The sequence below is a fragment of the Petromyzon marinus genome, chromosome 29 (assembly GCF_048934315.1).
Source record: "Petromyzon marinus isolate PM22_M1 ecotype Great Lakes invasive population chromosome 29, UKy_Petmar_22M1.pri1.0, whole genome shotgun sequence".
In the NCBI taxonomy this organism is placed as follows: Eukaryota; Metazoa; Chordata; class Hyperoartia; order Petromyzontiformes; family Petromyzontidae; genus Petromyzon; species Petromyzon marinus.
This window is the reverse complement of record NC_133695.1, coordinates 13,190,377-13,334,555: the sequence shown is the minus strand read 5'-3', so window position 1 is coordinate 13,334,555 and position 144,179 is coordinate 13,190,377. Positions and strand designations below refer to the sequence as shown.

The following is a 144,179-nucleotide window of genomic DNA, read 5'->3' as shown; positions in this document are numbered from 1 at the left end:
CCTGTTTACATGCTAATTTACATTTACATGCTAATTTCTCACATTGGCCCCACAGACACAGCTTCTCTCTGCCTTCCACAGGCACAGCTTCTCTCTGCCTTCCACCGATCACCTGTGCCCACCCCCCTCTCACCCTCCCCCCCTTGACCCCCCTTTCTTCCTTCTCTAGCTCCGCCCACTTACCCTTGGGTTGGGCCCACCACAACCCTTTATAAACTCTTGTTGTCTGCGGTTGTCCTGCTGTATCGGTGCCACCTGATGAAGCTCGCTTGTGTTGCGATCAAAAACGTCGTTATTTGTTTTATTTTATTTCTAACTACGTGACTTTACCGAAAGAACCAGAGTATAAACGTACCGTTAATCAACATTTTAACGTTAGTCAAAACCATGGGGCCCTATGAGAGGAGAAACGTTAACCGCAAAAAACGTGAACTGATGTCACTGTTAACCGAGGAATTACTGTACTGTAGAATATAAAAATTTAATTTATTTTTAATGTTGCTTTGCGTTGGAGAAACAAATATAACTTTATTTTCCCAGTGACACACAACCCATGTTTAAGGGAACAACGCAACATTAGGAAGGAAAACTGCACTGTTTAATTTTTTCGATTTAAAGCTTTCGTGACTGCAAGGATTCATCTTCTTTGGTTCTTTCGGTAAAGTCACGTAGAATGAGAATAAAATAATAAAATAAGACAATAAAATTCTCACGACGTTTCGGCCACAACACAAGTAGCCTTCTTCAGGTGAAAGAACAGAACTGTCGGGACGACAGAGCTTCAATTAACGCTGCTAAGATTCGCAGCGTCTTTTAAGCTCGGTGAGAGGCGTGGCGAGCCTTGAAAAAGGAGTTCACCTATCAAAGCAGGATAATTCAGCATTGAAAAAACTGAGGGATTAGCTTGTGACAGAAATAGCTGTGTTAAAGTCAAAGTTTACATATCCACAGAGGCATTTAGTATATGGACGCTAAAGGCCTCCAATTACCAACTATTATAAAGTAAACCATATCGTCTTTTAAGCTCGGTGAGAAGCGTGAAGAGCCTTGACAAAGGAGTTTACATATCAGAGCAGGAGAATTTAGCATTGAAATAGCCGAGGGATTATCTTGTGACAGAAATAGCTGTGTTAAAGTCAAAGTTTACATATCAACAGAGGCATTTAGTATATGGACGCTAAAGGCCTCCAACTAACCAACTATCATAAAGTAAACGCGTGTGAAAAACCTAAGTCTATATCACATCAATATGATAAATGTACTTAATATATTCTTCAATAAGCTGAGCTATTAATCATACAGCAACTGGGTATACATTACACTATATAATGAATACCATATAGTAAACCAATAAAAAACTAAAATATAAGCTCCTCAATGTTATCAATAAACTCTATATACTCTCTAATCAGCTGAGCAACTAACAATAAGTCGTTATATATCACAGTGTTATATGGTGAATGTCGCTGTCCTTGGTGCTGGTGTTGAGGGGATGGGAAAAACCGCCATCTTTCACCATATAACACTGTGATATATAACGACTTATTGTTAGTTGTTCAGCTGATTGGAGAGTATATAGAGTTTATTGATAACATTGAGGAGCTTATATTTTAGTTTTTTTTATTGGTTTGCTATATGGTATTCATTATATAGTGTAATGTATACCCAGTTGCTGTATGATTAATAACTCAGCTTATTGAAGAATATATTAAGTACATTTATTATATTGATGTGATATAGACTTAGTTTTTTCACATTGGTTTACTTTATGATAGTTGGTAATTGGAGGCCTTTAGCGTCCATATACTAAATGCCTCCGTTGATATGTAAACTTTGACTTCAACAAAGCTATTTCTGTCACAAGCTAATCCCTCGACTATTTCAATGCTAAATTCTCCTGCTCTGATATGTAAACTCCTTTGTCAAGGCTCTTCACGCTTCTCACCGAGCTTAAAAGACACTATGGTTTACTTTATAATAGTTGATAATGGAGGCCTTTAGCGTCCATATACTAAATGCCTCTGTGGATATGTAAACTTTGACTTTAACACAGCTATTGCTGTCACAAGCTAATCCCTCAGTTTTTTCAATGCTAAACTCTCCTGCTTTGATAGGTGAACTCCTTTTTCAAGGCTCGCCATGCCTCTCACCGAGCTTAAAAGACGCTGTGAATCTTAGCAGCGTCAATTGAAGCTCTGTTGTCCCGACAGTTCTGTTCTTTCACCTGAAGAAGGCTACTTGTGTTGTGGCCGAAACGTCGTGAAAATTTTATTGTCTTATTTTATTTTATTATTTTATTCTCATTCTACGTGACTTTACCGAAAGAACCAAAGAAGATGCACTGTTTAACTTCAATTTCAGAGGATAGATTTATGCCATCGTATACAACAATTATATTGGTCATCACCTTTCACATTATCATGCAGGAATCAATGAGAGATAAAGGCATTGATTTAAAAAGAAAAGTAGGGCTGTCACTAGGGAGGTGTATGGGTGAGCCCTGCACTACCACTAAATGCCCCTCTGGGCCCATCCAAGTTTGCTTTGCTTAGTGATGAATCTCTGTTTGGTGGGCCACACAACAGCTCTGCTGCCCCCCCACCAGATGGAGCCACACCCGAGTTTAAAGCGTCAGGGGTTGAGGTTACTTCCAGCGAAACCGTTGGATGTGTCTGCAGCTAACAGGCCTGCAGAGCTAGTTACCTCTGCAGAGTTGGTTACCTATCCAGTCATACCTCGGTATACGGCCGCTTTGGAATACGTCAAATTTGGTATACGTCGTGTTTTGACGAGAAAATTGTCTTGGGATACGACGTCTTGCTTGGGATATGACTTGCTTGCTAGAACTTGTATGGGTCAGAATGAGTCACCGCGTACAGTACCCGCGTACACAATACTGTTACAGTTCTAACAAGCTGTAACAGTATTGTGTGGAATGACCAAACAATGTCACACTTCAGGAACACCCTTAGAAGAAGGCAAAAACAAACTTCAATGGACAGGTTTTTAGTAAAACTCAAACCTGGTGAGCCTCAACCAGGTCCAAGTCAAGAAAAAAGACAGAAAAGAGAAAGATAAAAAAACCACCAGAATTTCAGCTTCCTGAAGTTTTAATGGAAGGGTACTCTCCTTACAAAAAATAACATCTCCTCCTCCTCCCCTTCCTCACCACCATCCTCGTAGGCTATCAACTCCTCTCAGCAAGGTAAAGTGATGTTAAATTTTATTTTTATTTCAATTTATTTTAATTTATTATGCATTTTAGTAATAAGTAGTGTCTAAATTATCTTATACAACCCCATTAATGTATAATATGCCATATAAAATATCATCTCTTATACTCTGGAACGGATTATTTCCTTTCCCTTTATTTTTTATGGGAAAATTCGTTTGGTATACGTCATTTTCGGTATAAGTCCTACCTTCTTGAACGAATTAACGACGTATACTGAGGTACCACTGTATTTACAGCCGGAGGCTCGCCTGGTGGTGCCAGTGGCGCCGGTGGCAGTAATATCTTTATTTTGGCAGCCGTCACAACAGGAGCTGGCGGAGAGAGAGAAAGGACAGTGTCACTGGAAGTTTGACAAACATTCCACCATGGCTTGAGTTAACGATGCTCTTCGCAGTTTCCTTGGCAATGTAGCCAAGTGGCCATACTATTTCCCGTGCTCGGTGGTTCACTTCGCGTGAGCCAGGCCAAGGGGTATCCCCAGGACTGGTGCCATGAGTAGAGAGATGAGGAGAGGCAGCCATTCGGTGTTCTAAGAGTTTCGTGAATTCGCATTGAACCTCGTGGAAGACGCACAAACACCAAATGGTATTGGTCGTCGCGTTCCATTTAATCAACTTTACAAGACAAATAAGCTGAATGCTCAATGTAATTGTGAGCTGTTCAGCTTAAGAGTTTGCCCCACTGCTATAGCTCCCACATTTCAGTGGAGACTTCTTTGTCCACGATCACTGGCTAATATATATTTTTTAAAGATTTCCTGCAGCCCAAATGAGCATTTGAGGCAGTGTTCTACGGCTTAGAAGCCCTTGAGCCACGAGTGGAAATTCCGCATTCATATGGCAGGGGTAAGCCTCCGTGGGGATAACCGCCGTTGACTTCCCCAGTAAGTGTCACTCGTTTCATTAAACCCAGGGGGATCGATGGGCCGAGTCAACCCCCCACCCCCAATCAGCGTTTCAACTCACAACCATCCGAAATGCCGCGACCCGCACACTCTAGCCAAATTTTTTACTTTTGGTTTACTTTCGGTTTCGGCCGAAAGTCAATTTTTTACTTTTGGTCTGGTTTAGTTTTCGGCCAAAACCAGAAATTCAGTTTCGGTCGGCCTCTAGACACGACTACGATAGCTGGCGCCAAATTGTGCCACACACCCTCCCGGGATGGCCTTTTACTTCCCATTTCCTAAACATACGTAATTGGAATGGAATCTGAAGAAAAATTGATAACGTACATGTACGGAATAGGAAAGAGTTAATTTTGGGAGAAGCAAGGCCACTCCCAGGAGGGCGCTTGTCACATGAGAAAGGGGAGAGGTGAAGCTACCAACAAGCACCCTCACCGCCAAATGAGACCTGTGCATTATAGTGCGAGGTGTGGATTCTGAGAGACAACTCCAATCTCTGCAGGACTTTCACAACACTGACAACAACCACATCTTGTCCACATTACATATTGCGGCCAATGGATACAAACCGCACGTTTGTAATGTAACCTGTGCTGTTGTGGGAAACTGCTGCTGTAAAGCACTGGCCAAGAATACCCATAGACCAATGCACGAAAACACATTATTTTACGGAAAGGTGAGCTCCTGTGTTTTTGTTATTTATTTGTGTATTTGGTCGCCTGCATTGTTCACATATGCGACCTGGGGTGTGCATTCATTGGGCAGGGCACCCTGCTGGGGCGCTCCGAGGCCAGCATTAGCTCTTCCTGGACACTGAGCGATAACACCGAGAGCCTTGCAATGACGGTGTGACATCAGGCACCCGCTCAGCCAATGAGCTAGCGCGCCTTGCTGTACGACACCTCTAATTGGCTGGATTTTAACAATGGATATTGATGCCCAGCGAGGGCAGCTCCTCAGACCGTGAGCTCCTGTTACCATGTGCTATGGGCTCACAGGTTGGTTCAGCAGAAAAGAGCTCTGGAGCATTCTGCCCATTGGATGCACTTCTGGCACAGGTGAAGCAGGCACACTACGGTACTTCTTTCGTACTGTACGTAGTCAACCGTGCTAATCGGAGGTGCGCGAAGGACAACAAACTAAATACGAAAAGCTGTTCTAAAGGAACGAGTTTTCAATCTAGACTTAAAAGTGCATATCTCTCCCCCCCCCCCCCCCCCATTGTCTGCTCGCACAGCCCTTTCATAGTTTCATAATTTTCATAGTTGTATTTATTTGGTATAGCCCTGTGAGCCATTCGGCTCTTGAATCGGGTGCAACCGCAACAAACAAAAACACAAAAACATGAACAAGAAAACATCTTAAAGTGACTTTGTGCATGTGCAAACAGAAAATCCAGGAAAAAACATCAAAATATTCCTGAAATAGCACCATACACCAACGCTATGTGCAAAAATCCCAGTGGGATGCAAGTCAAACAACAACAACAAGAAAACTTAGATTAAGGCCACCAGTCTAACTCCGTACTACAATAAAAAAAACATGGCCAAACCAAAAAACTTTTAGAAATCACCATAAATGCAATGTAACAGTAATCATAGGAACTGTGACCGAATTTTTTAACAATAAACTACATAAATAACATGTAACACCAAACCCTAGAGCCACAGCTGGCTGCATGAGTCACTCCACAAACAACAGGAGCATCAGTCGGAGTATCACATTTTTTCCCCTACCCACTCACTCTGGAATGTGTATCCCCATTCCTATCTCTACGTGACTTTACCGAAAGAAGCAAGAATATAACTAGATATAGGTTTTTTGCCCAAAATGCTAATAATAGATTTTATTCCAACATGTGAATTATCCCCTCAGCATCGCACATTCCAGATGCACCGATTTATTATTTAAAGTGTGTGCAAAATGTAGGCTTTAAATGCCTTGTCTTTCTCCATTTGGAAAATCTGTAAACAAAACCAAAATGGGGGGGGGGGGATTTTTTATCACTAAATTAAACTTATGTTCCAAAATCAAGCACAGTATATTAAATCCTCGCTATTCATGAGTTCTGAATTTGCGAGGTTTGCATATATTCGCGAGTTACTAAATGTGCACCGATTCCCAATTGGTGACCCACTGGATTCTGGTACATGGAATCCTCTACTTATGAACATTCGACTTACGAACTTTCAGAGATACGAACAAACCTGTCCGTATGTCCAGTTGCCTGTTCAGACCGAGAATCGTAAGTTCAACCGCCGTGCAAAAGATGGCCGTGGTGGCATCTACATCTACAGAACGTGAAGAACCAGTGGCATCAGCATCTATAGGCGATTACACAACTTTTAAGCTATGTACTGTTGTATATATAGGTGTTATGAAAATTGATGAAAATAATGAAAATTAAATGAAATTTAAAATTTGCATAATTTATCCGCATAAATTATGCTGATTCGAGAGATAATCGTATTAATTTATGCGAGTGGGCGTGGTTATGATAATGCAGGTCGTTATGGATTATCAGGTCGAGCCTCGGTGACGAGGATTGTGTTATGAATTGGAATAACGCAATTAATCGTATGCAGTGACGCAGGCGTTGTGAGCGTGAATGAGAGAGAGTCGATTCGACTCTGCTCTTTAATTCCGTATTATCGATAAGAATACGATTACTCTCGATTGAGCATTACGAATTATGCGTGTTATGGATTATGTGTGGTGATAGTGTGCTTATGATAGGTCCCCAGGATTCAGATCTCATACGCAGAACAATATTATGCAGAATTTCAGGAAGAATCACACACAAACCTTCTGCTTTAATCAATTTTATTTCTAGCTAACTTTAATTTTTGGATAATATGAAAAACTCAATCTCGGAATTTTGGAATTTCAACACAGCGTTAACATGATACCATCACGATTGCGTTGTTTCACCTCGATAGCGGCACCTGTGGTTAATTCCCGACGCGTAACGCAATCGATCGGTTGTTGAGAGAGAGATTAAAAACATGCGAACTATTCTATCAACCTTAACTTTATAATATGCAACTCGTATGCTTGAATTGTTACACAACACGGCACTTGGTCTTTGATTCGTATCCAATCCTCAATACATTCTGATATGCGAAGTTATTATGCTTGAAATCGTCAGCACAGTACCACGTTGATGTTCGTTCATTGATTCATAACGATTATGAATTTAAAGCGTTCGACTGAAATACTTCTAATTGCCTTATCAACACCACTCGATGGCCGCAATGCTTCGTTACTTGAATTGTCACACAACACAGCATTCGGTCATTGATCATGCGCGGCCCTTAATGCAATTATTGTCACGTTGTTAACAATAGGATGACTGATTATTATGCAACGCTACTTGTTGACAGGGCACTCCAACCCGTATTATTCTTGGAGGCACAAATATGCGTTTCAATTCGTTATTTCATTCGTGGATACCAGCAAGATTATGCAGAAAGACAAATATTAACGAACGACTCAAGTATTTCTAATCAACTTCTCAACGCGACTCAATGGGTGGCGATGTTTCCTTTTGAGATCCTTATCTCGGGCCAATCTTTTAATTAATTGTGGCCAGACCCCTGACAGGGAACCGGTTGAACACGCTCTCTATCCCCGCGAGCGGCGCTCCGTGGTGAGGTGTCAAGAATTAATCCTTGTTAATGGGTCAGTTGGTAATTTATGCGGTTAGAAGTACAGCCCCAGCACAATATTACAGAGAAAAATTATGAACACTCTTAAAAACGATGGATTATTCACTCGGTCGTTGCGATGTTTCCACAATCACGGATGGTTCAATGGCTTGAGGTTTTTAGGCTTTGTTAATGACCCGTGTGTGTGTGTGTGTTGAATGGTATGAGTGGTGAAAGAGTAGGCCAATGTTCGGAATCGATTCTTTGCGTCAAGCAGACGTCTGGTTTGTCGTGTAGTGGGGGGCAGTGTATCATACGTATCAGTTGATTCTTCTTTCAGTAGTTGGTTCGGACTCGACGGACGTTGGTGAACGAGTAGATGCGTTGTTGTAGCTGAGATGACCGTCTGGTAGACGGCGTTAGAAGCACGCCCGCAGCGGCGCGCTGGTGCTCCGTCGTCGGCGGTTGTAGATTGCAGGCTCACGATTCGCTCGTGGTGGCGCTGGCCGCTAACAGCGGCAGCGGGTCGCCAATCGGCGACACTCGCCAATTCGGCGAGTTGTAGAGACGTCTCCGGCGTCGGTGATGGCTGTTCTTCTGCTGAGATGAGTTGAGCGGGTCTTCTGCTGAGATGAGTAGAGATGAGTCTTCTTCTGTTGAGCTGAGTTGAGATGAGTCTTCTTCTGTTGAGCTGAGTTGAGATGAGTCTTCTTCTGTTGAGCTGCCCCCGAGGGCTGATGAGTTGGCCCCGAGGGCTGATGAGTTGATTTCAATGCTGAAACGGCTCCTTTTTATGCCAAAAATCTCTCTCCTTCTCGGCTCCCCCTCACGAGGCGGAGCTATCTTTGATCTGATCGTATGTCGGTGGGGGGGGGGGGGTTCGTGTGTCGGTGGTGGGGGGGTTCGTGCGTCAGTGTGTATGTTTGTGTGTGTCATTTATGACACGGTCCTGTTCGGGTCTTTCCTCAAGCCATAAACATCAAGACAACAGACACCTCGATTCATCTTGGTGGCGTCTGGTTGTCTAATCCCTCCACCCAGAGAGAGGGGCGGGTTCCCCCCCCCTTTTCCGTACGCGTTCCGACGCACAAAGAAATGGTTAAGATTTTTTTTAAGTTTAACATTTCACATCACAGTTGGTATCTTATCATACACAGTTATGATCCTGCTTGTGATTCATAGTATTTGATTTATTTCCAAGTGAAGATGCTCTTCCGAGCGTATGCATTTTATCACGTGCTGCAGGGAAAGACAAAGGTGGCCGGGATCTTCCCATCTCTCTATACTTTGCAAATATCATTTCGACTCCACATTCTACCAGCCTAATCCACCCCGTTACCTTGGCTCTTACTTAGTTTATTAATTTTCGTCACTTTGTGCGTTTATAAATGTGTGACAGTTTAACTTAAAGCTCGCTCGCTCTTTGCTGCCCGTGTGCAGGGTGGGGTGGGGGCTATTACTAAGTTCCGTGTGTGGCAGATGGTCCCCGCGATAACGTTCTGGTTGTCTTGGCGTGAAATTCCTCTCTCGCGCTCTTCGGGAGAGACAAAGGTGGTCGGGAGCACCTCTTTATTGTTTCGACTTATATTTCTCAAATACCATTTGGTCCCATGTTCGCCAAGACTCGTGTTTGTAACTACGTCCTCCCGACACCTCTCGGTTTTACTGAGGTTCGAATTGTTATGATGGAATTATTAAAAAGAAAAATAATTATCATCCTGAGTTTAAAAGGTCCATTTCTTGATTGTTGGAATCCATATCCCTTGGTTCTGTAAGGTTCTATAATGGAATGTCGTGTAAGGTTAACACGTTATTATTAATATTATTTTGCAATTTTCTTTAAAACTTTCTTTGCCTGGTTGCCGTGTGTGGGGTGGGTGTGTCTCCTCATCAAACCCGGCTGGCTTTTCCAGATGGCCCCTTGTGATAAGGTGTAATTCCTGCTTCTCCGCGCTGTGAGAGAGACAAAGGTGGTCGGGGTTGCTTGGAATATTGTTTAAACTCTTTCGCAAGTTTGCTCGTTGTCTCATTCCTTCTCGATAACCTTTGATGTGACTCGGTATTCTTGCTCCAAGCTTTGTTTTAACAGTAAAAGTATTAAAGGTGAAAATCATTTGATAGCGAATTAATCATTGGATAATAATTCACTGATGTGTCTGGTGGCCTGTTCTTAATTGGAGTGAGCGTTAGGCTCGCTACTTTTATCTTATTCTTGTTGTTGCCTTTTAATTTTTGTTGTTGTTGTTTTACTGGAAAATAAGGAAAAGAATATGTATACGATTTACCCTGTTGGCATCTGGTGTCTGCTCTCTTGGTGTTCTGACCTCGGAGGGACCTTTCCTAAGGGGCCCATCAAACTCTTGTTCATCTGGAGATTTTCGCCGATAGCTGTTACATCCTCGCCTTGAGAGTTTTATTATTTATTTATTTCTCTATATGGCCTGTTTATGACCGACATCTGGTTTTTCGTGTTTCTGGCTTACTGGTTTGATTCATTAAAAAAAAATATATTGTTTGCCACGAAAGAAAGGAAAAAGAAATCTAGGTGTATGCATCCGTAAATATTCTTACAGATATTAATTGTGGAAAAAGGGCCGTATACAACAGTACATGCCGTACATGTCTGGAATCGACAGGAGTAAAGTTGGACTTACGAACAAATCGACTTACAAACAGACCTCTGGAACCTAACTCGTTCGTAAGTAGAGGAGTCCCTGTATTTGCGAGTGCCAGACCACTGACACCGGGGAGGCACGTGCAGGATTTTAAATTTGAAACTTGTCTGCGAATATTAGCCACACCACCTCTACTGCGCACTTCGTCCTCAAGTTTCGCAGTAATCCCGTGTACCACGCATAAGTTTACTACCTTGCAGCTCCTCTGAACTCGCTGTTGTGCATTTTTACTTTTTACATACTTGCTTGTTCATTGCCCTTAACCATGGCTTCCCCAAGCGTCCAATGAGAGGAGAGTGCGACTGCACTTTCCTTTCACATCCTCCTGAATTCCTCACCATCACCAACCCACCACCTCCATCGTTGTCAACTCATGGTTATCAAAGGGAATATTAAAAAAGCGCAGTTTTTTTAAATAAAATATTTTTGTAACCATCATATTAAACATTTACCCGCGCCCTGCCCACCCCCATGTTCACTTGTAGCAGAATCATAACCCCACGTTTCCCACCGAACAAGGTTTCTGTATTCGCGAACTCGGCATTCGCGAGCGTTTTCAAGAATGTAACCGTCGCGGATAGAGATGCTTTGCCATACATAGTCATGTACAACCAATGTTGCGGATGCCACCACAACTACCTTCTACAAGTCGCACGGCTCCTGCCATCAACATCTGCCGTGCACGGTCCGCTCTGACAGGGTCCCTCCACCTAGCTTCATTCAGGGCTTCCCTTCCTCTGTCCCATGCATATGTCCCCACCTGTTACAACTCCCCTCCTGATTTTGGCTACATTGGTCCAGACAAAATGCAACTGCCTCCTGGGCAGGTTTTTTTTTTTACATAAGCAGCATTATGTTCATTTTGTCCATGACGCTTACCTTCCAAAATGTCAGCGAATCCTTTTCTTCCATTAAAGTTTGAAGTCTCTTAATAGTCTCTACTGCATGTTATTTTCTTGTAGTAATAGGCAATATGCTCCTGGATTTGGGCCAACATGGAGTTCACCACCGTATCTACAAGGCTCACAGCTTCTCGTTCGTCCTCATCCAGTGCTGCCTTCATCTTGATAATTGTCGTCGTGATGTCTCCTGCGACAATTGTCGAAAAAATAGCCATTTCAATTTAATACGGCACGGAAATACCACACCGCAGGACGCTCCACACACGTGAGGGACGTTGGCGATATGAATGTATTGGCGGTACACCAGTGGTGCGCCAGATATAAAAAAAAGCAAATTTATCGCAAAAAACATGTATTATTTATTTTTCTGCGAGGCGACCGGTGGCCTAGTGAGTCGCAGGACATTGTCAGGGGTGGGGGGGGGGGGCCTCATCCCCAGCGATGGCATTGGAGGAGCCGTTTTGGACGTTGCATTTAGTGCTGTGGACTGGGTTTGTGTTGCACTCGGGGATGGATGTGCCTTGCTGGGGGCTCCAGTTCAGGTAAGTTTTCTGCCCCATGGCAGGTATGGGGGTGTTGATTACACAGGAACTTCATGATATGGTGTTGAGTTTGGTCACGTAACCAGGAAGTTACGATTTAACATTCTCTAAGCCATGAGGCAGGGTGTCAGCCATTACACAGAGTACAAAATGGAGGCACAAAATAGCATCTCAGTGAAGACAGGTGCATCTGTTCATTGTGGAACTTTAAGAAGCATTGTCTTTAAGTTCGTTTATGTTCTTATAATAATGGGAATGCTGTTAGAATGTTAGGATTGCCGTTATAATGCTGTAAATGCCTTTATAATGCTGTTAAATTGTTACGATAAATGAGGCCTAGTTAACAACGAAGCCTGCCACTTGCATTATTGTGAATGTTACTTGTAATTGAATAAGTCGAGTCAGACTTGTACCCATGTAACTTTAATGCGATCTTGAGAGCAAGGATGTAGAAGTATCTCATCCACAGGCTGTGGTATAGTGATAACACGATGTGACCTTATTTAACACAGTAGCTTATTCTCTTATGTAGCTATTCAGTGCTAATGTAGGTGCCTGGTCCACCCAGGACCTATTGTTGAGTTTCATGTTATCTAAGACAATGTTCAAACTAGATAAGACAATGTTATGATGCTGCCAGTGTTCATTGTATTGATGTTCCAAGTATTAACAGATGCCGTATTTTGTGCTGTTTTTTCATCAGTTTTAACTCGTTCAATTAATTAAATACGTTCGAGTAGGATGTTCACCCTGGCTCTGAAAGTTTATTGAATGCGAGGTTAACTACTCAGACAGTGGTGCAACGCAGCACACAGCGAGGCCGAGACAGGTCGGCAATGAGACACGCGCAAGGTGATTAATTAGTCAAACAGAACTAAAGCAGAAACAGTGCTACAATACAGTGGTTCCTAACACTGTACTTCATTTGTTTCGCTTTTATCATGTTGGTGACCCAGGTAACTCTTGCAAATGAGAGTCATCCTGGGTCTCCTGAGTTTTCCTGCGATTAAACAAAAGTCAATTGAAACTTGGCTCTCTGATCCAATGGTTGTCCACAAAGGCCGCGTGGGAAGTGGCCCGTAGAAAGTGCTACAGATACCACGATTTAGAGGAGTTTTAATTTTTTTAGTGAGTGATCCGCACAAGCCATGGCAAAGACTAAAACCAAAAAAATGTTAACTTGTAACGCGCACAGTATTCACCAATCACTCTCGAGGAGAGAGAATGACTCAGAGGTGTGAGGAACTGCAGCCGGTGCCAACAATTGCCCAAGCTCTGCAGTCCTCTGTATATTAATGTGTTATTGCCTAATAAAATGAGTGTTTATACGCAGGAGGAACCCGGAGCAGGAGGAACCCGGAGCACCCCGATAAAACCCACGCGTGCGAGGAGGAAACACTCTATCCCAAACAAATGGGACAGTTGGAATCTACTTTTTTTTTCTGTACCACCTTCTCCTGGCGAGGCAAGTTATGGCTCCTCCTCGATGCACCGGAGAAGGGAGTTTCACGTGTGTGATCCACCAACCCTCGCTGCCTCCAGTGCTGGATTACAGGCCACACGCATTACAATACCACCACCCGGTTAACACGATGCACAAATAAAACATAAAAAACTCTCCAGTAGTGTGCGACTGGTTACCCAGAACAGACCACGGAACTTAAACCAATGACTCAATGCCCGATTTAAAAATGCGGAGGCATCATCGCAGTGATACACCCACCCTGCTGCAATTACCTGGCTCAACCACCTCAATGTCAAATGATTTGCTGCTCTCCATGAACATCGGCCAAACGACGAGGAAGAAGAGGTGAGCGGTGCACAGCTCCAGACAAACTCAGTGTGGCCCCCGGAGGAGGCAAGCGGTGACTGCAGGTCACTCTGGGGAGGCTGAGATTCTTGGCAAGACATCCCAGGCTTCTGCAACCTCACCTGAGCCAAGGGATCCCCGACCTGCATTCTGGGTTTAGTTCAACACAACACTGTACCCCGTTTAGCACTGTACCCTGGATGGTGTACTGTACTTTGTGTTATACTGTACTTCATAATAAAGGTTTTTGGGTTAGATCGTGTTTATTTATAAATGTGTCGTAACCCTCCACCAGCCGACACGGCCAATGAGCAAAAAAAAAGTGTCACGTTGACAAAAGACAAATAATTCACTACTTTAGCCCACCGGTGTGTTGAAGAGTGAATCCACATTTACAGTTTGAGTACGACGTTTCGCTGGTAAATACATCCAGCATCATCGGGCAATTCGCCCGATGATGCTGCATCGGGCAATTCGCCCGATGATGCTGCATCGGGCAATTCGCCCGATGATGCTGCATGTATTTACCAGCGAAACGTCGTACTCAAACTGTAAATGTGGATTCACTCTTCAACACACCGGTGGGCTAAAGTAGTGAATTATTTGTCTTTTGTCAACGTGACACTTTTTTTTGCTGATTGGCCGTGTCGGGTGGTGAAGGGTTACGACACATTTATAAATAAACGCGATCTAACCAAAACACCTTTATTATGAATAATATTGGTCGCGAAAGCCTACGTGTTAAATTATACTGTACTGTTGGTCTTGTCAATTGTATACTTTACTTTAGTGTTGGTTGTTCTGTACTATTTTTGTAATGTACTTTGCGTGATGTACTTGACTGGGTGTTGAACTACACTCTGGGTTTAGACTATTTTATACTGTACTGTGGGTGTTGTGCTGCACTGTCATACTGTAGTATACGGAATGCGGGTTACACTGTACTGTATCTGTACTAGGCGTTTGTACCGTACCTGGTTTATCTCGTACTATGATGGGTGCTGTATTGTACTTAGCGTTTTGTACTGAGCTCTGGGCGTAGTACTGTGCTTTTTGTACTGTAGTCTGGGTTCTGTACTACTTATACTGTAGTCTGGGGTATATACTGCACGGTGTGTTGTTTTATACTGTGCTCTTTGCACTGTGATTTGTTCTGTGCTATACTTGGGGCTTGTACTATACTGCATTTTACACTACCGTTTAAAGCTATACATGGTTAATGCAGAACTTTGTATTGTACATTGTACTTAGCGTTTGTACTGTACTTCATTGTCATATAACGCTGGGTGTTGTACTGTGTTTTGTCCTGTACTGTGGGTATTGTGCTACAGTACTTTTTTGTACTGTATTCCAGGTGTTTATTGTACTTTGTTTTGTGCTGTACTCTGGGTGTTGTACTGTACTCTGAGTGTTGCACTGTGCCCTGGGTGTTGCACTGTGCTCTGGGTGTTGCACTGTGCCCTGGGTGTTGCACTGTACTCCGAGTGTTGCACTGTGCTCCGGGTGTTGCACTGTGCCCCGGGTGTTGCACTGTGCCCCGGGTGTTGCACTGTGCCCCGGGTGTTGCACTGTGCCCCGGGTGTTGCACTGTGCCCCGGGTGTTGCACTGTGCCCCGGGTGTTGCACTGTGCCCCGGGTGTTGCACTGTGCCCCGGGTGTTGCACTGTGCCCCGGGTGTTGCACTGTGCCCCGGGTGTTGCACTGTGCTCCGAGTGTTGAACTGTGCTCCGAGTGTTGCACTGTGCTCCGGGTGTTGCACTGTGCTCCGGGTGTTGCACTGTGCCCCGGGTGTTGCACTGTGCCCCGGGTGTTGCACTGTGCCTTGGATGTTGTGCTGTACTGGATGAGTGCCCACTGTACCCGGCCAATGCAAGGACATTCCATCGTTGGCCACTAAGACAGAAAAATTGATGTACTGTATAGTTCTCAAATGTCATCTAAGTACGTAATTTGGAGAGAGAAAAAAGTTTTATCTGAATATAGTGTTTACCAATAATGTAACTTAAATGAATGGCATTCTCACATTTCATTAATACCAAGTTAAAATAAATAGCTTTACTGATACACTAAAATTATTAATGCGGCTACCAATGGGAGTGTGGGGGCCGTAGAACATTACGCAGCATTTACATCTGGAATGTTTCCCTGTTAGGCAGTGCAGTATTACATACAGTACACCCAGTCACAGATGCACAGGAGCACAGGAACACAGAAAACTAGCCAACAGCCTGCAAACAGCATGCAGATGTCCATCAACAACTTGCAAATACAGTATAGGACTGTGCAGTAAACAAGTTGTCGAAATTCCACATTCCCATAGCAAGGCATAGTATATTTATAGCATGATATCTGTTGACTTACCACAAAGCGTTACATCGCCTTCTGCTGGGGTGAGCCCCGGCAAAGACTACACTCCACAATAACTTTTTTGTTTGTTATGTAGTGTGTATCTCACAAGGCATACACACAGCAGGTTGGAGGCACCACGAATTATTAACAACTTAACAGGGCTACAAGTTAAACATGCTCGGAATTACACTATCCTAAGGGGTCTCCACTTAACTCGGTCCCTCGACGTGAAGCCATACCGTACCATCAGCGCTTACCACCGACACCCACCGATCCCTCCGCCTCCGACCTCTCGCAACGGAACCAGAGCCCGCGTCACATGTCCTTCCAAGCCCCCGTTTCCGGGCCCCCCTTGACTGCTCCATATCGGCACGTCCCCTCTCTCCCTCTGGGACGGGACCCTCCTTTTCCGGGCCTGCTACCCCACCACGTCACCGTCGGCCCTGTCGAAAGGTACGTACGCCCTTATTCACCAGCTGTGGTTGTAGTCGGCTTTGTCTGCCGTAGAGACGCTATTAACATCTCTACATCACCCCCCCCCCCCCCCCTTATGAAACTCAGCCGTCTCGGCTGACCGACATATAAACATGCAACATATGGGCCTCCAACTCCTAACACAACAAACAACAATAAATAATCCTGCACGAGTAATAAAACGATATTTACACTATATACAGGAGCAGGGAGAAGAAGAGTGGGAAGGAAGGAAAAAGAACAACTATATACAGTGGCCGACCAACCCCCCGAACAGCCCACAACTACACCCCGCATATGTGATTTCGTGCTCGAGCACAAGATGAGCCCGGTTCAGCCATTGACCCATCCGGCTTGAGCAGCGGCCACGGACCACGGTTGTAGGTGCATGTGAACGCCGGAGGATAGTCATTTAAACCGAGCAGTGTTCGCTCGATTCCTTGATGCCGGGCTGCCAAGCGAGGAGGGTGCAGGTTCTCTGGAGGTTCCGGGAACAGACGGGAGAATATCAGATGAGCCCGGCACCTCCCGAGGCGCAGAACTGTCCAGCAGTGGGGGGTCAGGCGATGGGAATGGAAGACCAATGACAGGTGGAAAAAAACGTTTCAACCGCTACGGGTACACAAACCAGCGGCGGCGACCATACTGAATCCGCACGCACTGTGGACTCCTCACCTCCACCACTTCGTCCGGGCCCTGCCAAGGTTTGTGGAATTTCGGGGAGGTACCAACCGGGACATGGGGGCAGTGGAGCCACGCTTTGTCTCCCGGCGTCCATATAGTAGTGGACTGGCGGGGCTTGACGAGCCGCTCGTTGGCCGCCTGCCGCTGGGCCGACTTCCCCCGAGACACCTCCCTAGCTTCTGCCAATCGCTGTAGGTTAAGACACATGGGGTCCGATATCTTTGTACAATTCCCCAGCGGCTTGAGCTGCACGTCAATCGGTGGGTCACTCTCCCTTCCATACATTGAAAAAATAGGGAAAACCCGGTAGAAGCGTGCGGAGCGGAACTATATGCGGCGTGCACACCCGGAACATGTAAGTCCGAGTCCGAATAGGATTAATTGACACATTGGCACAACATAGAAGTCAGGGTTCTGTGTAACCTCTCTACCATACCGTCCGTCTGGGGGTGATAAGGCGACGTGCGCACCTTTTTGGTACCCAAGTGATCGCAGACTTCTTTCAATAGTTTTGACGAACATTTTTTGCCCTGGTCCGTCCGTAGAGGTTCAGGGGCGCCTTTATCCAATATGTAGCCATGAAGGAATGCGTCGGTGATGGTTTCAGCCGACTGGTTTGGCATTGGCCATGCCATTGGCTAAAGCGATAAATACTCTACCCCCACCAATAAATATTTATTCCCCAGCGGGGTGGCAGGGAACGGACCGAGAACGTCAAGAGCGATACGTTCATTAACGTGGGAGATACAGATGGATTTCAATGGTTGGCGATCCGCTCTCAGAGGTTTGCGGCAAGCGCATTCTGTGCAACCCTGTAGAACGTTATAAACGTCGGCGGCCATGCCCGGCCAGAAAAAGTTAATTTTCAGAGCGGCCAATGTCTTATGTACACCCAGGTGCATTAACCGCTCGTGCTCCGCCCGAATAACTTTCCCCCGCTGAACGAATGGCATCACCATGGCGTATCGATGGGATTCTCCGTCCCATCTCATCAGCAACCCCCCATCAAGGATCACCGACGATACACCTTGTCCGTTACTCCGACTCCCTGCCCCACGGACACGGTGCCGTAGTTTGAGCAGGGAGGCATCCTCCATCTGAAGTCGCCCCCAATCGTCATGCATGAGGCCGAGCGTCTTATCACGCATTTGGACTGTGTCCGTGGGCGGAACGTCCACAGACGCCGCCACAGCCTGAGGCCCCACCCCAGTAGGGGTTTTGCAGCATCCCGCACCCATGAGGCATGCGCATGAGTCCCGAGGTGGCAGCCTCAAAAGTGCGTCTGCGTTATTATGGCGAACTCCCTGTATGACACCATAAAGGTATAGTCCTGGAGGACCTCTAGCCACCCCGAGAGCTGCCTGGACGGTTGGTCAACCCGCATTGTGTATTGAAGGGCCGCGTGATCCGACCGCACTTCAAATGCCCTTCCATAGAGGTACGGGCGATATACTTGGATGAAATGGACGATGGCCAACAATTCTCGTAGCGTCACGCAATACCGCTGTTCCGCAGGGGATAAGACCCGACTCCCATAAGCCACGACCCTTTCCACCCCATCAACCACTTGGGACAGCACAGCGCCAATCCCCGTGTCGCTGGCGTCTGTGTCGAGGAGAAAGGGTCTGGAGTAATCGGGATAGCGTAGAGTAGGAGCTTTGACCAACCCGTCCCGCAGTACGACAAATGCCGCCTCTTCCTCCTGCCGCCAACGAAATTTCTGGCCCTTGGCAGTAAGGACATGCAGTGGCTTAGCGATAGTCGCAAAGCCGGGCACAAATCGCCGGTAATAGGAGGCAAACCCGATGAAACTTCGTACTTCACCTACCGTCTTGGGAGTCGCCCATGTACGCACACATGCCGTTTTGTCGGGGTCCGTCGCTATGCCGGACTCACTCACAATGTGGCCCAGATATCGGACCGATTTCTGCAGAAAATGGCATTTCTGCGGCTTGAACTTTAAGTTGGTAGCCAGCATTTTGAGAAAGACGGCTTGTAATTGTTGTAAGTGCTCTTCGAACGTATGTGCGAAGACAACATCATCGAGATAGATGAGGCAGGAATTCCACTGGAGCCCTGCCAAAACCAATTCCATAAGCCGTTGGAATGTGGCTGGACTGGAATGGAGTCCCATGGGAAGGCGATTCAACGCAAACAAGCCCTGGGGAGTACGAAATGCTGTTTTAGGCTTGGAACTATCGTCTAAGGGTAACTGCGAAAAGCCGGAAAGCAAGTCAAGGGTGGAAATGAACCGCGCCCCAGATAGGGCACCTAGGGAATCAGCCATCCGTGGGAGTGGATACGCATCGACAACCGATACCTTGTTTAACCTGCGAAAATCTACACAAAATCTCAACGTGCCATCATGCTTTTTGACAAGGACAATTGGAGCCCACCACGGACTGTTGGACGGAGCGATAATATCCGCAGCTAGCATCTCCCCAACCGCCAGGCGAACATGCTCCTTCTCAGTCGGGCTCAGCCTGTAGGGGTTCTGACGAATGGGGGCCGCATTGCCTGTGTCGATATGGTGGACCAACGACGTGCGGCCAATGTCATATTTGGACTTACTGAACACATCGGCAAATTCCACAATGAGTGAACGCAATTCGGACCTCTGCAACTCCGACAAGTCAGGGCTTTCAGCACAGAGCGCATCCACCCATGCATCGTCGCAACTCTCCCCGCTCTACAGCTGCTACCATCTTGACGCGGTCCGCCACTACCACATCGCTATCTGCTGGCGACGCGTGAGCCAGGACCATGCCCGCCTGAATGACAGTGGGCCCCAGACCAGCTTTTAAAATTTGAATGAAGGGCTGCTGGTCATTACTGACGATATTTTGGGCTTCCACCAACGCAAGGCCACGGCTCATTTTGTTGGATGGTGTTAGGAGAACACCCCCCTTGGTAGCTTCCCCATCAAGTTGCCTGCTGAGGCGCAAGGGCACAAGCATTTGCACCCCAGGGGGAATTGTAATCGTTTCCCGCGCGAGTGCTGGGATTACGGCGTTTACGTTACACAGTCGAGTGGGGGATGGCAAAAAGGCCATTCGCCGACCAGACGGCAATTCCAGGCACCCCTGGTCAATGAGGATCTTGAGGGGCATTTTTCCTAGGAAATCCGTACCGAGCAGGCAAGGAACGGCCAACGACTTCTAAACCAATACCGGGCCGGTAATTTGAATATCTCCAATAGCCACAGTCGCTGACATTTGCCCGATAATGCCCAAAGAACCCCCATATACCGCAAAGCACGGAACATCAACCAGACGGAGGGTGGACGATTTAGCAGGTAAGCAGTCAAAAATCATTTCCGATATGATGGTAGCGGATGCTCCCGTGTCAATTAGCATCCGCACCTCTATCCCCTGTACGGTCGAAGATGCCGTGGCTGCGGCCACGATGCGTTGGCTCAACGCCGACCACTGCCCAGGTCGCCGTGGCCATCCGTCGGCCGCCAATTCCCGAACAACCCGCCCCGTAACCCGAGCGGACAATCTCACACGCGAATCAAGGCTAACGCACGAACCAGGTGAATGAGATGAGTGCGAGGGCTGGGTGTGTGTTGCAGCACGACTCATCTGGGGGCCCTGCAGAGAGGAAGAGGGTCGGCCGAAAGATGACGGCGTCCTGGAGGTCCTCCCCCGGTCGGTCCGGCACCCCTTGGAGATATGGCCCGGAAGGCCGCACTTGAAACAAACGACCGGGGATGATCCAGGGCTTGAGGAGGCCCCCGTCCGTCGAACCCGATCGTACCTCCGTCCCATCTCAGTCTTCCTCCACCCATTGTTGTTGAGCGACACGAAGGCCTGAGAGGACTCGTCCCCCACAGAAGCTGCTGCATCTTCCGCAGGACCGGCGCACGCATCACTTTTGAGCGGCGCTTGGTATTGAGGTGGGCCTGAATGTACCTCGCGACTTTCAGCGACATCAAGTCATCGTCGTCGTAGGCTGGCAGGACAACCTCAAGGTCCAGGGCCAGGCCGAGCATGCGATCCAGGATCAGAGCATCAAGGCCGTCCTTGTCCATCCTCGGGTACACAGCCTGGGCCAATGAGATGAGCACACTTCGGAATACAAGAGGCGTTTCGGCCTCCTCTCTTCTCCGCGCAGCAAACCTATGACGCATGTTAGATGGCAACGTCACCCGATCCTCAGACGGAATAGAGTAGAACGCTGCCAAGGCGGTGTCGTCCAAGACAGTTGGGAGAGCTCGTAGTGCTTCCCCCTCAGTCCATCCCACAAGGTCGCATGTAGCAGTGAAGTGGGGGCTGTAGGCCACCCAGTCTCCCCCCGCATCGACGAATTATATTATGAAGGGAAGGCGCCTCCTGAAAGCAGGCCCCTCCGATTGCAATTTTGGCGGGACGCCCCCGATGGTGGGAACCCCATCCCGCGCACTGCTCAAAATGGCGGCCACTTGCTCAGGCTGCGCTTCCTGTGCTTCCCGCGTTTCCCGCGCGTGGGATGTAGCAGCAGCGGAGTCTTCCCTCGCGGTCCGTCTCCGGGCCCGCCGTTCCCGGGGCTGTCTGGGGTATCACCCCCTCTTCATCTTCTTCCGAGGAAGCCCTGGTAGGTTGTCTTCTCCTCGTGTACATATATAAGCCTACGCTATCACCTAGTTATACAGTATTTTCACTTCTGGCACCAGATGTAGTGTGTATTTCACAAGGCATACACACAGCAGGTTGGAGGCACCACGATTTATTAACAACTTAACAGGGCTACAAGTTAAACATACTCGGAATTACACTATCCTAAGGGGCCTCCACTTAACTCGGTCTCCCGACGTGAAGCCACACCGCACCATCAGCTCTTACTCCTGACAACTACCGATCCCTCTGCCTCCGACCCCCTTATCCTCTCGAGCGTCACCTCGCTCCGCCACCACCCGTCCTCGGTCTCTCACGACGGAACCGGAGCCAGTGTTACATATCTTTCCAGGCCCCCATTTCCGGGCCCCCCTTTACTGCTCCGTATCGGCACGTCCCCTCTTTCCCTCTGGGACAGGACCCTCCTCTACTGGGCCTGCTACCCCACCACGTCACCGTCGGCCCCGTTGAAAGGTACGTAATCCCTTATTCACCAGCTGTGATTGTAGTCGGCTTGTCTGCCGTAGAGACGCTATTAAAGTCTCTACAGTTATATCGCGTAAAAGTGTTTATTAAACCCGCCTTCACCTGACACAGCCAATTAGTAAGGTTTGTCATGTAAATAAAACATGCCAAATAGTTCAGCACACCTGTGTGTTAGAGAGTAAACCCACAACAATTACAATCCATGCTATCTAACCCAAAAGAAAAACCTCTTATGGTTAATATTGGTCGCGGAAGCCTACTACGTGTTAAAAAGACCGAACTCTCAACTGAGTCCTTGTCGGGACGTGCATTCTAACCACCACCTCACCAAATTGGTATTTCCAACCCAGAGTAAGTTGCGTAACATACGACGACTTACATTAGTGCGAGACACTAATTGTGGTAGAAACTGACTCGTTCTAAAATGTAATGGCCTACCCACATAGAGCAGGTGCACGATTTTGATAAAAAAAAACCTGTACACAACATTAAACAATATAATTATGCCAAATCCTCTATGCGTCTCCGAATGGATGGCAAGGTCTTTGCGCAGTGCAGCCAAAACCACAGCCATTTACATGTACAGTTGCTGAAGGAGGCAAACAGCCAACGCATACGCTACCTCTTACAGAGAGAGACACGGTGACACTCACAAGGGTGGTTTCGGCTCAAATCTAGCTCATACCCCAGGCGGATGTGATATGAATTAATGTTGGTAAATCAATGGGGAGGAAAGACAGAAGGGATAAAAAGTGAAAGAAGCTTTAAAGTTTGCATTTAACTGACATCTAACTTTTAGTAATTAATTTTGCCTGCAAGGCAAGGTTTACATCTTTCGCACCGTGCGTAGCCAACCACGCAAATCAGAGGTTTGTTTGAGGCAAACGTGCAATTGGGCATTGAAACAAACTTTAAATGCTCTTTGAAAGATGCATTGCATGTCCACTGCACACATTTGCATATACAGTGAGGGAAATAAGTATTTGACCCCGCTGCAAACATGACTTAGTACTTGTGGCAAACCACTTGTTGGCAATCACAGAGGTCAGACGTTTCTTGCAGTTGGCCACCAGGTTTGCACACATCTCAGGAGGAATTTTGTCCCACTCCTCTTTGCAGATCTTCTCCAAGTCATTGAGGTTTTGAGGCTGACGTTTGGCAACTCGAACCTTCAGCTGCCTCCACAGATTTTCTATGGGATTAAGGTCTGGAGACTGGCTAGGCCACTCCAGGACCTTAATGTGCTTCTTCTTGAGCCACTCCTTTGTTGCCTTGGCCGTGTGTTTTTGGGTCATTGTCATGCTGGAATACCCATCCACGACCCATTTTCAATGCCCTGGCTGAGGAAAGGAGGTTCTCACCCAAGATTTGACGGTACATGGCCCCGTCCATCGTCCCTTTGATGCGGAGAAGTTGTCCTGTCCCCTTAGCAGAAAAACACCCCCAAAGCATATTGTTTCCACCTCCATGTTTGACGGTGGGGATGGTGTTCTTGGGGTCATAGGCAGCATTCCTCCTCCTCCAAACACGGCCAGTTGAGTTGATGCCAAAGAGCTCCATTTTGGTCTCATCTGACCACAACACTTTCACCCAGTTGTCCTCTGAATCATTCAGATGTTCATTGGCAAACTTCAGACGGGCATGTGTATGTGCTTTCTTGAGCAGTGGGACCTTGCGGGTGCTGCAGGATTTCAGTCCTTCACGGCGTAGTGTGTTACCAATTGTTTTCTTGGTGACTATGGTCCCAGCTGCCTTGAGATCATTGACAAGATCCTCCCGTGTAGTTCTGGGCTGATTCCTCACCGTTCTCATGATCATTGCAACTCTACAAGGTGAGATCTTGCATGGAGCCCCAGGCCGAGGGAGATTGACAGTTCTTTTGTGTTTCTTCCTTTTGCGAATAATCGCACCAACTGTTGTCACCTTCTCACCAAGCTGGTTGGAAATGGTCTTGTAGCCCATTCCAGCCTTGTGTAGGTCTACAATCTTGTCCCTGACATCCTTGGAGAGCTCTTTGGTCTTGGCCATGGTGGAGAGTTTGGAATCTGATTGATTGATTGCTTCTGTGGACAGGTGTCTTTTATACAGGTAACAAGCTGAGATTAGGAGCACTCCCTTTAAGAGTATGCTCCTAATCTCAGCTCGTTACCTGTATAAAAGACACCTGGGAGCCAGAAATCTTTCTGATTGAGAGGGGGTCAAATACTTATTTCCCTCATTAAAATGCCAATCAATTTATAACATTTTTGACATGTGTTTTTCTGGATTTTGTTGTTGTTATTCTGTCTCTCACTGTTCAAATAAACCTACCATTCAAATTATAGACTGATCATTTCTTTGTCAGTGGGCAAACGTACAAAATCAGCAGGGGATCAAATACTTTTTTCCCTCACTGTACGTACCGAGTACACTATTTTTTTTCACTGCAGAATCAACAAAGTTCATTTCCTTGGTTCTTTCGGTAAAGTCACGTAGAATGAGAATAAAATAATAAATTGATAAAATAAAATAACACAATAATATTCTCACGACGTTTCGGCTACAACACAAGCGGCCTTCATCAGGTGAAGGGACGAGACTGTCAGGAGGACAGCGCTGGAGTGAAAAAGCCACGCTCAGATCGCGACCTTTAAGCTGTGTGAGAAGAAACAAAGCACCTTGACAAAGGAATTAGCATAGAATTTAGCACTGAAATGGCTGAGTGATTAGCTTGTGACTGGTCACAGAAATGGCTATGTTAAAGTTAAAGCATACGCATCCGCAGAGGCACCCCTTGACAAAGGAATCAGCATAGAATTTAGCATTGAAATAGCTAAGTTAAAGCATACACATCCGCAGAGGCACCCCTTGACAAAGGAATTAGCATAGAATTTAGCATTGAAATAGCTGAGTGATTAGCTTGTAACTGGTCACAGAAATAGCTATGTTAAAGTCAGAGCATACACATTCACAGAGGCACCTAGTACAAATCAAACAGGAGAGTTTAGCATTGAAATAACTTTTATTGGTTCACTATATAGTATTCATTATATATTGTAGTGTATACCCAGTTACTGTGAATAGCTCAGATGTGTAGGCCTTGACTTCAACATAGCCATTTCTGTGACCAGTCACAAGCTAATCACTCAGTTATTTCAATGCTAAATTATCCTGTTTGATTTGTACTAGGTGCCTCTGTGAATGTGTATGCTCTGACTTTAACATAGCTATTTCTGTGACCAGTTACAAGCTAATCACTCAGCTATTTCAATGCTAAATTCTATGCTAATTCCTTTGTCAAGGGGTGCCTCTGCGGATGTGTATGCTTTAACTTAGCTATTTCAATGCTAAATTCTATGCTAATTCCTTTGTCAATGGGTGCCTCTGCGGATGTGTATGCTTTAATTTTAACATAGCCATTTCTGTGACCAGTCACAAGCTAATCACTCAGCCATTTCAATGCTAAATTCTATGCTAATTCCTTTGTCAAGGCGCTTTGTTTCTTCTCACACAGCTTAAAGGTCGCGATCTGAGCGTGGCTTTTTCACTCCAGCGCTGTCCTCCAGACAGTCTCGTCCCTTCACCTGATGAAGGCCGCTTGTGTTGTGGCCGAAACGTCATGAGAATATTATTGTGTTATTTTATTTTATCAATTTATTATTTTATTCTCATTCTACGTGACTTTACCGAAAGAACCAAAGAAGATGAATCCTTGCAGTCACGAAAGCTTTAAATCGAAAGTTAATTTCATTAACGCAGCACAAAGAACATATAATTGTGCAAACTCATTTTGCATGAGCTCACGGTTGTTCGAAATTGCCAAGCAAAGCCTTTGTTGTTTTTGTTAAGCAATATACTGTAGTATTATTTTAGCAATTCCTTTAGAAACGTGGCCCTGTGGGGATTTTTTAAAGGACACTAAACCAGAAACCTGGCAGCCTCCAACAAGCACATACCAAAGGGTTTAATTTCCTGATACACCATAAAGTCTTGGCTTCAGAACACGCAGGTTCCATTTTTATATATGTTGTATGTGCACCAGATATTTTTTTTCAATATACAAAAAATTGGAGAGGATTTGACAGGCACAATCATGGTTCGTGTTCCTTAAATACAGCAACACCGTCTGTAAACCGGAATGTAAATTCGGATTTGTTAGGCGTTAATGAATATCGCTCACACAGCAGAGCTTGTACCATACCTGTGCTCTGCTGCAATGCAGGTGATAATTATGGTAATTACAAATCAGATCATGCATCATTTGGTCGAAAAATTATCTGTCGACAGCACCAGAATTCAACGTGAAATAACCTCAATGGCAATAACAATGTGTGATATTAGAGATAGCAATCTTGCTCGGAACAGCTTCAATAATTGCCAATCAGTGTTCTTTGCAGGTACTACATATTTTAAGTTACGTATGCCAAATTAACATTTTTGTGTCCTTGGTATGAAAGAAAACCGTAATTTAACATTAGCATAACAGTACGAACACTTCTGTGGCCTTTGAATGTCACAGGTGAATGCATTATCAATTTAATCGTGGGATACTGCGAATGTCCAAAATGAAGCCCAGCTCTTTGCTCCAGTTTAAAATTGCAGCTGTGCGCACCACACGGACCGACTGGACACCAGCCAGAGCACCGCTGCCTCTTTAGCTCTGGAGCCGCTTGTATTGGCTGGCTGCCACTCAGATTCCCCAACGCAACTTGCAGCTTCAGGCTCCAGGGGCGAAGTGTGACCGCACCAAACACTATCCGTCTTACCACACCTACCGCCTACTCCTCTCCGCGCCCACCACCACAGGACACCACTGTGGAGGGGTGAATCCAGATTGGGGGGTGATATTGGGGGGCCCTAAATATGTTAGGATTGCTCTGCCCCCAACTTGGGAAGATTTTAGATCTGCCTGTGCCAGTGTTATTAATGTTTTGGATCAGGGCTGTAAGTAATATTCACATATGTGCACACTCCGAATCTGGAAACTATGTGTGTGCATTATGTAACATCGTCGATTGTGGTTCAGGGAAATAACCCTTAATACATCGTGCAGCCAATGACTGGAACAAGCTCCCCTGTGACATGATGGGGAATTTTCCAACCAGCATTTATATATTTTGAAAAGAATAAGCTGGACCTTTGATGACCTTTTTTTGACATGTGATATATTTGTGTTACTACATTGTTGGTGTTGGTTCTCCACCATGGTCCATTGTAGCTGGAATCGGTAAACACAACTGAACCATATTATTCTCATGCGATGGTTCACCCACTGACCGTACGTCCCACTTCCCATAGTCACGACCGAGGTTTACCTCCACATTCACTTGTATGGCTTCGAGATCACGGATGTAATACACAGCCTCCTCCAACTTGTCTTGGTTTGTACTGGTTTATTTTTAAATCAGTTCCTGATGCAAATTGGTAAAAACAATGAAGTACAATGTTAGGTTCATATTGGACACAATGCAATAATGATTTATGCAATATCTAAATGTGTCCATAAGAGGTGTTTTGGGTTAGATTGTGTAAAAATGTGTCGTTAAACCCACCACCACCCGACACTTAAACAAAACATAACAATTCGATACTAGTTCAGCACACCGGTGTGTTGGAGAGTAAACCCACAAAATGTATAATTTAAATGTGACCACATCTCAAGATGCTGTAAAAATAGGGGACCAGGAGTGGACATAATTTGTAGGATATTTTTGTTGAGGGGATGGAGTGGCCAGTAAAATATTTACATGACAGTGGGAAATGAGATAATGGTAGAGAAGTGCAAATAGCACACTTCATTCATAGGCAGAAGAGTCTTGAGCCTAAATTAGAATAGAGGGAGGGAGGTATAATCGGAATTACAGAAGCCAGGGAAGGGATTCCAGACCACAGGGGCAGCAATAGCAGTAGAGCAGTGGCCTCCCATTGAGGGGAGGTTGAACTGGGGGCTTTGACAGGAGGGCTTGCTTGCTGAAGCAGGGAGCATGTGACGGGAAGCAGCGAAAGTAGGGTGGGGGAGAGTCTACAGGGAGTCATGAAGGTTATGAATGCGGTTTTGGAGCCGTTTCAGGATTGTACTGAAGCCAGTGGAGAGATGTATGTCGAACTTCTTTTGAAATAGGGAATTGGGGGGTGAGGTGATGATGTGGACTTGTTTGTGTTGTATCTTCAAATATTTGCAATACCCATTATCAGTCATGTGTGCAATACACCTGCTTCCTTAGCCTTATTCACATTCATATTACATTATTGTTGTGCTCATCGAGATGAGTTAAATTTCAAATGTTCTTAAAATTATTGTGCAGCTAAAACGTCTTGATGTAATCCAGGTCACCCTTGCAAAAGATTCAATGCTGTTTCGTGTCTCAATGGGTTAAATTTAATTCCAGACTGACTGACCCAACAGGTGCAGGTGAGACGTCTGTCAGAGGCATCGTATGGAGGTTTATAGGAAAGGAGATGTGGGTAGTCCATCCGGGAGAAAGTCGTTGAGTTGGAAGACTGACGTTACACATGTGTAGTGTGCTATTTCACAGACACTAGTAGGAGGTACTTTCTCTTTTATTCCTGCTTTCACAGCCTTAGGGGATAACCACACACCGAGTCGGGACAGCCAACATGCTGCCAGACCCACAGCTTGAAGAGGGTGAAGATCACAATGACGACGGCACGACGAGTTCCATTCCAGATCGCAGCCGTGCCGACTGAGTCGGAGCTCGCCTTACATCCTGAACAGTGTGGCCAGGCTCTGCCCTCAGCCCCGCACCCCTCTGGATCCCCCAGATGGCTCCATGCCTTGCCCACAGGTGCAACTGTTGTATAATGTTGTATATATGCCCCCTTTTTCCATCTTAATATTGACAAGTGATTTTCCAATACATATAGATACATATTTCTATTGTGTTTTTTTATAATGAATAAAAACACCAACCCAGGCCTCAGCATGGCATGTGGAGGTCATGAAAAGCCATTTGCCATGACCTACTGGTGACAGTTCACAAACTCCCAGGGTCAGAGGGAGCAGACAAACCAGAGCACAGCGAATTGCAGGAGACTGACGTAAACGCAAAGGAGCCTAGGATCACCAAGAGTTTGCGTTAGCCTAGACATAGTTAAGTAAAAAAAAGCTCATCCATTTATCCTGTGGTACTATTAAAGTAACGTTAAAGTTCGGGATTCAACGACAGAAGTGGGATAACATGGTCAATCTTCACACCCACTCCAATTAAACCAGGCCACAAGCTACATCAGGAACCATCACCCATCTATTAATTCAATATGAAATGTTATTTGCATATTTTAATAATTTCTATACAACTTTACCCGAAGCATATGACAATCAGAATTTTCCTAAGTCAAAAGGAATTATCTAACCTCCAGCCATAAGCGAATAATAAGCAGAGTTAAAATAAGATTAAAGAGGGAAAAAACAAGAGCACAGCAAAACTGCAAACGTAAGCTAAACTGGAAAACCCAAGGGCGTGGAGAGGGAGGCAAATGAATGCAAGCTTGTGAAGCTGACATCGGGACGCTAAAGATAAGAATAAGAGTGGCATGAATCAAACAACTCATTGTCGCTGCCACCTGCACTCAACAAGGCTGAAAATGGCGATAACTAATACTCCCTCACCTACACAGAGTGACGGAAATTAATGAGGCCTTGAATTGGCGGCGTCAGCGAGACAGCGGCCACAACGGGCGAGTAGAGAGAGTGAGGGCGAAGGGTGGCGGACCCCGCGCGAGCAGGAATAAGGGCAGGAGGAAGAGATACTTGGAATGCCAGCGTGTCAGCAAGACACCCAGGCAAAGTTAGGTTAAAAAAAATTCACAGTACATAATTTCATACATAACATTAGTGTTAACGCTATTCACCGTAAACTATATCCCGCTTACGTAACACTAAGTGAAGCTTGAGTGATGTTAAACCGGGGGCCAGGGAAAAAGAGGGTTTCCCGGCCGCCTTTGTCTCCCTGCAGTACATGATAAGAATATGCTTACGCTTAAGGGAGCACCTTCCCTTGACATAAAGTCAAAAACCACAACGGAAAGCTGAAACAGACCTTGGGTTACATACAGAATCATAACTGTGGAAATGTGGTGAAATGAAAATGTTAACTTAAAAATTTAACCATTCCCTTGTGTGTCGGGGACATGACATGCGGGGAGGAAAGCTTGCCCTCCCTCTCGCACCGGCAGACAGAGAGGCAGACAGAGAGACGCCTCCTTTGAGACAATTTGTATCATCTGGTTGTTTTACTTTTTGATGGTTTATGGAAGGAGGAGGACAGCGGAATATGCCGTGGGTGATGCACACAAGGACACACACATACGGACAGATCATGACACAGCAAAATCGAAAGAAACCCCGCCTTATGAGAAGATCCAAGTGAAGGGATTTTTAGCATAAAAGAGAACGCTACAGCATTGAAACCTCAGTTCGATCGGCTGACCGGAGCCGGCCCATCGGGGCTCAGTTCGTCAGGAACTCGGCTGAGTTCAGTCGGCTCACCGGAGCAGGCCCACCGGGACTCAGTTCGTCCGGAACTCAGCTGAGTTCGGGGGAACTCATCAACGGAGCTCCTCAACGGAGCTTCTCAGCACCTTAGCTCACCAGCAAGGAGCTCATCACCTCAGCTCACCTCGGCTCATCAGCTTGCCGACCGCTCATCAGCAAAGACCCGCTTGCCAGCTCAACGCGTCCCTGCAGTAGATCAACCGCCGCCGTTGGCAGCGGTTGATCTCTAAATAGCGATGGTCGCTATTTAGTGACGGGGCCGGACGACACCACCGTGCATGCTGCGAGCCAGCCGTGGGCGCCATCTACCGACCGAGCTCCGCAACTGCAACAGCGTGTCAACTGCTCAACCTACGTCCCCGAACCGAATCAATCATCGGAGAGGAGAATCGACTGATACGTATGACGCGCACCGCCCCCTCACCACACGACAACCAGGCGTCTGTTTGACGTAAAGAATCAACTCCGAACACTGACTATTCAAAACAATTTATATCAGGAACAAGGACAATCCCAAAACGAGAAGCATCTAAACCTGAAGGCATCGCTACAGATCGGGTGATAATAGTTCGTCGTTTTAAAAGTATAATCATTTCCTCCTTAATATTTAGTGGGCTGTACTCTTAATCGCATAAATTCCCAACAGATCCATCAATACGAATTGATTCTTGACACTTTCCGCAGAGCCACGCTCACGTGAGGAATGGTGTGTCCCACCAGATCCTTATCAGGCGATCTGGTCCACAATTAATTAAAACTTGGTATAAGATAAAGATCTTCGGGGAAAAAGAGCACACCATCGCATGCCCTTACTCCAAGCCATTCTATAGTCAGATAATCTGCCGATGGATCTGTTGAGATTTGTGCCTTTGAGAATAACTGTTTTTGATTGTTTTTTTTAATATCGCCGTATAATCTTTAAAGTACCTTTCGTTCATAATCGCCACACGTACTCGCGTACTCTACAGAATACTCAACTGTTCCGTGACCCAATATGCTAACAACGTGATAAGGGTTGCATATGATCAATAAGGAGTGCGGTACTGCGTGAACAATTCAAGTATAATCTTATATTTTAAAGTTAAGGTTTTTGTTTAGAATAGCTTGCACGCATGTTTTAACGACTCTCTCTCACTAACAACAATCGCGTTATGCGGGATCCATGTTCCGTTGCCAAAGTGAAATCGTACAGTCGTTGATGATACTGTATTGATACCGTGTTGAAGTTCCGAGATTGAGAGTTCACATACTATATTATAGTTAAGGTTTAATTAGAAAATCAATTGATTAATGCAGAAGTGGCCATGTGATTATTTCCTATAATTTTTGCATATGGACTGTATCCTGCGATGAGATATGAACTCGGGGACCTAAAATATAAACACACTAATTCACTCAGTCATGTTAAATCGAGAATGATATGAACCTGGGGACCTAAAACATAAACACACTAATCCATACTCAGTAAATGTTAAAGCGAGAATGATATGAACCTGGGGACCTAAAATATAAACACACTCCATACTCAATAAATGTTGAAGTGAGAATAATTGTATTATACTGATCGATAATATGAAGTTAGACAACGAAGCCAAGTTGACACTAGCATAACTGCATACGATTGATTGCATTATCCCGATTGATAACCCCACCTCGTCAACGAGGCGGGGCCTGATTATCATAAAGGATATCATTAACATAACCACAACCACTCGTATAAATTAATATGAATTAGCATAAGTATACGCATAATAATACAAATTAACATAATTTTGGATAAATTATGCAAATTTTAAATTTCATTTAATTTTTCTTATTTTCATCAAATTTTCACACACCACATATACAACAATATGTAGGTTATGAAAATTTGATGAAAATAATACAAATTAAATGAAATTTGAAATTTACATAATTATCCGAAATTACGTTAATTGATTTAATTTATGTGCATGAATTATGCTAGTTCGGGAGATAATTGTATTAATTTATGCGAGTGTGTGTGGTTATGCTAATTCAAGCCGTTATGATAATTAGGCCCCGTCTAGCTGGTGAGGGTCGGTTATCAATCGGGATAATGCAATTAATCATATGCAGTTATGCAGGTACTGTAAGCATGTCAGATTAAACTCGGCTTCGTTGTTTAACTTCGTATTATCGATCGGTATAATACAATTATTCTCGCTTTAACATTTACTGAGTATGTGTTAGTGTGTTCAGCCAGGTCTCCAAGTTCAGATCTCAGCGCAGAATACAGTTCTTATGCATGAATTTCAGGAAAGAACACAGCACTTCTGCGTTAATCAATTTTATTTCTAACTAAACTTTAACTCTAGAAGATGCAACTCTCAATCTTGGAATTTCAACACAGTATCAATACAGTATCATCAACGACTGCGTGGTTTCACTTTGACAACGGCACATTGATTCATTCCCCCGCGTAACGCGAGCTCAGTTGGTGAGAGAGAGAGAGACGTTAAAAACATGCATATGCTATTCTAAACAAAAACCTTAACTTTATAATATGCAAATTCGTATATTTGAAAATTGCCCACACCATCCTGCATTCATTTATAGATCCATAAGCAACCTTCAAGGCAATTCGTATCACGTTGTTTCACTTTGGGTATCAGAGCAATTAATTCTTATGCAGTGTAACACGAACACGTGCGGCAATTATGAACGAAAGATACTTCAAGATCATACGGCGATATCCATACGAAAAGACAATCAAAACAGTTATTATTCCCAAAGGCACAAATATATCAATAGATCCATCGGCAAGATTATAGGATTACAGAAATGGCTTGGAGTGAGGGTGTGCGATGGAGTGCGCGCTTTCCCCTGAGATCATTATCTTGGGCCAACTTTTAATTAATTGTGGACCAAGTTGCCTGATAAGGAAACCTGGTTGGACACGCTATTCCCCCCCGTGAGCGTAGCTCCGTGGTGAAGGTGTCAAGGATTAATTCGTATTGATGGATCTGTTGGTAATTTATGCGATTAGAAGTACAACCCAAGACAAAATAATTAGGAAGAAATATTATTAATGTACTTATGAACGACGGACTGTTATCACCCGATCTGTCGCGATGCTTTCACGGCCACTGATGTTTCACGTTTTGAGGATTAGGCTTTTGTTACTGACTCGTGTACGGGTGAGGGATATGGATTGTGTTGAGTAGTCAGTGTTCGGAATTGATTCTTTGCGTCAAGCAGATGCCTGGTTTGTCGTGTGGTGGAGGGCAGTGTGCGTCATACGTATCAGTTGATTCTTCTCTCACAGTGGTCGATTCGGGTTCGGCTGACGTAGGTTGACGAGTTGATATGTTGTTGTAGTTGCGATGGTCGTCGGTAGATGGCGCTCACAGCTCGCTCGTAGAGAGCTGTCTCGGTGATCGCCATTGGCATGGTGGCTGACTCACGGTTATGTCGTTGACGTGATGGTCACTGGTTGCCCTCTCTGGCGCTGGTGATACACATTTGTTGTGATGCTCCTTTTGATCGTGCTGACTCGCACCGCGTAGCCTGTCGCTAAACAGCGAGTCTCGCCATTCTGGTGAGCTGTAGAGACTTCTTCTGCGTCGGTGGTGGTTGATCTTCTGATGGTTGATCTTCTTCTGCAGGGATGAGTTGAGCTGGTCCGCTGGTCGCTGAGCTTGTCCGCTGGCTGATGAGTTGAATTCAATGCTGGAGCGTCCTATTTTTATGCCAAAATCTCTCCCCTTGACTCCTTACAAGTGCGGAGCTCCGTGATTTAGCTGTGTGTCGTGGTCTGGAGTGTGTGTGTCCGTATGTGTCAGTGTGTGTGTCATTTATGGCATGGTTCTGTTGCCCTCCTCTTTCTATAAACCATTAAAAAAACATGTTACAAATCGTCTCGAAGGCGTCTCTATGTCTGCCTGTGCGAGAGGGAGGGGCGAGTTTCCCCACTGTATGACCTTTTCCGACGCACAAAGGGTGGGTTAAGGTTTTTAAGTTAACATTTTATTCCATCATAGTTTGGTATCGTACCACTTACAGTTATGATTCTGTATGTGACTCAAGGTCTGTTATGTTAGTTTTCCATCGTGGTGTTTGATTTTATTTCAAGGGAAGGTGCTCTCTTGAGCGTATGCATATTCTTATCACGTGCTGCGGGAAGACAAAGACGGCCGGGAGGCTCTCTCTCCATTGCCCTCGGTTTACCATCACTCAAATATCATTTGTTTCATGTTCACCAAGGTTGTGATTCACCCCGTTATCTTTGCCCTTCCTCAGTTTTTATTAATTTTCGTCATTCGTGTGTATGCTTATCATTTATCATTTTATTTCCGATATAATGGGTTAAGAGGTAAGTTTCATGATCCTGGAAATTCGTATTCCTTGGTGTTTGCAAGTTTATATAAACGGAATACAGTTTCCGGTGAATAACATTAACATGAATGTTCTATAAGACACTTATGTATTGTAATTTTCTTTAACTTAAAGATTGCTCGCCTGGGTTTTTGCTGACGCACGCTCGTTGTTGTAAGGATCCCCGCTCCCGCCCCCTCTCTGCTTGCGCGGGGATATGCCATTTGTCTGGCTGTGGTGGGGGGAAGTGTTGTTTACTGAATCCTAGCTCTCCCGTGAGCGTAGGTGGCCTGCGATAATTCCTTGGCCCTGGTTTACTTCTGCTCTCCCGCGCTGCGGGAAGACAAAGGCGGCCGGGGTCTTTTTCTCTCTCTCTCTCTAACGCTTGAGTTAACACTGCATTATTATTATTTGCTTATGTCCTGAGGTTAGAGAATTCGTTTTGACTTAGGAAAAATTCTGATTGCCGTACGCTTCGGTCAAGTTGTGTAGAAATTATTCAAGATGGAAATAACATTTCGTATTGAATTAATAAATGGGTAATGGTTCATTGATGTAGCTTGTGGCCTGGTTTTTAATTGGAGTGAACGTGAGGATCGATAATTTTAGCTTATTCCTGTTGTTGGATTTTGAACTTTAACGTTACTTTAATAGCAATGAAGGGAAAAATGGTTTAGCCGTTGGCTTGGCTATGTCTGCGGGCTGACGAAAGGGGCGAACTCTCGGCGACCCCGGCCACTGCGTTACGTCAATCCTGCTGTTTGCTTGCCCAGTGCTTGGTCTGTGCCCTCTGACCCTGGGCATGTTTGTGAACTGTCAAAATTATGTCAGCAGGTCATGGTAAATCGTCCCTTGGCAATCTGGCGATTCTCCGATAGCCAATAACCCTTCTCTGGCCCGGGAGTTTATTATTTATATATATATATTTTATGGCCTTTTGACGATTTCCATCTGTGTTTGCTGCAATTGCGTGTTTTCATTTATTATTTCGGTCACAATTAAAAAAACAATATATCGGCAAATAATCTTATTAATATCAATTTTGGAAAAGGCCGATATATCCAACAACCCCTAATTATGTTGTCTACCAATCTCCCAGTGCACGCGCTCCAGTGACTCATTCCACGTCACTACACATGTGACATGGGTATTTCCATTCAGCAACAGGACATATTTAAGCTCCGTTTTGCAGTGAAGCTGTGTCCAGTGCACATGAAAAAAATATTATACAATTTACCTGTCTGTTAAACTATGCAATTTAAACACCCTCCCAGCGCCTTTACGCAATGCTCAGTGTGCTGTCATAACCCTGGCGGCCTGAGTTAAATTCTGGCCCCCACGCCACCTGACCAGCATGGTGAAGTATGGTCAATCAACCCCTATGACTAACAAGGCGTGTGAAGGCCTTATTATTTATTGATTGAACAATGCAAACATTTGCCAAACTACATTCTTAAAAATTCAAGCTGATGTTACACACGGAGGTAAAATGTAAACATTAAAATACTAAAATTGCATGTATGTCACTGCTTATATTTGAAACGTAAGTAATTTTATGCCGAGTTTTCCAATGACACAACAACTATTGGTGCAAAATAAATTACGGATATGTAGAATGGGGTGGGCAGCACAGTGGTAACACTGGTGGCCTCGCAAACATGAGGGTCTGGGTTCGATTCCCGACTCTGAGTGCACAACTGTGTGGAGTTTGAATGTTCTTCCTCTGTTCTTGCATGGGTTTCCTCTCTCTCATCGATAAAAAAAATCAAACAATTGAATTAGTGCTGGCTAAACTTCTCAAAGTAGCGTGAGGCCGACTCATCACATCTTGCGGGGGATCGCTTCTCTGACCAAAATAGTTCCACGGTTCAGTTTACAATTGCAAGTTCGCGTTTTAATTCAATATAAAAAATATGTATATTTCATGGAAGCTAGTTCGTAAGTATGCGCATTCATAATTCAAGGACCGCACGTGACCTATAATTAGCTTTAAAATACAATCACTTAAAACATTCACGATAAAACTACCTTCCTTTCCGCATGCTCGTCCTGCACGGTGCTGGTCGCGTGTGACTTGTGGTCGCCCGCGATTGCACAGAGCGTGCGCACCAGACACTCGTCCTGTTGGCAGTAGTAGCCCAGTTGCTCTTTGTGCCTGGGGCACCTGCGCTCCTCCATGTTCAGCTTGGGGTTGACCAGGTGAGGCCGGACGTGCTGCTCGCAGAAAAGCATCTCGCACTTGAGGCGCATCCGCACCGCAGCGCGACGTCACCGCTCAGACAGCTGCGTCCCGGATTCGGCGCGCGTCCCGGATTCGGCGCGCGTCTCTCAAGCGCCGAGTTCTGCGGTTGACGCAACTCCAGAACTATCGCCTCTGGTCTATACGATTTGGTGTTTACTAAATAACGTTTACTTTATGCCAAGTAAGGCCCACTGAGCTGTGTAGTTCTTTTTCAGAAGTGGCCTTGCTATCACAAATGATAGCTCAACGAAGTAGTGGCTTATCACGTGCAAATGTATACCTTAAACGAGTGATGTTGATTCTAAATGTGGAGGAAAACCTGGAGGACCCGGGAAAAACTCCACACTACCACAGAGAGACAGACACTCAAACTCCAAATATACAGCAGGCGTCAGGGTCGGGATCGAACCCATGACCTCTTGTATACCAGGCGAGGTAGTTAACATCTCGCCATCGTGGCGCCTTTGCGAATGGTGCCACAGATTTTTTTTATATTTATAAACATTTTTTTTATTAAATCACAATTCTATAAAGGCCACATGAAAAGTCCCTTCCATGCCTGCCCATGATGGTAGCAGCAGCAAGATGCCAATGCCGAGGTCTGCCAGGCACGACGAGAGGGATTCAGGAGAGAGTTCGTGTAGTTTGGCTCTTCCACCTCCTTTGTTGAAGGAGCACAGATCACAGTGATTTACTATGTGTGGTTTCATATTTTGGGTTCCATGGCCACAATCGCAAAAGTAAAAATGTATTTTCTGTATCGACACAAGCACTGCTTCCCCCCTATGTTCTGCTTGGAATTGATAAAAGCTACCGTACTGCCTCTACTTGATTACTGTGACATCGTATATAAATTAGCCCCCAGTACTTTACTGAAGAAGCTTGATTCAATTTATCACTCGGCCTTAAGATTTGCATTGAACTGCCCATATAGGATCCACCACTGCGATCTCTACATTGGGTCAAACTGAACTTCTCTTAATGATCGACGGCTTGTGCATCAGATATTATTTATTCACGATGTACTAAAAAAAAATCAACAGACTACCTGCTGGATCTCCTCACTGTTTCGAAGAACAAATGTGACCTAAGGTCTTCGCTCATTTACCAGCTTCACATTCCTTATTGCCGTACAAATACTGGAGGAAGGGCCTTTTCTATTGATGCCCACAGGGTCTAGAATGCTATCGCCAATAAACTGCAACTTGGATCATTACCTGTGAGAGCTTCACTCAAAACTGCTCTCGAGGAGTTGTACACCCCTAGCTGCAACTGCTATTCAGAATGGCCTGAAATCAAATGTATCATTCCGGATGACCGCTGAAACGTATAGTCTTGAGTTTTGATTATAGTGTGCTGATCATTAAAGGTGTATTGAAAAAATTAGATTCTGTAACTGATACTCCTGCTGTTATGGAGTGCCTCATGCAGCCAACTATGGCTGCAAAGTTTGGTCGTACATGTTATGTATATCGTTTATTGTTAAATTTGAATCACAGTTCCTATGATCACTGTTACATTGTTTTTATAGCTTTATTTGGTGATTTTGAAAAGGTTTTGGTTTAGCCATGTTTGTTTTTTGTAGTACAGAGTTAACCTGATAACTTTAATCTACATTGTCTTATGGTTGTTATTGTTTGACTTGCATCCCACTGGGATTTTTTGCACACAGCATTGAAATACGGTGTTTTTTTCTGGAAGACTTTGCTGTTTTTTCCAGGATTTTTCTGTTGCGTGTAGTCACTTCAAGATGTTTCTTGTTCATGTTTTTTGTTTTGTTGCGGTTTCACTCGAGTCAAGAGCTGCATGACTCACGGGGTTATACCTAATAAATGAAACTGAAAACTGAAATCTATTTCTCCGAGTCACTTTGTATCTCTGTGTTCATGGGTTTACGATATTGTCCTTAGTTTGGGTTGCATGGCAACAGTCGTACTGTGTCTTGTGTTTTATGCATCTCTTTGTGTCAATCTCTGTAGCTCTCAATGTATCTGTTTCTCTATTGGTCTTAATGCTCAGTCTCTCTGAAGGGTTCCCAATCTGGGGTCTGCGGAAAAGAAAACAAATCTTCAATAGAAAGGTGAATGAAGATGTCCTCTTTGGAAAATCGTTGACAAGTGCCAACACGCGCAAACTGCAGGGGCTTTTAAAAGTTTTTCATCATTTCACAGAAGAGAATAATATTGATTGGTCAAAATGTGTTGGAATTAGCACAGACGGGGCTCGTGCTTTGACAGGTCAGGAGTATAGTCGCGTGCCAACATTAGCAAACTCCATCCACCGTAGCAGCCACAGGGAGGCGCTAGCTACAAATAAATGCCTGCTTGACATCATTGGAGGAATCCGTGTGAAATCGGTACATTTCAGCAAGGCTCGTCCTTTGAATTCAAGAATATTTGCGGAACTTGTGTGACGAGATGGGTAATGATCACGGTCGACCACTTCTGCATACTCAAGTCAGGGCCGGATGAAGGTTCTTGTCGGCCCAATAGGCACTTCAGTTTCGTAGGCCTTCAGTGATAGCTTTCTAAAGTTGGTTACTGCTGCTGCCCGTATTACTACTGCCACCGCTGTCACTCGCTAAAACAACAACGCCGCCTTGCCCTCCTTTGCACTACTCTCTATTGAGAATGCGATTGTGCGAAATACACCATTTGAAGATGTTATTGATAATATTGCAATGAAAAAACTCTCGAAAAGTTCATCTCAGGTGTTAATTTCTCTCTCACCTTATGGGAAAAAAACAATTGACATTGACAGGACTGTGCATATCCTTGCTATATGAATATATTTATTCAAGAAGATATCTACTTGATTTGAAGCTTTCGTGACTGCAGGAATCCATACTCTTTGAGTAAGAAGATATCTTGGTTAACATTTTTACCATACATACAAACAGTGAGGGAAAAAAGTATTTGATCCCCTGCTGATTTTGTACGTTTGCCTACTGACAAAGAAATGATCAGTCTCTAATTTTAATGGTAGGTTTATTTGAACAGTTAGAGACAGAATAACAACAAAAAAATCCAGAAAAACGCATGTCAAAAATGTTATAAATTGATTTGCATTTTAATGAGGGAAATAAATATTTGACCCCCTCTCAGAAAGATTTCTGGCTCCCAAGTGTCTTTTATACAGGTAACGAGCTGAGATTAGGAGCAATCAATCAATCAGATTCCAAACTCTCCACCATGGTCAAGACCAAAGAGCTCTCGAAGGAGGTCAGGGACAAGATTGTAGACCTACACAAGGCTGGAATGGGCTACAAGACCATTGCCAAGCAGCTTGGTGAGAAGGTGACAAGAGTTGATACGATTATTCGCAAATGGAAGAAACACAAAAGAACTGTCAATCTCCCTCGGCCTGGGGCTCCATACAAGATCTCACCTCGTGGGGTGGCAATGATCATGAGAACGGTGAGGAATCAGCCCAGAACTACACGGGAGGATCTTGTCAATGATCTCAAGGCAGCTGGGACCATAGTCACCAAGAAAACAATTGGTAACACACTACGCCGTGAAGGACTGAAATCCTGCAGCGCCCGCAAGGTCCCCCTGCTCAAGATAGCACATATACATGCCCGTCTGAAGTTTGCCAATGAACATCTGAATGATTCAGAGGACAACTGGGTGAAAGTGTTGTGGTCAGATGAGACCAGAATGGAGCTCTTTGGCATCAACTCAACTCGCCGTGTTTGGAGGCACTTCAGTTTCGTAGGCCTTCAGTGATAGCTCTCTGCCCGTATGTGTAGGGGGATGAGGTGTCCCATCGTGTGTAGGGTGATGAGGTGTCCAATCGTGTGTAGGGGGATGAGGTGTCCCATCGTGTGTAGGGGGATGAGGTGTCATATCGTGTGTAGGGTGATGAGGTGTCCCATACCCTAGGTCGACTCAGACTCAAATGAGTACCTGGTGCGGTGTGTAAACATCGCCACTGGGGAGACAAAGGCGGCCGGGCGTGGTGCTGGCCACCCACCCCCTCGTGTACCGTAGGTGCTCGCTAGCAGCACTTGCCTCTACAGTCTGTTAAGGCTACACGGGGGATCTTTGTCTTTAGAGGTTGTCACATGGTGTGTGTGAGGGTGAGGAGGTTGTCACATGGTGTGTGTGAGGAGGTTGTCACATGGTGTGTGTGAGGAGGTTGTCACATGGTGTGTGTGAGGAGGTTGTCACATGGTATGTGTGAGGAGGTTGTCACATGGTGTGTGTGAGGAGGTTTATACTCTTTGGTTCTATTGGGTAAAGTCACGTAGGTGAAAATAAAATAACAAAAAATCACGACGTTTCGGCCACAACACAAGCGGCCTTCATCAGGTGAAGGGACGAGACTGTCTGGAGGACAGCGCTGGAGTGGGAGAAGCCACGCTTAGATCACGACCTTTAAGCTTGTGATCGCGCTTGTGTTGTGGCCGAAACGTCGTGATTTTTTGTTATTTTATTTTGACCTATGTGACTTTACCCAATAGAACCAAAGAGTATGGATCCTAGCAGTCACGAAAGCTTTAAATCTAGAATTGTGAGGAGGCTGTCGCATGGTGTGTGTGAATGTGAGGTTGTCACATGGTGTGTGTGAGGGTGAGGTTGTCACATGGTGTGTGTGAGGAGGTTGTCACATGGTGTGTGTGAGGGTCAGGTTGTCACATGGTGTGTTTGAGGAGGTTGTCGCATGGTGTGTGTGAGGAGGTTGTCACATGGTGTGTGTGAGAGTGAGGTTGTCACATGGTGTGTTTGAGGAGGTTGTCGCATGGTGTGTGTGAGGGTGAGGTTGTCACATGGTGTGTTTGAGGAGGTTGTCACATGGTGTGTGTGAAGAGGTTGTCACATGGTGTGTGTGAGGGTGAGGTTGTAACATGGTGTGTGTGAGGGTGAGGAGGTTGTCACATGGTGTGTGAAGAGGTTGTCCCATGGTGTGTGTGAGGGTCAGGTTGTCACATGGTGTGTGTGAGGGTGAGGAGGTTGTCACATGGTGTGTTTGAGGAGGTTGTCGCATGGTGTGTGTGAGGAGGTTGTCACATGGTGTGTGTGAGGGTGAGGTTGTCACATGGTGTGTTTGAGGAGGTTGTCGCATGGTGTGTGTGAGGGTGAGGTTGTCACATGGTGTGTTTGAGGAGGTTGTCACATGGTGTGTGTGAAGAGGTTGTCACATGGTGTGTGTGAGGGTGAGGTTGTCACATGGTGTGTGTGAGGGTGAGGAGGTTGTCACCTGGTGTGTGAAGAGGTTGTCCCATGGTGTGTGTGAGGGTGAGGTTGTCCCATGGTGTGTGTGAGGGTGCGGAGGTTGTCGCATGGTGTGTGTGAGGAGGTTGTCACATAGTGTGTGTGAGAAGGTTGTCACATGGTGTGTGTGAAGAGGTTGTCACATGGTGTGTGTGAGGAGGTTGTCACATGGTGTGTGTGAAGAGGTTGTCCCACGGTGTGTGTGAGGAGGTTGTCACATGGTGTGTGAGGAGGTTGTCACATGGTGTGTGTGAGGAGGTTGTCACATGGTGTGTGTGAGGAGGTTGTCGCATGGTATGTGTGAGGAGGTTGTGACATGTTGTGTGAGCAGGTTGTCACATGGTGTGTGTGAGGAGGTTGTCCCACGGTGTGTGTGAGGGTGAGGAGGTTGTCACATGGTGTGTGAAGAAGTTGTCCCATGGTGTGTGTGAGGGTGAGGTTGTCACATGGTGTGTGTGAGGGTGAGGAGGTTGTCGCATGGTGTGTGTGAGGAGGTTGTCACATAGTGTGTGTGAGGAGGTTGTCACATGGTGTGTGTGAAGAGGTTGTCGCATGGTGTGTGTGAGGAGGTTGTCACATGGTGTGTGTGAGGGGGTTGTCACATGGTGTGTGTGAGGGTGAGGAGGTTGCCCCATGGTGTCTATGAAGAGGCTGGGGTGGCTTCCTATCTGCAGGGGGCGCCCACATCTCCCCGTGTTCTGTGAGCGCAGCAGCGTTGTGCGTTGCGCGCGGTTTTGTGGCTGCTGCTGCTGGTTGTGGTGTCGTTGTGTTGTGGGTGGTGGTGGTGGTGGGGTCGTTGTGTCTCTGCGTGCGTCTGTGAATCTCTGCGTGCGCGTCTCGCACGCGGGAGGAAGAGAAGGAAAAGAAACGCGGGGACCACGACCCGGAGCCACTCCCCATCTCCTCCCTCGCCGGGCCGAGCTGAGTGCGTGCGGGACGCGGCCTGCGGACGGGGGCCGCTCGGCCTGCGGTTTGGGGTGTGGGGGGAAGTACGAGGGGGGGGGGGGTCGGGGGGGTTGGGGGGTGATTGGGGGGGGGTCGGTGGTCAGGGTCTGACTCGTGCGGGTGACGCTACGGTGGGACGAGGGCTGGTGGGGGTGCGGGACTGGTAAGGTGGAGTGGGGTAGCCGCCTTGGTGGGGGTGGGGGACTCGTGCAGTGCTGAGTGGTGTGTGGTGGGGTGCAGTGCTGAGTGGTGTGGTGGGGTGCAGTGCTGAGTGGTGTGGTGGGGTGCAGTGCTGAGTGGTGTGGTGGGGTGCAGTGCTGAGTGGTGTGTGGTGGGGTGCAGTGCTGAGTGGTGTGTGGTGGGGTGCAGTGCTGAGTGGTGTGTGGTGGGGTGCAGTGCTGAGTGGTGTGTGGTGGGGTGCAGTGCTGAGTGGTGTGTGGTGGGGTGCAGTGCTGAGTGGTGTGTGGTGGGGTGCAGTGCTGAGTGGTGTGTGGTGGGGTGCAGTGCTGAGTGGTGTGTGGTGGGGTGCAGTGCTGAGTGGTGTGGTGGGGTGCAGTGCTGAGTGGTGGGGTGCAGTGCTGAGTGGTGTGTGGTGGGGTGCAGTGCTGAGTGGTGTGTGGTGGGGTGCAGTGCTGAGTGGTGTGTGGTGGGGTGCAGTGCTGAGTGGTGTGGTGGGGTGCAGTGCTGAGTGGTGGGGTGCAGTGCTGAGTGGTGTGTGGTGGGGTGCAGTGCTGAGTGGTGTGGTGGGGTGCAGTGCTGAGTGGTGTGTGGTGGGGTGCAGTGCTGAGTGGTGTGGTGGGGTGCAGTGCTGAGTGGTGTGGTGGGGTGCAGTGCTGAGTGGTGGGGTGCAGTGCTGAGTGGTGTGGTGGGGTGCAGTGCTGAGTGGTGGGGTGCAGTGCTGAGTGGTGTGTGGTGGGGTGCAGTGCTGAGTGGTGTGGTGGGGTGCAGTGCTGAGTGGTGTGGTGGGGTGCAGTGCTGAGTGGTGGGGTGCAGTGCTGAGTGGTGGGGTGAGGTGCAGTGCTGAGTAGTGTGGTGGGTGCAGTGCTGAGTAGTGTGTGCTTTAGTTGGGGGGTGTGGAATTTTTTTTATGGTTGTCGACTGGTTTGGGGTGTGTGTGCTGGTGGGGGTGTGTGCTGGTCGGGTTGTGAGCTGGTCGGGGTGTGTGTGCTGGTGGGGGTGTGTGTGCTGGTCGGGTTGTGAGCTGGTCGGGGTGTGGACTGGTCGGGGTGTGGACTGGTCGGGGTGTGGACTGGTCGGGGTGTGAACTAGTTGTGGTGTGTGTGCTGGTCGGGTTGTGAGCTGGTGGGATGTGGGTTGGTGGGGTGTGGACTGTTTGGGGTGTGGACTGGTTGGGGGGTGGATTGGTGGGGTGTAGACTGGTTGAGGTGTGAATTTGGTTGGGGATGGATTGGTGGGGTGTGGATTGGTGGGGTGTAGACTGGTTGGGGAGTGGACTGGTGAGCAGTATTCGTTCAGAAGATTAATTTAAGTCACTTTCTCAGTGGCCTGTGGAGTATGTATGGTTTGAAGGTTAATACACCCACTTTCATTTATACTGGGATCACGTGATTAATCCCACTCATATACATTGGGGCCACGTGAACAATCCCACTCATTTACACTGGGGTCACGTGAACAAGCCCACTCATTTACACTGGGGTCACGTGAACAGTCCAAATGTCATTTACATTGGGGTCATGTGAACAATCCCGCTCTCAATTACACTGGGGTCATGTGAACAGTCCAATTCTCATTTACATTTGGGTCGCTGCTCATGTGAACCTATGACCTCGGCATGGCAGGGCGAGCCAGGGCATCTCGAGTCACACTCATGGCTGCGCTCGTCATGTCGAGTGCTCAACGAAGTCTCCTTGCCACTTGCCACGCACCGGGAAGTTTGCAGCAACAACTTCCCAGTGGGGTCGGGTTCACCAACGAAATCTGTTTGGAAGTTACTTGTGTGTAGTCTTAAGTCATTGCAATAAGGGCATGCCGCTAAATTATACAACACATGATACTGCTTAATTGACATGTGCTGTAATGACCGACGCCAATGTAGTCCAAAGCCCCGTCGTAACACCGTGTGGTTTTAGTAGTGACGCAAATATATTTGGCAGAGACACTACTGGACATCTCTGGAAAATAACTTGATAGCTCATCGGATTCCTCCATTGTAAATACATATTCTGATTAATGTGAGGGAGAGTAATTCTTATAAATTTGTATTTTGTAAGATTTGGGATAGGGATACAATACAGCTTTGACATGTTGGAATACAATTTTTTCATTTATAAAAATATCTGTTTTGTCTTTCAGGTCAGGGTCACAGGTCAAAAAACCTTTGCCACTTAATCCCCCATACCTGGTTAATTCTAGAGGTGCTGCAAAGTTGATACTGAACCCCCAAAGGCAACTTTTAAGTTGTGTAATGTGCAATATGCTGGTTTCATTACCAGACTGTCGTTGGAAGTTCCTGCTGAGAGCACAGTAATGACAGCAAGCAGAAATGTCCCCACGCTGCAGTCACAGGGCCCATGGTTTATGGGTACCATGGTTGGCGAAATGTTAACTACCTCGCCTGGTATGCAGGAGGTCGTGGGTTGAATCCCAACCCTGACGCCTGTATATCTGTAAATCAACAACATTTACAATTTTAAATGTTGTGGATTTACTCTCCAACACACCGGTGTGCTGTACTATTAATGAATTGGCATGTTCTGTTTACATGACAAACCTTACTAATTGGGTCTGTCGGGTGGCGGCGGGTTTAGCAACACATTTATATTTACGCAATCTAACTAAAAAACACCGGGATCATGGATGATATTGGTTGCAAAAGCCTACTTGTTAAACTTGCTCTGTGGGATTTACCTGATAAAATAAATAAAAAGTTTAGTTTTTTACTACACGACAAGCCGTTTTGCCCCGGCCAGTCTCTTGCATTGACACATTCTCAAGCCCAAAGCAGAGGATGACTTCAGTTGCTTGAGCAGTCGACTTAATACGTCACGGCTTCCATTGACCGTCATTATTGAGACTTGGTGCACACTGCTTCCACTCTTGCATATGATGGCAGCAATGTGTGTTCGGGAGCTAAATGCCCAATGTCCCGCGGACTGCTAGCCGTGATGAGAGGGCTTTAGGAGAGAGTTTTGCAGTTTTTATGGAGCTCAGACTAAAGTGGTTTACAAGTGGTCTAGAATACAAGCTTTATGCGTGCACACGCAACAATTAGGTATGTATGTTGAACGTATGTAGCCAACCCTGCTCATCGGAGATAAATAGCACAAAGCAGCAAATCCAAGTGAATTTCTTAAAGGTCGTGTTGTGGCTGATGGCATGTGTAAAAACACTTGTATTGTTTGTGTGGAGGGAAAGATGCACGTGAATGAGGCGAAAGGTCTGCATATTTATTGTTACCAATATTCACACGTATGTTGAGCTTCTTTTGCACCATATGTAGCCAAATGCGCTAACCGTAGGTGTGGGACAAGGTCAACAAACTAAATACGAAAAGCAGTTCACCCATAACGAAGTGAGAAAATATTTTGCGAAGTACCAACGGTGCACGTTCGAACCAGATAAACTGTGAACCATAATAGCACGCCACGCATGCCAACGCTCGCCTCTTTTACATTTGGGTCGCAGCTGAACCGATGGCCTCCGCGCTGGCCGTGGACTCGAGCGTGGACTTCTCGGCGTGGCTGAAGGCGCAGGGCGTGAACGCCGAGGTGGCCCGGGCCATGGACTCTGAGCTCGGCATCCGCGACTACGGAGTCCTGCGCGCCTGCGTGGGCGACGGCCACGTTCGCGCCGAGCTCCTGGCCGCGGCACGCGACCGCCTGCCCTTCGGCTTTTACGCCGTGCTGCGCCAGGTCGTGCGCTCGCTGCACCTGGCGGAGGCCGAGAGGCCACGATCGGACACGGCCGCCCTGCGGGACGCGGCGCTGGGCGGCCTCCTGGACGTACTGGTGGTGCTGTTCAGCGGCCTCAGCCGTGAGCTGTTGCTTTCTGTGCAGAAGCTGGGGGAGATGGACGTCGAGGGATTTGCCGACACGGTGCCCAGCACGGCCAGGACCGTCAGCCTGGAGGACAAGACTACGGAGTACGACCGCCTCTCCACAAATATGAACGAATATTCAAGCCATGGTGAGGCCTAGCGAATCGTGTCAAACGGTTCCGCGTTATGTACGTACGTACATATGTTGAACTTCTTTGGAGCCGTAAGTAGCCCACCGTGCTGATCGGAGGTGAGTGTTATTTTTGTTCACGTGTTATTTCTTTTATTTCTCAAACGAAGCAGTTTCATCGTTTTAACTTGAAGATTGCAGTGCGAACCAAAGTGTGGTTCTTTCATCATCGTCGTCATCACTCCTGGATGAAGGCCCTCCGACACCTTCGCCATCTCGCATGATCCCGCGATGCCACCCCCTATCTCGCTTCGGCACATCAGCTGATCTCAATGCTTTATTCCCTCGGTGGTCTTGAGCAAGTGATGGAAATTACATATTTATATGGCAGAGTCCAGTTTTTCCATGAGACAACCACCGTCAGCGTCCACAATGTGGTGCTGATGTTATTCAGTTGGGGTAGGTGAAGGGCTGAAATTTCCTGTGGCTGGGATTTGGACTGAACGTTGAGAGTTCAGGCCCTGTAACCTCAGTGTCACCTGGCCAAGTGCGTTTTATTGGGTTACCGAGTACGCAGTCACTGCACGTTGCATGCTCTTTCAGATGTTTAGGTAACTGGAGAGCCCATTAATGCTACGTGACATGGTTTCAATGATGCTTCTCATGGTAGTAATGATAATAATGATGATGGTGATGGTAACGAGTTGTGTTTGATAGAGGCCGGCCTCCTTTACGCCGCAGCCTCTCAGCGCTTTACAGCAGATGGGCCGCTTCTCAAAACTCATTCTGACCCATTATAAAGGGCACACCACCCCCCCGCTGGCAGCTGTTCCTGTGCGACACAGGGTAGCGCAGCACCGAGCCTGCAAGCGGGCGTTGGTCTCCCACCAGGAGGGGTCAGTGATTGCTCTACGTAATCTCAATTGAGTCATTTGCCGTCGTAATTAATTTTCTTTATCGCAAATTTGGACTCTGCTGCTGCCGGAACACGATGGCCTAACCCCGTGAATGCGATCTGTAACGTCCACTGTGAGCGAAGCCGACGGCGCGTTGTAGTTTTAGTATGTTCACAGTTAATACGCACCGCGGTATATATCGGGGAGGCCGCTGGATTAAAACAGTAAACCTCCGCGACGTGCGCCAAATGTGCTGCCGCTGGGCTGCGTCGCCACTCTCGTAATTGATGAGGCTGTTCACCGCTTTGACTCGTGGATTGGCGTTTGGCTGTTGGTAATGTCATTGGCCATAGATCGGTCTCGGTCTGCAGAGGATCTGGTTTGTGGATGATAGATTGGCAGTTGATGGGAGTCTGAATTGTATTTCACCGTCGAGCGGAACGGTGCTTCCTAAGCAGCCAAGTCGGAATGAAACTCTTGACTGCAGGGCGAATGATTTTGCCAGTGGTCAAACGATAAATGGCCCACCGATGCGTATTCACAAATTATATCACAGTGATGATGATGACGATGATGCTCGTCAAACCGATCCGTGTAACCGAAATACAACGGATAATATTTTCGCACCTGTGATAATGTTTGGCGGTCAGCTTTTGGGGGAAAATGTGCTGAGTCTGACATTCTCCCTCTCTGTCATTATCCAGTGGGGGAGCGGCGACAGTGGTGTAATGGGTTGCAAACACCACCCGCCACCCCCACCCACCCCTCAATTGCAGGAATGCACCTTTACCGTTGTTGACCTTTAACCCATAACTTGCAAAAAGTGGTGGTTTACCTTGAGACATCTCGTGTTTATGGAAACTCATTTCTTTTAAAATTGCTCTGTGTTTAGTTTGTTGTCCCCCCCGCCCCCGCAGATCTGATCAGCGCGGTTGAAGCTTAACTTGTGAAAAATAGACTTTAACATCATTACCCATAATGCGAACTCCAGTTATCCTCACGGCGGCTTTTAGCTGGCCATTGAACAAAGACGGTCACTACATCGTGCACTTGCAGATGCGTTTCTGCGGCCGTCTGGAATGCTTTTCCTTCCAATATTAGGAAGCCACTGGAGCTATTCACTTTTAAATCTATATTGAAAACTCATTTCTTTCGAACTGCTTTTTGTGTTTAGTTTATTGTCCTTCACAACAATCTCTAGCGTTTGGCTAGAGATGGTTGTGCGAAAGAAGTTCAACATATGTACATCAGGGTTGTGTTCAACTCCCAGCGCTCCTTCGTATGCTGAATGCGTTATAAGTTTGTGAGCTGGTTGATGGCGCTCGGCTGACCCTCGGCAGCTCGGGCAGTGGTCCACGACCCATGCCCATGACAACCCTACCCATGGGAGTGCCCCCATGAGTCTCGAGTGCCGCACTGCCATGCGGCCTGTCGGCTCTCTGCCCCGCCACTGCTCTCCTCCACGCGTCTCTCCTGTGCCTCGTTCGGGGAGTGTTTCCTGTTCCTGCTATCTCGCTCCCTCCCCCACATTCCTCCTCAGCCACTTTCCTGTGTGTGTGCATGTGCACGGGTGTGCGTGCTGCTGTCCGTGGGGAGCGGTGTAGTGCAGTTGTTACCCGCGCTGCGCTACAAACCCTGCCCACCCGAGTTCGATTCCCGCTTGCGGCCAACACTGGTGATGATTATCTGAGCCGGTCCTGGGCCTCTCCTTGGTCGACTCAGCCTCAACTGAGTACCTGATGCGATTTGTAAATATCGCCACTTGAGAGACAAAGGCAGTTGGGTATGGTGCTGGCCACCCACCCCCAAGTGTGCTGTGCTGGCCTTCGTAGGTGTTTGCTAACAGCACTTGTCCCAAGAGTTTTTTAACGCTATACGGGGGATCTTTGTTTTTGCTGCTCTCCACATTTCATTCCCCCACACGTGTGTCTATTGTGTGTGCCACTGTCTTTCCATATCCTTGTGTTTTCTCTGTGTGTCTCTGCTCCATGCTGGGTGCTCCATGCTGGGTACTCCATGCTGTGTTGTCAAGTGCAGTGGTGTACAATGTCTTGTGTTCTCCGTTATGTATTGTGTGCGTATCACATGTTACGTGGTGCGTTTGTCTCTTGTGCCCCCCTGTTACATGCACTGTGTGTGTGTATCGTGCACTCGTGTGTGTGTCGTGCACACTGTGTGTGTGTATTGTGCATTCTGTGTGTGTGTTGTGCACTCTTTCTTGCCGAGTAGCTGCTGCCGACAATGTTCAGTGCTTGGCGTCACGCACCAGCTGCAGCCGTTGCTTCTGTTGCGCGCCTCCGCTGCCGGCTGCCATGAACGAAACTTGCTGCTGAAGCTCCTGTTGCTACTTGCGACGTTCCTGCAAGGCTGCCGTCTTAGTGCAGCCTCCGTCTGCTTGACCGCTCATTGCACCTCCCCTCGGCCGACTAAGCTGCTTGTCTGTGCCCCCGACACCCCTGCTGCTGCCTTGCCTAAGCTACTTTGCCCTCGTGTGGCCCTGCCCTCTTCACCCCAACATCACAGGCCTGGCCCATCATCCCTTGGCTCTTCGCCACAATCTGGCTCCTCGCCACAACCTTTCCCCGACCTCGCCCGCAGCTCAACTGCTCGCCGGCACGAGTAGAAATTGCTGTCATGACGCTGTCAAGAATCCAGGGGGCTCGTTGTGTTTTGGCACTGGCCACATTTACATGATGAAAGGGAGCTGCCACAGAGGTGTAACGGTTAGCACCACACCGGACCTTGCATCCAGAGGTCACCGGTTCAATCCACCTCACGGTGTGGCAGTTGAAACAATGGTGGTGATTTATAAAAATCCTCCCCCCTGTCCCTATCCACCCAGCAGTGTAAATTGGTTCCCCGCCACAGCTGATGCGTAGGTTGCATGTGGTAGAGTAAAGTGGGGGGTACGCCTACTGCTTCAGAGATGTCCGGTAAACACAACAGGGGAGGCCAAAATCCCTTGGACGGAGGCTCTGTAGAGCTCCCTCGAGTCGAGGGAGCAGGGCAGCGCCTACACCGTTGATAGAGTGTCGTGCAGTTACCTGTCAACACAGAATTCCTTTTATCCGCAGCTCTATTGCTGTTAGTTCGCCGCGGTGGAGATAAGTTAACTACCTCGCCAGGTATACAGGAGGTCGTGGGTTCAATCTACCCTGATGATACCTGTTGTATATTTGGAGTTTGCATGTTCTCCCTGTGATCGCGAAGATGTTTCTCCGGGTCCTCCAGTTTCTGAGCACGCGTTTAAAGAATTTGGATGCTATACATTTCCACATGATAAGCCACTTCGTTGAGCTATCATTTGTGGCCAGGGCACTTCTAAAAAGAGCTCTGTAGCTCAGTGGGCCTTACCCGGTCAAATGAAAGTTGAGTTGAGTATTATCCGCAGTTATCAAGAGTTTTACCCATAATACACAGCAAAGTGGTTGCCTAATACTCACGATTTTTCATAGTCTCATGGCGGATTCATAATATTATACGCATGGGTTGTCCGCAATTCCCAAACAATGGTCGTGACCACAGCAAGTAAATAGGCGGCACTTGCTATGATCACGGGACATCACAGACACGAACAGACAAGGTGGCACAGAGAGACACAGACGCGAATACATTCACAGAGATATCGAGACACAGAGCCACACATGGAGACACAGACAAACAAAGAGAGACACACATATACAGTAAAACCTTGGATTGCGAGTAACTTGGTCTGCCAGTGTTTTGCAAGACGAGCAAATTTTTAAAATACATTTTAACTTGATAAACGAGCGAGGTCTTGCAATACGAGTAGTAAGTATACGCTTTGTCTGCCGAGCGTCACGTGATCACAACTGAGCCGATGGTTCGTCTCTGTCTATCGCTGCGGGATTGTGGGTAATCGTTTCCCATGCTGTTTACTATAGTGTTGTGACCACGTGTGTGTGCGTAAAGCATTTTTTTTATTTTGTGTCCAAGTGTAGTGACTGTTCTTTAGTAACTGTACTGCAACAATGGCCCCCATGAAATCCTCAAAAGGAGGCAAAAGCAAGTGTTATTAGATGGGTTCCTTGTTAAAGTCGCACAAAAAGAAAAATATTCCAGTGAGCCAACAGATAGCAGTGATTCCGTCAGTGACAGTGAAAGTCGTCCTACACAATAACCCTCCTCCTCTCTCTCGTCTCCCTCACATCAGCCACGATTAAATGTAATTAATAAATTGTATTACTTTATATTAAATTTAAATAATAAAAATATAAAAAGGTATTTTGTATTAATCATTTTTACATGAATATTTTTGGGTTGTGGAACGAATAATCTGAGTTTCCATTATTTCTTATGAGGAAATTCGCTTTGATATATGAGTGCTTTGGATTACAAACGCGTTTCCGGGACGAATTATGCTCGCAGTCCAAGGTTTTACTGTATACGTTATCGATCTCCCATATATTTCCGCGGATAAGAGGAGTTTTCGTGTAAGTGCCACTGGAACAAGAGAGCGAGCCACCGTGTAACCGACTGAGATGTTCTTCCCTGCTGCTCGGCTGAAGGGACCGTGTGTGGTGGTAACGCTCGCTCCTTCTTGACCACAGTAGAAGACTCGGGTTCAGCAAACGAAGGCACAGGGAGCGACCGGCCGGGCTGGGAAGAGATGGGCGCTCCAGCGTTCTGCGCCGAGGAACAAGGTACGTGGAGCACAACACAGTGGTGACCAAAGTGGTGAACGGGGAGGTGGTGAAGGAGGTGTTGAAGGAGGCGGTGGTGAACGAGATTGTGAAGGAGGCATTGTAATAGGTGGTGAAGGAGGCAGTGAATGAGATTGTTAAGGAGGCGGTGGTGAACGAGTAGGTGGTGAAGGAGGTCGTGAAGGCAGCGGTCAATGAGGGTGGTTGATCAACAAGAGAAATAACGGCCATGGCCACTCTGCGTTGGGCAGTCCTGGTGCTGTGAGAGGGCTTTGTGAGGACTACGCGGAAGGCGACGCTGCAATTCACACACACAAGGCTGTGGTCTCAGTCACGGCGCAGCTCTGACATGGCCTTCAACATGGCTCAGCTCAGGCTTGAGCAGCCACTCGGTTGCTTCCACGAGCGGCTCAGCTATGGCCTGGCTCAGGCTCATGGAAATCCTGACCGTAGCTCTGATACCGTGCTCATGGAGCTGGCTCAAGTTTAGCGCATGATGGCTTTGAGCCGGCTCACTTGAGCCAGAGCCGAGCCTGAGCTGAGCCGTGACTAAGAATGGTGGCCCGAATCTCTCTGCTGCTGTTGAGCAGACTAGGGGGGGGGAGATGGGGGGGTTGGGGCAGGCGGCAGCCACGGAGCTGCTGCTGGGAGGGCGACTAGCAGTGAGGAGCTCCCTGTGTGCAACAGCAGGAGCATTGCAGCCGTCGATGCAGCACGAGCGCACGAAGTAGAGCACAGGGGCACACCTAAGTGGAGTAAGGCAATGGGGATGACGCGTTTCTTAGATTGACCAAGGTTATTGCAAGGGCTGAGGAAAAGAGACAGATGGGAGACCGAAACAGGAGGATTTCTCCACAACTCTGGCTGTTGCCTGATGAGGCTGGTTGTAATTATTGGCGAAACGTCATGGTTCTTGAATTGTAAATGTGGGTTTACTCTCCAACACACCGGTGTGCTTAACTAGTAACGAATTTTGATTTAAGGCTTTCGTGACTGCAGTAATTCATATTAATTCATATTCATATATATAGTAACGAATTGGCACGTTTTGTCTACATCGGGTGGTCGCAGGTTTAACGACACATTTATATTTATGCAATCTAACCCAAAAAAAATACCTTTTATGGATAATATTGGTCGTGAAAACTTACTACGTGTTAAACGGATGGGAGGGAGTTGATACGTTCCTAGACCGTGCATCTCAAGCTGTTCAATTGTGCATAAACAAATAATGACTGTGATATTATACCGCTGTCGTGACATCACTACACACACGGAACGATGTCGCATTGAAATCACTGAAGGCCGTTATCGGGAACTTCACCGTAACTGTGAAGGCCTCTCCTCGTGAAGCCTGTATCTCTTGCTCGGTCAGTCCGGGCCACGGCCTATGCGCAGGCTGATGTACGAGAGCCATTTATCCTCCTCTTGGTGGTTCACGTTTTCCTCCAATCCTCAGTCTTCATAACACTCCTGCATGTGACACGGCCCAGTTGCAGTGTGCTTGTCGCTTGGTGCAGAGGTCCACCCTTCAAACCCAGCGGCCACCCCGATTGATACTGCGGCTGCATGCACTGTACATATACCGAGCACTATCTGTTTCACAGTGGACTTTACAGATCCCGTGATATGTCATTCCCGTGATGTCATGTGCTGGTGTGAAGGTTCAAATTTGCCACGTTCAAAAATTAACCTGCAATTTACTCAATTGGGATTTATACACAGCAGTAATCATTGCTCCTCTATTGGGAGACCTAATATTAGATCGTAGGCCAGTTACGGAGTCACCCTGTCCCCACAGACAGCTGCCGTTGGGGGTGGCCCCCGTTTCTAATGTGTTGGAGATGAGGTGTTACGCAAGGTGCTTTGACATACTCAAAAACGAATTGCGATCGCTCTAAAGATCAGATGTTCATACCATATTGACGATGCCCAATGAGGTAAGCGTGGCATACAACGTGAAGTATTATGGCTTATCTGTTTAAACATATTACTTTTCATTGGGCATAAGTTGCATGTGGTTTTCAGCAGCGGTGGAAGTGCTGCTTATGATTCCTGTCCGTCCCGCAGCTGCCCATGCTCACTGCCACTTCCTCTTTGCGGAGACAGTAAAGCGTAGGAGTAGGATTGTGAATAGTGCCGTTAGTAGGCGTGTCTGGCGTTCTCAGGAGTACCAACGTGGCGTCCTCGCATCTGGCGGCACATGTATACACACTTGTTAATTGGCTAAACACATCTTGATATATATAGAGGGCTGCAGAGCTTGGGCATCTATTGCTAGGAACCGACTCACTGCCTGCTTGCTGCTGCCTTCCTGCTCGCGTTCTGTGGTCCCCGGCAATTGTGAGAGATGCAAATTTGCATGAACGACGACACTGCAATATATGAAACTAAACTTTAGTATTATTATTACTTTATTTCGTCCCCTGACCTTAGGCCATTGACACTTTTGCGCTTATTTTCCTGTTTTTTCCCATGATTGGCATGGAGTGATCGCCAAGTGTCTTTGCCATAGGTTCTTCGTGTGATTTGATTTTCGCGATTCTGGGCTTGTTGACAGTCGTCCATTTCGGAAGAGAATATACTGCGGAGCGAACTTCATTTGAACGGGTTTGAAACATCTGCAAGTTGCAGGGTGGGAGTCCCGTTTATGGCTGAATCTCGGAACGTGCAAGCGGCTCAGCATTAATTTTATTTAGAGAGGCGTAGCGCCGTTGTTTTTAAAGACATAATAACCACAGAGAACCGTAGCGCACGACACTGCGCTCTACGATAGCTGCTGCCAAACTGTGCCACACACCCTCCGCATGGCCTTGTGGGAGCCCTGCTACCGATAAGGTTATTTTATATTCTTAGCTCTTTCGGTAAAGTCACGTTGAAGGGAAACAATAAAATAAAAAAATGTATATTTTATTGTTTTCCTTCAACGTATTGTATTGTTTCCCTTCAAGGTGACTTTACCGAAAGAGCTAAGAATGTGAATTACTGCAGTCACGAAAGCTTTAAATCAAAATTTAAGGTTATTTTATTTCAGTTTTTCTTCCGATTCTGTTCCGATGATGTACACGTACGTATGCGTACGTCATCGGAAAGGGTTCAATTGTAATACGCGGTGAACCGGTAATGACCTCCTCGACGCTAACTTTGTCTTGTGGTAACGTGTGCGTGGAAACGCACGGCCGTCCGTCCCTGCAGCACGCGAAGACACCTTCGTCAAGCAGGAGGGCAACGAGGCCGCGAGGGACATGTGGCAAGACGTCGGAGAGAATCACGGCAAGGATTGCGCAGGTGAGATCATTTATTTGCTTTTCATATTTTTTATTTAAATTGTTTTACAGCAACATGCGAGCCCCCGGCAAAAAACACCGAAAGTTCCAACAACAGGGAACAGAGAGAGCCGGTAGACATCTGTTCCGGCACGGTGGAATTACGTGACGGGGGAGGAACGAAGCGGGGTTAGGGCCCCGCCATTGCTGCCCCAAGCAAGTGGGGACCCTCGCACGAGGGGAAAGATGAAGCTTTAGATAGGGAAAGGCAGGAGGCGAAGAGTAAGTGGCATACTAAGGAAAAGCCAGGGATGAGGGAGGGCAAGAGGGGAAAAGCAGGGGAAGACGGGGAGAAATGGCCGATGTTTTTTTTATTTTAGGGGATAGTGGCCAAGTCGCCAGGGGAAATGGTTGCTGTGTCGGATCGCCAAGCGAGGACAGCTGAGGCTGAGTGGGATCGAACCGTTGGTGTCGGCCCAGCCGCAGGGGATGTCACGTCTCTCGCACGCTGACGATCATGCGTGCTCGCTATGGATGCTATCGTTCTCATTAGCGCAGGGCAGTCGTGACGAAATAAGGCGCCCTGTGTCTCACACAGTTCTGCTGTAGTTTCACCATAGGGGGGCGATGTTGCCGCGTGTAATCCCAATTTATATCCGCTGTAATTTTTGTCATTTGTACGTATGCACGTTGAACTTTTTTCGCACCGTACATAGCCAACCGTGCTCATCGGAGGTGCGGAAATTTCGACCATGACGCTGGCGGCGCGCAATGGCTGACTCACTTTGAATAATATCACGGAGATCTTTAGCATCCACTGTGGGTGAAGCGGATGGCGCGTGGTATTTTACTTGTGACGTACACCCAACAATAACCGGGGCGGCTTGCCAGATTTGCAATAACCGGGGTGGCCTCCACATTTAGAAACATGCGTCTAGAGTATCTGGCTGTTATACATTTCCACGTGATAAGCCACTTCTTTGAGCTGTTATTTGTGGCCAGGTCACTTCTGAAAAAGTGAAAATAGCTTAGTGGGGCCTTACCTGGTAAAAAAGATAAAAGAAATAACAATAAGAATACAAAATAAGAATTTGAGAGGCCCAGGACCGGTTTAGATAATTATCACTGATTTTGGCTGTGAGCGGGAGTCAAACTCAGATCGCCGGGTTTGTAGCACAGCACACTAACCGCTCCACCACACGCTCATGTCGCTCGAACGCACACACCGAGAATCTTCATGGACACACATCCCCCCGTGTTCTGTGTTGCAGCGGAGGCCTCGGAGAGGCCGCACACGTGCGAAGTGTGCGGCAAGGGGTTTGTGTGCATCTCCTACCTGAAGCGGCATCAGATGACGCACACGGGCGAGAGGCCGCACGTGTGTGACGACTGCGGCAAGGGTTTCTCACAGATCTCGCATCTCAAGAGGCACCAGAGGACTCACACGGGGGAAAAGCCCTACCTCTGCAAGGAGTGCGGCAAGGGTTTCTCACGGAGGCACAATCTGAACAAGCATCAGCAGGCGCACGTCGGCCACTGCCCGTACGTGTGCTAGGAGGGGGGGGGGCGGGGGCGGGGGGGCGCAAGGCGGCAGAGTTCATCGGCGCGGAGAGAGAGAGATGAATTCCGCATCGCGCGATCCAAGCGTCCGGTACGGATCGTTGCGCGAGCGTGGAAAAAACACGTTCTCTGATGGCTTTTACTCAACGGAAGGGCTGCGAAAGAAAACACAATGGAACTGGCAAACTCACAAAGTGCTGTTAATGTACACGCCACGGGGAAGCCCGGGGGAGAGACGTGATGGGCCATGGCACCTCCGGAACCCGTGACCTCACAGATGGCTTCATTTCTCACTTGTACATCGCGGTTTAATATTAAATACTTTTAACATTTTTTTTTCTAATGCAATTTTTCATTACATTGTCGCCATCCACCGGTCTTATTATATTTTGTCAAATCCCACAGGGGCATGGAATGTGTGCAGAGAAGGCTTTTTGGGGGCAGATGCAGGGTTGGCGAGTTGCCACCAATCGGTGGGAATATTAAAAGTGTGAGGGAGCACAAGTTTCAGTTTCTCCCTTGCCTCCGTCTCTCCTACGCTCCGGGTCGCATAATGGCACCGAATTAAGCCCTCAGACGCTGCCAATGAGGCCTGGAGCTTAAACACCTTGACCCCCATGTCAGGTATTTTGCCTGCGTCGGCGGAGCCCTGTGGCCTGGCGCAGCTGCGAGGCACGGTCGGATCCCACACTCGCTGGCGGATCGCCAGATTCTGCCACGGCTGCGTCACCGGGGCCAACAGGTGAGCACGAGGCCGCCACCAGTGATGTCGGGACAGGCGGCAAGCGCAGAGCACAGCAGTGGGTCGTGAGCGCTCAGCTGGGAGAAGCTCCTTTCTGACCTATCCGAGGGCGGCAGCGCTCACCCTTCCGGGGCAGCTCCGCCGCGCGCCGGCACGAGGTGAGACATGCGGTGGCGTGCGGTGCGTGTGCTTGATGGACTCGGGGCACGGGCAGACGTTTGCCGCCCGCACGAGGCTACCGCGCGCATACCCACGTTGCACGCGCGACACAGTGTCCAGAAGTAAACCAGAGGTACGCGGTGGAGGAGGACCCAGAGAATAGTCCACGCGACAACGGGGAGAACATGCAAACTACAAATATACAGGTGTCAGGGTTGGGATGGAACCCACGACCTCCTGTATACCGGGCGAGGTAGTTAACATCTCGCCACCACAGCTGTACCGCCAGGAGCGCTCCCACCACTGTCAACTGGAGTCATTCATTTTGCGTCGTGTCCTTTCATAAATTAGAGTTACCAATGATAAGGTGTAACATTTGGGCATTAAGAACCATTCCCTTGTGTCACTGATGGCATGTACAGTGAGGGAAAAAAGTATTTGATCCCCTGCTGATTTTGTACGTTTGCCCACTGACAAAGAAATTATCAGTCTATAATTTTAATGGTAGGTTTATTTGAACAGTGAGAGACAGAATAACGACAACAAAAATCCAGAAAAACGCATGTCAAAAATGTTATAAATTGATTTTCATTTTAATGAGGGAAATAAGTATTTGACCCCTCTGCAAAACATGACTTAGTACTTGGTGGCAAAACCCTTGTAGGCAATCACTTACTTAGTCATGAGGGCTGGTATCCAGCCACCCTCGCTGTTACCCGGCCATGCGCACTGTTACCCAACCAATTGGGCTGTTACCCAGCCACGCACACTGTTACTTAGCCATGAGCGCTGGTACTCAGCCACGCGCGCTCTTCTCCAGCCATGCGCACTGTTCCCCAACAACGTGTGCTCTTCCCCAGCAACGAGCGATGTTACTCAGCCACGCGCGCTGTTCCCCAGCCACGCGCCATTACCCAGCCACACGCGCTATTCCCCAGCCAAGCACGCTGTACTCCAGCCAGGTGGGCTGGTCACCAGCCATGTGCTGTTCCCCAGCCACACGTACTGTTCTCCAGCCATGTGATGTTACCCAACCACGCACACTATTCACGAGCAAGACGCGCTATTCCTCAGCTATGCGCTGTTAACCAGTCACGAGCGCTGTTCCCCAGCCATACACAGTGTTCCCCAGCCACAATCGCTGTTATCCAGCAATGCACGCTGCTACCCAGCCAGGCGTGCTGTTCTCCAGCCAGGCGTGCTATTCCCCAGCCATGCGCTGTTACCCAGCCACACTTGCTGTTCCCCAGCCACGTGCTGTTACGCTGCCACGCACGTTGTTCCCCAGCCAGGCGCGCTGTTTCCCAGCCAGGCGCACTATTCCCCAGCCATGCGGACTTTTCTTCAGCTACGCACACTGTTCCCCAGCCATGCACACTGTTACCCGGCAAAGCACGCTGTTCCCCAGCCACGTGCGCTATTATCCATCCATGCATGCTGTTACCCAGCCATGCACGCTGTTCTCCAGCCACGTGCAATGTTCAACAGCCATGTGCTTTTCCCCAGCCATGCACGCTGTTAGCCAGCCAAGAGCGCTTTAACTTAGCCAAGAGCGCTTTAACTTAGCCAAGAGCGCTGTTATCCAGCAATGCACGCTGTTATCCAGCAATGCACGCTGTTATCCAGCCAGGAGCGCTGTTACCCAGGCAGGTGCGTTGCTCTCCAGCCACGTGCTTTTACTCAGCCATGCACGCTGTGATTTAGCAATGAGCGCTTTTACTCTGTAACACGCGATGTTCCCCAGCTAAGCACGCTGTTCCCCAGCCTAGTGCACTGTTTTCCAGCAAGGTGGGTTGTTCAACAGCCATGTGCTGTTCCCCAGCCACACGAACTGTTCCCCAGCCATACTCTTTGGTTCTATTCGGTAAAGTCACGTAGGTAAAGTCACGTAGGTGACTTTACCGAATAGAACCAAAGAGTATGGATCCTTGCAGTCACGAAAGCTTTAAATCTAGAATTAAATTTATAACATTTTTGACATGCGTTTTTCTGGATTTTTGTTATCGTTATTCTGTCTCTCACTGTTCAAATAAACCTACCATTAAAATTATAGACTGATAATTTCTTTGTGAGTGGGCAAACGTATAAAATCAGCAGGGGATCAAATACTTTTTTTCCTCACTGTAGCAAGGATGAGCATGCACAATTTTCTGCCTGCAGTCCACTTCTCAATTCACATACTCTCTCAAGTATGATAAGAGGTTTCCTAAATTTGGCACCATAAAACAATGTAACTCCCTCACGAAATTCCCTTAAATAAATTTGGAAGCAGTTCAGCACATACAGAAATGTGGCCCTACACTGCAATCCCAGCCTTCCGTGTGAGAGTAGATCAACACCGTCATCTCCCCTCCCATGACTCCACTCCCAAGCTCTCCATACATTACATTCTGGTGTGGATGATTTATGTTGTTGTGTACGGTGGGTGGCCGGTACCACACCCCGCCTTTGTCTCGCGATTTCTCGACACACCATGCCTCCGATTAGCGCGGTTGGCTACGTACGGTGCGTAAGAATTGCAACATACATACCTATACTCTAGGCCTTGTCCTCTGTTAAACAGTGAGTGAGGAGTTCTGGGTAGAGGGTGCGTGCAGTCAGGTGGCAGGGGGCGGCCTTGTCTGCACACATTCTGTGGCTCTGCGGGACTTGCCAATATGCATATAATAATACTGCTGGGTAGTGGCAATGACTGGAAAAATATGTTTTTACCAAGGTACAAAACCAGATTTTACTGGTTTGTTATGATACTGTTTTTGTGTATAGGCTGTATTATCTCAGTATCTCAAATGTAGCAGCAGGGATCTCAAGCCACCCACCCACAGGCGTCTCTGCACCCGTGCTCATATCGTCCAGTGAGGCGTGGGCCTGTGCAAACACAACATTGCTTGTTTTACTGCCGTGGATTTGAAGGCGCCCTTCTCTCGTGGTGAAAACGAATCTTGCTCCCAGGCACGTAAGCTCTTTGTCGGGGCCCGCAGTTCATTCTAAGGCAGCTCGGATGCACCCATAATGTAAGCCACATGAACTTTTAATTCCTACCTCGCAGTTTTTGAGAGACAGAGAAAGGAATGCAATGTGGGCCATCTAACCATGAGTTTCTACTTTTTCCACTGTACACCAAACCAGGATATATCGGTCAGCACTTAGGTCAGTTGAGGTGGTATGGACACCTGGTAAGGATGCCCCCCGAGAGATTCCCCCTTGGAACTCTACCGGGCACATCCCACTGGGCGAAGACTCTGGGGCCGGCCCAGGACACACTGGCGGGACTATGTCGCTCGGCTGGCCTGGGAATTCCCCAGAAAGAGCTAGGGTCTGTCGCCAGGGAAAGGGAGATCTGGACCGCCCTACTCGACATGCTGCCGTCACGACCCTCACTAGGACAACCGGATTGAGAAACGAATGAACGAACACTTCGGTCTATTATCAAAACTGTGCAGTTTATTGCAATAAAGGTCAGCACAATACCATTACCAGATCTCGGTTACGAATCAATTCCTGCCACCCGAACACAGGTTTAGATTCCCGTATTCTGGGGGTCAAACCCGGGCAGATAGCGGAGCCTATCCACAATGCAAGCAGATTTGGGCGTTGATAAGTAGCCGAAGAGCGTACGCTTGTGTGGCTTTGTGCCGCGTCGTTGGTAATGGAGACACTTGAGCACAAGACGCCAAACCCAATGGAAATTGACAGTCGCCAGCATGAGAAGCGGCTCATAGCCACGTCACAGGTATCCCTCGATCTACGAACGTTTGGCTCTTTTGAAATTTCGCGTGAACGCAATTGACAAATCGTGGACACTTTCGATTCACTCAAGCGGATATTTCTGCTTTAACGAAATTTCACTATGGCCACGCGCCATGAGGTCATCAAACAAGAAGTCACCCAGGGAGGCTGCATCATCATAACAGAGCAACCATAACCCCTCCACATTGCCTCGCCAGTCATTCCAATTTTGAGCAGTTCCTTTGCTGATTTCCCTGAAAAAGGTGAATTTTTTTTTTCAATTAATCATTCAATCGTTTTAATATTTATGTTCTTTATTATTCATAATAAAGGTTTTTTTTAATTGGGTTAGATCGCGTAAATATAAATGTGTCGTTAAACCCGCCACCACCCAACACAGCGAATTAGTTCGATTTGTCATATAAACAAAATGTAAAGCCACAACATTTACGGCAGTTGTAAATGTTGTAGTGGGTTTACTCTCCAAAACACCGGTTAGTGCTGAACGAGTAACTAATCGGCACTAATTGGCTGTGTCGTGTGGTGGTGGGTGTAACGAAATTTATATTTACGTGATCTAACCCAAAATAAAACCCCTCTATTGTGGATAATATTGGTCGCGAAAGCTTTCCACGTGTTAAACTTCCTCTTTATTATTATTTGTATTGTGAAAAGTGATATAGATGTGTATTGTTTAAGGCTAGGACTACAGTCGTCCAAAACACATCGCTAATTATTAGGATTAATTAATGGGAATTGCCATTCAGATTTAGGAAAACTTGCTTTTTACGCGCGTTTTTTTAATAACGCATACTTTCCGTAGATCGAGGGATACCTCGACCGCAGCGTGAGGCTGGCGCATGCGGCTGAGACGTTGCTTCCACCATTGTCATTTGTTGATTCGGTGTTCTGTCTGTGGAAGAATCTGAGTCAAAATTCTCTCCTCCATGTTGTTTGGTCTGCTGCTGCTGCTGCTACTCTCTTCATCTTGTTGAACATCGCTCTGTCCTACCTCTCCGTCTTTTCTCAAACAATTTTCCCTTCATTACCTCAGCTCATTCCCTCTCACTACCACATGCCCCATCACCTCCTTCAGGTCATTCCCTGTCATTTCCATCTGCCCAACCACCTCCTTCAGCTCTGTCCCTCTCAGCACCACCTGCCCAACCACCTCCTTCAGGTCATTCTCTCTCACCACCACCACCACCTGCCCAACCATCTTCTTCAGCTCATTCCCTCTCACCACCTGCCCAATCCAGATTGTATTCCTCCTCCTGGTTCAATGATTCACATTCTTCTCCTACCTCTGTGTGTTTTTCTCTGTCCCCCAGTATCTTCATAACTCTTCCGCCAACACAGGCTGCAAATTAACTTGCGTCCATCGGAAATGCACCGTTATGCTGCCGTGGACTTTCTTTTGATAGAGAGTAGGAGAACTCCGATATAATTGTAACCATAGGATTAATTGCTATACATTCTGGCTGTACATCATGCAGTGCCGCAGTGTCCCATGTACAGCGCGACATGGTCCATTGTCTTCAAGTGAAATTGGGGAGCCAGTGAGGTGAAATGTTCCCCGTGCGGATGTATGATGAGCCCTCCCACGCCGTCGCATACGCCCAGGTAAAACGGCGTCCGCTCCAAGCAGTATTTGCGGTGACTTGCACTCTTACGGTTGGTGTGTGGGAGAGTGGGCGACTTATCAGGAATATCATGAAGCATGGACATTGCCGCTCTCCCAATTATGTAATTATAGGCGTTCGTGCAGTTGTTTTTTGTGCGATGGTGAAAGTTTTAACATGGTGGGGCTGTGTTTTTTTTAGCCCGTCGGATGCCAGTCAACGAGAGAGGCGCGAAAAGCGACGGATTTACGCCTGTTGCTGTTGTTGTGTTGGGAGACCTCGTTTAAGCCCGGTGATTACCGGTGTTGCCTCGCTTTGCTCACAGGGAAAAAAAGTAGCAGGCGTAGGAGGTGCAGCACGTAGCGTGAAACTTCATTGAATAAAGGAGCAGCGCTGCGAGGGAAACTTATGACCTCGCTGGGAGCGCTTCCCAGCGCGGTTGTCCGGGCGGAGCGCTCTGTAGGGTTACCCTCGACTCCGCCTGGACTGAGAGCGATGTCCCGCCAGGCCAGGCCTCCGCCAGATGTCCGCTGCGATGAGTCATCATCATCGGCAAGCGTCGCAAACCGGAGTGCCGCCCGTCACAGCACGCCGTGGGGGGCAAAGCCAAATTCCGGCTCACTCTCGAGCTCCATTGAAACAAGGAAATTGCCCACTTCTCTCGAGTTTGAGACCCTTAGCAATAACTGCAAGAATTAATTTTGTGCATTACAATAACCGCGCGCGTACAATGACAACAAAAGCATTAACTCCACTTCATTTTTTTTTTATATATATATAAAGTGGCCAAAGTCAATGGTATTGATATGCCGTAGATGTGCGACGTGGTTAAACGTGGGAACATGGTGCGCGAGGATGCGTGCGGTATATATGTGACAGGAATAAGCAGCCAGGGGGGGAAGGAGGTTTATTATGTGCAGAGTGAAGGGAACGATCTGTCGCTTTGGGGAAGTGGGGATTTCAGGTTGAGAAAGCTGAACGGTCATCATAATCAGCAGCAGCAATGGAGAGTGAAGGAGGTTGTGAAAAACAGGAATTATTTTGTATTCTCAAGTGGGATCTGGAGAACAAATTGAGGGCATGAGGCCACAGGGGGCACTCACAGATGCAGGTGAATGAGCACGCAGTGACGAGCACCGTGGTGAGCAGGTGTCGAGCAGAGACCTATTTGTGCTTTGCAGCAACAGCAGCGGTCCTTACCGTGCGACATTTTATTTGGATTCTGCGAACGCGAGGGTTTGAATGGTTGAACGTGGAAGTTATTGCGGCGCATGAATACGTTTCTGGCCATGGATTTGTCGAGGTCTTTTTGTCGGAAAATCCGGAGGCGTTGCCAAAGGGGCAATCGGTTTGAACCAAGCCTTGGGGTAGAATGACGAGAGCTCAGGGTTATGAACAGCGTGAATATTTCACAACTCTCTTGCCACTTTTGCATTAAAGAGTTTGACATTCGCGTGCAGGTCACCCTTGCAGAAGAGGCAATGCTGTTTCACGAGTCTCAATGTGTTTTGATATCCTGGTTAACTCAAGAACACTGAGGTGTATAGATGAGTTGACATTGAGGGTAATTTAGATTTTTTTTCCCTCATTACGTAGGCAAGCCGTGGTTTTTGGCTTTTGAGAGTTTGGGATATTCCAGGAAACGGCGTCGTGATGAGAACACGGTCGATGGAGGAGTGTGAACAACGTGTCGTGAGGTGAGCGTCGCTCATGGGGATGTGGTTGGGTTGGTGGTGGTGGTGGTCATGAGCTGGAGACTGCCCTGATGACACTGGCCGAAAGGCCACGGCTTGGCTTCCCGAAGAGACGCCAAGCCTGCAATCAAGCAAACGAAAAAGTGATATGTTAAAACCAATGAAACCGACAAGAAAAATATCTGCCAGGCACGCTGTGATATGGTGTTCAAGACAGCCATTATTAAGTGTTACGCGTTGCATTGTTATTTTTTATGTTCACTGCTGATAGACGTGGATTATGCAGAGTTTTGTAAGGGCTGTCTGTCCATTCGGCTGCCATCTGCTCAAAAGTCAAGTTTGTTATGTGCAAGGTTCATTTGTTTGCCGTTAAACCGAAGCACTGCGGTTGAGAGGCAATCCGGTGGTTGCAGAGCGCAGTTATTAAAACAAATGCATTGCGTTCGACACGTTGAGTCGCCGTAGAGAAGCTTAGAAGTGGAGCGACCTATACATACGAGCAGAGTGGAATGAGAGTCTCGGCCATTGACTTTTACACCCCGAAAGTGACAGATTGAAAGAAGGGTTGGGGTCCCAGCAAACTCGAGACTTGCGTATGGAGTGGTAGCCGAGTGTACATTTTACGTTTTTACAATCTGCACTTGACTGCAGTGAGGTTGTAGTTTCGAGCTTGGTATTCCAGTGTTTGTCTTATCAAATGTAGTGTTATTTTCTCAATAAACTTTCTACTTTAAGATTAATGTCGTGAAGTGTTTTCTCAAGGTGAACTGGTGGATTGCAGTGGCGCTCACTGCTATTTGTTTCCTCATGGGATGACAACAGTCAATTTTGATGAATTTTGTATTCTAAATGTGCCGGTAATGTCATGAATTGACAAACATCCACAAAAAGTCCTTTCTCCAAGAAAGTAGACTTTGGTTTCGAAGAGGTGGGCTAAGCGCACGGTAGAGTGGTTGAATTATTCAGTTCAGTGTTCAGGCCATCTGTCGGGGAGATGATACGGTGACGACAATGATAACAAAACAGTGGATTGTAAAGTGTTCGAATGAAGATGCAGCAAGAGTGATCCTAACATACATGTGTAGTGTTCGATTTCACTCGAACAACTTCAGTCTTCGAACGCCGCTTTATTTACAATTCTCATTATGTCCTCCACATTCCACAATATCCAGGTCGCCACGGCTCGCTCGCCGTGCTTCACCCGACTCGCTCGCCACCTTTGTCTCTCCACTCCCCACGATTACTTCGCTTGCTTCGCACTCAGCGATTACGCGCTCAGCAACTCCGCACTCAGCAACTCCGCACACAGCGTCTTCGCACACAGCGACTTCGCACACAGCGTCTTCAGCTCCGCTATCACTACGCTCACTCCACTGCTGGCTATTCTCTTCAGCTCCGCTATCGCTATGCTCACTCCACTGCTGGCTATTCTCTTCTTCAGCTCCGCTATCGCTATGCTCACTCCACTGCTAACTACTTTGTCTTTGTTCAGCACCGCTATCGCTATGCTCACTCCACTGCTAACTACTTCGTCTTTGTTCAGCTTCGCTATCGCTACGCTCACTCCACTGCTAACTACTTCGTCTTTGTTCAGCTTCGCTATTGCTACGCTCTCTCCTTCCAACTCTGTCTCTCAACTCTCCAAACTCTGTCTCTCAAATCTGTTTCTCAACTCTGTCTTCCAAACTCTGTCTCTCAACTCTTCACACTTCAATTCCCCTGTTGACTCCAAGCTCTCCCAACTCCACGTCTTGCCTCGTCCAGCTTCCAACTCCCCGCTCTCTGTGTGTCTCCCCAATTTATCTCCATTCTCATTACCCCTAATTAATTGGCCCGCGTGCCTCCCCACGCTTTGCGTCCTCAAACACCTGTCTTTCTCCAGACATCTCGACGCCTCCTCGCCCTTGACAACAGCCCCAGCCAATCACCGCCGTTGCTGGTCCTCTGGCTTAATTGGCCCAGAGCGAGAGCGGCAGCTCAAACACGCACATCTTACACATACAGTCACGAAAGCTTTAATACTTTATTATCACACTTCTACGGGGAAGTTACCGTTGTAATTGTGTAAGATGTGCCCTTTTTTGAGCTGCCGTTTTGTATTTACAAGAGGTGGTCATTTTTCGAGCTGCCGTTTTGTATTTACAAGAGGTGGTCCTTTTTTGAGCTGTTGTTTTGCATGTGTAAGATGTGCGTGTTTGAGCTGCCGCTCTCGCTCTGGCCCCTCCCCCCCTCCAACCGTATTTCCTATTTAAGCTTCTGTTCATCCCTCCGGCCTCCCCCGCTCTCTCTCTCTGCCTCCATGTCTGTCTTTCCTCCCTCCTTACCTCTTGGTGGACTTGTATATGTATTTCTACTGACCGTGTACCTCGTATTTTTCATTCTATCTATGCTGGTATGTGCAATCCAAAGGTTGAACACGAAATTTAACACTCTTCTGAAATTCGTGGTCCACAAGGAAGTGTCTAACTGTGTTGTTGGCCTGACTGGATGTGCTTCACATAATGTTTTTTCAGGTTTGTTGAATTCTCGTCTCTCATCTTTTTGTTGTATTTACCTCCGTGATTTGTTCTTGACACCTGATGAAGATCGCTTGCGTTGTGATCGAAACGTCGTGATTGTTTTTTGTTTTAATATAATTTATTGTATTTTTACATACGTGACTTTACCAAAAAAACCAATGAGTATCTGGAATGTTCTGGAAAATATGTAAATTTCAAAATATCACTGTCCTGGTCACAAAAGCAAAGTTTGTGGGGATTAATATACATTTTATGTACTTTTGAGGCATAAGCAAATAGGAAATAACACTTACAACCCAGGAACAAAACAAAAATGTTATTACACAGTGTAATATACCAGAGACAGCCTTCTTTGGCCAATCAGTTTCAAAGACAATGCATACAATATTATCAGAGCATGTTTGGTTGTATGTTCATCACAAGTACTGTGAGTGCTTAATGCAGTACTTGATTCATTACAAAAGGTAGCATCCATACCTGTCAACCCATACGGTTTACCAGTATTCTTGTACAGGGAAATTGAGTTTTCAGGTCAATACGGCGTACAACCGTTTCAATATGGGCAACAAATTTGTTGAGTTTATAAGTGCATGGGGTGACCAAAAAGGTCTGATTTGGTTCGTAATAAGGTAGGCACTGATAAGGAGTTGACAGGTATGTATCATCTATTTGGGGTTTGAACATCTTAACACAACTCCTGTTATATTCTTGGTTCTTTCGGTAAAGTCACGTAGAAGGGAAACAATAAAATAATAAAAATATAAAACAATAAAATTCTCACAACGTTTCGACTGTAACGCAAGCAATCATAATCAGGTGATCATCAGGTGATGATTGCTTGTGTTGCAGTCGAAACGTCGTTAACCAAGGTGCAATCTTTTTGCAAGCCGCTGTCAGCGAAAAGTTCAAGACCTTGGTCCACACATTGACGCAGGGATACGAAGGCCCGTCGACCCGCACCATCATTTGCAGGATTTCGATTTAAAGCTTTCGTGACTGCAAGGATCCATCTTCTTTGGTTCTTTCGGTAAAGTCACGTAGAATGAGAATAAAATAATAAATTGATAAAATAAAATAACACAATAATATTCTCACGACGTTTCGGCCACAACACAAGTGGCCTTCATCAGGTGAAGGGACGAGACTGTCTGGTAGGACAGCGATGGAGTGAAAAAGCCACGCGCAGATCACGACCTTTAAGCTGTGTGAGAAGAAACAAAGCGCCTTGACAAAGGAATTCGCATATAATTTAGCATTAAAATGGCTGAGTGATTAGCTTGTGACTGGTCACAGAAATGGCTATATTAAAGTTAAGGCATACACATCCGCAGAGGCACCCCTTTGACAAAGGAATTAGCATAGAATTTAGCATTGAAATAGCTGAGTGATTAGCTTGTAACTGGTCACAGAAATAGCTATGTTAAAGTCAGAGCATACACATTCACCGAGGCACCTAGTACAAATCAAACAGGAGAATTTAGCATTGAAATAACTAGGCGAATTTAGCATTGAAATAACTGAGTGATTAGCTAGTGACTGGTCACAGAAATGGCTATGTTGAAGTCAAGGCCTACACATCTGAGCTATTCACAGTAACTGGGTATACAATACAATATATAATGAATACTACATAGTGAACCAATAAAAAAACTAAAATATAAATTACCTTAATGTTAGCAATAAACTCTATATTCTCCAATCAGCTAAGCTACCAACAATAAGTCGTTATATATCACAATGCTATTTGGCGAAAAAATGGGTGGATTCTTACCCTCAACTTTAGCAACACGGATAGCTACGGGCCCCGTTCAGACGGACGAGTTCATCCATGGTCGGAACAGAGGAGGGGGAGAGAGACAGCTGCGAGGCGCTATTATACTCTATGTTGTAAACCATACCATTAACCGTGGTGTGAGAGGTATTAAGAGTCAATGCTGGCGAAAGAGCTGCGGTCTGAAGGTCATCGTAAAATACAATTAATTAAGAACGGAAATGGTTTAAAACATCTTTCCAATGGTTACTAAGCCAGAATCCATCTTCTCGGTTGAAATTGTCTCTGTGCTTGTATATGTGAATGGCCTCATGAACGAATCTCTCATGGTAGCTGGTTGGTTTGCAAAGAACCTCCGTCTTTGAGAAGTCAATGTCATGTGAGTCCACTGCATTTTAACAGTGATCTGCCACGGCAGAGGAGTTCGTTCTACCGTGTTTCAAGTCTGCTTTATGTTCGCGGATGCGGTCCGAGATATGTCGTTTGGTTTCTCCAATGTAGCTACTACCACAGAGGCACTTTAGTTTGTAAACGCCCGGGTACTGTATGTCTGGAACAGCATCTTTTACAGATGGAACTAAATCACGGATTTTATGTACTGTGTTGAATCGGACCTGGATCTTGTGTTTATTCAGGATTTTGGAGATCTTTTTAGTGACCCCTGCAATATAGGGTAAGGTGATGGTTTTGAGTGGCTCCACAAGAGGATCCTTCTTCATGACTGGAGTGATGGCTTTGCGGATTGTGTAGTCGGAGTAACCATTAGCCCTGAGAGCCTGGTGTACGTGCTTGAGTTCACTGGTAATGTGTTCCTGGTCGGAAATGCATTGGGCTCTATGGTATAGAGTCTTGATGAGGGAGTTCTTCTGGGATGGATGGTGGTGGGAATCAGGTTTCAAGTAAGCATCTGTATGGGTAGCTTTCCTGTAGACAGAATGGCTCATTGAACCATAATGTCTCCTTTTAATTAAGACATCCAAAAAGGGTAGTTTGCCATCTTTTTCGACCTCCATGGTAAATCTGATGGCTGGGTGTATGGAATTGATGTGGTCGCGGAATTGGTCTAGAGCAGGCTGGCCATGTGGCCAGATGACAAAGGTGTCATCCACGTACCTCTTCCATAAGGTCGGGTGTAGAGTGGCAGTCTGGTTGGCGTCAGTTTCAAATTTTTCCATGAATACGTTGGCTACAACCGGAGATAGGGGGGAGCCCATTGGGGTGCCCTCAGTTTGTGTGTAGAAAGTTCCATTCCAGGTGAAGTATGTGTTGGTTAAGCAATGTCTCACCAGGGGGGGTACATCAGTATGCAGTCCTTGATGAACCAGGTCTTCAATGATAGCGATGGTGTCAGGTACCGGGACTTTGGTGAACAAGGACACCACATCAAAACTGACAAGCAGGTCGTCTGGGGACAGGGAAATGCCTTTGATTGTCGATACCAGGTGAGTAGAATTTAGTACCGCAGAGGTGGTTTTTCCAGTGAAAGGTCGCAGTATATCAGCAAGAAAACGTGCCAGTTTATAGGTGGGGGAGTTGATAGTAGAGACGATGGGACAAAGGGGTGTATCTTCTTTGTTTATCTTTGGAAGGCCATATAATCTTGGTGGTCTGGCAGCAGAGGGTTTCAACGAGAACTGTTTGATCTCATCAATTAATGCTGTTGAATCAGAGATGATTTTGTTGGTTTTGGTAACCAGGCTGTTGGTGGGATCTCTTTTTATTTTTGTATAGCTGACATCGTTGAGAAGTTCTTGAATTTTGTTGTTATATTCTGTTTTGTCCATGATGACAGTGGCATTGCCCTTGTCGGCTGAGAGGACGACAATATCATCCCTCTTTTTTAATTGAGATAATTCAAAACGTTCGTCTTTGCTGATGTTGCTGGGTGGCAACTTAGAGTTTTTGAGGGTTGCAGCGATTTCAGATCTGCAGAGATGTGACTCAAGCCCTTGAGTGCAACGTCGACATGGGAATGATATCATTAACCGGTAGGTGTCTCGGTGTGACAGTAAAGTTTAGACCTTTAGCTAAAACGGATTTCAGACCATCAGAAATGGAACTGTTACTGCGATTAATTACGACTTTGTTGACGTCTATCTTTTTGGTGTGTGGATCCGATTTTTTGCTGGAGAGGTGATTGAATTTGGAAATCAAATTGTCCCTACATTTGGTCGACATAGTGGCAGCCATGTAGCATTGTGATATATAACGACTTATTGTTGGTAGCTTAGCTGATTGGAGAATATAGAGTTTATTGCTAACATTAAGGTAATTTATATTTTAGTTTTTTTATTGGTTCACTATATAGTATTCATTATATATATTGTATTGTATACCCAGTTACTGTGAATAGCTCAGATGTGTAGGCCTTGACTTCAACATAGCCATTTCTGTGACCAGTCACTAGCTAATCACTCAGTTATTTCAATGCTAAATTCGCCTAGTTATTTCAATGCTAAATTCTCCTGTTTGATTTGTACTAGGTGCCTCGGTGAATGTGTATGCTCTGACTTTAACATAGCTATTTCTGTGACCAGTTACAAGCTAATCACTCAGCTATTTCAATGCTAAATTCTATGCTAATTCCTTTGTCAAGGGGTGCCTCTGCGGATGTGTATGCTTTAACTTTAACATAGCCATTTCTGTGACCAGTCACAAGCTAATCACTCAGCCATTTCAATGCTAAATTATATGCTAATTCCTTTGTCAAGGCGCTTTGTTTCTTCTCACACAGCTTAAAGGTCGTGATCTGCGCGTGGCTTTTTCCCTCCATCGCTGTCCTACCAGACAGTCTCGTCCCTTCACCTGATGAAGGCCGCTTGTGTTGTGGCCAAAACGTCGTGAGAATATTATTGTGTTATTTTATTTTATCAATTTATTATTTTATTCTCATTCTACGTGACTTTACCGAAAGCACCAAAGAAGATTTGCAGGATTGTCGAGCATCACGCCATCATGCTGCCCATCGTCGGGGCGTTCTTCTCCAACCTGGATGTCGTCATCTCGCTCACCATCGACGAGTGGTCGAACCGCAACCTAAAGGGATTTTGGATGGTCACGGTGCACTGGATCGACACCAAATCTGGTGTGTCGAATTCCATGCTGCTGACAATCCTCGATGTGCAGTCCGGAAGGGGTGTCGGCAAGCGCTTTGGCACCACTCTGTCTGAGCACCTCCAAATCCTCGGGCGCAATGTCTCGACCAAGCTGCTCGCTGTCACCAGCGACAATGGCTCCGATGCGATCAGTGCTATCAAGACGTTCGCCCTGGTCAACGCGGACGCCGGCTATGGGAAGTTGCGGGCATGCCACCATATTCGCTGCGTGGATCATTCGGTCCAGATCGGCGTCGTCCAAGTTCTCAAACTGATCAAGTCGACCAACGCCGAACTGCGCAAGGCGCTCGTCAATATCAGGCGCAGCAAGGTCGTCCGGCAGTCGTACCGCCGCGAGGCCGAGATCGCCAAGCTCGCCAGCAAGGAGCCGACGCACCAGGACTCGCCGACCAGGTAGAATTTAACGTTTGACGTGGGCGGCGACGCCATCAAGAAGCGTGTCCCATTGGAAATTATGGCGTGCTTCCAGGATGTGATCGGCGTAGGTGCTTTCTCTGAACTGCAGTGGGCAAACATCGAGGGCGTGACAGCATTCCGCGCCAGGTCATAACCTCGATGGCGGCGGACCGCAAGTCGGCATTGGATCTTGTGCCGGTGACGGTTATGGAGGACGGTGTCGTCGACCGCCTCAACGCCCGATTCGAGAGTGTAGTATCCCAGTAATTACCCTGTAATCGGGTAATTTGTATGGGGTAAGGGTAAAATGTAGGGGGCCATCCATAAATGACGTCACGCACTTAGGGGGGGAGGGGGGTCAGAGATTTGTGACGATGTGGAACGAGGGGGGTTGGAGAAATGTGACGTCACATCAAAATGCGCAACTTTAAATAAATATAGATTGAATCGAATTGTTATAACAACACTAATTTTTATAAATTTTGATGATTAACTATTTGATTCTTTAAATTTACTAAGGTCACCTTTTATTTATTCCATGAAGGAGCATTTTTGCTTCTCCATGAGAGAATGGAGAGGCATACATTTTGTAAAATGTTTTAATGATTGTTCTTATACATTTTGATTCTAATGATTCTACCAGGGCTTTTCATTTTGTGGAATGAATATATGATTGTTATAATTGTACTCTCCATTTTGCTTCATTCTACTACGTATCAAGTATTTTTTAAATAGTTATTACTTTCATTATTTTATAATTTTAAGAGAATTTATATATAATATTCTGAACATCTGCAGTTTTAGTTAGACGTTGAATATTTTCAAGTGAATTATATGCTAAATTTCAGCTTTCCAACGCCTCCTTTTTAATGCATGTTTTCTCCTACAACATCAGAGTGGAGCGCCACATTAAATACGCACTACAATGACAATAGTTTAAAGTGATTTGAAGCATGTTTATTTTCAAAATGGAAATATGGTTTTGGAGGAGGGGGGGGGCAGAGCTTTGTGACGTCATACTTGAGGGGGGTCTGACTTCTTGTGATGCCGTGTGACGAGGGGGGAGGGGGGGTAAAAAATCGGCCAAAATCGCGTGACGTCATTTATGGACTGCCCCTTGGGTAAAGGTAGGCTCGTTGCTTTTGACCTTTTAACTTACCTTGCTAAAGGGTAAAAGGTAAGGATAGAGTGATTCACCATTGGAACCTCCTTTGCCAGTAGCAAAATATGATCATTGGTTTTTTACCCTTTTATCTGGCAACAAAACTGACACCTTTTTTTCAAGGAGTCATGTTTGCATTGACCACAATACCTGCGGTCGGAATACAAACAAAAAACACAACTCTGATGATGTATTGGCACTGTCCTTGAAACTGATTGGTCCACATCCGAGACAGCTTTCCTTAGAGGCTTAGAGCCTAGTCTTACAAGGTGTTGGACCAGATGACGCCAAAAGACGCACAACTCGAAGACAATGCACCATCAGAGTATGAGAGCTCGGGGTAAGCGATACTGTTGCCAGATAAAAGGGTAAAAAACAAGAATCATATTTTGCTACTGGCAAAGGAGGTTCCAATGGTGTAAATGCTTACCCCGAGCTCTCATACTCTGATTGGTGCATTGTCTTTGAGTTGTGCGCCTTTTGGCGTCATCTGGTCCAACAGCTTTCCTTAGAGCGCTAGTCTCACAAGGTATCTCGGGTGTGGACCAATCAATTTCAGGGACAGTGCCAATACATTATCAGAGTTGCGTTTTTTGTTTGCATTCCGACCGGCAGGTATTGTGGTCAATGCAAACATGACTCCTTGTAAAAAAAGGTGTCAGTTTTGTTGCCAGATAGAGTGATTGTATTGTGGTAAGGTAAAAGGTAGGGTAAAGGTAGGTTCGTTTTTACCTTTTCTTTTAGGGGCCGTCCATAAATAACGTCACGCGATTTTGGACGATTTTTGACCCCCCCCCTCGTCACACGGCGTCACAAAAAGTCAGACCCCCCCCTCAAATATGACGTCACAAAGCTCTGCCCCCCCCCCCCAAATAAAACATGCTTCAAATCGCTTTAAGCTCGTCATTGTAGTGCGTATTTAATGTGGCGCTGCACTCTGATGTTGTAGGAGAAACATTTACTAAAAAGTCTATTTAATTAAGTAGAACGTGTTTGCTATATTTATTTAAAGTTGCGCATTTTGATGTGACGTCACTTTTATCACCCCCCCCCCCTCGTCACACATCGTCACAAATGTCTGACCCCCCCCCCCCCCAGGTGCGTGACGTCATTTATGGACGGCCCCTTACCTCGCCGCGGTCTGCAGACAGAAGTGATACGGCACGTGACCCCCCCACTCCTCCACCAGCTGTCATGAGGCCGCGAGGCGATTTTTATTGTGGTCAAGAATCGATTCCCTTTATTCTCGCTATCACCGCCTCTTTTCTATTATCTCCCTCTCTCGTCTGTGCCCGACATCAACGATTTGTCTCGATATCATTCTTCCCGATCGTCAGCCTGAAGCTGCTGATTATTGATCATTAAAAGAAGCTGTAATTCGATAAGAATCGAAAGTACGTCATCAATTTGCGTGATTTTTTTGGATCGGTGAATCAACGCGGGAGGCGGAAGCCAGTGCAGGGAGATCGAGCCGGGCCAGCGCCGACTCAGACGCGGTGTGGAGGCGCAGCAGAGCCCGAGTCCACCAGCAGAGTCCCAGTCCACCAGCAGGGTCATAGTCCACCAGCAGAGTCATAGTCCACCAGCAGAGTCATAGTCCACCAGCACAGTTCACCGTGCGAGTCGATCAGCGATGAGGCTGCTGCCTGCGCTAGGAGCGCTGCTTGGCGCCCTGCTGGCGGGAGCCCAGTTCGTACCACCGGTGAGCCGAGAGACACTGCAGCCAGTCACTACTACAGCTACACTCCTACAGATACACTCCTACAGCTAGTCACTACTACAGCTCGTCACCACTGCAGCCAGTCACTCCTACAGCTACACTCCTACAGCTAGTCACTACTACAGCCAGTCACTACTACAGCTACACTCCTACAGATACACTCCTACAGCTAGTCACTACTACAGCTCGTCACCACTGCAGCCAGTCACTACTACAGCTACACTCCTACAGCTAGTCACTACTACAGCTCGTCACCACTACAGCCAGTCACTACTACAGCTACACTCCTACAGCTACACTACTACAGCCAGTCACTACTACAGCTCGTCACTCCTACACCTAGTCACTACTACAGCCAGTCACTACTACAGCCAGTCACTACTACACCTAGTCACTACTACACCTAGTCACTCCTACAGCTAGTCACTACTACAGCTCGTCACCACTACAGCCAGTCACTACTACAGCTACACTCCTACAGCTACACTACTACAGCCAGTCACTACTACAGCCAGTCACTACTACACCTAGTCACTACTACAGCCAGTCACTACTACAGCCAGTCACTACTACACCTAGTCACTACTACAGCCAGTCACTACTACACCTAGTCACTACTACAGCCAGTCACCACTACAGCTAGTCACTACTACACCTAGTCACTACTACAGCCAGTCACTACTACACCTAGTCACTACTACAGCCAGTCACTACTACACCTAGTAACTACTACAGCCAGTCACTACTACACCTAGTCACTACACCTAGTCACTACTACATCCAGTCACTCCTACACCTAGTCACTACTACAGCCAGTCACTCCTACAGCCAGTCACTACACCTAGTCACTACTACACCTAGTCACTCCTACAGCTCGTCACCACTACAGCTAGTCACAACTACAGCCAGTCACTACTACACCTAGTCACTACTAAAGCCAGTCACTACTACAGCCACACTCCTACAGCTAGTCACTACTACAGCTAGTCACTACTAAAGCCAGTCACTACTACAGCCACACTCCTACAGCTAGTCACTATAGCTCGTCACTACTACAGCCACACTCCTACAACTAGTCACTACAGCTAGTCACGACTACAGCTACACTCCTACAGCTAGTCACCACAGCTCGTCACGACTACAGCTAGTCACGACTACAGCTACACTCCTACAGCTAGTCACGACTACAGCTAGTGTGTGTGGTGTAACAACATACAGAGACTGTGAGGAGCGGTAGTGTAGTGGTTAGCGCTACGCTGCGCTACGAACCTGGCCACCCGGGTTCGATTCCCGCTCACGGCCAACACCGGTGACGATTATCTGAACCGGCTCTGGGCCTCCCCTAGGTCGACTCAGCCCTTAAATCAGTACCTAGTGCGACGTATAAAAACATCGCCACGAGGGAGACAAAGGTGGCCGGGCGTGGTGCTGGCCACCCCCCCCCCCTCATGTGCAGTGCCTACCTAAATAGGTACTCGCTAACAGCACTTTCCCCAACAGTCTTTTAAGGCTACACGGGGGATCATTGTCTTTGTGTTGCACTGCCACCTAGTGGCGAATGGCGTTTATTGTTGTGTTGCTTCTGTGTGTGGTTTGTGCAGTACACCGAAGAGTGCCGGAGTGGCATGTACCCCCCGAAGGGACCCACGTAAGGATTACCATTCGTGAACAACACTCCACGCTGATCGACTGGTTTCCTTGCACGCATTGCTGCGTCTTAAACATGCCTGAGTAAGAGTCCGTACGCTCTCTAAGAGAGATGGTCTTCTCTTGGGCTTTAAACCTCGTAATCTACAGCAGGTAGATTGTGCTAGACACCACTGCTCAATCCCGGTGGTGTCCGCAGGACACGTAGGGGACACGCAAAGTCTTTGGTGGCGGAGGGAGGCGTTCGCTTGGCTTCAGAATCCCTTGCGTTTCGGAGAATCGATCTCACCGGTTGTCGAGGCTCGAATTATCGGGTGTCATACAGAACTTCCTCTCGTGTTTGTGCGTCTCTCGTGTTGTGTGCATCTCTCTAGCCTGGTAGATTCCTCAATGTGGTCTCTTTTCTGTTTCTATGTGGATCTTCAGTGTGTTTGTTTTTTGTCCATTGTCTGTGTGAACTCTTCAGTCTTTTCATCTGTAGAATAAACAACTCACTCAAGACCCACATATTTTGCACCTACTGGCTTTGAAATTCTGCCTCAAAGATACTGGTGGTGTGTCACCATCAACTGCATCAGAACATCAACAGGCCGATGCACACATCTCCTTCATGAGTGTAAAATTTACGATTAAAGACACAAGCCACGGTAGTGCGATTGTGGCCATGGTACCCAAACTATGGACAATATAGTAAGACCGCTGTAGTCTGCGCTCCGTCAACAGAGGAATAGCAATACTACACGAACTCCTGAAGCCCTCTCGTGGCTAAAAGACTTGAACATTGGCATTTACTATTTAAACTATTTTAATTTTTACCAGGTAAGGCCCACTGAGCTACATAGCTTATTTTCAGAAGCGACCTAGCCACAAATGAAAGCTCAAAGTAGTGGCTTATCATGTGGAAATGTATTGCAGCCATATACTCTAAATGGATGTTTCTAAATGTGGAGGGGAAAACCGGAGTATCCAGAGAAAAATCCACGCAATCAAAGGGGTAAGAGAAATGCAAACTCCAAATATACAGGTGTCATGTTTGGGATCGAACTCGCGCCCTCCTGTATACCAGGCGAGGTAGTTAACATCTTGCCACCGTAGATCCTAAACACATTGCCAGATGCAAGAATAGAATTGAATCAAATTTTGTATAAAATGTTTGTCTCCGATATCGCTGTTGTCCCTTGGTTCACTCCTGTGTTTATTTCTCTCTCTCCATGTCACTCTGGCGCTCATCTCGTCCTATGTCTCTATCGCTCCTCCCATCTCCGCGTCTCATTTCTTCTGTGGCCCACCTCATAGTATTTCTTCTCTCTCACTCTCTGGCCTCGTATTTGTAGCTGAAACAGCTGTTGATAAGATTGATCTTCCATTGTAAGAAAGTTACGCAGGTTGGAGTTAGAATCACAGCGATGTTCCGGGAGAGACGGATAAGTATTTGTGTAAGGGGTTGCATTGGGCCCTGGGCTTTACATGAGCACTGCATTAGGTAATGCCACATAGGGCATGGGAGGTGCTCAGCTGTTTCCAGTCCAACAGGAATCACCATTTGGTGATTGTGCTGCACTGGCAAGATACTAAACAGCATTAAATTCTAATTTCATAGCAGCCACTCTTTGTAACTTGTTTTGGTATTGTTTGTATGTGTTTATATTTGATTGGAATTACACTCACAGACACATGGATCAGCAACATCATATTGATCGTTGAGGGAAGTAAAGTGGGCTTGGTCAGGAGGCATCAGAAGCGATGGCAGCAGACGAACAAGACTGGTGATAGAATGGCAATCGAAGGAGTGCACGCACCCAAGGGGAACGACAACCACGGAGATGGAGCGATGAGACCAGCTTTTGTAGGAGTGAGATGCATCGTGTTTACAAGGTGACAGCGTTTGGGAGGCCTTCATCCAGCAGTGGATAGAAAATATTAACTACAGTATTGGTAGTGAACCCACTGCCACTCGGAGCCGCGATAACCGGGGATGTCAAATGACAGCACTGAGCGGGAGTAATCAAACTAAATAATCGGTGTGTAACCCAACGGTAGAATTTACACCACTTCCCCTCTCGTGATCTTTGAGATCAGCGCTTTGCAAAGTCCCAGGTACGCTGCGGTATACTCAGAATTCTAGGAAAGAAGGTCACTGTTTCGCAAGTGAGGATGGACGAACTCCCCTCCGTGCCGTTCAGTGGCCGATCCAGTCCCCCACCTCCCCCCCCTCTCTCCGTTGGTCCGCGCCCGCGCTGACGACAGTAGATGGCCGTCAGCCCCCACCGCCGGACCTCTCAACAGCTCCCTCGGTCGCGCCTCCCCACGAAGTTGGGCCAGATGGCATGCCGCGTAGATCGAACACACTCGACTGTGCGCCATGGAATGATACAGAGTTCGCGAGTAACCGATTCAGATGATATGGAGGTGCGCGTGTGTTGCCGTTTTGGGGTGTTAAAAGTAAATCGCCTTTATCATGTAAATTTTCAAGGTGCTGGAATGACGTGCTTGGGTTTTTATGAAACCCATGACTCCGCGTTACTATGGCCGAAGTGCACAGACATCCAGGAAAAATGGGGGTTGCGTGCCTTGCGTAGTGGCGTCCGATACGAAAACATGAGCACGGCACTCAAATTTACGCAGAAGATACCTTGAACATAAACGGTCCCACGTTATACCAGGCTCGTCACTTGTTGAAAAATAAATTATTTATCATGGGATCTCCTTTGCCAGTACCAAAATATTATAATAGGGTTTTTCCCCTTTTTTCTGGCAACAAAACAGGTGTTAAGATACTCTTTGGTTCTTTCGATAAAGTCATGTAGGTAGAAATAAAATAAAACAAATAACGATGTTTCGATCGCAACACAAGCGAACTTCATCAGGTGGGACAAGCACAGCAAGAAAATGCTGAAGTCGTTGGGATAGCTGCCGTGGCAAGAGGTTATACAGTTAGTCCCCGACTTACGATGGAGATGCGTTACGACGACCCCATCGTAAGTCGAAAATGGCCTAGCCTTCCCAGGAGTCTTAAAGAATGGTGATAATTTAGCAAAACAGAGCAATTTACAGTACCGTACTGTATAAACTATATACTGTATGTATTTATTAATTACAATACTGTATTGCACAGTAAAATTTCAAGTAAACAATGAGGTAAATTCTTAACCTACCTATATGAAATGCAATTTCATAGAAAGCTTTTTTAGGAAATAATCCTATCTGCTATAAAAAACTTTTAACATACATTGAACGTATGTATCGTATCGTGGTAACCCTAAAATGAAATCGCTACAGCTATGTATCATACATGCATTGAACGTATCGTAATGTATCATATTCTACTGTACTCATCAAGATTCTGTCCGTCGTCTGCATACTTGAATGATGTTAGGTTGTTGATGGCTACATTAACTTAGTTGTCGGAAGAGGATGGCGATGATAAAGTACAGTATCGTACCTCGTACGCTGCTGTGTTTGTCTGCCACGCTAAATTAAAAATATTTTACAATTTTGTCATGTCGCTATCGCCATCGTAAGATTGAAATATCGTAAGTCAGACCATCGTAAGTCGGGGACTACCTGTATAGGTAAGAGAGGGGGGGGGAGGCAAGGGGGGGGGAGAGAGGGGGGGTGGGGTAGGGGGAGGGGGGGCGCGTGAGCGCTCGGGGGAGAGGACGTGAGGTTGGAGGGGGGGAAAGTAGGCGGGGCTAGAAGTGGGAAGGTGGTGGAAGAAGAGGAGGACGTGAGGCTGGGGGGGGGGGGGCGTGGGCGGGGCTAACAGTAAACCGGCAGGTACGATAAACAACAACAAGTGAAGGCATTACCTGGTTGATAACATCCTTCCAATGTTTGTTCAATTTGTATCCATCTTCTCGGTTGAAGTTTGTCTGTTTATATATCTGGATGGCTTCATGAACAAACTAGATTTAAAGCTTTCGTGACTGCAAGGATCCATACTCTTTGGTTCTATTCGGTAAAGTCACGTAGGTAAAACATAAAACAACAAAAAATCACGACGTTTCGGCCACAACACAAGCGGCCTTCATCAGGTGAAGGGATCAGGCTGTCTCGAGTACAGCGCTGGAGTGGAACACAGCCATGCTCAGACCGCGACCTTTAAGCTGTGTGCGAGGAAACAAGGTGCCTTGACAAAGGAATTAGCATAAAAAATTAGCATTTTATTGCCCGACTTAGCATAGAAGTGGTGTACATGCAAGTGCACATGCCGGTTGTAGATCTGAATTGCCTCGTGGACAAATCTCTGATAAAAACCCGTGGGTTTGTTCACGAGGTAATTCAGATCTACAAGCACAGACACAATTTCAACTGAGAAGATGGTTTCAAATTAAGCAACCATTGGAAAGATGTTCTAAATCGAACCAAACATTAAACTAATTTTCAATGGTACAGTATATTTTTCAAGTAGTGGTACCCCAAACTTTCGCAGCTCTTAAATTCCCTTTTCACACCATCAATAGGGAAACTCCCCCCCCCCCGCGCCAACCGGCATGTGCACTTGCATGCACACCACTTCTATGCTAAGTCGGGCAATCAAATGCTAATTTTTTATGCTAATTCCTTTGTCAAGGCACCTTGTTTCCTCGCACACAGCTTAAAGGTCGCGGTCTGAGCGTGGCTGTGTTCCACTCCAGCGCTGTCCTCGAGACAGCCTGATCCCTTCACCTGATGAAGGCCGCTTGTGCTGTGTCCGAAACGTCGTGATTTTTTGTTTTATTTTTTACCTACGTGACTTTACCGAATAGAACCAAAGAGTATTCATGAACAAACTTTTGATAGTAGCCCGAAGGCTTTCAGAGTACCTTGGTCTCGGAAAAAACAATATCACGCGAGCCCACAGCGTTATAACAATGGTCAGCTACGGCAAAGGTATTGGTTCTGCCATGTTTCAGATCTGCCTTGTGTTCGAGAACACGGTCTGAGACATGTCGTTTCGTTCCCCTATGTAACTGCTACTGCAGGTACAACTCAGTTTGTTGACTCCAGGGTATTGCATGTCAGGAATGACCTCCTTCACAGATGGGATTAGATCACGGATTTTGTGTACTGTATTGAATCGCACCTGGATCTTGTGTTTGTTTAAGATTTTGGAAATATTTTGGTAACACCTGCTATGTATGGTAAAGTGATGGTTTTGATTGGATTCTTAGGAGATTGTTTCTCCATGGTTGGAGAAACAGATTTGCGAATAATGTGGTCCGAGTACCCATTCATCTTGAGGGCTATGTGTACGTGTTCCAGTTCACTGGCTAGGTGGTGTTGGTCGGATGCAGTGGGCCCTATGGTGTAGTGTTTTGATGAAGGAATTCTTCTGTGCTGGATGATGGTGGGAATTAGGTTTTAGATAGGAATCTGTGTGGGTGGCTTTCCTGTGGACAGTGTCCCAATGAGCCGTCAAGCCTCTTCTAAAAACAGAACATCCAGGAATGGTAGCTCACCATCCTTCTCCACTTGGTGAATTTGATGGATGGGTGTATGGAATTGTGTGGTTGAGAAATTGGTTCAATGCTGGCAGGCCATGTGGCCAAATGACGAAAGTGTCATCTACGTATCTCTTCCACAAGGAAGGATGTAGGGTGGCATCTGTTTCAAATTTCTCCATGAAAATATTCGCTATAACTGGTGATAAGGGGGAACCCATGGGGGTACCTTCATTTTGCTTGTAGAAAGTACCATTCCAGGTGAAGTAAGTGTTGGTAAGGCAGTGCCTAACCAAAGTTGGTACATCAGAATTCAGTTCATGTTGGACCAAGTCTTCAATTATTGCTAAGGTGTCAAGTACATGAAGCCATCCACATATATAAACAGACAAAACTTCAACCGAGCAGATGGATACAAATTGAAGAATAATTGGATGGATCTTATCAATCAGGTCATGCCTTCACTTGTTTCCATCGTACCTGCTGGTTTACTGTTAGCCCCGCCCACGTCCCCCCCCAGCCTCACGTCCTCTTTCTCTTCCACCACCTTCCCACTTCTAGCCCCGCCCACTTCCCCCCACCCCCAACCTCTCGTCTTCTTCCCCTAGCGCTCACGCAGCCCCCCCCTCCCCCTACCCCCCCTCTCTCTCCCCTCCTTGCCTCCTCCCCCCTCTCATACTTATATAACCTCTTGCCACGGCAGCTCTCCCGCCGACTTCAGCATTTTCTTGCTGTGGTTGTCCCACCTGATGAAGTTCGCTTGTGTTGCGATCGAAACGTCGTGATTTGTTTTATTTTATTTCTACCTACGTGACTTTACCGAAAGAACCAAAGAGTATGGATTCCTGCAGTCACGAAAGCTTCAAATCAAGGTGTTAAGATGTTAAAACACCAAACTGAAAGCTTTTACAAGGAATCATGTCTGCATTAACCACAATGCTTGTGGTCAGAATGCAAACAGGTGAAGACATAGACGGCGGCGAAAACTCCAGCAACACGACAGGATCCCACTCCATGCAACAGCCCCGAGCTCCTGCTCGGAGTCCCCTTTTATCCTCCCAGCGTGGCCTCGCTCCGCCCCAGCCACACCCCCTTTCTAGAACGTACTAGCGAGTTCCCGGCTTCCCTCATGTGCCCCCTCTGTAACCTTTCCCCTACATCCTTCTCTCTGGTTTATCACGTGACCTGCTGTCAGACAGGGCGCTACAGCTGCAGATCCCCTTCTCTGCCAGCAACCAGCGCTATGTTACGTGGTGACCAATTCTATGTCACTACACAAGCACTGTAGGTAGATACTAAAAACTAAAACTAAACTATTTTATTTTACCAGGTAACGCCCACTGAGCTTTGTCGCTCTTTTTCAGAAGTGACCTGGCTATCACAATGACAGCTCAACGAAGTGGCTGTTGTGGAAATGTATAGCAGCCAAACACTGTAACCGCACTTTGATTCTAAATGTGGAGGGAAAAATTGGAGAACTCGGAGAAAGACGTGCAAACTCCAAATATACAGGCGGCGTCAGGGTCGATATTGAACCCACGTCCTGTATACCAGACAAGTTAACATCTCGCCACCGCTGCGCTGCTGAAATTGTGCAGCAGTCGAGGAGCAGTTATTAAAATATGTCAATTTCAATGAGGGAGGAGTCATATGACAAGTTAATTATCTTGTGAACGAGGTAACATATATTAAAAATGACCGTTGACCTGATAATTCGGCTTTTATCCACTCAAGTATGTGAGGTATGGTCACGTGGCGCGTGACTGTTAAGATTATGTAAACAAAGGCGATGGAGGTGATCGTGGGCCCGGTGTCCTGCAGGTATTTCAGCGCCGCACGATGGGGGGGTGGACACCGGGTGTTGTAATGAAGGTGTTGCCTCTCCAACGACAAGCTGGACCGAGGCAAAATCCTAGATATTCCAAAACTAGATATGGTCTGTTCTGTAACAACGCATTTTGTTTTAATAAAAGTGAATTGGAAATAACGCCATGATGAATGTGTGAGGGAGCACATTTTTCAATCACGCGGATGCCAATTGGATATACCGCGATCGAGTGAACGGGGAACTACGTTGCCTGAGTGGGAATAAGCGGTCGTACGGCTGCCTCGGCGTAGCATTGCACAAGGCGAGATGCTGCTGGATGCTTCTAGATGCTACCCACGTGCCTCAGTCTTTGTTCAGCCTTCGTACGCATCTCACGCATTATTGCGGACTGATTTACCCTATATTATATTATATCTTAAAACGCGATTTTTCCATAACGCAGTGTTCTTCAGGAACGCAACTGTCACGTTATAGGAGAACAGGTTATGTATATGGCGTTTAAGGTTCTAGCGGGGTTCGCAATTCGTCTAGTGGTGACGATTGTATCCACCACACTGCCGTCTCGTTCGTTTGAGCACATTTACAGGGGTCGACATTGAAATGAGTGGCGGATTCTGTGGGTGACTCTCATACCTGTCAACCCCTTATCAGTGCCTACCTTATTACAGACCTTATTGGTCACCCTGTGCCCTTATAAATCTCAACGTTCATCCAACAAAGTCCCTTCACAAGGGAGAAATGCAAACAGACAAAAAATGTGCCCGTATTGAAACGGCTGTCCGCCGTATGGACCTGAACTCAATTTCCCTGTACAGGAATACGGCTAATCCGTATGGGTTGACAGGTATGGACTCCTGTTGGCTGTCAATGACTCCCCCTCTCATTTACGTCAACGGCGAATTTGAGAAAAGATCTTCGATCTTGGCAGCAGTTCCATCTCTCGCCACTGGAGGGCGCTCCTTGCTTAGCGTTAGGTGCACTGGACTCTCTTGATCCCGGCCAACTGAGTTTGATTCCCAACCTATCACCAGTGGCGAGCGATGTCAGAACCATTTCCAGGGTAACCTCCCAGTGCGGTGAAGTATGGTCAACAAACAAGCTTTTTTTTACCAGGTAAGGCCCATTGAGGTATGTAGCCTTGTGGAATGAGCAGTGGAATAATGGGAGGAATATAACCTCCAGAGAAAGGGCAATTATGGAATGATATTACACAAAAGGATGGGAGGGGGAGAGAAGGTGGGGCGACGGGGGGAGGGTGGAGGATGGGAGGGAGAGAAGGGGGGGGGAGAGAGGGGGTGGGTGGAGTATGGGAGGGAGAGAAGGTGGGGAGACAGGGAGAGTGGAGGATGAGAGGGAGAGAAGGGGGGAAACAGTGGGAGGTGAACAGCCGGGGGGGGGGGGGGGGGCATGGCTGCCGATGTGATCGTGGGTTCATTAATCGCTGTGTGCTTGGTTAACGAACAGCACTCTGACAAGGTGGTGTTGTTGCCTTAGTGGTGGTCCTCAATTCCTTCCAAGTCAAACACGATCGTGGTTCTCTGATGGAATTGTTCCCGTTTTTAACTATCAATTTTAACCGTATACATTTCCTCACTGAAATACACCGCACAGAATTTGTACACCCCGAAAAGATGAAAGTTATTCATTGGAATAATATAGACGTGACGGACTAGGGTTTTTAAGTGTCCCCTTATCACGAGTGGTGACTTGTGATGTCGTGCAGCTGCGATCGGAAGAGAATGACGGCTTTGGCACGTTGTGTAATGGTGAATGTTGACGTAGTGTTGGATAGTGGAGGTTTTTAGTGCAGGAAAGAACGGATTAGTCTGTTCTGCATTTGAACCGATATCTCTAAACAGCCTGTACGGTATGTAAACACGAACATAAATCACGGTCCACGTGGTCAGGCAGGGGGAAATAGAAGACCACTTCTCAAACTCTAAACCTCGCACAGAGCACGTGGGAATGGGACAATTAAGTGGCCATTTGATATCCCGTCTGCCTCTCCTCCGGAAAACTGCATAGGAATTCAAAGTGGAGCAGAGGGTGCCCAGTGGGCGGCTGTTGGGGGCAGATGCAGGGCAGACGGAGGGAGTCTGCTGTAGAGAAGTGTGGAGGTGTCTGATTTAGAGGGAGGTCAGGAAGTCTAAAGCTTCCCGAGTGAGAAACGAGACTCCACGGTGAGGAGCGTCACTGTTGCGCATCGCTGATGTCACTCGTACGTTTCATTGTGGTGGCATCACAGGACATACGTATGTATGTACGGTGAACCTGTTTCGCACCTTACGTAGCCAACCGCGCTCATCGGAGGTGCGGGGGAAGGACAAACTAAACAAAAAGCAGTTCTCAAGAAAAGTTTTCAATCGAGATGATTTAAAAGTGAATCGCTCCAGCGGCTTCCTAATATCAGAAGGAAGAGCATTCCAGACGGCCGCAGAAACGCATCTAAAAGCGCATGATGCGGTGACCGTCTTTGTTCGGTGGCTTGACAAAAGCCGCCGCGAGGATGACCGGAGTTCGCGTGATGGGTATTGATGTTAAAGTCTACTTCTCACAAATTAAGCTTCAAACTTACATCAGGATGCTGAAGATGCATTACCTGGGCTGTGTGTCCTGAGCTGCCTTTGAGCAATTATTATTCTTATCTACGAGGTCAGTCTCAATTGATCTTGTAGCATTGGGAGCTAGAATCGCATTTCTCTCAACTTACCATTGTGCATCCTATTAGTAGCGCCATGCCTTAGCTCTGCGTGGTGACAGATGTGGCATGTGCGAGGAGGGCGTATAGGAATTGAAGTCAATTTTGTATGTTGATTTTGTTTAGCGAGGTGAGAGCACAAGAGGCTAGGGTGAGTCTCATTTACAAGAGTGATCTGGGGCCATTCGATGATTGCGATATATAATACTCATTGACATTTGTGGGTCATTTCTTTTTGGCGAGATGTTAACTACAACACCTGGTATACAGGAGGTCTTGGGTTCGATCTCGACCCTGACGCCTGCTGTATATTTGGAGTTTGCGTGTTCTCCCCGTGGTCTTGTGGATTTTTCTCTGGGTCCTCCCATTTTTCCCTCCACATTTAGAATCAACATTTGGCTGCTATACATTTCTACGTGATAAGCCATTTTGTTTACCTATCATTTGTGGCCTGGTCGCTTCTGAAAAAGAGCTACATAGCTCAGTAGGCCTTACCTGGTAAAAATATGAAATTTTTAAAATAGTAAATGGCAATGGAGTGAGTGTGTTCACCCGTGTCTGTGATGAAGTGGTCGTGCGTGTGTGATGCGCACGAGTGTTAATGTAGCGGTTAACATGCTGCACTACAAAACTGGCGACCACGGTGTGCAGGAGGTTGTGGGTTCCATCCCGACCCACGCGTTTAGAGTATTTGGCTGCTGTAAATTTCCACGTGAAAAGCCACTTCGTTGAGCTATCATTTGTGATAGCCAGCTCGCTTCTGAAAAGGAGCTACATAGCTCTGGGGCCTTACCAGATAAAATAAAAATAAGCAATTGTGTTTGTTTGTTTGTTTTGGAAAATTTGGACTCATACGCCAGCACACAATGGGCTACTCTTGCGATGGACGTCGGGGGATCTTTAACGTCCACCGCATGGTATTGTCGTGGTTATTTCTCCTGCAGTAAATAATGGGGGGGGAGGGCGATGGCTGCATTCGAATTGTGAGCCTCTGGAATGACGGCGGACGCAGCGCTAACCGCTGGGCCCCGTCTCTGACCCGTAGGAGGAGGAGGTGGTGGTGGTTTCCAGTTGACAGATATTGGGTGGGGAAAACTCTTCGGGGGGAGTCAATGATCACATGCAGGTTTAAGGACAAGCAGAATCCTTGTACGCGAACTTGCCGGTGGGCCAACTTTGGTATCACTAAAGATCAAATTTATGAATGGAATTAAGTTATTTGGTACCAACCGATTGATTGGGTTATAGGTCTGGCAGCTTCAGCGGAAAATGATGGTCGCGCCTGTGATTGCAGGTACAAAGGGCAGGTTCCCTGGTACAAGATCGACTTGGACCTCCCGCCAGCCCAACGCTGGACCAAGCTGATCACCGAGAAGAAAGCCGAGGTGCGTGCCCCCCCCAGCGCATTGAGCAAGGGCGCTAGTTCACGATTGCTTCCTCTATTCACGATTGCACTGGTTCACTATTGTGCTGGTTCATTCTTACTTCGTGTTGCACCTGCCAGGGGTTGTGTGCAGCTGCATGTGTGGTTGTACAAGCAGCAGGTAAGAATATTGCGCAGTACAATTGAGAACGCTATACACGTGGTTTGTAATGAGCAGATGGGGTGAACCGCGTGCTTGTGTGAGCGGTGGCGCAGAGGTTAGCGCTGGGCTACGAACCCGGTGACCTGAGTTCGATTCCCGTTTATGACCAACACCAGTGAGGGGGTTAGCTGAACCGATCCTGTGCCTCCCCTAGGTCGACTCAGCCTCAAATGTGTAGTCGGTGCGGTGTGTCAACATCGCCACTCGGGAGACAAAGGTGGTCCGGTGTGGTGCTGGTCACCCACCCCTGCCTTCGTAGGTACTCGCTTAAAGCACTCGCCCCAAAAGTCTGTTAAGGCTGTATGGGGATATTTGTCTTTGTGTGTGTGAACAGTTGGTGTCACTGGTGGACCTGATTAAGCAGCTGGCAGGAGATTTCTTCCCGAGTGGGAAGCTCGTGGAGATCATTGACGTCGCTCTGGTACTTACCCCAGTTGACCTTCCTGCACAGACTTTGCAGCGCATCACAAGGAGGACGCACGTACCAACACAAGTCCACGCACGTACCAACACACGTCTACGCACGTACCAACACACGTCCACGCACGTACCAACACAAGTCCACGCACATACCAACACACGTCCACGCACGTACCAACACAAGTCCACGCACGTACCAACACGTCCACGCACTTACCAACACAAGTCCACGCACGTACCAACACACGTCTATGAACGTATCAACACAAGTCCATGCACGTACCAAAACAAGTCCACGCACGTACCAACACACGTCCACGCCCGTACCAACACAAGTCCACACACGTACCAACACACGTCTACGCACGTACCAACACAAGTCCACGCACGTACCAACACACGTCCACGCACGTACCAACACAAGTCCACGCACGTACCAACACACGTCTACGCACGTACCAACACAAGTCCACGCACGTACCAACACAAGTCCAAGCACGTACCAACACACGTCCACGCACGTACCAACACAAGTCCACGCACGTACCAACACAAGTCCACGCACGTACCAACACAAGTCCAAGCACGTACCAACACACGTCCACGCACCAACTTCTAGACTCTCCGGGACAAAAATGGCCAATAACCTACTTTCTCTGAAACCAAATCTCACTCTGGATATCACGTCTCTGCATCGATGATGTCTTCCAATATTTTCAACTCCTCACGTGATACGCTTCTGTTTTTCTAATTTTTATTCATTTTTATTCTTGTCATTGTTGGTGACCCGGGTCACTCTGCCGAACGAGACTCCATCCCGGGTCCCTCAAGTTCTCATCTGGTTACACAAAATAAAACTGACACAAAACCTACATTTCTATTCAAATCTGCGACCATAGAGGTTTTCTTGATATCACTTCAGGGCAAAGTCAAGGTGTGGTATCTCCCTGTTCGAGCGAGCTCAGCCCTGAGCCCAAGGTGAAGACTACACATTCCTGTGGCCGGGGCCAAACACATTCCGACAGCGGATGAGGGGCACGTACTTGCATCGCTGTCAACCCATACGGTTTACTCCATATTCTTGTACAGGGAAATTGAGTTTTCAGGTCCATACGGCATACAGACGTTTCAATACGGGCAAAACAAATGTTTTGTCTATTTGTTTGTGTTTCTCCCTTATGATGGAACTTTGTAGGATGAGCGTTGAGATTTATAAGGGCACAGGGTAACAATGAAGGACTGAATTGGTCTGTAATAAGGTAGGTACTGATAAGGGGTTGACAGATATGCATTTGCACAAAACTCACTTCGGAACGTAAGAGGAGTGGCTCTTTTGGGGCTCTTCAGAATCCAATTTAAAATAAAATTCATTGTAATTTCGGCCTTTGTCAGTCCACTGCTGGAATTAAGGCCTCCCCGCGCTTTAACCATACTTCACCACCCCGAGGGCATCATGGTGGCGAGATGTTAACTACCTCGCCTGGTGTACAGGAGGTTGTGGGTTCGATCCTGACCCTGACCCCTGCTGTATATTTGGAGTTTTCGTGTTTCTCTTCCCTCTTTGGTCACGTGCATTCTTCTCCGGGTCTTCCGGTTTTTCCCTCCATATTTAGAAACGTCACACATTTAGAATATTTGGCTGCTATAAATGTCTACGCTATGATAAGCCGCTTTGTTGGGCTACCATTTGTGATGGCCAGGTCGCTTCTGAAAAAGAGCTACATAGCTCAGTCGGGCATTACCTGGTAAAATAAATAAAATAATTTAGTTTTAATGTTAGTTTGGTCAGTGCGGATTGGTAAAATAAGGGGTCATGGGAAGTTTAGGTAATTACCGCTGATGTTACCCGTGGCCTGGAATCTAACTCGGGACACCGAATGTGTAGTTTAGTGTTGTAATCACTGCACTCGCATAATCGCCTATCCTCTCTTTGCAGCCCACGGGCATCATGCCCACTCCAGATGGCACCTCACCTCGCACACACCTCGTATTACTTGTGTGTGCCAGTTGTGTCATGTTTAATTGTGTGTGTGTGTGTATATATGCAAGGTGTGGAGCGGTAGGGTAGCGGTTAGCGCGCTGCGCTACAAACCGGGCGACCCGAGTTCGATTCCTGCTGACGGTCAACACCGGTGATGATTATCTGAACCGTTCCTGGGCCTCCACCTAGGTCGATTCATCCTCAAATGAGTACCTGGCTACAGTGTGTAGTAAACATCCCCCCTCGGGAGACAAAGGTAGCCGGGCATGGTGCTGGCCACCCACCCCCTCGTGTACCGCCCTGGCCCTCATAGGTGCTTGCTAACAGCACTTGCCCCAACAGTCCATTAAGGCTATATGGGGGAGCTTTGTCTTTATATGCAAGGCGATATGTGTACATCGTGTGTATAAGTGTAGGTTGCGTGTTTATCGTGTGTGTAATGTGTGTGTGCTTGCTTGTCTTGCAGGGCCCGCTCGCTAGCACATTCCCAGCCCCTTTTGCAGATGAACTCAAAGGGATCTCCGAAGTCTCTGGGGTGCCTCTGGGTACGCACGCACACACGCACACATGTAGACATGATGACAGGCACACAGACACACTGACACGATGACAGACACACAGACACGATGACACAAACACAGGCACAATGAAAGGCACACAAACACGGTGACAGACATGATGACAGACACACAGACACGATGACAGGCACACAGACATGATGACAGACACACAGGCATGACAGACACACAGACACAATGACATACACAATGACAGACACGGTGACAGACACAGACATGATGATCGACACAATGAAAGAAACACAGACACAATAACAAACACAGACATGGTGACAGACACACAGACACGATGACACATACAAAAACAAAGACAGACACACAGACACGATAACAAACACAGACATGGTGGCAGACACAATGACGGACACACAGAAAAGGTGACGGACGCACAGACACGGTGTACCACGATGACGGACATCCAGACACAACGCGATGCGTGTGCGTGTGTAAATACTCACGCGTTCACACACCACGTGCTAGTTTAGACTTTTGCACTGGGCACGGAAATAGCACGTGATCAACATACAACAACAGTGTGCTTCACACACACACACATTGTCATCACACACATTTAAATAGGACATCCTTCCAGTGTCACTTTTAAAGTTACCCGCGTTTGCATTATGCCTTTGTGTGTGATACGTATGTGTGTGTTATGCATGTGTGTGTTTCGGGCTCGTGTGTTACGCACATGTAAGTTACACGTGTGTGTGTGTGTGTTACGTGTTTGTTTTGTACGCGTGTGTTATATTTGTGTGTGTTTGTTACGTATCTGTGTGTTACGCTTATGTGTGTAAGTTACGCACGTGTGTGTGTTAGGCGTGTTTGTGTGTTGTGCTTATATGTGTTACGTGTGTGTTTGATACATGTCTGTGTGTTACGCTTGTGTGTGTGTTACACACGTGTGTGTGTGTGTGTGTTAGGCGTGTTTGTGTGTTGTGCGCGTGTGTGTTATGCGTGTGTGTTTGTTGCGTGCTTATTGCGTTCCGTGTGTGTTTCTTCCGTGTGTGTGTTATGCGTGTGTGTAACGCGTTTGTGTGTGTTACGCGCGTGTGTGTGTTACACGCATGTGTGCATTACGCAGGTGAGGTGGTTCTCTACAATGTGTTCTACGAGGTTTTCACCGTCTGCACGTCGTTGGTCGCCATGGACACCAAAGGTGCCCCACCCTCTTACACAGAGCGGCACTGATACACTGATATTCTGTGGAGGTTATCCTCAATTTGCATGCAGAATTAAAATAATTGCTTTTTTAAAGGATGATGGTAATGACCAAATTCGCTGCGTTTGATAACACAGATGAGCAGGAAGCTTTGTGATCACGTAGAATATCTACTTACGTATGTATGTTGAACTTCCTTCGCACCGTTTGTAGTCAACCGTGCTAATTGGAGGTAAAGGTTTTTGTGAACAAAAGCACTGCAGCCGCTTCCAACAGACGAGGAGGAGGAATAGCAAAACTACACAACCTCTAACTCCTGAAGTCCTCTCGTCGTCGTTAGCAAACCTCGATATTGGTATCTAACTCCTGAATATTTTGCCATCCTATGCAAGGATAGAATAGAAACATGCTATACAAGCCCTGGGAATTCAGCTCGGCCTGCTATGCATGCAACCTCCATGTACGGTTACATACTCATAATAGAGGTTTTTTTTGGGTTAGATCGCGTAAGTATAAATGTGTCGTTAACCCACCACCACCCAACACAGCCAACCGGTAAGGTATGTCATGTAAACAAAACATGCCAATTTGTTACTAGTTCAGCCCACCAGTGTGTTGGAGAGTATACCCATCTTCACTGACCTGCTTCCGTTCCTCCCTTAAAACAACCTCCATCTCTTCTCCCTAGGCTGTTCTACTGATACTCTGTGCCCCCCCCCAACTATGACCAGGCCTACCCCAACCTCTGTCACTACCCCAACACCTATCACTACCCCTATCACTACCCCAACCCCTATCACTACCCTATCATTACCCCAAATTCTATCACTACCCCTATCATTACCCCTATCATTACCCCAACTCCTATCACTACCCCAATCACTACCCCCATCACTACCACAACTCCTATCCTTAACCTCTTCACCTGTCCTCCTAACCATCACCATGACTACACCACCACGTTTTATCTCCACAATTTTATAACTGCTGTCAAGCGCATTGGAATAAAACGACACAAACATATATCTAGACAAAGTAAGATCTCGAGTATATTTACGCTTTCACGTGAAAGCGTGACGCCGTGTCTGATCCGCAATGCGTTCTTCCGCCGTCCGCTTGCCCATGAAGCCTGGAGTGCTCGCGCCGGCGCTGCGGTGTTTTGGAGAGGTTACGGCTTTCTTTGGATGGGGGGGGGAGAGAGGGGGGGGGGGCTCTTTGAGCCCGAGGTGCTGACGGGCTTCAACAGCATCCACCTAATCGTGTGACTATCGCCTCCCTAGGGAAAATGTACCACGCGAGAAACCTGGACTTTGGATTGTTCATGGGGTGAGTGTTTCCGCTCGTGTCTGTGATGAAGTGATCGTATGTGTTTGTGATGTGTACGAGAGGTTATATAGCGGTGAACGTCATGCACTACAAACCTGGCGACCACGGTGTGCAGGAGGTTGTGGGTTCCATCTTGACCCACGCGTTTAGAGTATTTGGCTGCTGTAAATTTCCACGTGAAAAGCCACTTCGTTGAGCTATCATTTGTGATCGCCAGCTCGCTTCTGAAAAAGAGCTACATAGCTCTGGGGCCTTACCAGATAAATAAAAAAAAACAATTGTGTTTGTTTGTTTTGGAAAATTTGGAGTTTGCATGTTCTCCCTGTGGTCACGTGGATTTTTGTTAGGGTTCTCCGGTTTTTCCCTGCACATTTAGAATCAATAGGCGTTTTAAAGTATTTATCTGCTATAAATTTCCATGTGGTAAGCCACTTCATTGAGCTATCGTTTGTGGCCATGTCGCTTCTGAAGAAAAGCCACATAACTAGAAACGGGAGTGTGTTATTCACCTCCATTTCCATGGTGAACTGGATGGCCGGGTTTTGTGTATTGAGATGATTTAGAAAATCATTAAGTGTATCTTTACCATGTGGCCAGACAACCAAAGTGTCATCCACATATCTCCTGCTATAGCAAATCTGTACATGGAAAACTTTGAAATAAGAGCATTTGCCTCGAGCACGTTAAAACCATCTTTTTGGTTTAGATATGTGAATGACACTTAAGATATTTTGCTTGGACATGGCATAAACGGTAAAATAACACAGCATTTACAGAAAGCAAACGCACACTGATGCCTCTCTGAATGCAGATCGCATCATCATCCAGCTCAGAAATCCTCTCTTATCAAGACGCTCATACATCGGGCTAAAACAGTGTCAGATGGTGAAAGTCTAGTGAGAGAGATCAAACACGTTAAAGAAGCACTACGACAGAATGGCTACAATAATACTCAAATTAACAGAGCACTGAATGCCAAATCACGATCCCAAAGCAACACTGCTGAAAGCGATCAGATTCTTAAAACAAATAAAATTCCATATATCTCAGGAGCAAATGACAAATTAGCCCGTGTTTTGCAAAACATTACAGTAAGATTTGGTACAGTACACAAAATTCAAAAACTAGTATCTTGCACTAAAGACGAATTACCTAAATTATCAACAGAAGGTGTATATCGGATTAATTGTTTATGTGGCAGATGCTATATTGGACAGACGGAACATAACATCAGCATAAGACTAAAAGAACACCAAAGAATTATTAAATTATCTCAAACACAACTGTCGGCAGTGGCAGAACATGCTTGTCAACACGGACACTCACTTGATTTTGATAACGTTGAAGTGTTGTGTAAAACGAATTATTACTGGCAAAGACTAATTAGAGAATCCATTGAAATTGAGAGAAACAGAAATAACTTTAATCGTTCTGATGGCTATAGGCTTAGTGCGGCTTGGAAGCGTATTATTAAATAATACATATTACAGTTCCTTATAGGGGAAACACATTAATTAACGGATTACTAATGTAGCATATAATCACAATGACACACATTACAACTAATTACTAATCTACAACTCATTACTAATCATAACCATTAACTGATTACCAATCGATTATATAATTACAATACCCCCCCTCCGCCTCAAATCACTGCGCCTGAAATGAGTTAATGATGACGTCACCCTGCTGCTCTATTTAAGACCGAGAGCAAGTGAGGGCTTTACCATTCTGGCGAATTGCCCGATGATGCTGGATGTAATTACCAGCGAAACGTCGTATTCAAACTGTAAATGTTGTGGATTCACTCTTCAACACACCGGTGGGCTAAAGTAGTGAACTAATTGTCTTTTGTCAACGTGACACTTTTTTTGCTGATTGGCCATGTCGGGTGGTGGAGGGTTACGACACATTTATAAATAACGCGATCTAACCCAAAAACCTTTATTATGTATAATATTGGGTCGCGAAAGCCTACGTGTTAAACTGAGAGATTAGCATGTCAATGGAAGAAATTTGCATTTAAATGTAAAATCGGAGAGAGCTCGGTAAGAGCCACCACCACATCGAGGAAAACGAGCAACGGTGGGTGTGTTAGTGAATGTAACTCAGAGAGTCGAAAATAACTGGTAACATTGGCAGGTAGGTAGGGAACATCACAGCCAGTTATGACCTAAACTGGTTAATAACGTCCTTCCAATGATTGCTCAGTTTGTACCCATCTTCTCGTTTGCAATTGGATGGCTTCATGAACGAATCTTTGCTGATAGCCAGTGGGTTGGGAGAGTACCGTCGTCTTGGCAAAATAAATTTCATGTGCGCTCACAGCGTTAAAACAATGATCAGCCACGGTTGAGGTATTGGTCCTACCTTGTTTCAGATCTGCCTTATGTTCACGAACCCGGTCCGAGACTTGTCGCTTCGTTTCCCCAATGTAACTACTGCCGCAGACTCAGCTTAGTTTGTAGACGCCGGGGTATTGCACGTCAGGGATCACATCCTTCACAGATGGGATCAGATCACGAATTTTATGTACTATGTGGAATCGAACCTGGATCTTGTGTTTACTCATGATTTTGTAAATCTTTTTGGTGACCCCTGCTATGTATGGCAAGGTGATGGTTTTGATTGGGTCATGAAATGGTTCTTTCCCAACGGTTGGGGTGATAGCTTTCCAGATTGTGTAGTCTAAATATTATTTCATCTTGAGAGCTTGATGTATGTGTTCCAGTTCATTGGCTCGGTGGTGATGGTCGGAAATACAACGAGCTCTATGGTGTAGAGTTTTGATGAGGGACTTCTTCTGGGATGGATGGTGGTGGGAGTCAGGTTTTAGGGAGGCATCCGTATGGGTGGCTTTCCTGTAGACATAGTGTCCCATTGAGCTATCAAGTGTCTTTTCGATTAAAACATCCAAGAATGGTAACTTGCCATCCTTTTCCACCTCTAAGGAGAATTTGATGGCTGGGTGTATGGAATTAATGTGGTTGAAGAATTGGTCCAGAGCTGGTAGGCCATGTGGCCAGATGATGAACGTGTCATCTACGTATCTCTTCCACAAGGAAGGGCGTAGGGTGGATGCCTGGATGGCATCTTTCTCAAATTTCTCCATGAAAACATTGGCTACAACTGGAGATAAGGGAGAACCCATTGGGGTACCTCCCATCAACGTGCCACGCTGCATTTAATTCCATACTCTGCCAGGCTGCGGCGTCCGCGTACATGCGCCTCCCCCCATCTCTGTCTCTATCTCTCTGTCTCGCTCTCCCTCTCTGTGTCTCTGTCTCTCTGTCTGCAGCTGGGACTCCAGAAACAACTCGTGGATGGTGCCGGCGCGCCTCGCGCCCCTCGTCGTCAACCTGGACTTCCAGCGCTCGGGAAAGACCGTGTTCCGCTCAACCAACTTCGCCGGATACGTGGGGATGTTGACGGGAATGAGGCCTGTACGTACATCACTCAGGCTGTGTGATACGTGGAGATGTTGACGGGAATGAGGCCTGTACGTACATCACTCAGGCTGTGTGATACGTGGAGATGTTGATGGGAATGAGGCCTGTACGTACATCACTTGAGCTGTGTGATACCTGTGGATGTTTACTGGAATGAGGCCTGTACGTACATCACTCAGGCTGTGTGATACGTGGGGATGTTGACGGGAATGTGGCCTGTACGTACATCACTTAGGCTGTGTGATACCTGGGGATGTTGACTGTAATGAGCCTGTACGTACATCACTTGAGCTGTGTGATACCTGGGGATGTTGACTGTAATGAGCCTGTACGTACATCACTTGAGCTGTGTGATACCTGGGGATGTTGACTAGAATGAGGCCTGTACGTACATCACTTGAGCTGTGTGATACCTGGGGATGTTGACTGGAATGAGCCTGTACGTACATCACTTAGGCTGTGTGATGCCTGGGGATGTTGACTGGAATGAGGCCTGTACGTACATCACTCAGGCTGTGTGATACCTGGGCATGTTGACTGTAATGAGCCTGTACGTACATCACTTAGGCTGTGTGATACCTGAGGATGTTGACTGTAAGGAGCCTGTACGTACATTACTCAGGCTGTGCACACTGTAAATAGGAGAGGCATTTGCTTTAGCTCTGGCACGCTATGCAATGTTTTTGGCCCACCCCATCAGCTCCTAGTTGTATTTTGGGACCGTATTTGTATCATGGGTGCGAGTGAGACTGGGCACCCGTTTGTGTTCGTGTGTCGCTGGGTGCACGTGTGTGGGTGAGTGCGTGTGTGTTCGTGTGTGAGAGCGTGTGCCTGGGTGCGCGTTTGTTCGTGTGTGAGCGTGTATGTTCGTGTGTGACTGGGTGCACGTTTGTTCGTGTGTGAGCGTGTGTAACTGGGTGCGCATGTGTTCATGAGTGCAGGCTGCCTTCACCCTCACAATGAACGAGCGCTTCAACATCGACGGGGGCTACATCGGTCAGTGGCGATGACGCGCTCCCCGCTTTGTGAACGATCTGATAACTCGGTGTCACAGCTCTCACCCCCCGATGTGGCCGTGTCAATCACTCACCACGCTCACTCACCCATCCACTCACTCACCCCATCACTCACCACACTGCACATCACAACAACACACTCACCCATCCACTGACACACACTCACCCCATCACTCACCACACTGCAGGTCACAGCGCTTCTCTTTCTGCTTCTTCCCTTGCATTGTTGCACTTGGTAATTCCCCAGCTCCTATAACGTCAATCAATGCAAGACACAAGTTCACTCTTATTGTTGGACTCTAGATGTTTTGGCTCTTTGGGCGTGCGTTCAGGAACGTGTTTAATATGTATTTTTATTGATAATAGATATAGATGTTTGGGTCAGATGACATGAGTAAAACGGGTTTCATAAAACCCTCCTCCACCTAACAGCCACTTAATAAAGTTCCTCATGTGAACAAATGTATACATTTATGACCGCTTCAGCACCACCGGTGTTGTTGGAGAGCGATCCACGCACAATTCACAATTGGGTGCGGACGTTTCGCTGGTGGTTACAGCCGGCATCATCAGGCGGTTGCCTGAAATGTGACAACGTTATTAATTGGCTGTGTCGGGTGGAGGAGGGTGTTACGTGTTAAATGTATATTTCTATTGGATGCATACATGCAGAGTGGTGGCGTAGCGGTTAGTGCGCTGCGCTACAAACCCGGCGACCCAAGTATGATTCCCGCTCATGACCAACACTAGTGGCAATTATCTCAACTGGTCCTGGGCCTCCCCTAGGTCTACTCAGCTTCAAATGAGTACCTGGTGCGGTGTGTTAACGAAATGAGGGAAAAACAAATGCGGTCGGGCGTGGTGCTGGCCACCCACCCTCGTGTGCCGTGCCGGCCTTCATAGGTGCTCGCTAACAGCACTTGCCCCAAAAGTCTGCTCAGGATATACAGGGGACCTTTGTATGTTCATATATATAGTGATGGGGCGCTTGTTTATTTGTAGTGTATCTGCGAGTAATCGTGTTTGGATGCGTGCGTGCATCGCTCGTGTCGGTCTGGATTGCTACATAGGTACACGCTGGAATGCAGAGGGTTGATGTTCACGCTGACCACGAAGGGCGCTCCCGTGCGGCTATTCACTCGTGTGTGTGTGTGCGTGTGTGCGTGCGCGTATGATGTGTGAGTGTGTGCGTGTGTGCGTGTGCATGTATGTGTGTGTACGTATGTGTGCGCGTGTGTGTGTACGTATGTGTGCTTGTGTGTGTGCCTGCATGTGTGTGCGTGTGTGTGTGCATCTGTGTGGATGTGAGCAGGCATTATTGAGTGGATCCTGGGGCAGAGGGATGGCCATTGGATGAGTTTCCTTACGAGATCAGTTCTGGAAAATGCAACCAGGTGAGGTTCAATTCACATCAGCCGGGATCAATCCACTGCTGGTGTGACGCAAGTTACTCTTCAACATTGCCGGAGAGAGGACGGCATCAAAACTTTAGGCCTCAGCCTGTATATTTGGAGTTTGCTTGTCTCTCTCCCTGTGATCGCGTGGATTTTTCCTCCGGGTCCTTTGGTTTTTCGATCCATATTTAAAATCCACGTTACGTATTTAGAGTATTTGGCTGCTATAAATTTCCACACGATAAGCCACTTTGTTGAACTATAATTTATCAAAGCCAAGTAGCTTTTGAAAAAGAGCTATATGGCTCAGTGGGGCCTTACCTGCGTGATGCTGCTGGTGCATTGGCAATGTCGCACGCAAAGTACAATCATAAAAAAAAAACTCGACACACTCGTCAACAACAATGTGACCATAAAATAAAAGTGTCGGGCAATGACCCTCCTTCAACGGCATACGATAACATCGCAGGCAACGTAGAAACACGTGCCTCAGCGTGCTGCTACGTTGCCATTGTTGAACATCGTCAAAACGGTCCTCAAATTTCAATTTATAGCTTTCGTGACTGCAGCAGGGGCGGAGCCAGGATTTTCAGCCCGGGGTGACATTCAACACATTTTAATTTCAAGAATGATTGAATGAGAAATCGGCTATACCCCACGCCATCGGTTGGCGACACACTCTGACAACGCAGTTGCACGGAGTCTGCCAGACCGAGTGTCGTACACTTATACGCAGAATGTTTAAGATTTTCGATTTTTTATTTTTTTTCGGGGGTGACAATTGTCTACCCTGTCACCCCCCTGGCTCCGCCCCTGGACTGCAGGGATTCATATTCTTGGTTCTTTCGGTAAAGTCACGTAGAAGGCAAATAATAAAATAATAAAAATAAACATAATATAATAAAATTAACTCCTTTTTTGTTTTTCCACATAATACACTAGTTTGATACGCGGTGGTTTGGCTGCTGCAGTTCTTTATTATTAAAATTTCCCTCCCTTTATTACTGCTAATTCTACATAATACACGAGCATAATATGTCTTTGGGACAACCCACCGCCTACACATTCCGCAAGGAGTGACTAACCCCATATCTGCATTTGTGATCAATATGCTAAATTCCTCTGTTAATATGTAAACTCCTTTGTCAAGGCTCTCACCTCCTCCCACCCAACTTAAAATACGCTGCCAAGCTTAGCAGTGTTCATTAAGACGCTGTCTTCCTGACAGCTCTGTTTCTTCACCTGAGGACGGCTGCTTGCGTTGTGGCCGAAACGTCGTGAGAATTTATTATATTATGTTTAATATTTTTTATTTTATTATTTCCCTTCTACGTGGCTTTACCGAAAGAACCAAGGAAACGGTCCTCCTCTGAAATTATTACGCGACCGCGAATTAACAGACTTGAGTGCGCAACGCGGACGAATTGGCTTGATGCAGCGGTTCGTCACGTTCTTCGGTGGCCGCATATAGCTGTTGCGGGCCTCCGCCGAATTTGGTCAGCGGGACAATCGCCGACGATACGCGACGCCGTACGGTGCCAATTGAGTTGTGTGCGGAGGACGCCAGGTGCCTGGGAGCTGGTACGCGAGCTGTGTTGTGTGTGCCGTCTGTTTGTGAGCGAGTTGGTTTTAATTGCTATCGGTGGTCGTGCTCGTGGCCTCCCACGGAGTCGTGATTCCGTCCGACGTGCCCTGGCTTGTCCTTTCCATGGAGAACGTTGCCCTACACAGAGGGTGTCCGGTTTTTGCCCAAGAGAAGGGACTGCTTTTGTTTTTTGGACCATGGCCCACATTGCAGGAGCCTGAAGGGCATCACTGTGTTTTATATAAATACATTTGATTAATTACTATTCTTGAACCCAAAGAACAGGAGTCACAGACGGGTATATATTTCTGCGCATGCACAACGTACTCGCTTCAGCCGCAACCTCTTGAGTAATTCTTCACCCCAAAGGACGACAGATATTTTTTTTTTCCCTACGGTGGTTCAGCATCTTGAGGTGCGGTCCCATTCTGGGTTTGGTAAATCCACAGGGACCAAATCGCCTCGTACAGTCGCTGCTCGCTTAGCGACGGGTGTTTGCGCACCTGGAAGATATGACTTATTTTTTAAGCGAGGCGATGTTAAGCGGAAAGCCTCCTGCAAGAAACGATGTGAATAATGGGGTGGTTATGTCGCTGGGAGATTTCCTATAAAGCTTAAGAACATAGCAGACTTTCTTAACGTGCATATTTAATATAAAAACGAGTAATAACATCACTGATTAACTAGCTGTCAGGAGAGAAAAAGGTTAGGTTAGGTTAACATTCACCAATGATGGTCGTGGAGGTGGAGTGAGGTGTTGGAGCCACAGCGACATGTCCAGTGATGGTTGCACAGCTTTAGTCTTCTTTTTTTCCAGGTCGAGTTGCTCGTAGCATCGCAAAGTATCAGTTGCTTTCCTGCACACTTGAGCACTACGCTCCCCACTTACGTCACCCTCACTAAAAATGCCCACGCCTCGTTGGAGGTTCGGCAGCTCCGGGAGTTGCGGTGACACCCTAACTCAGCACCCTCGGCCTTGAAGTCCACAAACAAATGTCGGTGTCTTTCCCGGATCACCAGTCCACAGAGAGGAATGTGGCGCTGATTTTGATCTTCAATCCACACCAATAACGGGCGACTCCATGTCACACCTGCTGAAAAGCGGCGGAATAATTATAATTTGATTTGCAATGTGATCACCTTCCTACACGTCGTGGCACTTAAAGCAGTATAATTACTTCTCGGGTCATTTAACACTCCTGTTGAAAACAGGGTGGGTGAGCGGTGGCCAGCACCAAAGACAAAGATCCCTGTCTAGCCTTTAGAAGTCTGTTGGGGCAAGTGCTGTTAGTAGCACCTGTGAAGGCCGGCACAGCACACGAGGGGGTGGGTAGCCAGCACCACACACGCTCGGCCGCCTTTGTCTCCCAAGTGGCGACGTTTATTACACACCACGCCAGGTATTCATTTGGGGCTGAGTCGACCTAGGGGAGGTCCATGACCCAGGTTCAGATAATTGCTGTCACTGGTTGTGGCAGAAATGATATAATTCGCTCTGTCGGGTGGTGGAGGGTGTATGGCGCATTTCACTTTATGCTACCTGACCCGCGTAATCCATTCTGAATCGCCAATATTGCCACGCTTTATGTATTCATTTATTCGAGGGCGTGTGAGCCGGATTGATTCCGTGGTCCACAGCCTGTTGTGGGTAACGGGAGGGGGCATGAGCCACGGCTGACTTTCATGGTGACGGAGGTTCCCTCGGGTGGCCGTGGTGCCTTGACTATGCATGCGCTGCACCCTGTTGGAGCTTTGCGGTGACATTGGTGTTGTGCCCGACCCCCGCGCCAAGTCGTCTCAACGGGCCGCTGTGGAATGCACAAATAACTGAAGGTAAAACGCGTCCCCTAGGTTTCCCGAGCAGCGTGTTCATAGCGCCGCCCCACCTCGCTGCCAATAATTCCTCCCAGATAAGAGCTGGGTTCTTGGGTTTTTTGTTCCCTCGTTTAACAGATCGCAGTGAGGTTTTGTATTTTTCATCCCTTATCCACTGCGAGTTTAATCACACGTTAGAAAGCTTCGTTTCGTTGACTTAGCCCTGCTTTTTTGTCCTTTTGCATATCCGCTGCGAGGGGCATCTTCTGTATATTGTGGATGAGAACTCTCGCGGTGGTTTTGTATGTACATTGTTTTTATTACGGTTGAATTCGTGGAACGTGTAATTTAATCGCAGTTGTCTTCGGCCGCTTCCTCGCTTCAATATCATCGAACGACGGCAACAAAGGGGTTCATCGGCTGACAACCAGTGCCCATTCGCCGATTGGCTACCGAAGCTAGATATCGAAATTTTACTTTCCGTGTTCTGTTGTGCGTATCGCCAAGCGGAGGCGAGCGCGCGTGACACGTCACTGCCTTTCCCAGCTACGACGAGGCTCTGAAGATGCTCACGGACACGCCCATGCTGGCACCCGCATACTTCATCCTGGGCGGCGCCGCCTCCGGGGAGGGCTGCGTGATCACGCGCGCCCGCAAGACCACGCTCGACGTGTGGAAGTGCGTACGCGCGCACACACATGCGCACGCATGTACACCGCCACGTCACCCGCACTCAAACACGCAACAAAACCACTCTGTGCCAAAAGTTGTGCTGTGGATTAAGTTGAGATGCAATTTGCATTAGCGTCGCTATATAAAAAACAATTATTATTGTTAAAATTATTATTGTAAAAATTATTATTAACTTGCCTCTGCTCTGGGAATGGGAATCTTTCACCATTGGCTTCGAGCTGGATTGGTGCCTCCCTATTGCTTGTGTCATAACTCTCGGACACTTCCTAAATATGGTCGTGAGATGCCTGCTGACGCGTGTGTACATTAACACTGTACAGGAATCATTCAGTTAAGCCTAAGTTGTTCGGTAAGTTGAGAGTCATTAAAATGTAAGGCCTTTGGACTTGTGTGGGCCCCCGCTGGTAACTCAGGTTAGATTGGGTGTATCTGTGTGGGCGTGTATATGTGTGCATGGGTGTGTGCAACATATGCATTGGAACTATGGTAAATTCTGCACGATGAGCAGCGTGTTTTATGTATTTCACGGTGCAAGGTGGGTATAAAACTAAAGTAAAAACTAAACTATGTTTTATTTTACCAGGTAAGGCCCACTGATCTATATAGCTCTTTTTCAGAAGTGACTTGGGCACAAATTATAGCTCAACGAAATGGCTTATCATGTGGAAATATATAACAGCCAAATACTCTAAATACATAACGTTGATTTTAAATATGGATTGAAAAACCAGAAGACCCGGAGGAAAAATCCACGCGATCACGAGGAGAGAGACAAGCAAACTCCAAATATACAGGCTGAGGCCTAAAGTTTTTATGCCGTCCTCTCTGGCAATGTTGAAGGGTAATTTGCATCACACCAGTAGTGGATTGATCACGGCTGATGTGAATTAAACGCGTGATGTCGATTCTAAATTTGGGGGGACCTGGAGTACCCAGAGAAAAATCCACGCGACCATGGGGAGAATGTGCACACTCCAAATATACAACGGCGTCAGGGTCAGGATGGAACCCACGACCTCCTGTATACCAGGCGAGGTAGGAAACATCGCGCCACCGTGGCGCCCTCAATTATCCAGCTGTGGTGTCTTGACGGCCGTATCGACGCAGCCGGCGGGGACACCACCGTGTCGAGGCTGTTGGTGCACTCGGAGCCTAACGGTGACCGTGGTTGTTGTTGCACCGCATGCGTCTCTGCTGTGCAGGATGGACCCCGCGCATGGCCTGTGGTACGTCTTGGAAACCAACTATGACCACTGGAGGCCTCCGTTCTTTCTGGACGACCGCAGGACGCCCGCCATGCTCTGCATGAACCGGACTACGCAGACCGTACGTAAAATCCCGTGTACACGATGCGCGGCCGAGCCTGCGCTCTGCCACGCGCGTGCGCGTACAGATGCACACCCCCTTTGTGTCGCGCTTCACACACGTACGCGCGTAGCCGACGTGCATACGTAACCGGAGCGAATGTCGTGTGAGTGAAGCACAGTGGGAAGAGATGTTAACACGGATAGGCAGGACGCAGTCAAACGCATTGCTGCCGCTGCACAGGGAAATTGGTTGGCCTGGATGTGTTTAAATCGCTGTCCCACAAGGAGTGGTCGGCTCTAGCGTCAACATGCAGAAGTGTGGCTACTCGGGCAGCCCATCCATTCGCCCACTAACTCTTTCACTCTTTCACTCACCCGTTTTCCCGCTCACCCACCCACCCTTCACTCATTCACTCACCCACTGACTCGCTCACTAATTCAATCACCTGTTTGCTTACTCACCCACCCACTCAGTCAATCACCCACTCGTTAAATCACCCACCCATTCACTCATCCACTCACCCACTCACCCACTCAGTCGCTCACTCATTAACTCACTCACCCGTTCACTTACCCACCCACCCACCCACCATGTGTGTCATGGTTTATCCACCTCTGGCCATATCAACACGAGTCTGATACTGGACAAACGTACAAGACTGTGGAGGCAGCACGCAAGAAGAAGCATAAGAAGAAGACGTAGAACAAGAGATGAATACAATCACGAGGGCTGCTGACGGTTATTAGGAACACATGACAAAGAGTCGGCTACCTCCCAGATCAAAGCAGGAGTCTGACAAAGGGCACATATTCGAGGATGTTTATTCGAAGGCGGGGGCGGGGAGAGGAATGACTTTTGACCTCCCCTGAAAGATGACGTGAATCTCCAGAGGTTTTGTTCGCTTGTTAAATAAACACGTCAAGGGGACTGATGAGAGAGGGGCAGAAATGGCAGTGGTGGTGTTGTGAGAGTTGAAAATAAGCCCCATTATTCGGGTGGGTGGGTTGGTGGGAGACGTGGAATTGCAGTCGTGGCATCTCCAGTGTCTCAATCAGGGCCACCCCGTTGTGTTATACGCGTCGAGCCGTCCAGTAGCTTCAGAGGCAGAACCACTACTCAAAAGCCTCCCCACACGAGTGTGAGGCCACGAGTGCTCCACCGAGGCCACCCTGCCACCCGCCAGCTGTTTATTGGCAAGGGCCCCCTCCGTTAGGCACGGGTTCCAGACTGATGCAAACTCATGCCGAGGTCACTCCTGCCCATGAGATTACTATAGTAGTAATACCTTAATATACACAAAGTGTATGCGTTCGTGGAGCTTCGACGCATTGCCCTTGAATTATTACGGTTGCTCGTGTTCACCAAGGTCGGCCCGACTGAGTCTCAAGACTCCATTTCAGGAGGTAATTCCTGAGCCATAATTTCACAGTAAGGGGGGTGATGTTGTTGCTCTGTGTGTAATACCAACTGAGTAATTTTCAGGTCAAATTTTCAGCATTGGGGATGTGGTCTGGCCAATACCGGTCACATTTTTGAGTGTGTAGGATTAGCTGGGGAGTGGTAGTGTAACGGTTAGCGCTATGCTGCACTATGAACCTGGCATCCCGAGTTCAATTCCCGCTCACGGTCAACACCAGTGACGATTATCTGACCTGGTCCTGGGCCTTTCCTTGTCGACTCAACCTCATACGATTACTTGATGCGGTGTTTAAACATTGCCACTTGGGAGACAAAGGCAGCCGGGCGTGCAGTTGGCCACCCACCCCCTCGTGTGCCATACCGACCTTCACAGCTGCTCGCTAACAGCACTTGCCGCAATAGTCTGTTAAAGGCTACAGGGGGATCTTTGTCTTTTGGGTTTAGCTATGGGAGAAAAGTGGAGAGACTTAAAGGCCACTGAGTGAAACTCAAATCGGACTAAACAAAATATTTGCTGGGTTTTGGCAGCGTCTTTAACTGTCATTGGATTGGCACCCCGACTAGTAATTGGGACGGCTTGGTGTTGTATAATTTTGTTCTGACCCTGTGCCCTCTTACTGGACATCTGTGAAGAAAAGAGCTTGATAGCTCATCGGATTCCTGCTCCTGCAGTGTAAATAAAGATTCTGAATTAACTGTTTTTTTCTGCCCCGGGTAAAGCAAGTAGTAGAAACCGATTGGTTTCCACTTACGGACAATCAATCAGAACAATCAGAACCATTCCTCTCTGACAGAGATTGCGCTGCGGTCCTGAATGCTGCCCCTTGTAAGACCTCGTCTCGACTATGGCAATGGTCGTGTACCTGAGTCTTCCATTCAGAAAGAAACTAAAAACCCTTCTTGTTTCCTGTGATTTGTTACATAAACTAGAGATGTTTGTCTTTAAAATGAAATACATTTTACTGGGCGAAGACCCCGGGGCCGGTTCGGGACCCGCTGGCGGGACTACGTCGCTTGGCTGGCCTGGGAAGGCCTCGGAATTCCCCCAGGAAGAGCTAGAGTCTGTGTATAGTAGTGTCGTGTATAGTGTAGTGTGTAGTGTATAGTGGAGTAGTGTATAGTGTTAATAGTGTATAGCGTAGTAGTGTATAGTCGTGTGTAGTAGTGTGTAGTATTGTGTAGTATGTATAGTGTATAATAGTGTATAGTGGTGTCTAGTGTAGTCATGTATAGTGCATAGTATTGTATAGTGGTGTAGTGTATTGCGTAGTAGTATATAGCGTAGTAGTGTATAGTAGTGTAGAGCGTAGTAGTGTATGGCGTAGTAGTGTATAGTGTAGTAGTGCTAGAGTCTGTCGCCAGGGAAAGGGAGGTGTGGACCGCCACTACTCAATACGCTGCCGCCACCATGACCCTCGCCAGGACAAGCGGATTGAGAAAAGAACGAACATTTTACTCTACGGCACTCTGAGGCCGTTTGTTGGAACTGCTGCGCCTTCTCAAAACTTAATTAATAAAAAATATACATTTCCCTTGAAGGGGTGTCAATGTATTTCCGAAGAAAGTGGAACGCGATAAATCCCAAGAGTGATGTTCACCTTTGGAGAAAACGTTTATTGGTCTCAACCGCTCCTGACTGCAATAAAACACAACAGGCCAGGATCACTTTGTAGCTCAGCACGAACGAATGCAATACTCTTCAAACAAATCAAGAGGAAAACAAAATGTTCATAATTCTACTTTTACTGGATTATAATGGATTGCCTCCACGGGGCAGTGCCGTAGAGGTAGCTGTAGAGAGAGCGTGTCTCTGTGGAGAGAGCGTGTCTCTGTGGAGAGAGCTTGTCTCTGTAGGGGGAGAGCGTGTCTCTGGGGAGAGAGCGTGTCTCTGTGGGGAGAGAGCGTGTCTCTGGGGAGAAAGCGTGTCTCCGTGGGGAGAGAGCGTGTCTCCGTGGGGAGAGAGCGTGTCTCCGTGGGGAGAGAGCGTGTCTCTGTGGGGAGAGAGCGTGTCTCTGTGGGAAGAGAGTGTTCTCTCCCCATAGAGAGAGCTTGTCTTTGTAGGGGGAGAGCGTGTCTCTGGGGGGAGAGAGCGTGTCTCTGTGGGGAGAGAGCGTGTCTCTGTGGGGAGAGAGCGTGTCTCTTTAGGGAGAGAGCGTGTTTCTGTGGGGAGAGAGCGTGTCTCTGTGGGGAGAGAGCGTGTCTCTGTAGGGGGAGAGCGTGTCTCTGGGGAGAGAGCGTGTCTCTTTTAGGGAGAGAGCGTGTCTCTGTGGGGAGAGAGCGTGTCTCTGTAGGGGGAGAGCGTGTCTCTGGAGAGAGAGTGTGTCTCTGTAGAGAGAGAGCGTGTCTCTGTGGGGAGAGAGCGTGTCTCTGTGGAGAGAGAGCGTGTCTCTCAGCTCTCAGGAGAGAGCATGTCTCTGTGGGGAGAGAGCGTGTCTCTGTGGAGAGAGCGTGTCTTTGTGGAGAGAGCGTGTCTCTGTGGAGAGAGCGTGTCTCTGTGGGGAGAGAGCTTGTCTCTGTAGGGGGAGAGCGTGTCTCTTTAGGGAGAGAGCGTGTCTCTGTGGGGAGAGAGTGTGTCTCTGTGGGGAGAGAGCGTGTCTCTGTAGGGGGAGAGCGTGTCTCTGGGGAGAGAGCGTGTCTCTTTTAGAGAGAGAGCGTGTCTCTGTGGGGAGAGAGCGTGTCTCTGTAGGGGGAGAGCGTGTCTCTGGAGAGAGAGAGTGTGTCTCTGTAGAGAGAGAGCGTGTCTCTGTGGGTAGAGAGCGTGTCTCTGTGGAGAGAGAGCGTGTCTCTCAGCTCTCAGGAGAGAGCATGTCTCTGTGGGGAGAGAGCGTGTCTCTGTGGGGAGAGCGTGTCTTTGTGGAGAGAGCGTGTCTCTGTGGGGAGAGAGCTTGTCTCTGTAGGGGGAGAGCGTGTCTCTGGGGCGAGAGCGTGTCTCTGTGGGGAGGGAGCGTGTCTCTGTGAGGAGAGTGTGTCTCTGTCTCCATGGTGATAATGTGTATCTCTTATTTTTATTCAACAGAATGTCACGCTGGAAACCATCTACGATGTCCTTTCAACCAAGCCTGTCCTTAACAAGGTGTGTGTTTCTTTGCTCGTGCATTCGCTGCAGTTCAGCCAGCACCTCTCGAATTGGCAGTTGCTTCTTCGCCCGCAGTTACATTGCAGTGGTGCAGCAAGAGCCAAGTCATGAGTGGTTATAAGAACAGGTTTTACCATTTATGGCAATAAAACAGGTGTTAAAAGTTAAAACACCAAACGGAAACCTTTTGCAAGGAATCCTGTTTGCATTAACCACACGTACTTGTGGTGAACATGCAAACAAAAACATCTGATTCTATATGCATTGTTTTTGAAACAGAGACAGCTTTCTTTAGAGCTTAGTCTCAACGTGTTGTACGCCAAAAGGCGTACAACACAAATACAATGCACTATCATGGCATATAAAGCCCTGGGTGAGCAAAAGGTTTCTTACTCTTTGGTTTTATTCGGTAAAGTCACGTAGGTAAAGCGAATTAAAATAAAATAAACAATTAAAACACGACCTTTTGGAGGCAACGCAAGCTTCCGTCTTCAGGTGGGACCAGTCACAGCCAAAATCGCTGCACCAAGTGGCGAGGCTCTGGGAACCTAGCGCTTAAATACAGGTTAAGGTATGGGGGGGTGTGGGAGGGGCCATGTAGGGGGACTTTAGTGGGGTGCGGAGCTGAGTTAATCCGTCTTTTGTTGTGTAGAGGGTGCGGGGGATGGGTCACTGTGTGTGTGTGCAATATAAACGGAAAGAGGCACTGCCAGGCTGTGCAGTAAGGGGAGGCAGTAGAAAAAAGGAAAATCGAAAAGTTCGGAAATAATGTTTGGTATACCACTGCACACACACAGTCACCCATCCCCCGCACCCTCTACACAACAAATACAAACACAGGAATTACTTCAACCAAGAGGATGGTTTCAAATTAAGCAACCACTGAAGAGACGTTTTAAATCATACCAAACACTAACTAATTTCTAACAGCAATTTCAAGCAGTGGTATACCAAACATTATTTCCGAACTTTTCGATTTTCCTTTTTTCTACTGCCTCCCCTTACAGCACAGCCTGGCAGAGCCTTTTTCCGCTTATATTGCACACACACAGTGACCCATCCCCCGCACCCTCTACACAACAAAAGACGGATTAACTCAGCTCCGCACCCCACTAAAGTCCCCCCACATGGCCCCTCCCACACCCCCCCTACCTTAACCTGTATTTAAGCGCTAGGTTCCCAAAGCCTCGCCACTTGGTGCAGCGATTTTGGCTGTGACTGGTCCCACCTGAAGACGGAAGCTTGCGTTGCCTCCGAAACGTCGTGTTTTAATTGTTTCTTTTATTTTATTTTAATTTTTTTACCTACATGACTTTACCAAATAAAACCAAAGAGTATGAATCCTTGCAGTCACGAAAGCTTCAAATCTACAAAAGGTTTCTGTTTGGTGTTTTAAAATCTTGTCACCTGTTTTATTGCCATAAAGGGTAAAACCTATTCTTATATTTTGATACTGGCAAGAAAGGTCCCATATCACGAGTGATTATTGAGGCATTGATGCTCATCTTATGTTCACAACCATACAGAGCCAATGCGGGAAATTCGACATTCCTGCTCATTTTAACACGTAGGCTTTCGCGACCAATATTATTCATAATAAAGGTTTTTGGGTTAGATCGTGTTATTTATAAATATGTCGTAACCCTCCACCACCCGACACGGCCAATCAGCAAAAAAGTGCCACATTGACAAAAGACAAATAGTTCACTACTTTAGCCCACCGGTATGTTGAAGAGTGAATCCACAACATTTACAGTTTGAGTACGACGTTTCGCTTTTAATTACATCCAGCATCATCGGGCAATTCGCCAGATTGGTAAAGCCCTCGCTTGCTCCCGGTCTTAAATAGAGCAGCAGGGTGACATCATTTAACTCATTTCAGGTGCAGTGATTTGAGGCGGAGGAGGGGGGTATTGTAATTATATAATCGATTGGTAATCAGTCAATGGTTATGATTAGTAAATAGTTGTAGATTAGTAATTAGTTGTAATGTGTGTTATTGTGATTATATGCTATGTTAGTAATCCGTTAATTAGTATGTTTCCCCTATAAGGAATTGTAATATGTATTATTTAATAATACGCTTCCAAGCCGCACTAAGCCTGTAGCTGTCAGAGCGATTAAAGTTATTTCTATTCCTCTCAATTTCAATGGATTCTCTAATTAGTCTTTGCCAGTAATAATTAGTTTTACACAACACTTCAACGTTATTAAAATCAATTGAGTGTCCTTGTTGACAAGCATGTTCTGCCACTGCCGACAGTTGTGTTTGAGATAATTTAATATTTCTTTGATGTTCTTTTAGTCTTATGCTGATGTTATGTCCCGTCTGTCCAATATAGCATCTGCCACATAAACAATTAATCCGATATACACCTTCTGTTGATAATTTAGGTAATGCGTCTTTAGTGCAAGATACTAGTTTTTGAATTTTGTGTACTGTACCAAATCTTACTGTAATGTTTTGCTTTTGCAAAACACGGTCTAATTTGTCAGTTACTCCTGAGATATATGGAATATTAATTGTTTTAACAATCTGATCGCTTTCAGCAGTATTGCTTTGCGATCGTGATTTGGCATTCAGTGCTCTGTTAATTTGAGCATTATTGCAGACATTCTGTCGTAGTGCTTCTTTAACGTGTTTGATCTCTCTCACTACACTTTCACCATCTGACACTGTTTTAGCCCGATGTATGAGCGTCTTGATAAGAGAGGATTTCTGAGCTGGATGATGATGCGAATCTGCATTCAGATAGGCATCAGTGTGCGTTTGCTTTCTGTAAACGCTGTGTTATTTTACCGTTTAGGCCATATCCAAGCAAAATATCTAGGAACGGGAGTGTGTTATTCACCTCCATTTCCATAGTGAACTGGATGGCCGGGTTTTGTGCATTGAGATGATTTAGAAAATCATTAAGTGTATCTTTACCATGTGGCCAGATAACCAAAGTGTCATCCACATATCTAAACCAAAAATATGGTTTTAATGTGCTCGAGGCAAGTGCTCTTATTTCAAAGTTTTCCATGTACAGATTTGCTTTGAACAAAAGGAAGGAGCAGCAATGGGCTCTCCTTTATTCCCTGCTATAGCAAATCTGTACATGGAAAACTTTGAAATAAGAGCACTTGCCTCGAGGACATTAAAACCATCTTTTTGGTTTAGATATGTGGATGACACTTTGGTTATCTGGCCACATGGTAAAGATACACTTAATGTTTCGATTTAAAGCTTTCGTGACTGCAATGATTCATCTTCTTTGGTTCTTTCGGTAAAGTCACGTAGAATGAGAATAAAATAATAAATTTATAAAATAAAATAACACAATAATATTCTCACGACGTTTCGGCCACAACACAAGCAGCCTTCATCAGGTGAAGGGAGCGAGACTGTCTGGTAGGACAGCGCTGGAGTGAGAGAGCCACGTTCAGATCACGGCTTTTAAGCTGTGTGAGAGGAACAAAGAGCCCTCAAATTTCCGTACACACAGCTTAAAAGCCGTGATCTGAACGTGGCTCTCTCACTCCAGCGCTGTCCTACCAGACAGTCTCGCTCCCTTCACCTGATGAAGGCCGCTTGTGTTGTGGCCAAAACGTCGTGAGAATATTATTGTGTTATTTTATTTTATCAATTTATTATTTTATTCTCATTCTACGTGACTTTACCGAAAGAACCAAAGAAGATACACTTAATGATTTTCTAAATCATCTCAATGCACAAAACCCGGCCATCCAGTTCACTATGGAAATGGAGGTGAATAACACACTCCCGTTCCTAGATATTTGCTTGGACATGGCCTAAATGGTAAAATAACACAGCGTTTACAGAAAGTAAATGCACACTGATGCCTATCTGAATGCAGATTCGCATCATCATCCAGCTCAGAAATCCTCTCTTATCAAGACGCTCATACATCGGGTTAAAACAGTGTCAGATGGTGAAAGTGTAGTGAGAGAAATCAAACACGTTAAAGAAGCACTACGACAGAATGGCTACAATAATGCTCAAATTAACAGAGCACTGAATGCCAAATCACGATCGCAAAGCAATACTGCTGAAAGCGATCAGATTGTTAAAACAATTAAAATTCCATATATCTCAGGAGTAACTGACAAATTAGCCCGTGTTTTTGCAAAAGCAAAACATTACAGTAAGATTTGGTACAGTACACAAAATTCAAAAACTAGTATCTTGCACTAAAGATGCATTACCTAAATTATCAACAGAAGGTGTATATCGGATTAATTGTTTATGTGGCAGATGCTATATTGGACAGACGGGACGTAACATCAGCATAAGACAAAAAGAACATCAAAGAAATATTAAATTATCTCAAACACAACTGTCGGCAGTGGCAGAACATGCTTGTCAACAAGGACACTCAATTGATTTTGATAGCGTTGAAGTGTTGTGTAAAACTAATTATTACTGGCAAAGACTAATTAGAGAATCCATTGAAATTGAGAGGAATAGAAATAACTTTAATCGCTCTGACAGCTACAGGCTTAGTGCGGCTTGGAAGCGTATTATTAAATAATACATATTACAATTCCTTATAGGGGAAACACATACTAATTAACGGATTGCAAACGTAGGATATAATCACTAACACACATTACAACTAATAACTAATCTAAAACTCATTACTAATCATAACCATTGACTGATTACCAATCGATTATATATAATAACAATACCCCCCCCCCCTCCGCCTCAAATCACTGCACCTGAAATGAGTTAAATGATGTCACTCTGCTGCTCTATTTAAGACCGGGAGCAAGCGAGGGCTTTACCATTCTGGCGAATTGCCCGATGATGCTGGATGTAATTAAAAGCGAAACGTCGTACTCAAACTGTAAATGTTGTGGATTCACTGTTCAACACACCGGTGGGCTAAAGTAGTGAACTATTTGTCTTTTGTCAACGTGACACTTTTTTGCTGATTGGCCGTGTCGGGTGGTGGAGGGTTGCGACACATTTATAAATAACGCGATCTAACCCAAAAACCTTTATTATGAATTCCTGCTCATGCCTAACATGAGTGACGATGATTATCTGAACCAGTCCTGGGCCTCCCCTAGGTCAATGTAGCCTGAAATTAGTACCCGTGCGGCGTGTAACATCAGCACTGGGGAGACAAAGGCTGCCGGGCGTGGTGTTGGGAGGCAAGCGGCCAGGCGTGGTGTTGGCCACCCACCCCCTTGCGTGCCCTGCCAGCCTTCATAGGTGCTTGCTAACAGCACTTGCCCCAACAGTCTGTTAAGGCTGCACAGGGGATTATTGTCTGGTGTGTCTGTCAAAACAGTGGTCTGTTAAGGCTGCACAGGGGATTCTTGTCTTGTCTTGGTGTGTCTGTCAAAGCAGCGGTGGAAATGTGGAACTTCTTCCTACAGCAGCCCTTCTTTTCTGCCCTTTTCCTCTCCGCGGAGACTTCATAGCGTAGGAGCAGGAACTGTTAAGGCTGCACAGGGGATTATTGTCTGGTGTGTCTGTCAAAACAGTGGTCTGTTAAGGCTGCACAGGGGATTCTTGTCTTGTCTTGGTGTGTCTGTCAAAGCAGCGGTGGAAATGTGGAACTTCTTCTTCCTACAGCAGCCCTTCTTTTCTGCCCTTTTCCTCTCCGCGGAGACTTCATAGCGTAGGAGCAGGAACCGTTGTGAAGCCTGCCGGGGGCTAGCGGTGGTGGTACACGTGTCTGGCGTTCTGAGCAGCGCCGGTGTGGCGTTATCCCCCTGGCGTGTGTTCCGGCCACATCTGAGTTACCTGGTGCGGTGTCTGAGAGAGAGAGCTCCTCTTTTGCGTGTCTGTGCGCACAGCTGACCACCTACACGGCGCTCATGGAAATCGGAACGGGCACCTACGAAGCTTACCTGAGGTCCTGCCCGGACCCCTGCATGCCCTGGTGATGACGACCCTTCGCCATTACGTCCCCCCATGCGCGCTCGCCGGTGTGCATCTCTTGATGGCAAACGCCATTGGGGCTTTTTTTTATATAAACAGCAGCCCATAAGAACACCGTGATTAGTGTGAGCTTCTGCACACAGTACTTTGGAAATTAAAACATGCGCACGCACATCTAATTCCATGAGTGAAAAACGCGGTTCGTGTTTCTGCGCTCACGTAACTCTTTAACATCATCTTGCATTTGCAGCATTCCCGCCCTAACAAACAGGTGCACACCATGGCAGGCGACTTATTTGTGAGCGTGAAATATTTGTCGTACGAAGCCAAGCGTTGAGGTGCCGCAGTGGCGAGATGTTAACTCCCTCACTTGGAAGACAGGAGGTCGTGGGTTCGATCCCAACCCTGACACCTGTTGCATATTTGAAGTTAAAATTTTCTCCCCGTGGTCGCATGGATTTTTTGTCTGGGTACTTCGGTTTTTTTCTCCACATTTAGAATCGGCATGCGTTTAGAGTAATTTGGCTGCTATAAATTTCCACACGATGATAAGCCACTTTGTTGAGCTATCATTTGTGGCCAGGTCGCTTCTGAAAAAGAGCTGTGTAGCTCAGTGGTGCCTTACCTGGTAAAATAAAAATTATAGTTTTTGTATTTAGTTATTAATGACAAATCAGTACAACGAATGGAGCATTCTCAACCATGTTCCACCTCGCTCATCCGCCTACCCACTTGCTCACGTGGGCAATGCATTACTCAATCCTGCGCTTTTCTGCCTTGGCAAAACTCCAAACCTGAACCACGTTGGATATCATTTGAGGGGCACACTGCAAGATTTACACTTTACATTCTCTTTCCAACGCTCCACATCAAACCACACCGCTGCATTGCTATATTCAGAGGATAGAACTTTACTTTAGAGAGCGACGTTTCTAATGGCTGCAAAGTAAGGGTTTATTCCTGACACAGAAGAGCCGAACTATCTTAATTCATTGGTACATTTCTGGGCATTATTGAAAAAAAAACGCACACCCATTGACTTAATTCTAAATGTTAATTTTTAATATACGCTCAGATAACTTTATAATCGTGTTTTTTTGCGAGCACAGCTGAGCTAGCTGAGCTTGCTGCACTTGCTGAGAATGGCACGATGGGCATGGCAGGCGAGTGATATGTAGCTTCTAAACGATGGGTTGGTTGCGGAGACATTTCAAGAGGGGGTGTGGTGTTGGGTGCCCTGACGCCTATGGAAAGTGGTTGGGAATAGTGAATCCTGTCAAAAAAGCAGAATTTTCCTTTCAATGTTGAATTGAGACTGAATTTTTGCATCGCTGGAGATTTTTTTAAATTGAATCTTGGGCATGTGATGTTCCTATCACGTGTTTTTTACTCACACTTGAAAGTGTTCGTAAAACACTGGGGGCATTTATCCCTTTGTGAGTGATGGCACAGTTACAGTTTATATTCAGGATCCTATGATGACCGAGTGCGATGGTCGCGTTTTGGTTGAACGCAAACTTTCCTGAAATCGCGTGGTTTACACTTAATTGATTGCTGCTCGTTTCCCTGTCGACCTATAACTCTGATTTCTGCTGTTGCCTGAGGACCAGTTTTATGCTTGTGCAAACGTGCAGCGTTTAATGCGCAGCAATTTCTTTTTGAGAATAACACGGAGAGAGGGAGTGGGGGTGATTGTCAACGATTGCTGCTGGACATGGGGACTTGCCCCAGTGAGAGTAGATTTTTGCACATCTTTGGATGCAATGTTGTAGCCGTAACAAGTATTTTCACTCCTGCAATACTGGAACACTGGGGAATAAAAAAAAAAAATGTGCGAGCGTTTTCTCCTGCTGCTTGTGTCGTCAATGCTGATTTCATGTGACCAATTAAGAGCGAATTAACGTATTGGCTGTACACCGGTGATGGTGCGCAGTATATAAAAAAAACTCATTCGTAATAATTACTTTTTCCCGCGATTCACAACCCCAATCAGAAACTCTTGCGGGGTGTTGGTGGTGCGTCAAAATCAGTTATCGGGATGTCGAAGCAGTCGGAAGACGAATGTTTACGTCAGCGGCTGAACATGAAGAAGCTTCAGTCTGTTGCTGTACAGCAGCACCCAATCTGCTGACAATGGGCTGCTCCGTGTCCCAAGGCAGATTTGACTCCTTGTGTCCGAGACTTGGCCGGACAGTTCCTCGATTCACCGGACCCAAATCAACGGCAGTGAAGCCACCCCGTGGGAGCCGTACCTGCGGCTTAGCGTGTACGAGAGGGCCACAGCGGCGTATTCGGAAGGTAGTTCGTACAGCCATTAAAATCATGCCGCGAAGGGGGGAGAGTCGGAGAACGGTGGGTCACAGGTGAACGGGGAGGCGGGGGGCAGCCTCCCCGACAAGATAAGTGAGCTTTGAGTGAGGAGCGGAAACTTAGTGAGCCGGTGACGGCTTAATGTGGAGGGGGAAGTTTGTTCCAGTGAAGTGGGGCAAGAAGAGCCTCGTGGAGAATATAAGTAGAAGCGAAATAGATGAGCAGACGATATACCTCAACGTAGTCCCTCCGCATCAGCAACGTCTTCTGGTAGTGTCCATTTTACAGCAGTATTGGTTCAATTGCAAGCAAATTGAATGTGTGGCCATGTTTTAATTTAGGGCCATCAACTCATTGGAGTTGAGAAAATGTGACCATCCCTACGGGCAGCCGTGAGGCAAATCGTGTAGAGGGCAGCTGCCATGGCCTCCTTGCTGATCTCGGTCATCCTCGCAGCGGCGGCAGCTTTTGGCAAACCATCGAATAAAGACGGTGGTCACCGCATCGCGCCCTTTGAGATGCGCTTCTGTGGCAGTCTGGAACGCTCTTCCTTCCCATATTTGGAAGCCACTGCAAAAATGCACTTTTAAATCTAAATTGTAAACTCATTTCTTTAGAACTGCTTGTGTTTAGTTTGTTTCCTCCCGTCGCCCCTCCAATTAGCACGATTGACTATGCACAGTACGAAAGAAGTTCAACTTACACAGAACAACAACAACCGCCATTCACCACTAAGTGGTGGTGATGTCACCACGGCGCTTGTGCCAGGCTATGTGCACGTTAAGGCCATGTCAAGTGTCGAACGCCCGCTGTCAGGAGGTCACAGCACAGACGCAGAGGTGCCATGGGTTGACTGAGATGACTGGCAGATGTATCACCTGCGCTCTCTGCTGTGCCAACTTGCGTTTTAGTCACCCGGCGCTCCGCTCGTTGTTGTGAGCGTCACTCCTCTGCCCTCCGTTGTTGCTGGAGGGCGACTGCCTCCAACTGCCCATGTAGCAGCGTCCTTCAAAAGCCTCCTCCACAGAGGCCGATCTTGACATAACTGGTACCAGTCATCGGCAAGTCCACTCAGCTCCACACCCTCTTGTACCACATCACTCCATATCTTCTCTAGTCCGTGCCGCGCCCGTTTAGCCCCCTCTATCCGGCCAAACAAAAGCTGTTTAGGCATGCGGTGGCTGGGCATGTGGGCTACATGACCCACAAAGACAAAGATCCCCCATATAGCCTGTAACAGACTAGGGGCAAGTGCTGTTAGCGAGCACCTATGAAGGCCAGCACGACACAAGACGGGTGGGTGGCCAGCACCACGCCCGGCCGCCTTTGTCTCCCCTGTGGCGATATTTATGCATCGCACCAGGTACTCATTTGAGGCTGAGTCGACCTAAGGGAGGCCCAGCACCTGCTCAGATAATCGTCACTGGTGTTGGCCGTGAGCGGAAATCGAACCCGGGTCACCAGGTTCGTAGCGCAGCACGCTACATGTCCCACACGTACATATGTAGTGGCCTTATTGGCATCGGAGAATGTTCTTTGGAGGCAACACGTGTTTATTACAGACACTTCAATTACAGTGGCAAATCTGATACTTGAAGAGGTAACGGCCTCTTCACCCGTACTCTATAGAGGGAACGTTTCCCGAGCTTTAGCCCATGCTAGCTCCCTGGTTCCCTCTATCCTGGTCCTCTCTCAAGGAGGCTATCTGACCTGGCCCAGCTTCGGCGCAGGTCCCGATCACCAGCCACATGAGCCCGGCCCTTAGAAGGACATCGGGCCTCGCGGCTCCGATGTCGCACCCTGGCTTGCTCTGCCCGGCCCTCAAAAGGACAGCGGGCCAAAGGAGTTCCAGGGTCTAGCTAGTCGCTCTTCTTTCTTCACTGGCTCTTCAACTTGCTTGAGTCGAACTGCAGCTGTCCGGATCCCACCTTTTATACATTCCCCCTCTGAGGGGTGGGGCTGGGAGGGATCACAGCATCCCCCACAGCCCCCCAGGTTGGTGGCCGTAGCGGACGTGTTTGTGGCCACCACCCTACAACCGCGTGTCCCCCTCCCGTAACACCTCTACACATACACACAGTACACACACACAGTGTATACACACAGTACATACACGAATACACACAGCACACACACGTACATACATACACAGTACACCCACACACTACACACACAATACACACACGTACACACACTACAGGCAAACACAGTACACACACAGTACACACACACATTACATGCACACACAGTACACACACACAGTAAACACACACAGTACATACGCATACGCACAGCACACACACACAGTACACACAGTACATACACACAGTATATGCTGGTGCCAGGCTCGCACCACTGAACCCCAGTCTCACCTACGGGAGCACAGAGATCATCGGGAGCTCTTTGTCGAACTGTGCCTAACCGCTGAGATTCTCCCATTTATAAATAAACTAAAGACCTACTAAATTAATTGGACATGTTAGGTAAACTTGTGGGGGCTAATGCCCCTCTCCCCACTCCCCATTAGGTGGGGGCTGATCTCCCCCTCCCCGCGAGCGAGCGGGGTGCGACGTCTGCCCCCTCCACCCCCACTCGCGCGTCCTAACCGCGCAGATTACGTACTCGCCGCTCGCGGCTGTATAGAGCTAATTAATTATTTCCACTAAGCCGTGTCAACAAGCTCGGAATCAATTAATTCATCTCTGCGCTATGCTCGCGGCGCGGCCAAGCGTCTCTCTATTTCATTATTTATTTGTATGTGCTCGCGCGTCGTGCATATACTGATTGAAGTCACCCACACACCGTCGTGCGCCGATTGCTGTCCCACCGCTCTTCACACACACACATGCACCATGCGTCAAACATCAGTCTGTGCTAAGTTTTTATTCCCAGAGCGAATAGTGAACCCCTGTTTATGGCCCCCTCCAGCCAGCACCCTTCGGACAGCGCCTAACCTCCTATCACCTAGCCGTCGCAGAGTGCGTCTATCCTCTAAGCTAGAGCTGAGTGCGAGCTGTGCTGAATTGCCCCCCCCCCCTCCCTGTACTTACTCACCTTTACAGCTGCACGATGGGGGTTGGGGAAGATGCCTGCCTCGGAGACTTTGCCTGCGCAATCGTTTTCAGCTGCACCCTGCAGGCGTCCCATGGACGCTGGGGGCGGCTGGTATTCTCTCCCACTCCAGAAGAACTCTGATCCAATTTGCCCTCCTTCCCCTCTTTTGTTCCCAAATCCCGTTAATCCCCGGGTCACATGATGTCATCCTGCGCATCCAATCGGATCCTTTTTTCGGTCGTTTGGGGGGGGGGGTCATGTCATCCCCCCCCTTCCATTGTCTCTATACCTGCGTTCCCCGCCGCTGACTCACCGATAATCCCCTCGGTCCCTCCCTCTTAAATCCTCCTATATGCCTAGGGGCTTTTCCCTCCCACCCCACTGTTTACACTGCCGCAGGATGCTTGCCTTGGGGTACCATCCCCCGTGTTGTGTATGCTTCATCGCGGCCGGACTGTAAAGCTCTATGTCCCCTTTTTGGGGGGGCCGCAATGCAATCTGACCTGGGGGGCTCAGCCAATTTCCTGGTCCGGGGAAACCGTGGAACGTCCCTGTTAATGGGGTCCTCGGGTGAAAACCCATCGTACCAGGTGATCGCTCCTCGAGACCCTATGGGGGTGCATGTGAGTGTTTAGTGGGGCGTGCGTGCGTACCGTGGGGGGGGGGGGGCGGGGGGGGTGGTGCAAGGAGAGGGTAGCGCCGGCCGAGCTGCTCTGCTGCGGTGGCACCACATAGCCCCCTGAGGTGTCCGTCCCCATCCCGGGTTGACTGGAGCACCTCGCTTGGGCCGCCCCCACGAGGCAGCGCCGTGGAGTCCGCGGGACTCGCCCGGCCCTTGTTTCCGGTCTCGGGGATGGTGGCTCCGTTCCTTGGGGCTCCCGCGGCGGTTTCCTTCTCCACTCCAGAGATTCCTCCCGTCCCTCGGCATTTCTGGGCTGGGGAACAAACTCAGGGGCAGAGGGGTTTAGGGGCCGCCGTCCCCGCCGCCTCCTGGTCGGGCCGGGGCCTCCCGGGGGTTGGGGTCCCTCGGGGCCCATGTACGGTGCGAAACCCCCGAGTATAGGGGGCGCGGGGGGCCCGGGGTTTCGGGGTACTCGACTATCAGGGGTCTCTCCCGCCGGGGCTGCCCTCCATGGTTTTAATCGGCGGACGTTGACCACCGTCTCTCGGCCCATCTCCCCGCCCTGGATCAGAACCGTCTAGGGGGAGATCTGCCGCACCACGGTCCAGGGTCCACTCCAGTAGGTGGTCAGTTTCCCCACCTGTCCAGCCCCTACACGCGGGGTGTGCAGCCACACCCATGCGGGGCCGGGTGCCCTGCTCTTGCCGCTGATGTGCGGCCTCCCCCTGTTGGTAGGCCCGGCCGCGGGCCCCTCGCAGGGTTCCCATCAGGTGCTCTACGGGCTGGCTCCCTTCCTCTGGTTGCGGTGGGGGAACGCCGAACAACAGATCTGCTGGGAGGCGAGACTCACGACCAAACATTATTAGGAACGGGGTCTGTCCCATAGATGTGTGTTCTGTGGTGGCGTAGGCGAACAGGGCATAGGGGAGGTGTTCTTCCCAATCCTCTTGATTGGTGGCCACCATACGTTTGAGCTTCCCAGCTAGGGTCTGGTTCATACGCTCCACCATCCCATTCGCCTGGGGGTGATACGCCGTAGTTCGATCCTTCTGGATTCTGAACTCCCGGCACAGCTCCTGAAATAGCTCCGCCTTGAACTCACTACCCTGGTCAGTAATGACTCGTTCGAGGATCCCATGTTTAACCACGTAATGTTCCACAAATGCCCGGGCGACCACAAGGGCTGTTTTATCTGGGATGGCCACCGCCACGGGGTAGCGCGTTAAATACTCCACTGCCACGAGGATGTACCGGTTGCCTCGGTGGGATCGTGGAAATGGTCCTTGTAAGTCGATCCCAACTAGCTGGTTCGCCCGGCTGACGCGGAACGGCCTCAGGGGCACCTGGTACCGCGCCGGTTTCTGCCCAGACTGCTGACAAGCGCGGCAGCTCTGTACCCTGGCGGCCACATCTTGCGCCAATTTGGGCCAGAGATACTGGCGACGCAGGGTCTCCCGAGTGCGCCGTTCCCCATCATGGCCCCCGAGCGGGTGGTCGTGCACCAGCCGTAGAAGCTGAGGCCGCACCTGGACGGAAACACAGATGCACCCCGGCTGCCCAGCTTCGGTTCGCGCACCACTCTGTTCTCTACACACAACCGGGCATACAAACCACTCCAGGGTCCCGGTAGGCTGACCTTTTCCTCCCTGGCTCCTGCAGGGGTCTCTGTGGCACATACTGCACTTTCTCTCATTGGAGGGGGGTTAGTCTCAGCGCGCTCCTGGGGGGCCATTGCCTGTCGGCAGCATCCCCCCGTGAAGCACGGGCAGGCCTCCTCCGCCCTCGTCTCAGCACACACCGCGGGCCGCCTTGACAAGGCGTCCGCGTTCGCGTGCGTCCGCCCAGCTCGGTACTCGATCTGCAGGTTGTATTCCTGCAGCTGCGCCAGCCATCGGGCCATCTGCCCCCGCGGTTCCTTGAATGTAAGGAGGATCTGCAGAGCATAATGGTCAGTGCACTCCCGACATTTTCAGCCGTACAAATACGGCCAGAATTGCTTACATGCAAAGATCACGGCGTACAGTTCTTGACGGGTCACGCAATAGTTCAGTTCGCCCCTGCTCAGGGTCTAACTGGCGTATGCAATGACCCGCTCCGTCCCATCCTGCACCTGTGACAACACCGCACCCAGCCCACTGCTGCAGGCATCGGTGTCCAAAATTAAATCAGTGGTGAAATCGGAGAAAGCCAGGGCGGGGGTGTGGGTGAGGTGGTCTTTGAGGGTGGTGAAGGCCGTTTGGCAGGCCCCCATCCACTGATAGGGGTTCTTAGGGGATGTGAGTTGGGTGAGGGGGCGTGCAATCTCACTGAATCCCGTCACAAATCGCCGATAATAGGTGGCGAGCCCCAAGAATGACCTGATCTCTGTCAGGTTCCTACGCCACGGCCATTCTACCACAGCGCGTACCTTCTCCGGATCGGTGTGCACCCCTGCCTCGCTGACGCAGTGTCTGAGGTACCCCACCTCGCGCTGCACGAGGTAACACTTACGTGGCTTGAGCTTGAGATGGTCTGCTCGCACTTGCTGGAACACCTCTCGCAGCCTGGACCAGTGCTCAGACAGAGATCTACTGAACACTATCACGTCATCCAGGTAAATTAGGCACTGTTCCCACTGCAAGCCCCGCATCACCAACTCCATCAACCGCTGGAATGTCGCAGGCGCGTTAGTGAGTCCGAACGGGAGTACTCGGAACTCGAACAGTCCCATCGGGGTGGTAAACGCGGTCTTTGGCCGATCCTCCTCCGCCATCTCCACCTGCCAGTACCCGGATGCTAGATCGAGGGTGGAAAAATACCGCGCCCCTGCGAGGCTGTCAAAGGTGTCATCGATGCGGGGGATGAGGAAGGCGTCGCCGAGGGTAACCGCATTTAACTTTCGATAATCGACGCAAAACCGGGTCGATCCATCCTTTTTCGTCACTAGTACAACCGGGGCAGACCAGGGGCTCGCCGAGGGCTGGATTATGTTATCACGGAGCATATCCACGACTCTCTCTTTGATCTGGGTCCATTCAGGCGCGCCCACTCGGTATGCGGGGAGTTTGATGGGTCGGGCTGCACCAGTGTCAATTTGGTGCTTAACAAGGTCTGCCCGCCCACATCTGAATCGTGCTCACTGAACACATCGGTATACTCCCGCAATAACCCGCGCAGCTGATCGGCCTCCCCCTTAGGTAAATCTGCCCAAGGTACATGTAACGCATCACGCAAGGGGACGACCTCGGCTCGGGGAGTCGGACCGACTCGCCAGGGCAGGTCCTGGTTGTCCTCGGGGCGGCCGGGGTCTTCAGCCCAGAGTGCAAACACCGAGGCGTTAGAGTGGCGTGCGTGCAGGGGGTGTATGGTGGCTACCATGGTGCGTCGTTGTAGCATTGCCGGGGTACCGTGTGGGTTAAATACCCGCATAAACAGTCGGCCCCCGTCTGCGTTGACCAGCGTGGCTGATCCCACAACCCCATACCGTGCCGCCAACTCCGGGTGAGGAGTTAGCATTATCTCACCCAATGGTCGATGTGCGGGGTCGGTGGAGGGTGCTGCCACTGGCACCAGCATCTCGGCGAGCGGCCCAATGGTGACGGCTGACACCAGGATAACGGCCACGGGTGTGAAGCAGGGGCGATTCAGCTCGGGTCCCAGGAACAGAATCCGCTCCCCGCTGCCTTCCACGGTGGCGCATCGCTGGCGGGGCTACACATTGAGCCCCAGCTTTTCCAGGAGGTCTGTACCTGGGATACACTCGTGGCATAACACGCTCGAGACATAGAACTCTTGGTCACACACCTGGCGTCCGAGACGGACTTCCAGGGTGACCCTCCCCAGAAGTCCCATCCCAGCTCCACTCGCCGTGTGCAGTGCGCGATCCGGGGCCTGCAGGCGGCCCACGTAAACTCCGAGCACGCTGCAGTGTGTGGCGTTCACGAGTGAGGCCACCGCCCCCGTGTCCAGCAGAATCCGGGTGCGCCACCCGTTCACCTGCCCTTCTACCAGCGATGTGGCCCCCGTGATTCCCGCCACCAGCTCCCGCAGCCAGTCGCCCGTCTTCACCGCGTCCTTGGGTGTTGTTGTCGGAATCTGTGTGGAGGTCACTCGCTCGCCATTATTATTATCATCTTTTTGTGTTGAGACCGTGTCGATTGCACCCCTAGTTGGTCCACTCCCTAGGGGGCGTTGGAGTTTTAACCCTGGCGCGTGTCTAGCGCGGGCGATCTGAGGACAATCTCTCACGAGATGCCCTCGACAGTCACACAGGTAACACGCTCGGGGAAGGGCGGCGGCCCCGTAGGAGCCTCCCCGCCCGCTCCCTATTTCTCCTCCAGCACGCCGCTGCCCAGACTCTGCCTCTAATCGGGCCACCCTCCCAGTTAGCTCTCCTACCGTGGAGCGTAGTTCGCCCATCTCAGACTGGATCGTCTCCATGGTAAACTGCAGTTTGATGATATGGCCGCGCACTTGGGTCACCTCCCCGCCAACTTGGGTCACCTTGTTGTCTATCCCCCCGATGCCCGTCTGTATCCCCGCTACCCAGCCCGGGGTTGTCTCGCAGGATCCCGGGGGCTCCCTTGCCCGCCCCCTTACCGTCCTGGCGAGCTCCTCCTATTCCTCCTCTGGGAACAGGCTCGCGATGGCGTGCTCTCGTTCCAGCCCCCGAAGCTGTGCGCGCTCACTAGACAGTTTTTTACATTTACGCGCGCGCTCGACAAGGGCGTTAAAAGGGAGACGTGCACAGCTTACATCGGGCTGCCACCACGAGGTGCGAGTAAAGTACCGCTGGATCTTCTCGATGGCGAGGTCCTCAATTACCTCAGTCATGTACCCCGGGCTTGCGATCTGTGTTAGCGCACGTTCTCGGCATAGTTACTAAAGTCCTCGCCGGGTTGGCGGCAGCGTGCCTCTAAGGCTGCCTTTGCCTCCCCCTCATCACGCGCACCGAAGCGCAGGTCAAGTCAGTGCATCAATTCTAATAACTGGGTTTGCGCGCTTGCGGGTAGGGCCTCCACAAAGTCAGCTGCCCACCCATCCAGATTCATAGTAAGTTGGCGTAACGCCTGCACGTCCGTCCAGCCATTAATATCTTTAACCCCTATGATGTTGCGGGCAAACACTTTCCATGAAGGGGTCCCCTGGCCGGTGAACACATACCTTATTTTCGCATGGAGTACCACGCATCTCTCCTGTGGGGATGTGGGGGTTCGTACCACCTCTGACACCAATTTGTGGGGGCTAATGCCCCCTCCCCACTCCCCATTAGGTGGGGCTGATCTCCCCCTCCCCACTCCCTGCGAGCGGGTGGGGTGCAACGTCTGCCCCCTCCACCCCCACTCGCGCGTCCTAACCGCACGGCTTACGTAATATTGTTTGACTCGCCGTTCGCGGCTGTATAGAGTTAATTATTTACACTAAGCCGTTGTGTCAACAAGCCGACGGCGCTCGGAATCAATTAATTAATCTCTGCGCGCTACGCTCACTACGCGGCCAAGCGTCCCTCTGTTTAATTATTTATTTGTATGTGCGCACGCGTCGTGCATATACTGATTGAAGTCACCCACACACCGTCGTGCGCCAATCGCTGTCCCACCGCTCTTCACACACACACATGCACCCACGCTTCAAACATCAGTCTGTGCTAAGGTTTTATTCCCGGAGTGAATAGTGAACCCCTGTTTATGGCCCCCTCCAGCCAGCACCCTTCGGACAGCGCCTAACCTCCTATCACCTAGCCGTCGCAGAGTGCGTCTATCTTCTAAGCTCGAGCTGAGTGCGAGCTGGGCTGAATTGCCCCCCCCCCCCCATACTTACTCACATTTCCAGCTGCACGATGGGGGTTGGGGAAGATGCCCGCCTCGGAGACTTTACCTGGGCAATCGTTTTCAGCTGCACCCTGCAGGCGTCCCACGGACGCTGAGGGTAGCTGGTATTCTCTCCCCCTCCAGAAGAACTCTGATCCAATTTGCCCTCCTTTCCCCCTTATGTTCCCAAAACCCGTTAATCCCCAGGTCACATGATGTCATCCTGCGCATCAAATCGAATCGTTAACAGCCGTTTTGAGCGGTCTGGCCGTTGGGGGGGGGTCACGTCATCCCCCCCTTCCATTGTCTCTATACCTCCGTTCCCCGCCGCTGACTCACCGATAATCCCCTCAGTCCCTCCCTCTTAAATCCTCCTATATGCCTAGGGGCTTTTCCCTCCCACCCCACTGTTTACACTGCCGCAGGATGCTTGCCTTGGGGTACCATCCCCCGTATTGTGTATGCTTCATCGCGGCCGGACTGTAAAGCTCTATGCCCCCTTTTTGGGGGGCTGCCATGCAATCCGGTCTGGGGGGCTCAGCCAATTTCCTGGTCCGGAGAAACCGTGGAATGTCCCTGTTAATGGGGTCCTCGGGTGAAAATCTATTGTACCAGGTGATCCCTCCTCGAGACCCTACGGGGGTGCATGTGAGTGTTTACTGGGGCGTGCGTGCGTTCGTGGGGGGGGGGGGGGGGCGGTGCAAGGAGAGGGTAGTGCCAGCCGAGCTGCTCTGCTGTGGTGGCACCACAAACTTAAGTTTTTTAAATATTTCATATTTTAATGATATGGCACTCTGAAGCCCTTTTGTTGGGTCTGCTGCACCTTATAAATCTTAAATAATCACGAAGTAAACAAAGTTATTTCATTTATTTTGCCAGGTTAGGCCCCACTGAGCTACATAGCTCTTTTTCAGAATCAGAATCAGAAAGGGTTTTATTCGCCATGAAAGTTCGCACAGACAAGGAATTTACTTTGGCAGGAAGGTGCATACATTAAACACATAGTAATCTTAAATCTAAAATAAGTGGTATACAAGTCTAACTATACTAAAGGTACAAAGTCTAAATAACACTAAGGGGCTAAAGTATGTAAAATTTTGAATAAATATTGAATATAAAGTAGCTATAAGACACACTCTAAAAATACAAAAAATACAAATAGGGTAACATAGTGTAAATATGGCAAGGTGTCATTTTGTAGACAAAATGTTAAAGTCAGTGTAAGCCCTTGGGGCCTTGTTGAAGAGGCCAGCAGCGGATGGGAAGAAACTGTTTTTGTGGCGTGAGGTTTTGGTCCTGATGGACCGCAGCCTTCTGCCGGAGGGGAGTAGCTGGAACAGAGAGTGTCCAGGGTGGGAGGAATCGGCCACCATCTTCCTCGTTCGCCTCATGGTCCTCGAGGTGTGCAGGTCCTCGAGGGTTGGTAGATTGCAGGCAATTACCTCAGCAGTGTGGATGATACGCTGCAGTCTGCTCTTGTCCTTGGCAGTAGCAGCAGAGTACCAGACGGTTATGGAGGAGGTGAGGATGGATTCAATGATTGCTGTATAGAAGTGCACCATGATTGTCTTCGGCCGGTTGAATTTCTTCAGCTGCCGTAGGAAGTACATCCTCTGTTAAGCTCTCTTGGTGAGGGAGCTGATGTTCAGTTCCCACTTGAGGTACCGGGAGAGAATAGTGCCCAGGAAGCGGAAGGACTCTACAGTTTTGACTGGGGAGTCGCACAGGGTGATGGGGGTGAGTGGGGCTGAATTCTTCCTGAAGTCCACAACCATCTCAACTGTCTTTAGAGCATTTAGCTCTAAGTTGTTCTGGCTACACCAGGTCACCAGGTTGTCAGCTTCCCACCTATAGTCAGACTCATCCCCACCAGAGATTAGCCCAATGAGGGTGGTGTCGTCCGCAAACGTCAAGAGTTTGACGGACAGATGATTGGAGGTGCAGCTGTTGGTGTACAGGGAGAAGAGCAGTGGGGAAAGGACGCAGCCCTGAGGAGTTCCGGTGCTGATGGACCTGGAGTCAAAGACTTGTGTTCCCAGCTTAACGCACTGCTTCCTGTCAGACAGGAAGTCTGTGATCCACCTGCAGGTGGAGTCGGGCACGTTCAGCTGGAAGTGCTTGTCCTGAAGCAAGGCAGGGATGATGGTGTTGAAGGCAGAGCTGAAGTCCACAAACAGGATCCTGGCGTAGGATGCTGGGGAGTCCAGATGCTGTAGGGTGAAGTGGAGGGCCATGTTAACTGCGTCGTCCACAGACCTGTTGGCTCTGTAGGCAAACTGAAGGGGGTCCAGGAGGTCTGTGATGGCTTAGAGGTGTGCCAGAACCAGGCGCTCAAAAGACTTCATTACCACAGAGGTAAGGGTGACCGGTCTATAATCATTTAGTCCTGTTGGCCTTAGCTTTTTGGGCACAGGGATGATGGTGGAGGACTTGAGACAGGCTGGTACATGGCATATCTCCATGGAGATGTTAAAGATGTTGGTGAACACCGGAGACAGCTGGTCAGCGCAGTGCCTGACTCTGGCCCAGCTGCTTTGCGTGGGTTCTGCCTCTTGAAAAGTCTATTAACTTCTCCCTCCTGAAAGGAGAGAGTCGTCTCTGTAGTAGGGGTGGGGGATGGGGCCTCTTGGGTGGGAAGGGGTAGTTCAGGACAGTCCAATTGTCTTTCAAATTTGCAGTAGAACTCGTTCAGGTCGTTGGCCAGGCGGGAGTCGTTAGTGGTGTGGGGGGCTCTGGGCTTGTAGTTGGTGATCTGCCTGAGCCCTCTCCAGACAGAAGCAGAGTCGTTAGCAGAGAACTGGTGTTTTAGTCTCTCTGAGTACATTAGTTTAGCCTCTCTCTCCGCCTTGCTAAACCTGTTCTTCGACTCCTTGAATCTGTCTCTATCCCCACTCCTAAACGCTTCCTCCTTCTCCAACCTCAACCTTCTGAGCTTTGCTGAGAACCAGGGCTTGTTGTTGTTGAAGTACACCCTGGTACGTGTTGGAATACAGCAGTCCTCACAGAAGCTGATGTACGACGTCACAGCCTCTGTGAGTTCATCCAGACTATTGATAGCAGTCGTGAACATATCCCAGTCAGTAAAGTCCAAGCACGCCCGCAAATCCTCCACAGCCTCACTGGCCCACTGTTTAGATGTCCTCACAGCAGGTTTACAGAGCTTTAGTTTATGCCTGTATGCAGGAATTAGGTGAACCATGGCATGGTCAGAGTGTCCCAGTGCTTCTCGGGGGACGGCGTGGTAGGCTCTACTGACTGTAGTGTAGTGACGTGAATTCACTCGGACGACAACCGTCTCTTTTCCCGCCGTCACTTTTATTCCATCGTTCCGTATACACAGTAATTCTCTCCGTGCTCCGCCAACTCGGACACTCCGATTTACTTCAGCATCGTCTGTGCATCCCCTTCCACACACAGTGTTTCTTCCTCTATCTCTTCACACACAGTGTCTTCCCTTCCACACACAGTGGTTCGTCTTCTATCTCCTCACACAGTATTGCCGCTATCTCTTCACACGCAGTGACTTCCCTTCCACACACAGTGGTTCTTCTTCTATCTATTCACACACAGTATCCTGTCTGTCTATTCACACACAGTGACTCCATATATCTATTCACACACAGTGACTCCATCTATCTATTCACACAAAGTGACTCCATCTATCTATTCACACACAGTGACTCTATCTATCCCCGCTAACGCTAACTCTCCCTATCGCTATTTACTGTCTTTGGGGTTCGGCTCTATATCTATTCTTCCCTAACATTGCCAGCTGTATTCTTCGTATCTCTTCACCTCTCGCCAACAACTGCCCAGCAACAACTCTCCAGCAACAACTCCCTCTCCGTTCAAATCACCTCGCGTTTTATCCCCTTTTGCATTAGCCTTAATTAATTGGCACGTGGCTCGCTGGCCGTTTTCCGCCAGCTCGCACCTGTCCCCTCCGTCAGACATCCAGATGCCACCACTTAACACTAACAGCCTCTCGACCAATCACAGCCCTCGTGCCACGACTCCCTTAATTACTTCGGGTTGTTTACGCCACCCGCGACTCGACCACCTGTTCGACCTCATGTGACCCGTTCTCCTTGTCCGTCTGTATGTACTGTATGTGGCCAATTCCTATGCGTATTGTTTACTCCACTACATCACCCCCCCCCCCCCCCCCCCGTGATGAAAGAACCTAGCCGTCCCCGGCTACGATATACTCGAATTGGAGTAGTGAAGTGAAGCGGACTGAACGATGACAACATATATACATAACGCATTTGCAATACACAACCATTTTGTACAATCACACAACGACACGCACACAACACCTTTATACAGAATTCCCAACCCCCAAAGTCAATGTATTGTATTCCTCCTGGAACGGGTTCCCACTGCCGGTCCATCTCCCCTGCACGGGATACCCTGCGGTAAGGGAGGGCCTCGCTCGTCTTGCCAATGAACCCTGCACCCATCCCTGTCCCAGCGACACTCAGCTGGCGGGGCTGTCCGTCGTTCACGGTCGGGACGGCCATTGGTCCAGATCTGTGGCCGTTCAATCGGCGTCCGGTTGGTAACCCTGCCCAAAAAGGGCGATCCTGCAGGCACACGGGGGGCAGATCTCTGGGACACGCGCACTTGTGACCTCCCCACAGGTTCGTCGGACACATCCAATACAGGCCGCTCTCGGATGGGGGATGACGCATCATATGGTAACACAAATTTCTTCAGGCGCGACGGGTGAACAAACCATGTCCGACGACCGAATTTTATTCGCACACTCTGATCCCGTAAAACTTCCACAATATCAACGGGCCCCTGCTAGGGGCGGTGAAACTTCGGGGACGTTCCCACCGGCACCATGGGGCAGTGCAACCAGGCTTTATCTCCAACACTCCATGGCTCTCGTGGCCGCTGCCTGCCGAACAATCTTTCGTTAGCGGCTTGTCGTCGTGCCGTATTTTGCAATGCAGCCTCTCGGGCTTCCCTTAGACGGTCCAAAGCCACCTGCATCGGAGCAGGCACCGTCGTAGATTTCTCCCGTTTTCGAATTCCCAATTTCACAATCGCCGGCGCTTCCGGTTCCCATTCATACATCAGAAAAAATGGCGAGTACCCCGTTGAGGCATGCAGGGCCAATCTATACGCGGCCAGCGTTGCTGCAACATGCAGATCCCAATCATCTTGAGCGGTGTTTACTTGGTGACAAAGCATGGACGTCAGCGTCCTATGCAGCCGCTCGACCATCTCGCCAGTCTGCGGGTGGTACGGGGACGTCCGGATCTTTTTGGTCCCCAGCAAGTCACACACGTCCTTAATCAATTTCGATGAAAAGTTTCTGCCTTGGTCAGTAAGCAAATGTTCCGGGGCCCCCTTATCTAATACGTATCCTTTCAAGAAAGCCTCAGCGATCGACGTCGCTGACTGGTCTACTAGCGGCCATGCCATCGGCCAACGAGTTAAGTATTCCACCCCGACGAGCAAATATCTGTGCCCTCGGGGGGTGACGGGGAACGGACCCAAAATATCTAGTGCCACAATTTCGTTCACTCTCGAAACTTGAATCGATTGCAAAGGGACACGATATGGCCGTGCCAGCGCTTTCCTCCGTGCACATTCCTGGCACGCTTTTACATGCTGTTTCACATCGTTAAGCATTCCCGGCCAGTAACATTCACTCCCCACCGTCAACGTGGTCTTCTTCTCCCCCAGATGCATCAATTTCTCATGTATCTCGTTAATCAGTTTCCCCCGCAACACCTTCGGGACAACAATACAAATTTTTTGTGCTTCCACATCCCAGCGAACAAGCAACCCCTCCGTTAACATCAAAAATGGGCGATCCTCCGATCCCCTTGAACGAGAGGCACACAGCCTCATCCTGGTCAGCGAGGAATCTTCCACCTGCAGTTGCTTCCACTGCTTCAATGACAACCCCAACAGTCCAATTTCTGCTCCAGGGATTATCCCTGGCACCCCCGAACCCGCTGCAGCGACCGTTTGCGGAACCTCCTGCAGCGGCGGGCCGCAACGCAGCGAGCCCTCTGTGCACCGACACGTCTCAGCCGGTCGCGGCAACCTCGACAAAGCATCCGCGTTTACATGGTGCGTTCCTTTCCTATGCTGGATCGTGAAAGAGTACTCCTGGAGGGTCTCAATCCAGCGAGCGATTTGCCCCGACAGCTGATCCACGCGAAGCGAGTACTGTAGCGCCGCGTGATCAGTGCGGATCAAAAATTCCCTGCCGTATAGATACGGTCGGTACTGGCGCACAAAATGGACAATCGCCAATAATTCCCTATGCGTCACACAGTATTTTTGCTCCGCCGGCGATGACACCCGGCTGCCATATGCCACCACTCTCTCGACGCCATCAACCATTTGTGACAAAACCGCGCCTATGCCCGTATCACAGGCATCCGTGTCAAGTATAAATCGCTTCGTAAAATCCGGGTATCCCAACGGCGGTGCGTCCGCCAGTGCGGCCCGCAACACTTCAAACGATTTTTGTTCAGCAATCCCCCATTGAAACTTCACACCTTTCCCGGTCAGCGTATGCAATGGTCGAGCAATCGTGGCAAAATCCTTAACGAACCGCCGATAATACGACGCAAAGCCCACAAAGGTACGCACTTCCCCTGCTGTTTTCGGCACTGGCCATGTACGCACACAACTCGTCTTTTCCGGATCAGTGGCCACTCCTGACGCACTAACGACATGCCCCAAATACTTCACCGATGTTCTTAACAATTGGCACTTCTGTGGTTTAAATTTCAATCCAGCGCGCCACACTCTGCCAAAAATGGCGCGCAGCCGTTGCAAATGTTCATCGAAATTCCTACTGAAAACAATCACATCATCTAGCATGACTCCCACTGCAGCCCCGACAACACGAGTTCCATTAATCGCTGGAAGTTCGCCGGCACTGAGTGGAGTCCCATCGGGAGCACGTTAAATTGATAAAATCCTTGTGGTGTCCAAAATGCCGTTTTAGGTGTTGACTCTATATCCAGGGGCAATTGCCAAAAGCCCAACAACAAATCGAGGGTCGAAAAGATTCTGGCGCCGGACAGGGCATCCAGTGAATCATCAATTCGTGGAAGCGGGTACGCTTCCGCCACCGAAACTTTATTAAATTTCCGACAGTCAACACAAAATCGCATGGTTCCGTCACGTTTTTTAACGAGGACAATAGGGGCTCCCCACGGGCTGGACGATGGGGCGATAATATCCTGCTCTAGCATTTAATCAACAGATCGCTGAATACATTCTTTCTCAAGAGGACCTACACGATGCAAATTTAACCTGATCGGGGGTGCGTTCCCTGTGTCAATACGATGCTGCAACAACGTCGTTCGACCCACGTCGTATTTCCCTGAACTGAACACATCCTTAAATTCCACTAGCAACGCATGCAAACTCGACCGTTGCACAGGCGATAACTCTGGGTTATGTTTGTAAAGATCCCTTAACCATTCCGGATCGTCCTCCTCCTTTGACAACATTTCATCCTGTCCCGTAGCAAAACATGTTTTTGTTTCTGGACCCGGCGCACCCGTTGCGTGCGCCAACGTAGTGCCCCCTTGAATAACAACCTCTTCGTGCCCCGCGTTTACAATTTGAATGAAGGGATCACAATAAGTTGGTATTATGGTCAAAGCTCCTACCACGGTGGGCATTCTCGACACAGCATTTGAGGGTGTCAACATCACTCCCTCTTGTAGCTCATCCCAAGGCAATTCCTTCTATAACCGTAGCGGTACCAATATTTGCGATGCAGGTGGGACGCGCACGGTGCGGCTCACTACGGCCTGCACCACAGCGTTCGCCACCGCAAATTTCGAAGGTGTCCCCAAAAATTTCATACATTTCCCCGACGGTAATTTCAAACAACCTTTTTCCACTGAAATCTTAATTGGCATCTTTTGCAAAAAATCCGTGCCCAACAAACACGGTACCGCCAAGGCCGTTGAAACCAAAACGCTTCCTGTCACAATAACCTCCCCAATTTGAATTGTCGCAACCACGCAGCCCATAATGCCCAAACTACCCCCGTTTGCCGCTACACATGGCCCTTCCACTGGCGCTAACGATCCAGGCGACGTCGGCAGTGACCGAAAAGTTTGCAACGAAATGAGAGTTGCCGACGCCACGGTATCCACAATAACCCGTACCATAACACCTTGAATACATGCCATCACATCCGACGATCCCGGCACGGCCCCCAACACACGATGTACCAACGCGCCCCACATATCCCGGCCATGCGTACTATCCGAACCCGATGAATACGGTTGAGATGACGCGGATGAGTGATGTGGATAGGGCGGCCGTGTATTGAATGCATCTCGACTCACCCGGGATCCTTGGTCTTGGGGGAACCGCCCGCCGTAGTTGTTCGGCGCCCACGGAGGACCACCTCTTCGTCTCCAGCAGTCGCGGGCGAGATGACCCCTCCGCCCGCACTCGTAGCATGTCCGATGCACGCCGTCTCCATATGCCCCGGGACAATGCCATCGTTCTCCGGTCGACACCCCGGCCGCCGCTGCCATCGGCGGCATCTCGTCCACCACCACCGCCACCGTGCTCGCAGCCCCGGCAGGGGTCGTCAGCGACGGCTGCGCTACCGCCGCCGCAGGTTCGTCTTGTATATCAAGGTTGACTTGTATGTTCCTGGCGATCAGCAACGATGGCACGTCGTCATCATCATCCTTGTCCGGGAACGACAAGACGACTTTCAGTTCCTTCGCCAGCTGTAACATCTTCTTTTGCAGCAGGGAGTCCCAGCCCTCCTCGTCCATCGACGGGTACGCAACCTGGGCGAGGGCCAGCAAGGCGTTGCGAAATGCCAGGGGGGACTCCGTGGCCTCCCATTTCCTCTGTTGAAATCGACGTTTGGCGACCGACCGCAGCTCGTAGACCTTCCTCATTGCCGCAATAGCACCGTCCAATGTTTTTCTGACAGCGGCAGGGAGTCCGTTAAAATTCGCCAAGGAGTCATCATCCAATGCCGTCGGCAGTGCTCGTAACGCGGCACTCTCCGTCCAATTCAGGGACTCGTAAGCCGCACGGAATCTTCATATGAATGCCGTCCAATCTCCCACTTTGGCCTCAAATCGTTGTACGTGTAGAGGAGTAGAATGGGGAAGTGGCATCACTTGTGCTGTCCAGGGCGATGACGTGACGTCATGCGCTTGGGGCAGCAGAGTGACGTCACGGCTCCTGAAGGATAAAAAGGGGACCCGGTGACGTAAGCGGGGTCGTAGCTGGAGAGTAGGGTCTGAGAAGGGTGGAACGGGGAGCCAGGGGCAAGAGGGTAGGGATAGGGGAGAGCACAGTACCAGGCTAGACGTGGCTGTGCTCCTCGCTCGGCCATGTTGGTTGATCCCACGGCCGGGGCAGAGGCGACAGCACAGGGCAGCCGGCTGTGTCGGGACCTAGCCCGGGACCCCTAACCCCTGGGGAGTTGTTCACCCCTGTGTATTGTTAAAGATTTGTAATAAAACCTTGGCAGAAGCCCCTACCTTACCTTAGCCTCTGAGTGAGTCGTCGGGAACTCCTTTACAACTGGTGTCAGGAGTGGTTACGCTGCCGTCGCTATGCCTAAATGGGGCGGGCGGCGTAAGAATCCACCGGCGGGACGCCGGGAGAGTGCTGACGATGTCGGGGAGGCTCCGGCTGCGACCCGGGGGCAGTCCGTCGCCATGGAGATGGACTCGGCGGGGCAGGTGGTGTCGGCGGCTGGGGGTCCCAGCACACCACCGCCGGTGGCGGGGGGCGATGCCGAGGAGCGGTCGCAGCTGCTCCTGCGGGCGATCGAGCAGCTCACCGCCGCCCTTACAGAGGTGGAAGCGCAGACGCACCCACCCGGCCCACCCTCCACGTGGCACCGGCGGATTCCCGCCGCTTTGCCGCCCGCCAATTTGGAAGTTGGCGCCATTTTTCATGCACCGCCGGAAGTGGCGGCCATGTTGGTGGGGGAGCCGCAAGCGGACGTAATTTCCGCTGCGACGCCGGAAGCGGCAGCCATTGTTGCGGCCGTGGCGGCCGCGGATGCGGCTGCGGATGCCGCCGCGGATTCGCACCTCGCCGTGGCTGCGAGCTTGGCCACGGAGGCTGCCGCAGATGTCGCTGCCGCAGATGTCACTGCCGCGGCTCCGCGCCTCGCTGTGGCTGCGAGCTTGCCCGCGGAGGCTGCCGCGGATGTCACTGCTGCGGATGTCGCTGCCGCGGCTCCGCACCTCGCCGTACCGGCGAGCCGGGCCACGGATTCCGCCGCAATTGCGGGATGGGCCGCGGATCCATATGCCGCCGCATTTGCGAGGTGGCTCGCAGGCGCTACTGCGCCTCCTCACCTCGCCGCGTCTGCGGCATGGCCCACGGAGGCCGCAGCGCCGCCGGACCTCGTCTCGGGCGGGGCCGCGGGACTGGCCGTTGGCGATGCCGCGGGCCCGCACCTCGTCGCGCCTTCAAGGTGGGTCACGGGCGCTAGTGCGCCTCCGCATCCCGCCGCGCCGGCGGGGTTGGCGGCGGCCGCTGCTGCACCTCCGCACCTCGCCTCGTCTACGGCGTGGCCCGGGGGGGCCGCAACACGGCCGCTGCTCGCCGCGTCTCCAGTGTGGCCCACGGGGGCCGCAACGCTGCCGCACCACGCCGCATCGCGGGAGGATGCCGCGGATGCGAAGGCCGCCGCAGGCACGCACGCCGGCACCGCGGCTCCGTACGGCGCCGCGGACAGGTGGGTTGCGGGTGCTGTGGCGCCTCCACACCTCGCCGCGTCTACGGCGTGGCCCGGGGAGGCCGCAACGCCGCCGCCCCTCGCCGCATCGCGGGAGGTTGCTGTGGCTGCGGCTGCAGATCGATCCATCGCCGCACCTGCAGGGTGGCCCGCAGGGGCCACCGCGGGGCCGTGTTATACCGCCGCGTCTTCGGCGTGGCCTAAGGGGGCCGCAGCGCCACCGCACCTTGCCACGTCTTCGGCGTGGCCTATGGGGGCCGCAACTCTGCCGCCACCCACCGCGCCTCCGGCGTGGCCTATGGGGGCCGCAACTCTGCCGCCACCCGCCACGTCTCCGGCGTGGCCTACGGGGGCCGCAGCGCCACCGCACCTTGCTGCGTCTTCGGTGTGGCCTATGGGGGCCGCAACTCTGCCGCCACCCACCGCGCCTCCGGCGTGGCCTATGGGGGCCGCAGCGCCACCGCACCTTGCCGCGTCTTCGGCGTGGCCTATGGGGGCCGCAGCGCCACCGCACCTTGCCGCGTCTTCGGCGTTGCCTATGGGGGCCGCAAGGGTGGTTGCAGGGTGGCCCGCGGGAGTCGGGGGGCTTCCATACCTCGCCGCACCGCGCGGCCAGGGGCTGCGCCGGTTACCCCACATCGCGCTGTTTGTCACAAAAGTGGGCGACTGGTTGGCCTTCCAGGACCGGTTCGACGCGGCGTATATGTCGGTCGGCTGGTCCATGGAGGAGGCGTTGGGGGCCCTTCCGACCTACCTGGACGAGAAGGCGATGCAAGTCTTCAAGTCCATTCCCCCGGCCGATAAGGCTACGCTTCCGACAGTGTACCTCCGGATGGCCGATGTACTCGAGCCGCCGTCCAGGGCACGCCAGAAGTTTTCACTACGGCGGCGGGAGGAGGGGGAATCTCCATTGGTTTTCCGCTGCTCGCTCCTGGCCTTGGCACAGGCCGCATACCCTGATATACAGGGCAGGGCGCTGGACTCGATGGCCCTGGAACGGCTACTCGACCTGGCACGTGAGCTGGGGATCGCTTTATCCATAAATAGCGATCGCCAGATCACGTCGTTGGCAGTGGCCGAAAACATCCAGGCGCACCTCTCCCTCCGCCAACAGCCCCGGATGGCGGCGTGCGCGGGGATCCCGGCGCCAGAAGAGGAGGCCGCCTCTCAGGGTGTGGACACCCTCGCGGCCCTGGCGATGCCCGGTCGTCGCGGGAGGGGGGCGGGTGGTCGCCGTCCGGAGCAGCGGGGGCAGCCGGGACCTTCCTGCCCGCAGGACACTGCCACGGTGACCTGCTTCCGCTGTGGTCAGCAGGGCCACATTGAGCGGGGGTGTAGGGCCCCAGGCGAGTTGCGACGCATCACCCGCGCGGCCGCCCCCCTCACCTCATGCATCTAGCGGGGCTAGGGTTCATCGTCAGGTGGTTGTCCTCGAGGGGTCGGGTGCACCACCATTGTCACCCACTGGATGGCCCAGGATGACCCGCCACTGGAACGCGCTGGCGCATCGGATGGTGGCGGCAGCTGCTGGCTCCTCAGCGTTGGCGAGTTGCATGCAGGGGGTGCGAGTTCGCCTCTTGGTGGATACGGGGGCGTCTGCCACCATTATTTCAGAGGCCATTTTCAAGCTCCTACCCCGCAGCGTCGATCCGTTAGGGCCGGTTCGTGGGGCTTGTGTCGTCGCGAACGGCAGCAGTTTGGGCATATTGGGCCAAGTTATAGCGTCGGTTCGGGTGGACGAGATTGAGTTGGCCGGGCCTATTTTGGTCTCCAAGACCTTGGCAGTTCCATGCCTCTTGGGGACCGACTTTTTGTCTAGAATGCCCATTCGAATTCTCGTTGACCAGGGCTGTGTAGAATTGCCGTCAGGGAGGCGGCTGCAATTCCTACAATCGCCTACCGTCCTGTCTCCCTTGGTTGCCAGTGTGCGGGCCTTGAATAAGGCGGCGGTGACCGTGCCGCCGGCATCACAAATCTTGCTACCCCTTAGGTTGCGCAGACCGATCGAAGGGGTCTCCACGGAGACAGGTATCCTCCTGTCCCCGTCGAGTTACTTTTCATTGACGATGGGATTGGTGGGCGCCTTGACGGCCGTGTCGGGGGGCCAGGACCTTTTTCTACAGGTCCTCAATTCGGGGCCCACGCCGATCGTAATCCCGGCCGGTGTCGTCCTGGCGCACGCGACCCCGGCTCCCCCACCCAAGAGCGCTGCCCCGGATGAAGGAGTCGTGGCGGGCGTGATTCGTGCGGGGGACTCCGACGCATCGTGGATCGCCACGTTGTGCGACGAGAATGCCTCGTTGTCCACCGGGGAGCGTCAGCAACTCCGCGAACTCATCGAGAGGTTCACCGATGTGTTTAGCCAAAGTAAGTTTGATCTGGGTCGCACTACTCTTTTGGAACACCACATAGATATGGGCGACTCAGCCCCTATTCGGCTTAATTCCCACCGCTTTAGCCCTGCGGAAAAGGAACATGTCCGCTCGGCTGTCGACGAAATGTTGGCGGCGGACATCATCTCCCCTTCCACTAGCCCTTGGGGTGCCCCCATTGTGCTAGTCAAGAAACGGGACAGGAGTTTCCGGTTCTGCGTTGATTTCCGTAAATTGAACAAGATCTCGGTGGCTGACGCATATACCTTGCCTCGCATGGATGATTCCCTGGACGCCCTCTCGGGCGCGCGGTTCTTTTTGACTCTAGATTTGCTCTCCGGCTTCTGGCAATTGCTGCTGGACGAAGCCTCTAGACCCAAGACAGCGTTCCGCACGCCCCAGGGGCTGTTTGAGTTCAATCGGCTTCCTATGGGTCTTCATTCGGCCCCAGCCACCTTCCAGCGTCTCATGGAGATGGTTTTGGCGGGGCTGCAGTGGGAGTCTTGTTTAATCTACTTGGACGACGTTATTGTTTTTGGGCGTACGTTTGACGAGCACTTGCAACGCCTCGAGGCTGTGTTCGTCAAAGTGCACGCTGCGGGCTTGAAATTTAAACGCCAGAAATGCCATTTGCTACAACCATCGGTGAAATATTTGGGACACATTGTTAGTGCGTCAGGTGTCGCCACGGACCCAGAGAAAACGGCTTGTGTCCGGACATGGCCGACTCCCACATCTGTCGCGGAGGTGAGTAGCTTCGTCGGCTTCGCATCGTACTATCGCCGGTTTGTCCGCGATTTTGCGACAATTGCGAAGCCACTGCACGCCCTCTCCGCCAAAGGCCAAAGGTTTTACTGGGGCACGGAGGAGGAGGCTGCTTTTGCGACGCTTCGCACGGCCTTGGCGGATGCGCCGCCCTTGGGGTAACCCAATTTCTCGAAGCCCTTTCTGCTTGACACCGATGCCAGCGACATGGGCATTGGGGCAGTCCTGGCCCAGGTGGTCGACGGGGTGGAGAGGGTGGTAGCCTACGGCAGTCGGGTTCTGTCTCCGACGGAACAGCGATACTGCGTGACTCGGAGGGAGCTTTTGGCCATAGTTTTTTTTGTTCAATTGTATAGGCCCTACTTGTACAGTAGGCGGTTTACAGTCCGAACCGACCACGCGGCCCTGCAATATTCGCTGAGGATTGGTCAGCCCTCGGGTCAGCTGTCCCGCTGGCTCGAGGTGCTCCAGGATTACCCCTTTGACGTAATCCACAGAAAGGGGGCACTGCATGGAAATGCGGACGGTTTGTCCAGATTGCCGGCAAGCGGCGGGTGTGCTTGCGCGCCTGGGCTCTAGCCGTTGCAAGGCCCCAGGGGACGTCGCGGCCCAGTTGGTCACGTCGGCCGCGACGGCCACCCCCCCGGGTGCAGCGACATCCGTGGATTTCGGCCTGGGACTCCCCCGGGAGGTATGGTCCAGCTTGCAGATGGAGGATTCCTCTCTGAAGCTACAGCGACGCGTCAGACGTACGGCCCGGGGTTCAGCTTCGTCAGCGGCCCCAGTGATCGCCGTGCATGACGGACTCCTCATGCGTTGGGATGCCCAATTGGAACGCTATTGCGTGGTTGTGCCCACTAGCCTACGTGGTAAATTAACCCGAGCCATTCACGAGAAGCTTATGCACCTTGGCTATCACAAGACCCTATTGACCCTTAAGCGGGACTATTACTGGCCAGGTGTGGAGGGTGACGTGGCACTGATTTTGAAGGGTTGCCACGACTGCGCGCGGAGGAAGGCCCCAGTTGTCCAGGACCGGGCCCCGCTGCAGTCCATCTGGGTTTCTCGCGTTAATGAACTCGTGGCGCTCGACATCTTGGGCCCATTCCCTGCATCCCAACGGGGCCATAAATACCTCTTGGTGGGCGTTGAGTACCTCACACGTTGGCCTGTGGCGTGGCCTTTGGTCGATCAGTCGGCCTCTTCTATCACCGAGGCGTTCGTCCAGGGGTACGTGTTGGACAAGGGTGCGCCGGAACAATTGTTGACGGATCAGGGGCGGAATTTGTCATCTAAGCTGCTCAAGGAGGTGTGTGACCTCCTTGGCACCAAGAAAATCCGCACCTCGCCTTACCACCCCCAATCGGACGGGATGCTAGAGCGCTTGAACCGCACCCTCACTTCCATGCTGTGCCACCATGTGAACACGTCTCAATCGGACTGGGACCTGTTCGTCCCGGGGGTCTTGGCAGCGTATCGGTTGGCTCCTCACGCCTCAACGGGATTTTCGCCTTTTTATTTAATGTACGGGAGGGAGCCGCAGCCCCCGGTGCA

The 144,179-nt window shown here is 48.7% G+C and overlaps 2 protein-coding genes and 3 long non-coding RNA genes across 5 annotated transcripts in view; 2 read left to right on the top strand and 3 right to left on the bottom strand.

The window, feature by feature from the left end:
- Positions 1-5,339, bottom strand: part of LOC142929358 (uncharacterized) — an 11,695-nt gene extending 6,356 nt beyond the window's left edge. Inside the window, exon 1 of the long non-coding RNA XR_012945653.1 lies at positions 3,423-5,339. This is a non-coding gene — a long non-coding RNA (uncharacterized LOC142929358). The remainder of the gene's footprint in view (positions 1-3,422) is intronic.
- Positions 5,340-6,945: 1,606 nt separating this feature from the next.
- On the bottom strand, positions 6,946-19,823 carry LOC142929356 (uncharacterized). Its single transcript, XR_012945651.1, has 2 exons — positions 13,357-19,823; positions 6,946-11,550 (listed from the first exon to the last, which is right to left on the bottom strand). It is a non-coding gene; the product is annotated as an uncharacterized LOC142929356 (long non-coding RNA).
- An 11,878-nt stretch (positions 19,824-31,701) lies between these two features.
- Positions 31,702-32,430, bottom strand: LOC142929357 (uncharacterized). Its single transcript, XR_012945652.1, has 2 exons — positions 32,232-32,430; positions 31,702-32,167 (listed from the first exon to the last, which is right to left on the bottom strand). It is a non-coding gene; the product is annotated as an uncharacterized LOC142929357 (long non-coding RNA).
- Positions 32,431-43,194: 10,764 nt separating this feature from the next.
- Positions 43,195-66,731, top strand: LOC116947120 (uncharacterized). Its single transcript, XM_032962540.2, has 5 exons — positions 43,195-43,515; positions 47,184-47,684; positions 53,133-53,225; positions 56,421-56,513; positions 57,763-66,731. Exons 1-5 carry the CDS (start codon positions 43,224-43,226, stop codon positions 58,044-58,046), a joined length of 1,263 nt encoding a protein of 420 aa, XP_032818431.1. The 5' UTR covers positions 43,195-43,223; the 3' UTR covers positions 58,047-66,731.
- A 9,500-nt stretch (positions 66,732-76,231) lies between these two features.
- ASAH1 (N-acylsphingosine amidohydrolase 1) lies at positions 76,232-118,830 on the top strand. The gene is made up of 14 exons (XM_076070582.1): positions 76,232-76,663; positions 78,283-78,329; positions 89,572-89,662; positions 90,198-90,284; positions 92,731-92,809; positions 93,927-94,001; positions 95,285-95,330; positions 98,632-98,776; positions 99,724-99,778; positions 101,111-101,192; positions 105,139-105,270; positions 106,488-106,611; positions 111,029-111,085; positions 116,903-118,830. The coding sequence occupies exons 1-14, from the start codon at positions 76,595-76,597 to the stop codon at positions 116,990-116,992; spliced, it is 1,179 nt and encodes a 392-aa protein (XP_075926697.1). The 5' UTR covers positions 76,232-76,594; the 3' UTR covers positions 116,993-118,830.
- The last annotated feature ends 25,349 nt before the right edge of the window (positions 118,831-144,179 follow it).

Coding starts and splice junctions, on each gene's coding strand:
- LOC116947120 (XM_032962540.2), top strand. CDS start 43,224: ATGGTGTCTATGAAGAGGCTGGGGTGGCTTCCTATCTGCAGGGGGCGC. Junction 43,516..47,183: donor CCCTCGCCGGGCCGAGCTGA/GTGCGTGCGGGA, acceptor TTTGGGTCGCAG/CTGAACCGATGGCCTCCGCG. Junction 56,514..57,762: donor TCACGGCAAGGATTGCGCAG/GTGAGATCATTT, acceptor TCTGTGTTGCAG/CGGAGGCCTCGGAGAGGCCG.
- ASAH1 (XM_076070582.1), top strand. CDS start 76,595: ATGAGGCTGCTGCCTGCGCTAGGAGCGCTGCTTGGCGCCCTGCTGGCG. Junction 95,331..98,631: donor GACTTTGGATTGTTCATGGG/GTGAGTGTTTCC, acceptor CTCTGTCTGCAG/CTGGGACTCCAGAAACAACT. Junction 98,777..99,723: donor TGTTGACGGGAATGAGGCCT/GTACGTACATCA, acceptor TCATGAGTGCAG/GCTGCCTTCACCCTCACAAT.